The 131820-nt window shown below is 41.8% G+C and overlaps 9 protein-coding genes across 29 annotated transcripts; 5 read left to right on the forward strand and 4 right to left on the reverse strand.

The window, feature by feature from the left end:
• The first annotated feature begins 5716 nt into the window (after positions 1 to 5716).
• On the forward strand, positions 5717 to 23901 carry SLC13A5 (solute carrier family 13 member 5). Of its 3 annotated transcripts, none has more exons than XM_039720957.1 (13): positions 5717 to 5844; positions 6114 to 6221; positions 8535 to 8663; positions 9437 to 9573; positions 9991 to 10205; positions 11498 to 11669; positions 12793 to 12915; positions 13445 to 13657; positions 14438 to 14559; positions 14833 to 14951; positions 16119 to 16280; positions 17265 to 17402; positions 18186 to 18627. In XM_039720957.1, exons 2-13 carry the CDS (start codon positions 6117 to 6119, stop codon positions 18318 to 18320), a joined length of 1770 nt encoding a protein of 589 aa, XP_039576891.1. In that variant the 5' UTR covers positions 5717 to 5844; positions 6114 to 6116; the 3' UTR covers positions 18321 to 18627. The 3 variants fall into 3 exon arrangements, with proteins under 3 accessions (XP_039576891.1, XP_039576892.1, XP_039576890.1); XM_039720958.1 differs by lacking the exon at positions 5717 to 5844 and adding an exon at positions 5866 to 5896; XM_039720956.1 differs by lacking the exon at positions 5717 to 5844 and adding an exon at positions 23584 to 23901 and having other exon boundaries at positions 18186 to 18341.
• A 2385-nt stretch (positions 23902 to 26286) lies between these two features.
• MED31 (mediator complex subunit 31) lies at positions 26287 to 28543 on the forward strand. The gene is made up of 4 exons (XM_039720988.1): positions 26287 to 26368; positions 26669 to 26746; positions 27339 to 27435; positions 28164 to 28543. Exons 1-4 carry the CDS (start codon positions 26359 to 26361, stop codon positions 28354 to 28356), a joined length of 378 nt encoding a protein of 125 aa, XP_039576922.1. The 5' UTR covers positions 26287 to 26358; the 3' UTR covers positions 28357 to 28543.
• An 898-nt stretch (positions 28544 to 29441) lies between these two features.
• On the reverse strand, positions 29442 to 31507 carry TXNDC17 (thioredoxin domain containing 17). Its single transcript, XM_039720989.1, has 4 exons — positions 31328 to 31507; positions 30653 to 30734; positions 30308 to 30383; positions 29442 to 29728 (listed from the first exon to the last, which is right to left on the reverse strand). Exons 1-4 carry the CDS (start codon positions 31467 to 31469, stop codon positions 29660 to 29662), a joined length of 369 nt encoding a protein of 122 aa, XP_039576923.1. The 5' UTR covers positions 31470 to 31507; the 3' UTR covers positions 29442 to 29659.
• A 33-nt stretch (positions 31508 to 31540) lies between these two features.
• On the forward strand, positions 31541 to 44162 carry KIAA0753 (KIAA0753 ortholog). 7 transcript variants are annotated; one of them, XM_039720993.1, is made up of 15 exons: positions 31541 to 31922; positions 32708 to 33320; positions 33827 to 33933; positions 34211 to 34273; positions 35118 to 35333; positions 36421 to 36625; positions 37722 to 37921; positions 39033 to 39202; positions 39966 to 40055; positions 40229 to 40316; positions 40517 to 40693; positions 41706 to 41787; positions 42448 to 42568; positions 42695 to 42919; positions 43014 to 44162. In XM_039720993.1, the coding sequence occupies exons 1-15, from the start codon at positions 31833 to 31835 to the stop codon at positions 43129 to 43131; spliced, it is 2565 nt and encodes an 854-aa protein (XP_039576927.1). In that variant the 5' UTR covers positions 31541 to 31832; the 3' UTR covers positions 43132 to 44162. The 7 variants fall into 7 exon arrangements, with proteins under 7 accessions (XP_039576927.1, XP_039576929.1, XP_039576928.1 ...); XM_039720995.1 differs by having other exon boundaries at positions 40523 to 40693; XM_039720994.1 differs by having other exon boundaries at positions 37725 to 37921.
• A 590-nt stretch (positions 44163 to 44752) lies between these two features.
• Positions 44753 to 81431, forward strand: PITPNM3 (PITPNM family member 3). 3 transcript variants are annotated; one of them, XM_039720991.1, is made up of 20 exons: positions 52303 to 52362; positions 53000 to 53205; positions 54025 to 54120; positions 59378 to 59485; positions 60673 to 60749; positions 62677 to 62912; positions 63845 to 64034; positions 64188 to 64307; positions 64550 to 64731; positions 66004 to 66173; positions 67692 to 67862; positions 68943 to 69137; positions 69832 to 69980; positions 71602 to 71718; positions 72359 to 72475; positions 73594 to 73742; positions 74750 to 74899; positions 75722 to 75905; positions 76287 to 76415; positions 76800 to 81431. In XM_039720991.1, the coding sequence occupies exons 4-20, from the start codon at positions 59383 to 59385 to the stop codon at positions 77106 to 77108; spliced, it is 2748 nt and encodes a 915-aa protein (XP_039576925.1). In that variant the 5' UTR covers positions 52303 to 52362; positions 53000 to 53205; positions 54025 to 54120; positions 59378 to 59382; the 3' UTR covers positions 77109 to 81431. The 3 variants fall into 3 exon arrangements, with proteins under 3 accessions (XP_039576926.1, XP_039576924.1, XP_039576925.1); XM_039720990.1 differs by lacking the exons at positions 52303 to 52362; positions 53000 to 53205 and adding an exon at positions 44755 to 45731; XM_039720992.1 differs by lacking the exons at positions 52303 to 52362; positions 53000 to 53205; positions 68943 to 69137 and adding an exon at positions 44753 to 45731.
• On the reverse strand, positions 81418 to 89392 carry PIMREG (PICALM interacting mitotic regulator). Of its 3 annotated transcripts, XM_039721002.1 has the most exons (6): positions 89295 to 89392; positions 88033 to 88358; positions 87514 to 87842; positions 86682 to 86777; positions 85822 to 85868; positions 84508 to 84624 (listed from the first exon to the last, which is right to left on the reverse strand). In XM_039721002.1, the coding sequence occupies exons 2-5, from the start codon at positions 88321 to 88323 to the stop codon at positions 85838 to 85840; spliced, it is 747 nt and encodes a 248-aa protein (XP_039576936.1). In that variant the 5' UTR covers positions 88324 to 88358; positions 89295 to 89392; the 3' UTR covers positions 84508 to 84624; positions 85822 to 85837. The 3 variants fall into 3 exon arrangements, with proteins under 3 accessions (XP_039576935.1, XP_039576937.1, XP_039576936.1); XM_039721001.1 differs by lacking the exon at positions 85822 to 85868 and having other exon boundaries at positions 81418 to 84624; XM_039721003.1 differs by lacking the exons at positions 85822 to 85868; positions 86682 to 86777 and having other exon boundaries at positions 81418 to 84624.
• A 2064-nt stretch (positions 89393 to 91456) lies between these two features.
• FBXO39 (F-box protein 39) lies at positions 91457 to 94718 on the forward strand. Its single transcript, XM_039720920.1, has 3 exons — positions 91457 to 92470; positions 93239 to 93415; positions 94466 to 94718. The coding sequence occupies exons 1-3, from the start codon at positions 91457 to 91459 to the stop codon at positions 94592 to 94594; spliced, it is 1320 nt and encodes a 439-aa protein (XP_039576854.1). The 3' UTR covers positions 94595 to 94718.
• Positions 94719 to 95313: 595 nt separating this feature from the next.
• On the reverse strand, positions 95314 to 102489 carry TEKT1 (tektin 1). Of its 7 annotated transcripts, none has more exons than XM_039721030.1 (9): positions 102114 to 102244; positions 99988 to 100191; positions 99745 to 99896; positions 99116 to 99281; positions 98778 to 98906; positions 98205 to 98348; positions 96781 to 97003; positions 95995 to 96191; positions 95314 to 95684 (listed from the first exon to the last, which is right to left on the reverse strand). In XM_039721030.1, exons 3-9 carry the CDS (start codon positions 99806 to 99808, stop codon positions 95525 to 95527), a joined length of 1083 nt encoding a protein of 360 aa, XP_039576964.1. In that variant the 5' UTR covers positions 99809 to 99896; positions 99988 to 100191; positions 102114 to 102244; the 3' UTR covers positions 95314 to 95524. The 7 variants fall into 7 exon arrangements, with proteins under 7 accessions (XP_039576964.1, XP_039576961.1, XP_039576963.1 ...); XM_039721027.1 differs by having other exon boundaries at positions 99653 to 99896; XM_039721029.1 differs by lacking the exon at positions 99988 to 100191 and having other exon boundaries at positions 102114 to 102249.
• A 1851-nt stretch (positions 102490 to 104340) lies between these two features.
• Positions 104341 to 121582, reverse strand: SMTNL2 (smoothelin like 2). 3 transcript variants are annotated; one of them, XM_039721022.1, is made up of 9 exons: positions 120139 to 120817; positions 114861 to 114951; positions 113901 to 114143; positions 113169 to 113222; positions 111565 to 111637; positions 111296 to 111466; positions 110644 to 110761; positions 109208 to 109359; positions 104341 to 107229 (listed from the first exon to the last, which is right to left on the reverse strand). In XM_039721022.1, exons 1-9 carry the CDS (start codon positions 120286 to 120288, stop codon positions 107103 to 107105), a joined length of 1179 nt encoding a protein of 392 aa, XP_039576956.1. In that variant the 5' UTR covers positions 120289 to 120817; the 3' UTR covers positions 104341 to 107102. The 3 variants fall into 3 exon arrangements, with proteins under 3 accessions (XP_039576956.1, XP_039576954.1, XP_039576955.1); XM_039721020.1 differs by lacking the exon at positions 120139 to 120817 and adding an exon at positions 120895 to 121581 and having other exon boundaries at positions 104400 to 107229; XM_039721021.1 differs by lacking the exons at positions 113169 to 113222; positions 120139 to 120817 and adding an exon at positions 120895 to 121582 and having other exon boundaries at positions 104400 to 107229.
• Between the last annotated feature and the right edge of the window lie 10238 nt (positions 121583 to 131820).

A 131820-nucleotide genomic window follows, 5' to 3' on the forward strand; every position in this document is an offset into this window, starting at 1 on the left:
GCTGAGTGACAGTTGGAAGTGAGGCTGCGATTGGCTGGAGGAGCGGCGGACAGCAGCGCTGCAGCTGAGCCAGCCAATGGGCGCCCTTGTTCTGTTGAAGTCTGTTGGCCTCGGCTGGCCTTCAGTTGTGTCCGGTGGACATTAATGGCAGATTGCCATTTCTGCAGTCACAGGGTCTTCTTCAGACACCTAGGGAGCTCCGTGCCGCCTTGTTCCCCATTGCTACAGGCTCCTGGGCATTCGGGAGATAAGCTGTGATTGTGTAAGTATGGCCCTCTGCACTTGGAAACCAAGGCCAGTGTGTCACTTCTCATGTTTCTGAAGAGTTGGAGGTGGCAGCAGAATGTTGCAATAGTCACGTGTCACTAGCATGTCAAAAAACTGAGTCTTTAAGAGCTTGATGTGGAGTCCCTGGGTTGATAGGAACGTAGTCTCTTCTGGGAGAGGGAAAGCTAATCATCTTTGTTTTGCAGAGTTTGTCCAATGGCCTTGCTACTATTCAACACACACCAGGTTCTGTGATCCTCATGTCCCCTTTCAGTCCTCTCTTCTATGAGAGATGGCCAGTTACCCTGAACAAAGAAATGAATGTTTTATCAAGTAATTGCAAACATATCAAGAAAAAGAATCATCAGTCATGGAGGGAAATTGAGGCAGCTGCTGGGTTTGGCATTGTCCATGCCCTGACTCCTCTCTCTGCCAGACACTGCAGAATGGCCCACAGTGGTATTCTGAAAAGAGAGAACATGCAGCAGGAGAGAAGGCTGTGAAAGAAACCTCTGCAAAGTAGCAAAAGAGCAGGAACTTGGGAATGTGAAATGCATACAAAATACTTTTGTTTCCTAGTCAATGGCTAACATACTCCTGCCATGTGGTTCTTCCTCTCCTGCCTCGCTTACAGGAGACCTAGATAACACTAAGGAAAATCCTAGGAACTCCTAGGAATCCCCTCTTTGTAGGAGTGAAGATCTCTTACCAATTTTTGCACAACTTGCTCTCTCATGACATTTTTCTTTTTATTCTGCTGGATATCCTTTCTTCTAAGAGCAGAGAGGGAAAAAACCCTGAAACTGAAAGGCTCTGTTGCAGTAACTCCACTCCAAACAGCTGTTGAGCCAAAAAAATTTTTAAAGGAGAAACAGCAGCATTGCCAGACAAGTATTGGGATTTGATTTTCAGTGGCAGTTCCACACACAGATTAATTTGCTAATCCTTACAGAAACTCCGGGATCTGAGTTTCCTTCTTTCCCATATAAGTTTGATTTAAATCAGCTGGCTCAGCAGGTGGCAGGGTTCCTCCACCCCACCCCTGGCTGGCAGCTGTCCCCAGCAGCCAGGCATGCTCCAGCCCAGGAGCAGAGGGAGCCCATGGCACCCTGAGGAGCGAGGCATGGCCCGGCCTCAGGGCTGGCTTGTGGTGAGCAGGAGGGCAGGAGCATGCTGCCATCCCCTTCGCCTCCTGAGGGATGGTCATGGCAGTATTTGGCCCCCCAAACGCACCTTGGCCTACCTGGGGCAGTGCTGCTTCCCTTGGACAAAAGCTGCCAGCTCATGGGAGGTGTTTTCCCTCCATCCCCAGCCTCTCGTCCCCGGGCACACATGGGCTGCTCAGCTGTGCCCAGCAGATGCCCAGGCCTCACTGGTTCCCCAGTATCCAAGTACATTCCAGGTGAAATCTCCAACCTGCATTAGCCAGCACTGCCTTTCCTCCCTGGCGATACTTTGCTGTGATTGGGATGGACCGACAGCACAAAGGCCCCAGGAAGAGTATGTCCTGTCTCCTCCTGGACCTCAGCAGTACATTTTTATACAGGGAACTTCAGAAGATATATAAATTAGAGAGAAAAATGAACAGAACTTCATGTTTTCAATGCCAAGAAGTTTCAAGACTTTCTGAAGGAAGGTCAAGCATTTATTTGTGTACCTGTTGGTACAACTGATCCCTTATAGCTCTGCAATGCAAGTGGTGTCTCTGATGTGACAGACCCTACCCACTGTGGAACAATGGGATACAGGAGATGCAGAAAATATTAACTAACCTTCTTAGTCTGTCAAGTAGGGGCACTAATATTAATTCTTTCACTTTGCAGGAGTATCAGAAAGAATAATTCATTAGTCTTTGCACAATGAATCATAATGTCATAGATAACAGCTGCCACAGATGTTTCTCAGACATTGGTATGGTTCATTTCCCATCTAAACAAGCCCTTTCTGTCCCCCATTTTTCTCTGGGAAAAATGAAAGGAGAAGAAAAAGGAAACGCAGTAAGCCATTATTTAGATCTGGGAATAATGAATGTTTATCTGGATTTTGTAACACAAATTATGTAATTAAGCAGAGAAAAGGCTTTTGAAAAAATATGTTAATGAGATGGCAGCTAAGGGAGAGGTTACAGAGTTGCCAATTCTGAATCAAATTTTTAACATGATTTTCTTTTGGATTTTTTTCTTTTGTAGTCATTAGCCCGCACAGCATTTGAATGGGCTTTAGGGCACAAACTATATGGGAAACACCAATTCTAGGTCAAGAAAGACTTATCAGCAACATATACTGACTGGGAAAACCCCACTGACTCAAAATTCATAACGAGGGCTTTTATGTAGAAAGTTGTTGGGCACAGGGATTGGGCTGAAAGGATTGTTCATTCAGAGTCTTGAGAGCTTTTCCTGGAAAAATATCAGATGCTCCACTGGGAACTTAGTTGGAAGCTATTCCTGAAGCAGGACAGTGAACTGTCAGTAACTGGGAAGGACCGACTGGAGGGAAAATGGAGAACAATGAAGGAGTGGTTTTCTCTGAATGCTGGTAATAACTCTTTCTATTTAAATTCTGTGTAAACCTTCCAGTGCATAACATTACCATACAAGACCTCTTCTAGGCATCTTTTGAAGGCAAGAATCACATAGAGGTAAGTTCTGAGCTGGTTATTTTTTAAATGTGATTTTCAAAAGCCCTAGTAGAAAACATTATTTTTCTGCTACATCCTAGAATATCTCAGGGTCAATTGTTTTAATTTTTGTTTCTCAGTGTCAAGTATGATAGGACTTACAGTCCTTGTTTAATTTTATTTTGTTAAAACTTTTGTACCTCTGGCTGTTGCATGGAGTTTGCAACATGAAAAATCTTTAAAAAGAATGTGAGGAGTTTTTGTCTCGAGAGAGAGTAGCAGTTATCTAGGTCAAATGGACTGTTTAGAACAAGCAAACTGTACTTGTGTGCTTGGGCAGCATTTGAATTAGAGGCAGAAAATATGTCTATCTGTAATTAAATGAACCAGCTTCTGCCTGTAAAGCCACCTTTTTACAGACCATTCCTATCCTGCAATAACAGGAGTAACTGGGACGATGCCTTGTAGAGAGTGAAATATATCAGAAAAGCAGCTTCTCAGGAACAAACTAAACTATAAAAAAATCTGTATTTTCCTATTTTCTACCTGCACTGACCCTGAAAATACTACTTTCTAAGTGGGCTTGTTCTTCAATCCCTTTCTCTACAAAATAATACAGGTCAACCTTTCTTTACTAGTCTTCAGCAGTGTCCCACTTCTGACTGCAACTCTTGGCCATGGTTCACATCACTGACTCTGGTATCTGAAGTATAAAAGATTGCAAGAGTCTGCATGTGGTTTGACAATGCTGTCAAGGTCATCTAGGCATTTGCTGTCTTGAAAGGTGTGGCTGTTCCTGCCACAGCTCTTCCTTGCCCAGCCATAACTAGCCCAGTCTCTTGAGCTGGCTCTAGAGCTCACTGAACACTTCATTGAACCTATTCAGCTCACAAACAGCAGAAAAATGTTCTGCTTTCTTTGTCAAGTTAAATCAAATGAACCCCAGAGCCACCAGCTGAGAAACGTTGCAAAGACCAAGGAAGGTTGGTGGCAGTGAGCCACAAGATGGGCTTGGCTTCGTTACTCAAACCCTTGATTCCTGACATGTTCAAAATACCTGGGTTTATTAGGGCAGCAGAACACCAAATGGAAGAAATGGTATCTTGTAACCAGGAAAAAGGATTTCAAGTACAAGAGACCTGATTCATTCAGCTCCTGGTTCCACCTCACATCACCACCCATGCCTTAGCCTCTTTGTAACTCAAAAATTTGAGTTCCTTTGAAAACTGATTTGAAACTTACTATCAAGAAGAACAAGAAGAGCACATTATTCAACGCTAGGGTATCTAAGGATGCTACAGTCTCCTGCTTCTAAATTATGTCTGCAACCAAAAGCTAGTTTTACCCACTGCTTCTAAAGCACTGTTTAAAGCTATTGCACTCGACTATGTTCAGAGCCATACTGACTAGAGGAGAGGATTCCTTTTTGTTAAGGGTATGCAGTTAGTGCTCATTTAGCATGAGCTGAATTTCAGGCTGTGGGAGGTTTTCATTTGAGTGCCCTTTGGATCACCTAAAACTCCTCCTGGATGTTTTGCAAGTGCTTAGGCTCTCTGCAGCTCTCTTCTACCCAGCTGTCAGACCAGTTCTGTAAAGCAAGCAGCCAAAACTTTGTCTGTTGTCTCCTTGGCACACTGAAAAGGAAGCTCGTCATCAAATGATATGAAGGCCAGTTTGCAATAATTCTGCACAATAAGGGAATATTGATTCCCTTTTCTGTATTGACAAAAAAAAAAAAACAAAAACACAAACGACTGAGGCATAAATTGGCTAATTTAATTGCCTATAGAGTCCCACGTCTCATCCCCAGGTACAGCAAGCAAGTCTCCTTTCACAAGATTAGTCCATCTAAAGATATCAACACTTTTGTCTTTTTCTTTCTTTTTTCTTCACTGCATCTTACTGAAACAAAAAGACAACAAATCATATTTGCACTGGTCTATCAGAGTTAACCTTAGAACAATTCCTTTAGAGTGAACTATTTGCATTTTCTTATTTAAGTGCTTCTAGTCTTTTTTTCTTCTTTTTGACTAGGAACCTTTTTTCATTGGAGACAGGCCACAGGAATTCAAGTTTTGGCCAATTCCCCACTTTCTGATAGACTTTGCAGTGGTGTGAAGTGTGTTTCCTCTGTGTTGGTAAGTTACCCAGAGGGACTGCTCTGAAAGGTTTGAAGATTTGGAATCTGTCCAGATCCGGTTGGCTACTTCTTTTCTTAGTGGGCATTCACTGCTTTTATAAATAAAAAGTAACATTGGAGTGTCTTGTTTTGCACTTCTGTCACTCAAGTTCCTCTGGTCAGCAGAGGACAAAAAGTGCAAGCGGTAGTCAGAGCTCCCTCATTACTTGCTGTGGAATCTGAAAGTCTTTATTTCTGTGAGTAACTGCTTGGTAAGACTGTATGAAGAGACTGCAGGATCAAATTGTTGAGATATGATTTATGCTGACTTCAGTTTCAGGTGGCTGTTGCCATCACAAAAGAAAAAAAAAACAAAACCATAAAATATCAACAATTTGTTTGTCCTCTGTCTAGTTGTCCCTTTCTGCCCACTCAGTCCATCAGTAGGGTTGTCCCTTTGGATTCCAAGGCTGCGCTGTAGACAAAGTCACTGAAGTCAACAACGTCAAAAATAACCTTTCAAGTTAACCTTCCTGGGTTATTTTTAACCCAGAACCAGAGGCACAATGCCTCTCAAAATAATAGCCCAACACAGCTATGCATGCCTGCACAGACCTTTGTTCTGGGGAGATCCCCACCGTGGTTTTAACTCCCTGTTTCCCTGAAGGAGCCCAGTCCTTCCCCACCGCGGTGTGAATGAGCGAGGGACGATCCCCGCTCGGCGTCAGCAGCACCTCCGAAAGGGGCCGCGGCAGCCCCCGCTCCCTGCCCGCCGTGGCGGTCTGTGCGCTCTGCGAGCAGGGACAGCGTTCTTACAGCACTCCCCCGACGGCGGCTGGTACACAGCCACAGAGCCGCTTTTCTTGGCACGGGTGGCCGTGAGGGAGGGGGTACGGCACCGGCGGCCGGCAGGGAGGGCGGGTCGGAGCGGGGCCGGGGCGCTCCGGGAGCTCGCTCGCCGCCGCTCCTCAGCCGCGCCGCTGCCCGGGGCGGCCCCCGGCGGGGCGGGCGCCCGGCCGGGTGCCTCCCGTCCCTCCCGCCCCGTACTTAAAGCGGCGGCGGCGGCGGGCGCTGCTCGCGCTCGCGCCTGACCGTGTCCCCCCACAGAGCATGGCCCCGACGTGCCTGCAGCCCCTGCTGAGGTACCGCTCCATCGTCATCCTCTTGCTCACGCCGCTGCTGCTGCTGCCGCTGCCGTTCGCCGTGCCCACCAAGGTAAGCGCCTGCGGGGCCCCTGCGGGAACAGAGCCCGGCTCCCGACCTGCTGCCCCCCGGGTGCCCCCACTCCGCCCGGCTCCCGGTCTGCTGCTCCCGGTGGCACCCAACCCACCGTGCCAAATGGATGCAATTCATTCTGGGCCAAGAGAAACCCATGCGTAGTTGGCCGGCATTGGGATTGTCCTGCATTATGTCACAGCGATTGGAGTGGGCTGAAGGCCAGGAGTGCGTCCCCCAGCTCTGTGCTGAGGGTCTGGTACTCCCAGCATGTTCTTGGTGACATTCTCCATCCTGGTGCAGTTAGCGTTGTGTTCTGTGAATTGGTCAGGATGTCAAATGCCATGTCCTCCAATTCATCCGTTTTACTCCAGGGATGACGACGGCACAACTCCTTTGTGTTCAGTGGAGTTACACCAGCATAAAATTGGAATAACCCAGGGAAGTTTGGGCTTTAATGCCTTGTAGCCTTCTTGACTAGGTGTGAAAGCTCAGTTTGCAGTATTTTAGCCTACTAGAGCTTTGGAGGCTATTCTAATGCCAAAACCAGCCTTTCTTCTGAGCAACTTGTATCACTCAGTCTGTTTTAAACTGCGGGAAAATTTTATCTGTGTTTGTAAACCAAATTGCCAACCCTTCTTGTTTACCTGTCTAAGTTATACCAGCCTGGCCTTTCAGTTGAATGGTGGTGCTTTATATAATGAGGAATTTCTGGCTGTTAAGCTCTACTTTGATCAAAACTAGGAAAGATAATTTCCAAAAAATTTAAGCATATCTTCAGTTTCCCATTATTCATAGGTATATTGTGTCATTAGTCTAACCCAAGAAATTACAATATTTCACAATGGGAAGGCAATATTTCTGTCAGTGACTGCTTTTTCATCTCTCAACCAGGAGGCAGGTCACTATGTTTTGTGCCAACTGCACAGAAACACCAAAGAGACATTCTGTGACTGTTTCCATAAATCACAGATATATATAGGTATAAACAAAAATATATATTTAATTCCAAATCTTTTGTTGTTTTAATTGGCCACAGTTGCTGGAGTTAAATTATAAGCATGGCTGTATTTTTGAACTTCACATAAATTATTTACTCTCTACTCTCTAAACCCAGCGTTTTGAATTTTATTTACTTAGAGTTGTTTATCTGTCTTTCATACTAGCAACAGATTAACCACAGTCAGTTCTACTGCTGCATTACTGCAGTACAGCATTTATTGTATCATGAGCTCACCTCATATTTATAAAGGGAAGAGATTTCAACAGGATCTGCCTGATATCTTCTAGTCTCTGAAGAATTTTTCTTTTCTAAGCTTGTGCTGTAATTAATCTGGAAACTTGAGGGAAAAAATTTCACATTACTTACAAAAGGTGTTTTCTCGTTCTTAAAATTCTCAACAAAATTAACGAAAACACAGCCCTACTTACTAATATCACCTGATGTCAGTTTTTAAGTGTCACTGTGACACCATTTATTTTAGCAATAAAGTCACATTTGCTGTATTAGAGTAAAATCCCATAAACACATGCCCTAAATAGGAGTAAATAGTGAACTACAGAACACCAACTTCAGCTTTCAAACAGTTCACTGTTAGCTAATGAATGCCTGCTTCTCCTCACAATTTTTAGAGTACATACCACAGAAGGCTGGGATACAGAAATGCCTGGTCAACAGCCTAAAAAGACAGGTTACACCAATTCTAAACTAGGGAATCCCCTTAGCAAGTAGGGAAAGTAGTTTAATAACTCCAATGTGCTTAGTCACCAAAAAAAAAAAAAAAAAAAAAAAAGAGTTTTACTTTAGGAGTTACTTTAAAAAGCGAAGAACTTTTAAATTATTCAGTAAAATAGTTTCTGAGCTCAGCTGTGTTACTGGACACACATCAAAGACTTGTGAATTTCAGAAAAGCTAATCATCCACACTGGGAAATTTGGCCGTCCATTAAAAAAAATTAGCTCTCTATTGCTGTTCTTGTCTCCTAGATGTAAAATCTGTTGACCTCAACCACCAAGAGATACTTGCAAACGGCAAACTGTGCACTTACCTAGTGGTGGATGATTTGTTTTTCTCACAGCATTTCTTTTGTGTGGATGTATTAAAGCAAACACTTTGGTCTTCTTGGTCAAAAAGATCTTTTATACAAGTGACCTCAGAAAATTATTTAAAAGCACAGGTTTAATTCCTCGTTCAGCATAACTTGTTAAGCTATAGACAGTGGAGTGTGTGAGCCACTTGCAAGAGCTACCAACGTGTTTCTTATCTTTAAAAACAGCTTCTAATGCTTAAATGTGTCTTCTATTATGTTGCAGGAGGCCAGATGTGGATATATCATGATGATCATGGCTGTGTACTGGTGCACTGAAGTGATCCCCCTGGCTGTCACTTCTCTCATGCCAGTGGTATTTTTCCCTCTGCTTGGAGTTCAGACCTCTAAAAAAGTAAGGAAGTTGTGCAATCCAGGTCTAATACAGAGAAATCCAGTGCTCTGATCCCTCATCAATATTTAGCCAACAAGTCTGTATTAGTGTTGAGGGTTCTTATATAGGAAGATGCTGAACTACATACACATTTGCCCAAACTGTTAACAGTGGGGAGCTTGAGGTGGTAGAGGGTATGGTCTGTTCTGGACATGGATCCTGCTGGAGAGCATCCCACTAGTGCCAGCAGTTTGTGTGTTCCCAACCGCAAAGAGAAAGAGAAAGTAGAGCTGACAGTCTTATGGGAGATCTCAAAATGCATGGGAAAAACTTGTGAGAGGAGAGCTGGCATGGTGCTGGCAGGTGCGCTGTGTCCTCCCAGATCTCTGCCTGGGCTGTTTGTGCTGGAGGCACAAGGCACAGGCTGTGTTTGGGTTCTGTAGCCCAGGTTCACTACTGCCCAACAAGCTGGTAAAGGCAGGTTGGTGATGGTACTGAGAAAGCACTTTTGGAGCTCAGTATTTCCAGCACCTCCCATACTTTGAACCCCCAGCTGCATTTTAGGAAACTGGTGTAATTTTGCACAATGATCACAAAGAGCTCCTGCACAGGCAAGTCAGCAGTTAGACAGGAGATCAAGGGTTCAGGAAACTGCAGGGAGCTCACAGGCAGCAGCTGCCTCATGTTCCAGTGTTGGCTGGGCCCTGGTCCAGTCCAAGAATCTGAGAGGGTGGTAGGCAAATTGTACTAGTGCAGCAAGTATTTTGGCCTGACTTACCTTCTCTGTCTTACAGGTGTGCTTGCAGTACCTAAATAGTACAAACATGCTCTTCTTTGGAGGGCTGATTGTCGCAATTTCTGTTGAGCAGTGGAATCTTCACAAAAGGATTGCACTGAGGGTCCTTCTGATTCTTGGGGTGAAACCTGCACTGTAAGAGTATTACATGGTTTTTTTCTTACCTCTTGTTAGTTTAGCAAAGCCTAGGGATGATATTTAACAGTCAGCAGAGAAAGAATCCTTCAAGAGCCAATTTAGCTGTACTTGCACAGAGTGTCCAGAAATGAGTCTAGCAACAGGAGCAGTTTATTTGTACTTTATCCAAAACTAGCATCTGACTAAATTTTAAAGGCTTGCCATTGGGGACAAAATTATGACAGACTTTATTATGCCCTGGGATTCCTTCAGTGGACGTGGCAGAGCTTTCCTAGAAGGGAGTTGGTCCTGCTCTGTACTAGTGTCTGCACACATCCCTGCCTGGGCTTTGCTCTCCAAATTAGAGTGACTACAAAGCCTAGCAGCATCTGTTCACTTTCTTCGTCTCTCCTGCGTGTCTTTCTGTCTTTTCAGCCTGATGCTGGGATTTATGATAGTCACTGCCTTCCTGTCAATGTGGATAAGCAACACAGCCACCACGGCCATGATGGTTCCCATTGTCCAGGCTGTCCTGGATCAACTGGACAGCACAGAGCATGATGTGACCATGGCGGAGCAAGCAACCGGGCAAACAAATGCAGTGATTGAGCTGGAGGAAAAGAACACATCAGGGTCCACTGCAGTGCCTGGTAAGGGCCTGATCACCAATAAACTGATGCTACTGAACATGCTATGCTCAGCTCCCCAGCCTAGGTGCTGTGTATCCTTTCCAAGGATAGAGGATGGTAACCTGACTGAAACCCTGTAAATATATGACATTGAGGTTTTACAAAATAGCTTTCAATTTTGATGGCTGCCATTTTGTATGCTAGTGCTAGAACCCAGACAGGATGTTATGTTCTTTCCTTCGAGCTGGAGTCATCCTCCCAGTTTCCCTAGACTTAACTGCCTGTTTAAGGAAGTGAAGAGCATATCCTGTGGGAAATAACCATCCAAACCCCCAGCATCCACTTTCTAAATCTTGTGATTATCAGTGGAGATTCAGCTTCTAGGCCATGTAGGACTATTTGAAAAAATTATGTAAACACAATATATTTTGGTTATAGGGTAATAAATATCTCTTTATTGACCAGATAGTATGTGGAGGTGGGGAGAAGAAAGAGGACTACTTTAAAAGCCACATGGAAAAGAGGAGCTGTTGTAATTTGACTCACAGTAGACAAACTGTTCTTGTGTGTGATCTTACCCAGATGCTTGATTCCTCAAGGTCCCCTGCCACTGATGTGGTTCTACAATAGGTTTCACTTCATTTTAAATATGTGCACAAACTCAGACCCTCTCATTTCAGTGCTCTGCTGTGCTGTTACACAGGGCTATATTATTAAATATGATTAAAGATCAGATTCCAAATGTAGTGACCATAATAAGAGTGTGCAAAAAATACCCTTTGATATTGTTGAGTTGGTTGCAATTGCCATAAATTCTTTGTCCTGCTTCATTAGTCCAGTCAGACTTCAAGATTAGAGTGTTAACCTCAGAGAACAATGGACACAGCAGTAAAGTTTCATGGTTATTGTAAATTGACATAATGCCAAGCAAGGATTTGGGTTTCAGTGGCTTTTTTTTTTCCTGCCTATATTCACATCTGTTAAAGCTAGTTGTGTTTTCACTGTGGAATTGGAATGGTTTCAGTGACTACAATATTTGGCTGGTGGTAAGCCTCTCTGTGAAACAAGACATTACTGAAGAGGAGTGGCACTGATGTGGGCAACAGCATCCTTGGATCGTGTAAACCCAGTCTGTCAGCCTCTTTCTTCTGCTCCTCATGAACATTAGTCTGAAGTATTTAGGGAGATATCTGTGGGTTTTTTAATTAAAATAAATGGCATATACAAACTGGAAGCACTAAGCCTACAGTCCCTATCCTGAGCTCTCTGCCTTTTCAACTTTACCTGAGGCAAATAATTTTCTTTCTTTCTAGGTGTAAGCAATGAACAAGACACTGATGTCCCTAGATCTTCTGAGGAAAAGAAAATGAGGAAGCGTATATGCAAGGGAATGACACTTTGTGTATGCTATGCTGCCAGCATTGGAGGAACTGCAACACTTACTGGAACAGGACCAAATGTGGTACTGAAAGGCCAGATGAATCAGTAAGTAATTTTTGCTGCTTCTTTTAGTTACACTGTCATACTGTTTGTGTCACTAGTCAGTCTTAGATGACAATTTCAGTTGTGAACTTCAAGCAATTAGTTGAGGAACTGACACTGAGAAATGTGTATGAAATGTTGGGCCTCAATTTTTTTGGTTCAGCATCTTTTAATAGGAAGCTAAGGATGGAATTTAGGTCTTCTGAAAAAATTGGAAATACTTGTTGGCAATCAACATGCAAGTGGTTGATTATGAGATATTGGTTCTTCTGTGTCCTTTTTTTCAACTGAAATGCAGCACATCCAGAAGAGGAACTGCAGTGAAGAGCACCAGAAGAATGTAGATTAACTCTACTCATAAGCACACTGAAGAGAGCTAGAAGGAACTTGGCCCCTCATGTAACATTGTTCCTCCATGCTGTGGCTGTGGAAACTGCAGTTGTGTTGTTTTGTCATTGCTAAACTAAGGTTGGGAACTGATCTACATGGAACCCAATCTGCAGTGGAAATTTTTCCAACATTACTTCCTGGTGTTGCAAGTACTCAGCCTTAGCTGCTACATTATCTCTTGGTTTTAACACCCAGCTGGAAGTTTGCTGTTGATAGTTTTGCTCCAATCATTATTGGCAAGCACAGAGAATAACAAAAATTGCCTTTCTTAAAACACTGTCTTCATTCTTTCAAGCCAACTAGCAACATCTGTTGAAGGCAGCAGAAGTATAGGTATTAATTTCAGGGAAGACATTTCTTGCTCTCTTACTAGAATGAGTTGGGAGGAAGAAAAAAATATCCTTTCTTGGGATAAATGAACAGGCATGTTAGAAGTGAAAGATGTCTAGAGTGAATGAGAGATCTTTCAGCTACACTTGTCTGACTGAGACCTAAAGTATCAACATAAGCTCCTATATGCATCAAATCAAAACACAGCAGAAACTGACAGTCATTTAAGTTCTGCTCTGAAATCAGGCTGCCTTCTACCATGACTTAAATTAGGCTGTGGAGGTTACCTATGATTGCTTGTAAAGGTTCTCCTAGATTTACATGCATAATTGTCACTAGCACATATTAAAGGGAGACTAGATTGCTAAATGTTTTGACATTCATACAGAAAATCATTTCTTTACAGGTTATACCCCGACAGTAATGATATTGTGGACTTTGCTTCCTGGTTTGGATTTGCATTCCCAAACATGGTCCTGATGTTGGTGCTAGCTTGGCTTTGGTTACAGTTCTCCTTCATGGGACTCAAGTGAGTATTTATCTACATGATATTGTGTAAACCCCTCAGTAAGTTAGTGCAGATCAGCTTACTGAGACATCTGGCTAAAACAAATGCAGTGACAAGTTATTAATTTTGTAGCAGAGAGCAGGTCCGTTTCACAAAAATTTTGAGGTCTGGAAACCTTTTGTGTTCATGGGAGGTATATTAAGGCAAAAGCCATATACATTCTTAATCTTCAGACAGAATTGCCTTTTTATTTTTCAATCTTTTGCCTGTGAATTTCAGCCCTAGGAAAGCTGGCATAGCTGGTTTGCAGCCATTGATTCAAACCTGACTTTTTCATCCTGGGTTACTCCAAATTGCCATCCTTTGATAGACCACATTTTTATGTGAGAACTGGTGTGTCCCCACAAAATACTTTGGCACTGTTATAGTTTCTTTATTTATGGCCTCTGTTGTGGTCTGTCCCAAGAGAGGCAGCTGCAGAGTGATAAGGATGTTAGATCCCTCTAATACATTCATACTTACGGTATTTTTTTTCTCCATTTTTTCAAAGCTTAAAAAAAAACTGGGGCTTTGGGACAGAGAAAACTGCCAAAGAAAAAGCTGCATACAGTGTGCTGAAGGCAGAAATGAAGAAGTTAGGCCCTATGTCTTATGCTGAATTGAATGTCCTCCTTTTGTTTGTATTGCTGGTGATCTTGTGGTTTTCCAGAAACCCAGGCTTTATAAAAGGCTGGGCTGCCATACTCTTCAAAGGAGGAGAAAAGTAAGTATTTAGGGTTTTTTTCTATCTTTTACCCACTCGGTTATTAATCAGATTCCCTTGCTTATTCATTCCATTTTGAATGTGGGGTCATTAATTCCAACTTTACCTGACTTCACATGTTTGCTGGGCTTGATCCAATGGCTTGTACATGACACTACCAATCATCTGTGATTTGACAGTTTGTGCTGCAGTGAAAAGGCTGGAGATTGAGACATGGAGCAAGCTGAACTTCCTAAAAGAAGAGAAAATTCTGTAATGTTTGTCTCAGTCACACTGACATACACCTTGGTATTTTGTTTGTATGAGCACTCATCAGTTGCAGTGACATTTGAATATTTGGTAATATCACCTTTAACCAATACCTTAGAACTCACTGGAAATTTGATTTTGTGCTTTGAATGGCTTCTTTGCATAGTGTTCATACATGGCATGTTAGGAATATAAAATACATATTGGGACTATCATTCAGGCCATTTCTTTAGATGTCTGTCTTTGAGATACAACTGTTGAATCTTGGCTTCAGCACAGAGAAAGAGCCCCGCTCCAAGAGGGATGAGTTGTCATCCAGAACTCTTTTTATTCATGTGTATGGTAGCTTGTTTCTTTTATTATTGTGTTTAAATTATGGCAGGTTTGAGAGACTTCAGACATGAGCTAATGACCCATTTTGCTCAAGCCCCAAATGGGATGGAAAAGATCAGTGACTAGAATGCTGGAAGGCAGCCCTTTTCTAGGAGAAAGGTGTCCATTTTCTAACCTGTATTCTCTTTTCTTCATTAGGTATATCACTGATTCTGTTCCTGCTATGTTTATTGCCCTGTTACTGTTTATCCTTCCTGCTCATAAGCCCAAATGCACAGCCTGGAATCCAAGCATGTCTGACCCTGAACAGACTGAAAAAGGTATTAAAAGGAGGGACTGTAGTACTGTGAAACATCTAACCCATTCAGCTAACAAGGCAGAAACATGCACTGGATTTGCATGTAGTTCTATAGAGCATCTCACCTACCTCCCTTGTTGGGCAGAGCTGGGGCACAGTCCATGTCCATGTGTGTTACCCTCACCCTGTGCAGATATCTCAGTACTGTGCATCTGCCCACTGGTATCTTACAGAACAGGAGACAAAGTGTCTTCGCTCTCCTAAAACATGTTCTACTTTTTATTTCTCACTTCAGATAAGAAAAAGTCATTTTTACCAACACCACTGCTAGACTGGAATGTGGTTCAAAGGAAGATGCCCTGGAGCATTGTGCTGCTGCTGGGAGGAGGTTTTGCTTTGGCTGATGCAAGCGCAGTATGTCCTGACATCTGTTTTTCTCTGACTCAAAGGCAAACTTCTCTGGTTTGTTATCTAGTCCTGTATTACTGGGCATGCACCCAAAGCCAAACCCAGTAGCAAAGTTCAGATCTGAAGGGAGATCTAAATTAGCAAAAACCAAGGAGAGGTGAATGCTTGTGAGTCTTCTTCAGGAATTTTTGTTCTCTAACGTTTCTTTAATTTATCTTACCTTTTGGAGACTCCCAAGTAGGTGGGATCTTCATTGTCTGGACAGTCCAGAAAAGCATCCTTTCTTATTTCTGTAATCATCCCAATCCCAGCCCTGGCTAGAAAGGTAGAACTATAGATAGCACTTGTCAGGTTTTCAGAACCATTTGAGGTTTGTTTGAGGGTTATATATCTTCAGACTTAAAGCAGAACCACTACTGAAGTGGTCAGAAAGAAAATCCTGGGTTGATGCTGTGTTCATAAATTCACAGAAAAGACAGCTAAATTCCCAAAACAGGAAGGAATCTTGAAGTGAACCATATTGTTTCTTTCATCACTGCTAAGATGCATCTAAATCAAAGCAAGCATTAGCTATCAGTAGTGCGATATTTTGGGGAAAGTCATGTTCACATCTAAGTTTGTGGCTAATTAGATTTAAACCATGGGCCAAGTTAAAGCTTTGGCCCTGACATTCATCTACATACAACACACATAGATTATCAAAGCTCCAGAGCATTAAAAACTATCAAGTCAGAGATTTTGTGACCTGTTTGTATCAACTACTGCCTGTGTAGCTACAATAGAGCATCCATACAGAATCATAACCTTCAAAAACCTTAGAAAAATTTGCCAAGAAGCTTCTGGGCCAGACATTAAGTATTTACAATGGCCTCAGAAAATTTGTCTTGTTCAGCAAGAAAACCATAATTTTGTAACCTGTGTGTGAGCAAGTATTTGGTTTCCAGAAGAATCAGAAAAGTGGGATTCAGTGTTCAGTGTTATGTTAGTTGGCAAGGAATTTTTTTTTTTTTTTTTTTTTTTTTAGTTTTTGTGACAGATAATCGTACTTTCCTGGATGGTGTTTGTATAATTCAGGACACCTTTAGTATTATTTGTCAGGAATGTTGCCCATAACATGGCTTCCCTATTTGTTAGGGTTCTAAACCTCACTGAAACCTATCTTCTTTCTTGCAGAGCTCTGGGCTCTCATCTTGGATGGGTCGTCAGATGACTCCACTGGGATCTATTCCACCATGGGCCATTGCATCAGTCATCTCCATTATTACAGCTGTCTTCACTGAATGCACCAGTAACGTGGCCACAGCTACCCTCTTCCTGCCTGTCTTTTCATCCTTGGTAAGATTGCTTCTGCGCTGTTACCCTGTCAGCTGGAGGATCAGAGTTAAACTGGGTGGCAAAGCAATATTATAATTATTGTCTTGGATATTGCTCCAGTGTACTTAAAAGGAAGCCAGGTTATGCCTTCTGTAAGGTGTGTGCCTTGGCCCTGGAGAGGGTGAAGTGACAGTCACTTTTTCAATACAGTTCAGCAAACATCAGTTACTTCTGGTCATTTTGAACCATCAACTTGGAACTGGAAAAACACACACACACAAAACCCAAAGCAAAACAAAATCCAGCAATTTCTGATGGTGCCTTTGAATTATTCATCTTCACATTTTGTGCTAAAATATTCAAAGTGGTAGGCCTGATTATTAGGAATGTGTAATTTCTCATAGGAACACAGAACAATTCTAAAACTGGATGGGAGGAAAACCTGATAAGTTTTGCTGCCTTTTCTGAGCAGAATCAAAACTGTGGCATAAAGAGAAAAATAGATTACTTTGTTCTTTAATTAGAAAAGGACAAACATTTTATTCTAGAATATCTCCTCAAAACAAAGTTGCCCAAATCAAGGTACTGAGCTATTAATGACTTAAATTGGCACTTAAGTATTGAGTGCCACAGAGTGTATGTAAAGTCTAAGAGTGTCACTCCACATGCCTAGTAATTATAATTCCCATTCCTGGAAAAAGGGTGGTCCAAGGTCAAAGAAAAGATTGTTGGATATATTTGACCAGAAGTCTAAATTATACCATAGAGCAAAACAAAGAACATGAAAGAATCAAGCCTTGTTTTAAGTATCATTGGACAGGAAACAACAGCAAGTTATCTTTAAGCATTTGTGGATTTCAGAATAAAATGTTTGTGAATTGTTTTGGTGATGTAATACAAGGAAACAAAATAAGTCTATGCATCTCATTGGTCTGGGGTAGATTGATCCTTTATGCTTTTCTTTTCAAACACCCACAGAGTGATGTTCTTTCTATTTCATTGCAGGCTGAGTCTATCAGGGTCCACCCTTTGTATGTTATGCTGCCTGGTACTCTCAGTGCTTCATTTGCCTTCATGCTGCCTGTTGCAACACCACCAAATGCAATAGTGTTTTCTTATGGCCACATCCATGTTTTGGACATGGTAAGATAATTGCCTTCTCTCTTATCTGAAATTCTCCATTGCTTTCTTCCTGAAATATGGTGAGAGTTTAATTTTCTTTGCAGAGTATTTCCAAAGTACCAGGAATCTCTTATGGGCTGCAACTGCAACTCCATGCCACTCTCTTCTGCAGCATTAATATTGTGATAAAGACTTGCATCTCTGAAGTAACAGTACTTCTCTCATGGGCTTTGGCAGACATACAGATTGGTCCAAGTGAAATGAAACACTGACAAGTCATAAGTCTGTGAAACCTGAAGGGTTAAAGTCCAGGCATGCCCTGCAGTGTTCTGGGGCTTTGGCGAGTGTCTAAAGCCTTGTCTCCACTGGAGCTGAAAGCAGAAGGTAGCAATCAGTAGCCCTTGGCTCTGGTCCTCTGATTTTCTGCCAGACCACACAGGGCAGATTCTGGGCAGAACACACAAACATTGCTGGTTTTCTAACTGGGTACTTGAAGAGGACATAAGCTGTTCTCTAACTAATAAGAACGACATGTTACACATGCCTTAAAGCTCCTCAACTGGTTATATACATAGCAAAGTGCTCAAAGACTTTGCACAGTGTGTTCCCTGGTATCTCCACCTAAGCAAGAGCAGAAGGCAGTGGATACAGTGGCTATTTCTGTGATTTATTTGACTGTCTTTCTTGTGTATGTACAAGCAGGTCTTGCTGTAGTTTGCTGTGCTGGTGTTTGGGTGTTGCTGGTTTGGACTTGCTGTGCTGGTATGTGGTTATTGTTCTTGGTTTGGATTTTTTTCCTCACAGGTTAAAACTGGAATAGTGATGAACATCATTGGAGTCTGCTGTGTCACACTGGCCATCAACACATGGGGAAGACCTATGTTTCAGCTGGACATATTCCCAGCCTGGGCAAACAGCACAAGCCACTTTGAGCTGTGAAGAATTTGTGTGCTGAACAAGGAAAGTACCCTCAGTACTCCCTATTGCCCAAAGTCCTGTATAAAGTCTCATCACCACTTCAGATCCAGTGTGGGGTGTTTGCTGCCTTCCAGCAGTCACACATCAGTTCAAGTTTGAACCAACCCAATCTTACTCCAGTTGTTCTGGAGCCAAAAGTGTTTGCAATTATACAACCTCTGTGTCAGGATCATAAGTATGTTTGTGTGATCCATTGTACCTCCAATCAAGGTCAAGGATTAGGATTTATCAAACTTTCAATAAAGAGAGGGGAGGCTGTTGTATCAAATGGTTTGAACTATTATATCACTGTTATGTACTTGTAAATCATTAGCAGTGAATATTGCACTCATGCAGTGGCAGAACATTCCTTACCTATTCCTTATATCTATAAGTCAGCAACTGTACACACAAATCCTTATTGTCACTTGTCTAGTGAAGAAGGGGTACGTGATGTTATGCTGTGTTATGTTTTAGTTGGGCCTCAACCATGAGGTGAGATCCTTCCAAGTCAATATCCAACACACTTTCTCTTGCCTTGTTTTTGCTTCCAAATCTCACTGCATTTAGACACCTTTATTGAGGGTTGAGATAATGTAATTCCGTGATGGTCATGATTCAACTGATATCTCAGACAACGATGCGCTAAGGCTGGCTCTATGTTTCTTGCACTGTGACAATTAGAGGGTATGGAGCCTTTCCCTCAGTCACAGGTGTCATTTCACATGCCAGCTAGTGTTTTCCGAGTGCCAGCCTGGAGATGACCAGTGGCCCTTGGGACTTCACATCTATTGCAGAAGTTTCTGAATTAGCCCCTGATGTGCCTTATTAATTAACTCTGAAATTTTTGAGTGAAGTCAAGACATGAGGAAGGCTCTAATTGATGACCTGGGAAAAATGTAGGGGCCCAGATTTTAGTGCTTGTGCACTTATCTTGGCTGACAGCAGTGGGAGTTGTCCTGTGTACTTTGGAATTCATGTATTGTAAGAAAAGTAGTTTGTAACCTAATTATGCCACTTCTGTTGCAGAAGTAGTCTACAGAATGATTGGTGTTGGGCTGGGTGTGTTTTGTCAGGGTACATGGATGCTTTTTCTTCAGCCCTGGCAATGGATGTGGGTGGGAGGTAAAAGAGTGTCTTACAGTGGAAAGATCCGTGAGTATGACCTGGGATTTGCTTCCAGACTTGCCATGTATCCCCGTGCAAGTCAGTTCATCTCTTTGTGCTTATTTCCCCTCCTAAAAAAGATGTTATGGAACCTATCTACCTCACCAAGGTGTTGTGAGGACATAAGGGTAAAATTCTACAGCCATAGTGATTTACCACCTTATGATAATGGGTGCAAGGTGTTAGGTTATTCTATAATTCTATAGAATTCTGTGTAGAAGATCTGGCATGTAGCATAGTATTGTGTTTAGGATATTCAGTAGTTTTGTTATTAATGTGAATTTTCTTTATGGAACTGGAAAAACACATTTTTATCTAGAAGTGAGGAAAATATTTATCCATAAAATGACCAGGTGCTTTTTTGAGCAGAAAACTGCTTTAATAATTTATTTCTGTGCCTTTGTTTTTTATGCTCTTTCATGGTGGTAAGCACCATAAAGGGTCCGCTGAATGTTGTTCCCCAGAGCCACCAATGGCTCCCTGTCTTCCCAGCTGGCTGCATGTGGTGCAGCCTCACACTTCTTCCAGGGAATGGTGGGGCATGTGGATAAACACACTTCCACTGGCAGAGTCTGTCTAAGGAAGAGGCCAGTTCTAGTGCCAAGAATTGGCAGATGAGATATTGCTCACAGATATTTGTCATCACCTGAAACTTATGACAGTATTTTTTTGAAGAAAGTGAAACCAGGAACAGTTGAGCATGTTCTGTCCTTTGGCAGTCACCACTTAATGCTGATTTGCATCTCTAGATATCTAAATGCATTTGAGAAAGGGACTTCCTCTGCTTTCTGATGGACTTCACAGTGTGACAACATGTTACTTTTGCCAGATACAATGGTGTTTGCTCTGCTCTGTCTGACAAGTAAGATACAGGGGAGCTTGCATGGGTAGATGATACTGAGCTTGGCTATCTCAGTTCATGCAGACCGAAACTCCTCTAAAACCAGTTCCAGCTAAAAGCTGTAGTACAGACACTTCACTGTCCTGTTTGCAGAAAAGAATGTTCTGAAAGTTTCTTGAAGGGGAGAGATTGCCCTCACCTCAGCTAGTGAAGAGCTTCACTCTGTTGCTGGACAAGAAGGAAGCAAATGCTATTTTCATCAGTAGTCACACAGGGTGATTCATGGTCAGGAGTGCTGGGCCAGGGAAGTGTGCATGTGGGGTAATAACGAGTGTTGAGTTTATTGTAACTGTGAACTATTGGATGTGTCGCCTCTCTGTACTGTTAATAGCAGTTTCTTTTTGAGACACTTTTATGGCATCCTGTGATTGATTCATATTTAATTTAAATGAGAGCCTGGCAAATGAAACTTTCTAGAACTGTCTCCCCTCCTGTGTAACATGGTGGACCACTTGTTTCTGCATTATTTTCCACTGTAGCACAGTGGTGCCCCAGTAATATCCAGGAAGGTAGATGCTGTAGTGAATAACGCAAAGCAGAGATTTGGACACCACTTTGAAGTGTATTCAGACCTGAATATGAGTGGCTTCTCTTCTTTCATCAGCTAAGTGATAATTCAAGTTTGCATCTCTGAAGATGTTTAGGTGGGACCAAATCAGGTGGCATACCCTATGAACTGTCTCATTCATTTGAGAGTAAAGGATTATAAGACTCTAAGAAACACAACCAGTTTTTAAGAATTAATGCTGTACAAACTTTCCAATATAACAGGCACAAATGGGCTTTTCTTCAGCAGAAAGCATGCGTGGTGTCCTGTTCCAGTGCCCGGAGTAAATACACATTACTTGCAGTGGACAGTGCAAGAACGATTGCTTTGTGACTAGATCTGATTTAGAGCTCCTTCAGCTGCAGGACAAGTATCAGAGAAACTCACCAGACACAGCAATTGTTTTGTTGCTCATCAAAGGAATACTGTTTTAGATGCAGAAGTTGTGATGGTCCTGAGGTAGTGGCATAAAAGAATCCATTTGCCCCCCACTTTCAAACACACACCCCCAGCACCCACAAAAAACATGGAAGGATCCTCAGTGTGGGCTTTGTCAGCCTAGCTCAGGATGAGTTATTCAGCCACTCTGAGTGAGCAAACAGTTCCCATTTTACCATAGGAGGGCAGAGCATGATTCCTTGTGGTCAGTGAGTCTGTCAGCTGGCCAGCTGGCAAGTGCCACTTCTAAGGAGCTAAATTAATGCTTTCTTATTTTCTGCCCACTTTCTATGTATCCTTGGCTTTTCCTTTCTTCTCTCAAAATACCAATTTACCAAAATACCAAGTTGCTAATGCTGTTTCTTCAAATATTGAGAGTCCCAAACCTGCAGCATTGTGATCTGGGCTGCTGTTGCACAGAGTTCCTTCTTGGTCATGTACCAGTGTGCAAACTTGTTCCCACAGTGTACTAGTGCTTGGGAATGGTCTCACAACTGTGAATGAGTTAATGAACTACCAAACTACAAGAAAACATACAAAGGGAGAACAAAGGTATTTCCTGCCCACGTGTTGAACATCTAGATCTGTGAAATAGAGAAGAAAAACCTTTCAGCATTCTCTACATGATCAGAAGTCCCCAGTCTGAACAGTGGTTCGGATTTGTTGGTGTCATCCACTGAGTTCAGAGCAGCAAGTAGTGCATTCCAGATGAGTTCTGCTCTCACTTGAACTCAGTGTTTGGCTTATTCAACCTTTGTTTTCCAGCTCAGGTGTGTTGCCACTTGAAATAGCAATAACGTGGTTGTAGACAAACCCAACATTTGCTGACAAAGTTGGAATTGGACAGTTGGTGAAAATCAGCCCAGAAAAAGAAATAAATCATTCAATCAGTCCTAGCCAAAATGCAGTAGTGGTTCTTTAACATACCACCTCTTCCTTTTTAGTAGTGACATATTGCATACATTTTTACATACTTCACATCTTTGTTTTCCCCCAAGTGTCTGTGCTAAATATGTGAAGAGGTGGGTGGCAATGAATCCTGAGCCCTTGGATCAAGTGACAGGGTTTTCACAATGTTTTCCAGTGTGGGTGAATAAATGTGTGACTTTAGATAAGTCTGATCAATCTCTTTGTGCCACTGAGAGGTTTTCAACACTTCTATGCCTTGCACCACAAGGCCACCAGTCTGCTGCAAGACTTAGGCTCAGCATTTGTCTGATTCAGGGTACTGATTCTCCTCTGCCCAGAAGAACCATCCCAGTGGCAGCTCTTCGGTGTCAGATCAGACCTTCCCCTCTGTGTATCTTTGCTTGCCATGCACTGCAGACTGGCTTTGCTTGACACAGAAACCCTGAGGGAAGCACAGCCCTCACCTTTGGGAGCACAGAGTAAAGGGAGGCGTGCCATGCTACCCTGAGGTGATTGGGGACTGCTTAATATAATGTTTGGTAGTTATTTAAAAATAGAGGTGACTATACTGAAGTTATTTTTGCCCATTTAGGTTTTTCTAGAGCACTTAAGTCAATAGTTGCCCATTTATTATGGTGTAAATGTAGATTTACATTCACTGTAGATTCTGGCCATAAGGAAGAGTCTGTTTCTTCTGCCAGAGAAGAGATGTTATCCTTCCCCAGTTTACTTCAGTGCTTTATTTACCCACACAAAATTATTTCCCAGTCTTATTTGGCACATGGCACTTCAGTGAGTTTTCATAAGATGTTTCAGGCCAGAGTGTGAGCCTCATTAAAATGTTCATAAAACTTTTTTTTTATAGACAAACCATTTTCTTGAAAGAACTGAATGTTCCAGATACTAAATCTAATTTATTGTCGTTTTCTTTGTGAGATATTCTTTGAGAACAATAACTTGGGTTGGGTCTTAGCAAATATTTTAGAAAGCCAGCTGAAGATCAAATTTCCACCAGAATCAAAGTTAACACAACCTTTCAATTAAGGAATTATTATTCTGGAGGAAATTTCTATTTTACTTCAATATTTTGCCTTGGCTATACGGTCAGAAGTCAGAAACATAGGAATGTATATTGCTCCTGGCAAATGGCTGACTTCAAATTCACCTGCTGTCCAGGTGTCCTAATAGAAGCCCTCAGATATTTTTAACCAACTTTTTAATGAAAAACATAAAATGCTTTCTGACACATGACATTTAATCTTGAATTTATCTTTGAATTCTAGTGTTTGTCTGAAGCTGGAGGAGTACCAGAGTTACAGAAGTACATGTGCCAGTACCTGCAATACACCAGTCGTTTTACACTATTTCATCCAATTTGCAGCTTGCTTGAATGGTATTGGCATCTGTGGATGAAGTGGTTCCACCATGACTGTTATTGGCTGCCTGAAATGCATATTACCTGCCAGTTTCTTGACCTCAAAAAAGAGAACTTCGTGAAGAGTTAAGCCTTTAATTAAATATGTTCTGACAATTGTTTTAGTGACTGAAAACTATGATTTTGTTTCTATTGAATTACAATTATAGCATTGGAGTAAAAAAATTGCAGACTTTGTGCTGGCTTGTTATATATATAACATAATGCATACTCTGCTCTCTGTTATTTAACCATATTGGAAGCAGGATGCTCTCCAGTCTACAGGAGCTGTCTTGCATCCTGTGGGTAAAATCCTGTCAAATGTCCATGTTAGTATCAGTTTGCATTCTGTTCCAAAGCAGTAAATGGGGGTGAACAAGAGGGGATGTCTTGGGTTTCATGCACTGGTGTGAAACATGTCCCTGTTTCATCTCACTTGATCAGTGATGAAATTGCTGGACCTTTTTTATCTCTGGGGCAAATGCACTGCACTGTGGTGTCACAGAGGAACCTTTTGCAGCATTACTTCCTCAGTGTCTACCTTCAATATTCAACAGCATGCCAGATGAGACTTTATTTCCTCTTGTGTCTCATAAAACCTTGGTGGCTTCAGGTCCCAGAAGAGAGCTGTGTCTCTATGCCAGTTCTAATGAGTTAAGATTAACTTATTGTCCTAAACCATCACATTTCTGGGCAGGCAACAGCAATGATAGCAGTCTAGTGAAATGAGAAACTGAGGCAGCAGTGTCATCCTGGTTCTGTGACAATAAGAGAAATTTCTGGCTCATATTTATATTAACACATGTCCTGCAAGTTTGGCTTACAAGGCATTTAAAAACGAAACAACACAAAAATCAAACTTTTCTTAGACAATGTTCTCATATATAAAATCCTTTATACTATAAAATCTCATATACTAAAATCCTGATTTTCAATTTTGTTCCTAATTTTGGTGGACAAGAATTGAGATGTTTGACTTAACTTGGGCAAACCTACATAATAATTTATTTTTCTGACCAATCCTTTTTTAGGATTCTCTCCTCTGAAGTCACTCTTGGGAGAGAAATCCTGTTCTAGAATAGCAATGCAGACACGTGGGATCTATTTGATCTCTTCTTTTAGCTGTGTGTTTACTGGGGAGTGACCTGTTATGTTTTGATATAGTAATAGTAGTATTCCACAACCACTAAAATGTTGCCTAAGAAAGCAACCTTTTTTTAAATTAAGAAAAAACTATGCACAGATCCTTTTTATATGGTTTTTGTAATTCAATTCCCAGGGAAAAATTCATACTGCATAGGAAAATATAGTATTATAGAAAATTGCTACGTTGGATGCCAAAAATACTTGGCATTCCAAACAAATGGAAATTAAAAATAATTAAACAACAAAAAAGGGAAGAAATTAGAAGGGTTTCGGGTAAGTCTGTAGAGGTTGCTTCCACTGCTGCTGGTCACTCATTGAACACTTACTTAATAATGGTTTTACTCTAAGACAACTGTGTTTTAATTAATGAAGAATTAAATGCAGAGGCTGACAGAAATCTCCTTGGCTGACTGAAAAGTCACTATGAAAAACAAACAAACAAAAACCCCGCAAAGCTTCGAGCTTTGTCCAATATCCAATATTTACCATTAAACTTCAAATACAGTTTAGTACTTCAGGGTTGATTCTCTCCACTTCCTTTTGCTCTGGGAGTGACGAACAGTGGCTTTGTCTAGTACAAAGCTAAAATCAACGTTCTGCAGTTACAAACAGAGGTTCATCCTCTTGTTTTCCTCCCGAGCTCGAGGGTTATGTGCCTGGAACACTGAGCCCCGAGGCGGACGGCAGTGGCTGTGGGGTGACTGTGGCAGGAGCGGTGCCCGTGTTCGGGAGCCGGTGGCGCAGGAATGCCCGGGAGCCTGGCACAGAGTGACCGGGCTGCCCTCCCCGCCGATGGGGAAACCTGCCGGACATTGCTGTAAAACGGAACGCTGCTCGTTTGAAACTGCACGGGTTTGTACTTCAGTGATTCCCGAGCCCTTCGGGCTTTGCCGCGAGCGGCGGCAGAGCACCGCGAGAAGGAAGGGATTTGCACAGAGCCATACTCAGCGTGGGGTTTATTCGGATTTTGGGATCTCTGGATTCTCTTTCCCAGAGCAGCTACTCGATGCCCGGCGGCTGTAGCCCCGCGGGAGCGGCTCCCTCACCCGGGCAGGGCGGGAATGCTTCACTCTGCTGAGCTCCCGGCACCGGGTTCGCAGGGCAGGCACGAGGGACAGGATCCGAGCGCCGCCGGCCCTGGCGAGACCCGGGGGCTCGGGAACCAGCCCTGAACAGACCCGCACGCGTTCGAGGGGCGCCGCGTCAGTGTCCAGGGCCGAGGGCGAGGGACTGGGTGCGGGAACGGGGACGGGGACAACGGCGCAGCCAACAGCAGGAGCGATGCTGGGCCCGAGCGAGCACTGCGGGCCCGGGCCCAGACTGCCGGCTCCGCCCCCGGCTCCGCCCCCGGCTCCGCCTCCGCTCCGCCCCCCGCTCCGCCCCCGCGCCGCCGCCGTTGCATGGCAACAGCCGCTGCGTTCCCAGAGTGCTTTGCGTTGCGTTTCGCCGCGCGGTCGGCAGGGGGCGCTGCGCGCTGTCGGGTGTGCGCGCCCCGGACATGGACGCAGGTGCGGGAGCGTGCGGGAGCCGGTGGGAGCCGGTGGGGCGGTGCGGGAGCCCGCGGGACGGTGCGGGAGCCGGTGGGAGCCCGCGGGGCGGTGCGGGAGCCCGTGGGGCGGTGTGGGAGCCCGTGGGACGGTGTGGGAGCCCGTGGGGCGGTGTGGGGCCGGTGCGGGGCCGGTCGCTGTGCCGCTCGCTGCCGCGGCCTCGCCCAGCCCGGCCCGCTTTGGTCCCGGTGGCACGGCCACTGGGATTACTTTCCATCTCTTGCGTGCGTCCAGTTCTTACTGGTTTTTTCCTTGAATCAGATGATGCAGGAAATCGACTTCGATTCCAGTTGGAGCTGGAGTTTGTTCAATGTCTGGCAAATCCAAATTACCTCAACTGTGAGTACTTTAATATAAACACCAGGACCCGGACGAGTTAATGTAGCGTAATGATGTTTACTGTTACTGGTAATTGGAGAGAGAGCTAAACAAAGAAAAGGGTTTTTCACAGCATAAAAGTAGTCTTAAATAATAATAATTTGTTTAACAGGTAGATTTTTTTTAAAATGCAAATTCTTTTCTTGATTGGAATCCAAAAAAAAAAAAAAGGCATTTAAGTTCCAGTCTGTTATTAAGAAATAATATCAAATTAACAGTATTCCTTTATCTGAAAACGGAATTTTACTAATGTGAATAGTTTTAGGTACTATATATAACTCATTGCTAATTTTGATGCTACAGTCAACATTTTGTTGATTCAAAAAGCTTTTCCATTCTATGAAAGACACAAACTGTAAGGGCGATGAGACCCATCTATTATTTTGTTGACATAAGAATCTTATTTTGCCCTGTGTTTTTTTAATTTGCCAAATACAAATTATTGAAATGTGATTGTACTGAAAATGTTTTGACTTTGTGGTTTTTTTTCAAGTGTGATAATATTTTACACCCATCTGTAACTGTCAATTCCTTATTTGTCATTTTATTTCAGTTCTTGCACAAAGAGGCTACTTCAAAGATAAAGCTTTTGTAAATTATCTTAAATATTTACTTTATTGGAAAGAACCTGAATATGCAAAATACCTGAAGTAAGTGCTAAATTCCCTTAAGTTTCTGAATTTTAATGGTTTGGCATTGACTTAATTTCACACACTGTACAGCAGCATGTTAGGATTTCATTTCTGCCTGTAATGTTACTTTTGTCCCCCCCACAACATAGATTATGCAAGGTTATGGTTCTATGCAATGTAGATTTTCCTGTTTCCCATAGTCCACGTGTAGCAGCAATGGGCAAAAATATAAAAACTTCATGAGTTTTGCATAGAATCTTCCTTTAAAGCCTTAATTTGCACTTTCAATGGGTTTAAAATCAAACTATTGAACATTAGGGTAAAAAAGCAGTTAGGTGCATTATAAGATCAGTTTTGCATTATTGATGCTTACATGAGGCAAAGGGTGATTTTGTGTTTTTGCAAGTGTGCAAATTCCTTCGGTTTTGGGGAAAATGCTTTTGGTCGTCTTTAGTTGGGCTCTGCAAGCAAGCCTTGTAAAGCTGTTGGATGGATGGATGGGTTTGGTCTATCAAACCAAGCCATTGGGGAAGGTACTCTTAAGTAAGGGCATTTATTACTGGGATTGGATTCCTTGTTTCCTGGCCTGATGCTGCAGTTACCAAGTCACAGCATGCATGCTGAAGTGGTTTCACACTTGGGTAAAGACACACGAGTCAAAGCTAGCAACCCACAGGAGTACTGGAGACTCCACATTTAGTGTCCCTTGTAAAAACCTGTATTAAAGCGTGTTTGTTTCAACCCAGGTATCCTCAGTGTTTGCATATGCTAGAGCTGCTGCAGTATGAACATTTCCGCAAAGAACTGGTCAATGCTCAGTGTGCCAAATTTATTGATGAGCAACAGATCCTCCACTGGCAGCACTATTCCCGGAAAAGGATGCGCCTCCAGCAGGCACTGGCTGAGCAGCAGCAGCAAAACAACACCTCTGTAAAATGAAAAGCACACGGAGGAGTGATGATAAGGTGTACTTTGTGTTACTGAAGTATTTACAGATGAATGAACCCGTGTTCAAGTTTGGCTCTGGGTGTGTGTCCCTTTTATTTATATTTATCAAGTGACTGGGGTTTGTTTCATCAACTCTTTTAAAAGACTAATAAACACCTGCAATTTATTTTATAGCATGGACAGTTTTGTAAGAGCTTTACTACAATAGTTATTGATTCCTCTTGATTTTGAAAACAAAATCTAGATTTGTTACTATCCACAAAGAAGTGTAGCTCTAAAGGCTGTTCCTAGGAAGCCTTTTCCCTGGAGAACAATGATGTGTCTTAAAGTGTCACAGAGAACTCCCTGCTACTTACAGCTCTGGGACAAACACAGGTGAAGTGATGATAGACAAAGTAAAAACTGTGCAGTTTTTCCTTGAAACCAAGCTGAGCTATTACTTGTCACTTCTGTTTCCCAGTCATTTTTGATGGAAGTTAGTTTTCCTTACAGCACGTTGTACAGATAGAAATCAGGAGTGTACAGGGTAAGGTCTGGGGAGCAGAGCAGAGCTAGGTGCTGATAAACTCTGCAGCATAGAGAAGGAAACAAGCTGTAGCTGTCTCTGTCCTGTTAAACTCAGCTTCCTTGAATCTTGGCCTCTGCCCGTGCAGCAGCAGCTTCTCTGGAGTCTGTGTGTGGGGAACGGGCATTGCTTGGAGTATTGGAGAAGCACTTTATTCCTGTATAGTTTTTTATTCTAAGAACATAGCTCTTGGCAGCTGCCAGGGTTTTAATTTTTAGACTGTATTTCTGGTGCATTCGTGTTGTATTTCCTGTCCTTGTAGGAGCAGGTACTCCCAACTGTTACCATGTCATCAGTGACACTACAGCTGTCAGCCACCACATTATCACACTTGGAATGAACAGATAAGCCATTAAACATTTTTGGCATTGAGAATTTATCAGTAATTATGTGGTCAGGCTTAGGAAGGAGGTCTTTCTGTTTCTCCCCTTACTCACTGTAACTTTGCAGCTACACTTCAGTAAGTGCAGGCTAATCCGAGTTTCAAACACGAGCTCAGCTTTAAAAAGAGGTTGTTCACAAACTCAAGTTTATTTGGACATGAAAGAAAAGATACAGTTTTTCTTGTAAGATTTTAGTGTAAGGTTTGGACCCAGAATTTCAGGACATTTATCTTGACTAGTCCAAAGTAATTAATTATTAAAGTTTTAACAAAGTTCAGTGATTCCTTGAAAGGACAGTCCAGTAATTGAGACTGCCATCTTCATCAATGATTGACTGGCGAGGGCTTTAGTCTTCAGTAAACAACATCCGCACAAGCTCTGATTTAAAACATTCTTCTTCAACCAGCTTCTGAGGCTGAAAGAAAAAAAGTTCATAATTAAAAAACCTGTCCTAGCTGAGAGCCATTTGTACATACTAACATTAGCCACATCCAGCAACTTTGTCCTGGTGAGTGACGTAGTGGGGGTGGAACAGAAAGGTAACTACAACTGAAACATTCCTGAGGGTTTTCTGGCCTTGGAAGAGGCATTTTTAAGAAAGTAACATGTACAAGTTACAACTTGAGCTGCAGTCTGAGTGCTCGGAACTTGTTTCACTCCCGTAGTTCAGTGCTCAGATTTTTCAAAAGTTGAGGAGCTGCAAATCAGGAACAGTAACAGTTTGTAGCTAAGAAGTTTCTCAGCCCCTCAAGCACAATGAGCCAAATGCACATGTTCCCTTTACTGCATGTTTATTATAGACATTACACAATAAAGCAGAATGGTTGTCTGTTGAACTGGGAGCAGAAGAATGTTGAGAGCTGTTTAGAATGCTCTGGTCTCCTTGAACAAGAGAGGGTTCTCAGAGAATACAAGTGACTAATTAATTTACAGCCCTAAATTCCTGCCAGGTCCCCATCTCAATGTCTGCAGATCCAGAATATAAATCACTTACTGTTCCATATTTAAGTAGTGTAGGCACTCCTGTTAGTTTCAGATTCCTCCTGAATTCATTGTTGGGATCCTTCCAGCTGTTCAGAAAGAAAGTGTTAGGCACAGCTTGTAGAGGGGCATTTTGGAGTTAAAATAGTTTCAAAATTATTCAAAGGCCTTTGCCTCACACCTTCTCAATGCCCTTCTCAAAACAAGCATCAGATAGGTTATGTCAGAGATGGTGAAGACCTCAAAAATTATAGACTTTACAGAAAAGGGCAGCTCAGTCAGTTTTTTTCAACATGTTAACCACCAGTCCACAAACAGAACAAAGTCATCCCATTTGTCAGCATTCAAAGGTACTTACTAGGCTCTATCTCCTACTAGACAGTAGATGAAAACTGAGTCATCAGGCAGGTTATGAAGTTCCTTCCTCACAATTGGCTCAGCTAGAAAATAATTTTTAAATTCTGTTAGTACTTAATACTTGTGCTACAAGATCACATGCATTTACTTGAACCGGCAAGGCAGCTAATTAACATTAGCTCTGCTTTAGTTAGAGATCTGTATTTCATTGCACCTGGCTGCCCGCAAGTTTTTCAGAGCTTATTACATGCTCGAACGCTGACTGGACTTGTGTTGGAGTAAAGGTCAATTTCTTCTCTAACACGAAGAGAAACACTCGTTCTGTCCTGTCCTGGGTGTGGTAGCTCAGCACAGCGCCCTTCTGCAGGGAGACGGTTCCGCAAGCAAGGCACCTTCCTACCTGCTCAGACACGCAAAGCCCAGGCAGTGCGGTGCGGCGACTGCTCAGCAGGAAATGCTGCCGCTGGGCACGGTCGGGGAGGGCACCGCTGCCCGTGACACCGGCCGCAGGGCTCGGCTCTGCTCGCTCGCTGGGCCGTGTGCGCTGCGCAGCCCGCTCGGTTCACCCGGGGAGCTGCGCTGGAGCCCGGCACCGCGCGCGGCTGCTGCGCCCGCCCGGCATTCTCCGGAAAGGCACCGGCACCGACCCGGGCTGCGCTCCCCGCACCGGCCTCACCCGTCACGCAGTCGGGACACCAGCTCCTGCCCTCGGCGTCCTTATCGCCGCAGAAGAGCGCGAAGATGGGCCGGCCGTGGTAGCTCTGCGCCGTCCGCACGAACTCGGGGTACCCGCGGACCTGCCTCTCCTCCCAGCCCATGGCGGCGGCGGCGGCGGAGGCTCCGCCCGGCGCGGCCCGCGCGGCCGCCGTAGCGCGCCCGCCTGTCCCTCCGCCTGTCCCTCCGTCTATCCGCCTGTCCCTCCGTCCGTCCGCCCGCCGCTCCCCTGCGGCAGCGCCCGGGGCCCGCCGCGCCGTGAGGGCCAGCAGCAGCCGCGGGCCCTGTGCGGCTGCGGAGAGGCCGCCCCGGTCTGTCCGCGGCTCCGCGGGCCGGGTCTCCCTTTGTCACTCACATCAGACCCGGGATGGCTTTTGCCAGCCTGAAGTAGCGGCTCACTGTTCTGGCATTCACAGCTGCGGTCACAGGCAAGGGATAATAGCGGGGTTTGCTCCCGAGCCGGTGCGATGGTACCGAGCAAGACAGCGGTGTCTGATGGTGCGTTTGCATTCACCACCCAGCGGTACGGGAATGAAGCTAAAGCTTTACAAACGCAGGTACCATTTGCCGTCTGTAGCGATGCTGAATTGGTTTTCTTTGTGATTGTAACAAAAAGGTGATTCTGACCCACTTCATGAGGCAGCCCGGCAGGGAGTGTCATACTCGCTTTCCTCGTGCTGTCACATTAACTTGACACTGTCCTTTAGTAAGGCTAGGTATCACAAACTGTATGTGTAATTATTCTTCATTGTCTGTTGTGGTTTAATCCCACTAGGCAGCTGAGCATGCAGCCACTTGCTCACCCTCTCCTAGCTGGGATGGGGAAGAGAACTGGAAGGCAAAAAGTATGAAAAGCTATGGGTTGTGATAAAGGCAGGTTAACAGGGAAGGCAAATGCTTTCCTGTTTATGTGCACAAACAAAGCAAAATAAGGAATTAATTCTCTCCATCCCATCAGCAGGCAGGAATTGAGCCATTTTCATTACTTCAGCACATATAACAGTGACTTAGGAAGGCAAATGCTGTCACCAGTCTCCCCTTTCTCCTTCTTCCCTGCAGCTTTTGCTGCTAGGCATAGTCCCCCATGGTGTGGAATATGCCTTTTGTCAGATGGGGTCAGCCATTTGGTTGTTTCCTGTCTATCTTCTTGCCCACCCCCAGGCTACTCAGTGAGGAGCAGAAGGGGCCTTGATCTCTGTGAGCACCTCTTAGCAAGAATGAAAACACTGGTGTGCTGTTAGCACTGTTTTCATCATAAATCCAAAACAGTTGCATCATGACAGTTGCATCACCTGTGTATAGCATGCTGTATAACATCAGGGTTTTTTTACACTTTGAACAGCTCCAGTTTAATAGAAATGTTCCTGCAGTTCCAGAGAACTTGGCTCTTAGATTCTCTCACCCCCGTCCAATTATAATAGAAAAACTGAAGGTGTCCAGTGATCAGAGAAATCTCGTTGGAAGTGAGGACCTCAGCCTGAGAAGCTCTGGGATGTTCTCAGTGGTATCTGAAGAGAGACTTAAATTGGCTGTTCAGCTGGCAAAAAGGGACATCAAACAAAGACGTCTCGAAGAACAAGTGAAGCAGCAGGTATTTGGAGATGTCTTCAGTACACCGTTGTGGGCCCAGAAATCACCACCACAGAAGACTGAAGTATTTGCAAGTCGAGAAAATAAAAATACCCTGAAGTCTCAGACTCACTTGAGATGTCAGCAGAGGTTTGCCCAGCCTTCCCGAGGGGGGTCTGCCAGCTCTGACACGAATGCTCATCTCTGTGCAGTTAAGGAAGGAAAGCCAATACCAGCTGCTTTGGACTCTCCTCCCACTCGCGACACAGGACCAGACCCCAGGCAAAATTTAAATAAAAAAACCCATCAAAATATGCTGGAAGTCCAGCGTCTGCAAAAAGAATTGAGGAGCTATGTCCAGAAAATTGAAGATATTATTAAAAAAGGTGTAAGACTGAACAGTAATTATGTTATATGCATGTACACTAGTTTGTTGATTCCTCCCCCCTCCCCCCCCCTTTTTTTGGGTTGGATTATAATTTGTATTTATGTCTGGACTTTTGAGAACCATCTATTTTTTTGAAAAGTAAATAAAAGAATAGCTAGCCAGCTTAAGCAGTTGGTGCTTTTGTAATAACTAGCAGGGGGTTTAACCGTTCCTAATTTTGAGTGCTTTATCTGCAACTTTGTCATAAAACTAATCATAAACATGATTTTTTAAAGAACTTATGAGCTATATTCTATTAGACTGTTTAGTCAAATTCTAAATAGAAACAGGGTGTAGAGTTTACAACAACTAACTTGCGTTACTGTTAAAGGAACCCCCACAAATATGTGGTTTGGTTTTGCATGGAAAAAGCTTATTACTAAATTATGTGTGTGTTGTCATTACTTAATTGGCATTTTCACAGGTTAAATTAAGATATAAAACTTTATATTCCGTGCTTTTTAGGGAGAGATAGAGAACTTCTAGATCCTGAAAACGAGCAGCGGCTTTGCAGTAGGAGACAGCAACAGGCTGCACGGTCAGCTCGGATGCTGTATGTGCTCCAGCAACAGGTGGGAGCCATGGTTTTAAACTGGGATGCATAGGAGCTTATTTTGTTGTGATGAATTTGTCAGAAACTAACTGAAACAAGAGAAGTTATCTCTGAACTTGTATGGCATTCTAGTTTAGATCTGAATGGTGTGACTGATTTCCCTCATGGCTGGACAGAGAGGTGAGCATCACTGTTGGAAAATCTCAGATGCTACAGTGAAGATCTATTGTTCATTTGTAGCCACGGAACTAATTCTGACTGACTTGCTCCTTTCTGTCTCCTTTCTTGATAAACAGGTAAAAGAAATTCAGGATGATTTAGAGAAACTGAGTCCTCATACAATCAAACATACTAAAAAGGTAAGAGGTAATTATTCTTCAGGCTGTAAGTGACTTATTGACAGAGTTTTCTGGATAATTGAGTTTGATTGTCTAGGTTGCAGCTAAGCCCTTTCCAGAAAGGAGATTTCCTTTGTCTCTTACATATTTCATCTCGTTCCACGAGAAGTATGGTTCACTTGGCCTGATACTGCTTTGCTGCTTCTCCTCACGTCTCATCTGCAGTAAATGAGAGGAAGGTGATTTGTCTTTTGCATTTATGTGGCTTCTAATTCCTTCTTCATTCCAATCATTCTAATTTCTTTTTGCAAGGAATTAACAATGTGTTTTACTCTTGACTGCTTTTTTTAGACTTCTGGTTGATGACACTCAGTCTTACCAGCCTTCTTTCTGATTTTCTTCTCTGTCCAGTGCCTTTCAGGGGGATGGCTGAGATCATGCCCACAGTCTAGCCAATGTTGCCCTGACGTTCTCTTGTCCTTTTTCAACCTGCATTTTCTTCTGTAACAAAACAAGGAGGATTGAGAATTTCCTTGTTTGTGCAATTGTTGCACATTAGACTCCAGCCAACTGTAAATGGCTAGCATTCTGTGTTGGCACAGGTAGTAGGAACATCATGACATGTTATACCCAGGCTGTTTTACCTGAGGCCAGCATGACATTGATAGGAGTACTCTTGTGAGGAATCTTGAGAAAATTACTTCAATGCCTGTTTTGTTTTGTCTCACAGATGGATTAATATCAATTAAAATTATTCCAAGCCTGAGTGTTTCTGCATGACATTTTGGCAACAATTCTTCCCGTGCTGTAAGCATCCATAGAAACTATAGTTATTAAAGCATTTATTTATTTTTCATTTTTCCAGTCTCGAGCAGTGTCCAGGTTGGCAGCAGCACACAGAGGAGCTGTACGAACCTTGCAGGCATTTGCCAATCAGTTTACAGATCAAACAGATGAGCAGATTCCTGCCCATTACAAGGAACTGGGCAGTCTCATTCGTCAACTGTCTCTCTGCTCCGCCAAACTAGAAGGGAATTCTTCCATTTCTGAAGCTATCATAGACATTTTGCTGCAAGTTGAGGTAGGAAAAAACCATTTGTTTTTGCAGAGACAGGAAAGAGGTAGTGAAATATGAGATTGTGTTAATTAAATGGCAGAATATATTGCTGGATTTGTTTTTATTTTTTAAAGGCCATATTTTCTAATGTAAAAATGTACTTCTAATGTTCCTAAGTAATGGTGGTCTAAAAGAGACGTGCATACTAAACACAGAATATATCTACTGCTGGCCTTGTTGATGCTGTTCCTAGCTTTCTCAGCTGTCCTGGTAGAATGAGGACTAGTAGTGATAGTCGTAACAAAGCATCAGTTTTTAATTCATTAGTTATTTTCAGGACAGAGAGAATTCACTTTATACATAGGTATGCATTAATGTTTTACTACTCTGGATGTATGCTTTATTCATCACTATCAGTAGTGAGCACCTGAGCATCTCATACAGTGTTGTGTACAGAGTTGTCCAGGCAGAAGATAAAGTTGTGGGTACAAGAGTTACTTGGCTCTGTGCCCTTCAATATCTTTTTTACTGATATCTGATGACTTACACATGTCATTGGTATCATAGAAAAGTTCTGATTCATGATGCCTGCTGCATAAATTTAAAAAAGCAATACCAGAGCCATAAGATACTTCCCTTAAAATACTGTTAAAACTGTAAGAACTATGTTTTTAATTTTAGTGTTAGGACCTGCTTATGAGAACAGTAAGAGTGCTAACTGCCTGGGAATGGAAAATGAGGTAGTTGTTTAAGTTTGGACATAGCATTGGAAGGAGTGTCTGTGTTACCATAGCCATGTGACTGTGAAATTTTTGTTGGTCTGTAGCCCTTGTGTTCAATTCTTTTTGAGCATTCTTTAAGCCAATGGTTTGCTGGAGTCAGTTGTAAATACAAAAATGTAAGCCTTTTCAGCAAGATTGAAGTTAATAATGTGAAAAAATTTCTACATGAACAAGCTATCAGTCTGAAAAAACCTGAAAGTTATCATCTGAAAAAAAAACTCAACAAAACCAGACCACAAAAGCTCCAGCTGCTTAAAATGTCTCGAATTTGCTTTTCATTACATCAGATTTACTGAGAGAGTAATTAAAACTCTAAATATCTGATGCAGGATCTAAATTCACTGCTGGAAAGCAAGCAAACACCAAAAGCAGTGAAGAAATGCATTTCTCAGGCCAAATCTCCAAGGAACACCGAGCCGTTTCCAGACAGAAAGCACTTGCTGTCTCCAAAAGGAGAAAAGAAACCTCTCGCCTTAAAGGGACAGCATGGACAAGAGTCTAAAAAACCTCCATGTGCCAGGAGTCTTTTGACTGGTTTGTATTTTGAATAACTAAATACATTTTTATCACTTAACTTGCCTTCTGCAGTTCAGTTTTTTAGTATGGTATTGTTGGTCAGAAGTCGGTTAGATGTTAGCAAATTAGTCTAACAAAAAACAGGCTGTGGTTGTTTAACTGTTCATACTGAAATGTTATTCTGTGTCTTTGGCTCAGAATTCCCTTGGTTGGTACAATTTCTTTACTCCTGGAAGCACTGGCTGTTTTATCCTGGCCAGTTAATTTCTGTTAATTGCTTTTGCACAACAGTCACACTTTTGTACCTAGAGGCACATGAGCTGATGGTTAAGCTGAAGCCTTGGGGGTGGGGGGGTTTTCACCACTGTCTTGCAGTGCAACTGTTTGGAATTGGCTTTCTATATCATTCTTTTGCTTTGGATATGAAAAGAAAGGAGCTTTATTCTTTCTCAAGGTGTTGTGAGATAAATATACCTGAAGTGTTTTGGCACTTCATGAAAGCCACTGTAAGTTCTTACATTATTATAATATAAACTGTAATAACTGTTTTTCTTCTTTGTGGTGACTTTCTCATATCTCAGGCTGGTTTGTATTACAATAGTAAGTATTCCCTACTGTCCACAGGTAGCAAGAATTCCATATGCTGAATTCTGGCAGTCCAGAGAGACAGTATATAAACATGTCATGGTTTCCATGTGTCCTGCTGCCTAAAAGAGGATGCTTTGTTATCACCACCTAGACCTCATATAGCAATTGCTCCCAAAAGACTTTCCCATGATTTGCATATATATGTGTATACATTTTTTTTTTTTCAAATATATCTGTACTTATAAATATGTACATGCACACAAGCCCCAAGCCTTCCTGTTCATCAAAACAATGTAAGAAATACAATTTATTTAATACTTGTCAGGAAATACAAGGCTAGAATTTTTCATTTTGTCTTTGATTTTTATAAAATTGTGGTAGAGCTTAAAAGTTCATGATAAGGTATACCTAGACAGAGGTATCAAATACAGAAAAAAAGACAATTCTTGCCCCTTTCAACTTACAGTTAACAGTTCATATGTTATTTTTAGTATAAATAAACACTGACATGTTGCAAATATTTCAGCAGTTCAACAGACAAACAGTTGTGCTCATATATTACACAACAAATGCCAAGAAGAAAGTGGTCCACCTACTTCAGAGAGAAATGCCACTTTGCAAGGAAGCACAGATGTACTGGTGAGAGCTAGAGATGTAAAAAAGGATTCTGTCCTTGAAAGTGGTGCTTTGAAGAAGAAAGTTGTGTTATTGCCTGCAAAACCACAGGTATGGAAGTGATAAATCATTCATGTTGTCTTCTACTTGTTTTCTGGGATTTGTTGTATAATATAAGACACTGTCAAAGCTTCGCATTTCCTCACAATGTTGCTATTCTGAACTAGGAGACCTAGGGGGATAAACTGTGTCATCTGCCTGTTATTTCTAGTGGTTATGACTATTTTACCAAATGTTTTTTGAAAATAGTGTTTACTGTTCCTTGGAAATACGCTCTACAACTAGAAACAACAGAATTGGTAAGGAAAATGCTCACTGAAACTAGTTTCATGTTTGAAATTAAGGGGTTTTTTTAATCTGAAATTAAATCTGAAGTATCTTCCTCCTATGGTCATCTATCACAAAAAATGCACTCAGCAGTAATGTGCTAATGTTAGTAGGAGAATATAAGTTACTCAAGCTTACTTATTTTGATAACAGAAATGATAAAATTTTATTATACAGGTTCTGGTTTCTGCTAAGTCCTTGCAACCAGAAAGAAGCTCCCTAGTGGAAAGAAAACAATTCTTAAAAGACTAGGGCTATATTTTGCTAAGAACTGTATTTTTCTTTTATTCTTTCCTCAGAGTATCACTTTTAACTAGGAAAATAAAATCTGACACAGTAACATAGATACATGGCTATGTAACTTTTACTGCTTCCTATCCCCGTGGATCCATGAGGATCATGGGCAGGGAGGTTAAGCATTTCAATAATTCGTATAGAGGGGGTGAGCCTAAGTGACCTTGTAACAGATGTAAAGGTGGGAATATTATAGTTTTGTGTCTGAATACAATGTTACCTTGGAAACCTTCTATTTGGATTTATAAATGGTTAACATAGAGTCTAATTCTGAAAAATCAAAAGTAAGTTTTTTCCCCATGAAACAAAACACTGGAAAAGTTGGAACTGTTTGCAAAAATAATAGTTGCAGGATTAAGCATGTGTTCTGTTCAGGCACAGCTGTACTTCCCTTTAAAGCACTTGTAAATCCTTCACATACATCAACTGCAGCAAAGCCAGCAGGCATGATTTCAAGATAAAATCTGAAGCAGAATGCCAAATACTTTAAAAATTCAACTGCCGGAAGAGGTGTTTTTAATGTGATCATGTTAATTTTAAGGGAATGCTGAAATCCTTAAAATCAAGACGGGCACACCCTCCAGGAAAGCATGCCCGATTTCAAGAGCCAACTATAGCTTTCCAACTAAAAGAGAACAAACGACCTGTTAAGGAGAGCAAAATGTCTTGCGTGCCTTCAAAGCCTCCACCTCGGTGTGCTTCACCCAAGCGGTATGTTTGCAGTCCCCTGGCACCCACCTTTGCCCTGCTTCCCAGGGGAAACACTTCTGGATCTGTGCTAGTGCCTAGAATAGAGTTGGCCACGCTTCAGTCCAGTGGCACAGCACAGCTTGCTGTCACACAGCTCCTCTCTTTGGCCACTTGGCCCAGAGCAGCCCCATTCCGCAAAGCCTGGGAAGAGCCAGGGCTTTAGTCATGTGTTGGAGTTGCTGCCTGGGAGTCAAGGGCAAGCTGTGCAAGGCAGGGCAGTGTCAAAACACAGGAGGAGGAGTGGGTATTCCCAGCACTGCATTAAGAAGGTAAATATTATCTCCCTGTTTCAGAAGGACAAGATACATACATTTGTCCCAGACAATAATAAAGTGCAGATTTGTTTACTCTAAACTCTATTCAACATACTGTTAGACAGGGGTCTCCAAATTTAAGTTGGTTTGGGACTGGTGTTTGTGGCATTTGAAGCAGGAGATCCAGGTGCTGGATCCGTACTAGGCAGTATGCATGGTAAGATGAGGAGTTCATTTCTCTGGACGGTATTTGTAGATAAGCATGTAGTTCCTGTTACAGCAGAAACATGATTCAAGATCCCTCATTCTCAACAGAATTTTTTGGATTACATGGTTTTAAAGTCTATTAACTTTCTCTCCGAAGTTTCTTGTAACTCTTCCAAACTAATACTGGAAATCACACTATTTCATTCTTCGGTTGTTAGAATGTACATTTTGTAACTCTCTATGCTACTGTGCTATTTTTGAAGACTAGCAAAGCTTGAAGCAAAAAATTCAAGAGGAGTGAAAATTCTAACTGACCTTTGCAGAGGAGAAATGGAAAAAATACAGAAGTTAAGGTAATGACTTTCTTTGAAAAATCTCATAAGAGGTGTCAGATCTGATATGAGCTTCTCCCCACTCCCAACAGTGAGAGTAAATGGAAAAATACATTTATGTAGTTTGGTGTTTTAAATTATTGTTGGCATACCAGGTTTCAGAATGGCATTGTCATTTTTTCTTCTTTGTGCAGGTCACAAACTCTTTCTCCACCCCAGTGTGCAGACAGAGCTGGGAAGGAGATACAGGAGTGGTCAGAGCCTCCATTAGACAAGACACAGGTAGTACAGACAAGCTCATGCCACTGCGTGAATGATGCCTTGAGAGCTGTCAAACATTTGTAAAGGGGCAACAAACAGTTCATTTTCAACTTAATGCAAGTCACTTTTGTTTTGGTTTGGGTTTTTTCTTTTCTTTCTTGTATTGGGTTTCTGTCTTTTTGTTTTCTGTAGCATTTCTTTTTGGGATTTGTGTTTTTAAGGAGCAGGTTACAACAAATGCTGATATTTTGAGTGAAAAGCTATTGGATGATCTTTTGGAAGATACTGCTCAGGAACTGTGGAGCATGGATCAGCATGAGAGACTCCAGGCCGAGGCCCTATCTGTGGCTGACACACATAGCCTGGAGTCAATGTTGCAAAGAATGGAAGAAATTGAAGTAAGATTTTCTCTCTTAGTTTCATTTGTGTCAATTTTTATTGCTCCCCATAAATGATAATATCTTTAAGTATCTACATTCTTAAATAAAGCAAGGTCTGACTGGATCAGTGTCTGAGATCAAAGACCTGGATGGAGGAGTTGGTGCTTCCAGAAGACACAGTCTAAGAACAGAAGCAGAGTGTTTGATTAATCTGTTGCTGTAAAGTTGGCAGACCTGAGTTTGCAACCCATGTCAAGACTTTGTGGCTTAAATCTTAGTGTGTGAGTGGGAGAATCAGTATAGTGATTATGTTGATTGTCTAACAGAATGGAAAGTATTTTAATATTAATTTGAATTTTTCCCTTTTGTGTGCTACAGAGTCTCAGTATTCTAGTAGCATAGGAAATATGCTCTGGCAATCCAAAATATTTCACAGGGTAACATGGAGAAGTCAGACAAATACATGGTTATCTGTGCCTTTTATTCATCTTTCATATAAATATTCTTACAGTTATGGTTTACTTGACTTGAGCTTTGTCATATATTGCTTTTTAAAAAAGTTTTCTTCAGTCTGTTTTTTCATAGTTTCTGGTTGGAGTTCCATTTTGACCTTCCTGTTCTCTGAAATTTATTGTGACTTAGAACTACTCAGCTTAGTGCCATTTACTCCTAGAGATCTGTTCATCAGTTGGAAGTGTGAAGTTGCAGTGTCCTTGTCCCTGAGGCACTGGAGCACACACTTGGATTCACTGTTGGTAGGCAGGAGCAGCTCAAGGGCCCTTCAGTTGTTGGGCTAAGGGCTGTTCATCTGAAATGGGAGGAGTTCCTATGGGACCGGCAATTAGTTTTGTATTTGAGAATGACATTTTGAACCAGAGAAGTGTCTGTGTTTTCAATCCCCCACCCCTTTTCTGTGTTGTGTTACTGGCCAAAGTAGGCCTGCTTAGCCCAAGGAGGATCATGACGTGCTTGCTGTTAGTGACAATCAGTACAGCTGTGCTGACTGGCTCCTGTGTGTGTTCTGCCACAGAGGTACCAGGAGGCTGTCCGCAGGAGAGTCACCCAGATTGTCTACAGTGACTCCCAGTTCTGGGCCCAGGAAGACAAAATGGGTAATTTTGTAATTGTCTTTTTTAGTGCAACTTGGTTTCCCTGTCATCTGTAGGTTTAAATTCAGGTGTTTTGAAATCAAGGTAATTGGATTATGTGTGATCAAGTAGCACCACTCTGGCACATTTTTTCCATAGGTGCTTCTTTCAGAGGGCAGTTTCTAAGATGTAGTTCTAAAATCAGTACTTTATCAGCACTCCTTTTCTTTATCCTGTGGTTTGATTGAGTAGCATAGTGAAGCGACATTGATTTTCCATTAGATCACATACAACTTTACTGAAACTGTATTGTTAAACACAAGTTGGAAAATCTCCCAGTAAGACTGATGAAGATTTACCCCAAATCTTTATAGATTCTTTTTCCATGTCTTGGATTTACCACTGAATTTGAGAGACTGTGCTATTTTTACAGTGATATTTTCTATCTCTCTGCTAGAAGTATCCACTGCCAGCACAAATGATTTACACTAAAGGTAGTATTTCTAAAATGCTCAACTTTAAGACACTGAGCTGTATTTATGTTTTTTCTAATTTTGAATACTTTACTTACCTGGAGGACTTCCCCTTAAAAGAAACAAAAGTCTTTGTGAGGACTTAACCTGCAGTGGATGTAGTTTTTATCTTTCAGAAAACCAATTTAAAATAGTATTTTCTTCCTTCCAGAACTACAAATGGCATCAACAGCTGAAAAACTTACATCTCCTCATCCTGTTCAGATAACCAAATTAATCAGACACAGAGAACTTGAAACAGACATTATATTTGAGGAACCTTTTGACACCACGTAAGTGAAATACTTGGCCCTACACTCAACTGTGGTGCATAAGATCCATGTGACTTCATTACACTGACTCTTCAAAAAGAGACTTAAAAATTTAGTTTTGTCTTGATGATTATTTTATATTTCCAGTGATATTGATGAAAATAAAGAAGCAGACGAGAAATTGCAGACTGGAAATGACATTGTGCAGCCCTCGCCTCTGAATTCTCTACAGAAAGCATATTCTGTGTCTCTCTCTGTGCCAAGCAATGTGCTCCAGAGCATCTTGGATTATAACAGCAGATACAAGCATCATTTAAAGCTTATTTCCCATGAGGTGGTGGGCAGTTTCAATCCATGGCAGATTGCTGAGAGGTATATGAACTGTCTTTTGGTTTTGGAAGTGAAAGACTGGAATTTGAAAGCTGACTTTTTGAACCTTCTCCTTTTTTTGCCCTCTCTCTCTTAGTCTTGCAGAGCAACTGACAGAAGAAGCCCTGTGTGACGTGGCAGCAGAGCTGCAGGATGTTTGTGAGGACTATGCAGAAGCTGTATTCACGTCAGAGTTTTTGCAGCCGGTGCAGTGAATTCTTTCCCACCTGTCCCATCAACGTCAGCCTCAGCCTGACAGTCTGTGAGATTTTCTGCTCTGGATCTCCATCAAAGATTCATCTTAGGTTTTTTATAAAGCCATTATTATAATGTTTTCCTTTTCAGAAAGAACTTCCTTACTTTTCCTTTTATTGGCTAATCACCTTAGCACATGCCACCCTGGAGTGAGTTCTTTTGGAGATGTAGCAATCCAGGGAAGGATTCTCATGGCACAGCACAAATATGCAAACACTTGTCACTGGCTGTACTTGCAGGCTTGCTTGGGCCCTTGCCATCAGCTTCAGAATGGAGTTCCTGAGTATCTCTAGTACAGAATGCACAGGCAAAAGGAGACCTTCCAGTAGAAGCACGTGACAGAGATATTACTTTTTCTTAAACTAGTCTAATATGTTACATTTTTATCAGCATTTAGTGAGTGATTTAACCCCACACTCCTTTCTCTTAAGAATCCCATTGAAATCAAGAACAACAAAATAAATGAGCAATTGGCATTTCTGCAACATTAAATTAACTTGTTTCAAGTAATCAAGGTAGTAGTTTGGATTATGTCTGGAGTCAGAGCAGCAACTAATAATTACTTACATAGTATTATAGGGAAATGCAAATTCAGCCTTGAGGTAACCCAAAGAACATACGACAGTCTGTTTCCTTTGTCAGTTTTTTTCTCCAATGTTGTTCAATCTATAACGCATTCATTTATAATCTTCTAAGATTATTTTTATTTCTTCCAATTAGAAAATATATTTTAAAAGTAATTTAGTTTCTATTGAAGCCTGGTTTACTATTTCAATCATTCTCAAATTTGATAAATTATAATGATGTAGATGTTACTGCTGAAGTGGAACTTTGCTGATACGTGATTTCTGTAATTTAAACCAGCTGATTTATAAAACTATAAGTCAAAAATTTTGAAGCAATTGTGTCTTTATGTGTATATATGTGTGTGAAAGTATTTTGAAGATGTTTTGTTTTTTAATAAACAACACTTGTTTATTATCACTGAACACAGTTTAATTTAAGATAACTTCCCTCTGAATCCATTTGGAATAGCACAGCATATTCTATGATTCTATATATCCATGGTCTTTCTCTAGGATTGCTTTCTTTGATGGCATAGTGACACTGTAGCACCTTTGGGAGAGCAATCCTTGTCAAATCTTTTAAACAGGACATGTGTCCAGCAGCAGAGGCAGCGTAGCTCGAGGGCAAACTACAGCACATACTAGCACTGTCACCCCTAGCTGGGGGAAGATGAACCATAGTTTACTTGCAGTTAGCTCTGGAGGTGGGAACTGCTGGGTGTTCTGGCTATTCCACTTAAGGCTCAAGCAAAACCACTTAGCTTGCCGTGTTCTCAGGGGAATTAGCTGTGGCTCTTGAATGAAGTGTTAAACAATACCCCTAGCAAATCATGCAATTATACCTACCAAGTTGGTGTAGGCACAGAGCCTGTAAGTTGCTTTAGGACTCATTCTTTAATTTTTGTTTGCTTGGTTTTGTTTGCTTGGTTCTTTAATTGTAGGATTTTTTGGGGCAAAACTTTTGTTCACTGCCCTTTATTTAGTGGTGTTCTGACACACTGTAGTAACGTACAATCCCTCCTAAGCTCTCTGCCAGCCTCCTCCCATCGTTTCTACAGGAAGGGCTGTGACTTAAGTCATTCCGTAAGATTAATTTCTCCCAGTTATTGGGGGTTCTGTAGAAGTTCACTTCTCTACTTTTAGAGACGTGCTGCTAGTGAGGCTCTTGAAGAGGGACGAACCCTGTAAATTCCCTAATTCCGCTTTCAGCAGACTCTAAGCCACTTGCCTATGGCTGACTTAAAAGGCAGCTTTGCAGTTGTTCAGCCACTGCATTGACATGGGGCTTGGCAACACCCGGAGGAACGTTGCTGTCGAAACCCAGAGCAGCCGCTGGCAGGGGCGGCTTGGCGGGGGCAGTGCCGCAGCAGCAGCCGAGCCGCGCAGCCCCAGCACCGCGGCCCGGCGGCGGGACAGCGCCTCTCGGGCCCGGACAGCCGAGGGGGGAGCCGGGCACCGCGCGGGTCTCAGCTCCGCCTGCTCTGGGTGCCCGCAGCTCCGAGGGGCGCCAGGACAGCGAGAGAGCCGCGACCCCTCCCCGGGAGGCGTGTCGTGAGGGCTGCGGGCGAGGCGAGCTCCAGGCGGAGGGTCCTCGCCGGCAGCGGCGGGGCGAGAGCCGCCGCCGAGCCCCTGCCGGGGGCGGGGGGCTGCTCGTACCCCGCGGCCGCTCTCTCCAGGCCGTATATGCGCAGCCACGTTCCCGTGCTGGCCCGGCCCGGCCCGGCCCTCGCTCTCGGCGGAGCCGCTCACTGCGCCTTGAGTGACGGCGGCTGCGCCTTTGGCGGCGGGCGGGCGGCACCGGGCGGCGGCGGCGGCGTCTCCCGGCCGCGTCTCTCAGCGCCGCAGGCAAGGGGGCGGCGCGGGGCCTCTGCTGAAAGCCGATGGGGCGCCGGAGAGCAGGGTGCCGGAGCGCCCAGCAGGCGAGCACCTGACGCGGCTGAGGACGGCTTGGCTGCGAGCGGGCAGCCCTGAAATGGCGAAAGCTCCCCTGCCAGGCAAGTGCCGAGCCTGCGCGGCGCAGTGGGGCAGTCCCGAGGGGAGAGCGAGGCCCCTGGGGCGGGATGGGGCGGCCCCGAGGGGAGCGCGGGGCCCCGGGGGCGCGGCGGGGACGAGGCTCCGGCGCGTTCCCCGCCCACCCGCGGCTCCGCGGCAGCGCCGGCCCCGCGTCCTTCGCCGTCGGCCCCGCGGAGCGGTGAACGCGAGCTCGTGTGAACGAGGCGCGGGTGCGTTTGACCTCGCCGTCGTTACCGAGCACGGCCCGCTCTGCCTTCGGCGCCCGCGTCTGCCGGGGCCGTGCGGGTCTGCGGGGGCGTCGCGGGCGCCCAGCGCCGCTGCCCGGCCTCCTGGTGCTGCTCCGGCAAGGGTCTCTCCCAGCTCCCGGGGAATTCCTGGCTGCCGCCCGCTCGGGAGAGGCAGCAGCCGTGGTCAGAGAACAGTACAGGTGTGCGGTTTGGTGGAATCTGACGAAAGCCTGCGCTGCGCCTTGCCCATTCCCGTAACTCGTGCTTCCTCGGGAGCCTGAGCGGTGTGGAGGTTGGAGGTCGGTTGGCTGGGGCTGAGAGCAGGGCTTGAGGGTGCTCAGCAGCAGCACCCTGATGTCCCGTGCCCGGTGGCAGCGCAGCCTGAGCGAGGCAGCGTGTCTTGTGTGTGCACGAAGCCAGAGCGGATGAGAGTGCAGTTGCTGATGCAGAAGTGGTTTCCTGCTAGGTTGCACACAGAACCCATTGCTGGTGCTGGTGAAGGCCTAGCTGCTATGACTGAAGGGTCAGTATGTGACACTTCTGGTGTTTGGTGCCAGGTTTGGACACAGCTTTACAGCAGCATGGCAGTATTAAAGCTAAACCCAAAAGGATGGTTTTTTCCAGCACATTTATTTCTTTACTCCCCCAAAATAAACATGGGTTGGTGGTAGCCCAGAGATGAACACTCAGGAACATGAGAGCATTAATATTTTCAGAGGATGCAAATAAGTATTGAACTAAATGTTTCTTTTCCGTCTTTGGAAGATGAAGAATTAATCGAATGGGCGAAAAGTCTCATGACTTTTTTTTTTTTTTTGGCATTAGCTTGCAGTTCTTGTAAGTTTGATAGGAAAATAAGAGGGCATTGCTTTTGCTTTCTGTGATACATAAATAATGCAGCCTGCATACATACTTGTCATGTTCAAGTACAGTTTTGCACAGGAATTTTAAAGCATAGTACTTGTCTTGGATGTGATTTCACTGAAAGAGTACATATTTTGAAAGAAGCTTTGTAATGTCAATACTCACTGCAAAGAAAAGTAAGAGACCGTTCACAAAGAAGGTCTGGAAGAAACTGTCTGGTCTAGGCATAGGGAAAATGTGATGCTTTTATAAGTTGAGCGTACCGAGTTTATCAATGTGAGCTGCAATATGCACAAATATTTAAAAGTTGTTTTGCTTGTATGTATCCTACCTTGCCGCCCCTGCCAGTGCTGTAGCCTTACCTCAAATAGAAAGGAAGACCAAAATTGTAGTGAAAATATGCTGTTTGCTCACTGTTGAATGACAGGTGTGCTTGTAAAGGGCTTTTGGACATGGTCCACACTTGATTCATTTGAGTAGCCAGATCTCACCTGGTGAACTCCAGACCCCAAGCTCTTGGAAGTAGTCCCTATGCAGAAATGCTTGGGCATTTGTGAGTCTTGATTGTAAAACCACATAAAGACAATTGCAGATCACCACCTGGCATGTCCCTGTGGGAGTGGTAGAGTATCTGCTTTTCAGCTCTGACTTAATTTTTAACAGAGCACAGTGACTCAAAAAATGCCAGAACCTCCTCAGAAAGCCAGAATCTCTGCACTATGAAAGTAGAGACTTTCAGATATGTTGCAGGCAGTCCACCTACAGTCATTGCAGGAAAAAATTGGAAAATATTCATATATTCTCTGGTTTTGGGGAGTCAGTTTGGAGGAGGTGATGACACTGCTGAGAGGGAGGGTGAAGTTAATTTTGGCTGTGGGGAAGCTGGCATCTGAAGCATCAAGAAACAGCTCTGGGAGATGTACAGTGTTTACAGGAAAGTTTGATCTAGGATTTGAAGTCTGAACGGTCATGTTAAACCTCTTTTCTCTCTTCCTCCACCTCACTAGTAATCCTGTAAAGTGCAAGACTGCAAATGTCGCTGGTACCTTAAAATAGAGGCTTTAAGGTCTACATGGCTTAGTTTCATGATTTATTTTCTGTATTCAATATTCAAATATATGCCCATCCTTACCATCTGCTGCAGAACTGCCAGTGGAGGGATATACAGAGTAGACAACCAGGGATTTCTCACTGTGAAATTGCTGTGACATGAAAGATATTGAATGGGGAATGGGGGAGAGGAGCTGGTTGTGTTGGCCACTCCTGACCACAGTGGCCATCAGTTAGGTCTTTCATGTCTTGATAAGAGAACCTGCAATTTGTGGACTTCTTCTGTCTCTAACTATGTCTGGCTTTGTCACCTGTGTATTTTGACAAGGAAGCTTGACATCTTGACTTGATCTTCCACTTTTTTCTTCCCCATCCCCTTTGGCATTTTATGTTCTCTCTACCCTCCCTCTCACCTCCCACTATTATTTTTCTTCCTCTGCTCCTTTAGCCTCACAGTTTTGTAGGCCTCCTACTCCATGCCCCTCCTCAGCCCCTTCTGCTGAGTGTGTTCCATTTCAGCTTCAACTGATTTCATTTCTGTTCCAGTCTCTGGTGCAGATTCATTCTGATTTTGGATGAGACCTGCTATGTGGTGGCACAGCAGGCCTCATCCAGATGAGGAGGCTTGCTATCAGTGATGGCATATGTGGTCCATCTGTTTTGCTGGTCAGTGTGCAGGCAAGGACTTCCTCTGATAAGCATCTCCCTCTATCTTGTATGAGCTCCTCAGTCTTAGGAGTGCCTCCAGTAGTTAAATTCACTTACTTGTAACATACATCTTCAGTTTTGCGATTTCCAGATAAGAAATAAAACATAACTAGGAAATAATAGTGGGTGAACTTGGCCTCCAGTAAGTCTTAACTTCATAGTCACTAGGTAACACTGTGTGGGTAGCTCACTTAAATCACTTAATGGGTAGGCAAGAAGCATCTGAAACCTGCAAAACAAAAGGAACTATTATTATGCAACAACAGTCAGTAGCAATAGCAAAGGTCATTCCTCCTACCCAGCATCTCTATCCAAATGAAAAAATGACTTGTACTTTTAAATTTTATTAGGACAACTGCCCCTGAATTCAAAATGGTGTGCTTCTAAAACAAGTTTTGACAGGTGGAAATTTTCTAATCTGTGTAATAGAGTCTATTTTTTATTATTTTTTAATTGAGATTCATTCAGTCCTCAATATTTGACTGTGTAAGAGACTGAGTTTCCAGTAGCTATGAGAACACTGTGTGCTGTTTCATCTCTACCTAGGCGTGGTGATAGTATTCAGGAGTGCTTTCTTTATGAGTGCCTGTCTTCTGGCTTGTGCTTATGTCTGGGCTTGACTGGAAATTGGAAAATTTTGCCAAGCAAAAGATGTAGAAAAAGGCTCAGCCTGCTGCAAAGCTTGAAATCTGTGATAATATGACAGTGAAGTAAATAATATTGAATTCATTTTACAGTAAAACCCAATGCTGTAATTGCATCCAATGAAAACTGGAGCTCTTACCCCAAGCTGCTGGAATGCATTTTCCTGGCAAGTCTGATGTGAGCACACCTGAGCTACGATGGCCTCTGGAACCAGCCTGTGATGCTGCCAGTACACAAGGGGCTGGTATGGCTGGCATTTGGGTCATCCTGCATACTTTCTGTCTGTCCTGCTTGCCTGAAGAGGTAGCCAGTGATACCTACATTGGTAAGGAGAAGAGGGAGATGCTGGAGTGACTCTTAAAGTGATGCTTCTAGACTGAGCCTACTGTGCTGCTACTCTGCCCTCACAAGTGTGTTTCAGGAATGAAGTCATCATGCTCTTTCATTCCCAAAGAGTATGTGCTGTGATGACTCCAGTAAAGGGGGTTTTTTCAGTTGCAGTAAGTGTTTTTAAAAACTATTTCAAAATTAGGAGAAGGCAGAATCAGTGAAGAAAGGTAACATGGCTGTGGTTTCACAGCAGGGCTAGGCTTACTTCCTGCTGCATTTGAAGATTAATTTTCTGCTCGTTAGACCCAGTAGCAGATTCAATCCCTGTGTCTTGGTAAGGTGTACTTAGAGGTCATAATTTCCACAGGGAAATGTTCCTTCCTTTTTCCAGAAGATATTCTTGTGCTCTCACATGTTTCACCTCTAGGTGTATGCTGCCTAAGGACCTGGGGCCTGTAGTGTATTGTGCTGTCAGAATTGATGCCAGTTACTGGAATGGAAATGGAAAGTAGATGCCTTTTTTTTCTCCTGACTGGGTGTGCATTTTGAATACTATCTTTGCTTAACAGGTAATACTGAAGCAGCATTTTGGTACTGGTGCATGTGCATACTGTTTAGTGACAATGGTGAACTGTTCTGTCTTAGGATGCTTGGGACTTCTATGATGAGTGTGTTTTGGACACCAGGCCTTCCAAAGGATATTGAAAAGTGATTAAAGTTGGGAATCAACAGCATTAGCTATTCAGTTTTCAGAGGAAAACCTTTGCTTCTTAAACTTTTTCAGAGCCTCTTCAGCCTCACTTCACTTCTTACCTGTTTTTCTGATTTTATTTCCTTAGTCCTGAAAATGTTGGCTGAAGACCAGTAGGGTCACTTTAATTCCTCTTGTGTTTTTTCTTTTTTTTTATCTCTCTTTTAGAATCACCCTCATATCACATGTAATGAAGCGTGCTCATGCACTGCTTTATTGTCATATCATTGCCAGCTTGTAAAAAAAAGACACCTTTGGAAACAATTTGGGTTTATGCCTCCTGAGCAGAGAAAGCTAGAGCTGATTCTTCTCTTATATATGCTTTTCAACTGCTGTTGATTTCTTATGGAACTATGTTAGAATGAGCCCTGCTGGTGTTTGTGGGTGAAAGTAGAATTGGCATTTTCCATGACTGTTCCGCTCCTTAGGTCTATTTGTGGAACATATCAGAGATTGCATCATTTTAGTGGGTTGTTCCTTCTCTGGATGGACAGCATTAGAAGCTGCTGGTATGTGAGTGGGAACTGTTTCTTCTGCTGTTTGCTGGAATTATGTACACTCACTAAACACCAAGGATTAAATTTGCCTTGCATCTGAATTAGGATGACGTGTACAGAAGTGCAGTCTGACTTGCCTTCGACCGAAGTGCGAGTGTTGCATAATAGAACATGGAACTATTTCTGTAGCAATTTTTAGTCAAACAAGATCCTGCCTGTTTCGCTGCTTATCACGAGAGATTGCAGCTGATTGTGATCTGTGGCTCTTCCTCTTATGGAAGCTGTTATGCAGGATATGGATTTCAGTTTAGATCCTTACTTATACATAGTAGGGGTAAGGAAATGAATGTCTGACATGCATCACAGCACCTCCATCAGTCACCAGATCACCGATGCAGCAAAGTACCAGTGAAATTCCAGCTGTTCTTTGTTGAAGAAAAAAAAAAGACTTTTTTTTCCTGAGGAAAACCCCTAATTGTAATCTTAATTGCAATTACTTACAGTTAATGGCAGCCTTACTGGAGCACTGAGCTTCTGTTCATAGTGCTGCAACAATGGCTCTGCTCTTGGCTTCTCCCTTGCTTTTACTGTGGCTGTGTGCTCAGGGCAGGCCCCTGCCAGCTCCCTCTGTGACAGGTCACTGTCCCAACTTGCAGCTCTGTGCAGAGAGAGCAGGTTAGATAGGAAACTTATGCTTCTTCTAGAAGAAAAGCAGGTGTGCATTTCTGTGGGGTCTCCTTCCACCTGTGGGAAATGTTACTCTTATATCCTACTATAGTTCTATCATGCTGCCCCAACAGCTTGTGGGGAACTACTGTATGTACTTCCAGTTCAACTATTGTGACTCACAAATTGGTCGCGCAGTGTTCAAGGCATTTCTACATGTTTTCCCCTTCTTTGATCAGAAATTGTGATATTGAACAGCTGAAATGCAATTAAAGTTCCTACCCAGCTGCAAAAATTTTTGAAATCTGGCTGCTAAGAGTCAGCTGACTGGTCTGATAAAGGGTAGGTTCACTGCCATAGAAGCATAAAGTGTCATTACCAAGGAGCTCACCTGTGCACTGAAGTAGGCCTGGTCTTTTCATTCTCTGAAACAAAATTATAAAATAAGATATGCAGCAGTTGACAGTGTAAATCCAATCAGTGAGTCCAGGCAATGCCAGTGCCTAATAAAATCAAGAAATGTTAATAGAGTCCTCTGAAGGTGCCTGATGCTAATCTGCTGGCACAGAAGGAAGCAGACTCAATAGGACTGATGTATTAGGGCAATGCAATGCAGTCCAGCCAGCAAATCAGTCTAGATGTGGAGAGCTGTTGCAGTGAGCTTCACGCATATTTGTGCTGCTGACTGTGGTTGTGTTTAAGCTGCTTCTAAATCTAGAAGCATTCCCAGTGCAATATAATAAAACTTATGCTCCCAAGATCTTTTCTCATAGCCAGAATTTATGCCTGGATATTTGTGACACTTTTCCCTGCCCTCCCTTCACATTCTACATCAAACTCCAAGGTCCCTGGAACCATGGGCTTTTTTTGTGGGGTGAGTACTATTATTGATTTTCAGCCAGGCTAGTGGCAGTTCTTCTCCAGGGAATTGCTGTTTGCTTTGGAGTACCTATGAACTTTCTAAATTTTTTTTATTTTTATAGCCTCCTCCTTCCTTTCGTTCTTCCTTCCTCTCTCTCCCCCTCCTTCCCTTGCTCCCTCCCTCCTTCTATCCAACCCTCCCTTCACCACTCTGGTTTTTTTTTGTGGTGCCTCCCAGCTTGTGCTTTTGGAATATTGGAATGCCTGCTCTTCCAAGCATTGACCCAATGCAGACTTTTTTTCATTTAAGTTCAGAATAGTGTTCTTTCTACCACTATTTTGATGACTGTAATGATGCATTTTAGGATAGATATGTATCTGAATGGAGGGGCTCCAGTAGCTACCAGATACCACTGGACACATTCCCAATACATGCTGTACTCTTGTAATGAATACTGACTCCTTCATAACTATTAAAAAAAAACCATATTAAAATGCTATTAATTGACTATTATTTTTACTTACTTCTTAATAACCAATTTTTAACCCTATTAAAATGCTATTAATTGATTATTGTTTTTACTCACGTCTTGGCCAGCTAAAATCTGCTGCTTCTTACCACCCTTCACTTATATTTCTGATTAATTCAGCTATAGGTGGAGTAAATGAAGAACAAAAGGCTGTGACCTAGTGGCATGTTTTCTCCAGAATAATACAGAAGGATGCATCCTCTATTTGAGTTGCTCTTTTACTACTGAGAGAAGAAGAATGCTTTTGTGGCCAGGGGCTCAGGATATTAGAATCAGGTCTGATGTCATCATTTGCGGAAATGAATAAAACGAAGGACACTATTCTGGTGGGTAATGAGTGTCCTTTCTACAATAGTGTTGCTAGGGGTATGGTGGATTTGATCCCTGGTTCTCTGCTGATTGTAGGGAGATTGTGTTGTTAATATAAGGAATACATTTCACTATTTCTTTCTAGTGTTGGGTTGCTCAGATGTGAGGAGAAGTCAGATATTTAGACAAGTCTGGTTTACTAACTACAAATTAGTTTGAATATGATAATCCATTAGGACCATCTAATGACTATATTTGGACCATCTATGACTATATCTGTTACTGTACCTATTCTGATGTGGTTTTCCCTTCCTGTCTTCAAATGGCAAGCTTCAACTGAAAGCCCCAGGCCCCAGCACAGCAGAGCTCTCTGATGAAGCCAGTTCAGTGCGTGAGAATTAAGTAGCTTGTCTGCAAATCTGTGAGCCAAATAAGATGGCACTTATTTTAGGAGTTAAATTGAATTTAAGTGGGAGCTGCTGTTGTGTCCTGGGGAAATGCTGCTTTGTGTCTTAGAAACAATGTGCAATTTGAGTGTTGGAATGGAACAGTCAGATGAATTAAACAGGAAAGAGTTTATCTTTTGAGATCACTGCATTAGTTGAATGCAGGCTTATCTTTAACACCAACTTGTTTTAATCACTTTGGTTAGGTGGAAGTATTTTTTTGCCATCCTGAGAGCGCTGTCTGGCTGACAGTTGAGGTTAAAGTGTGCATGATGACCATCCTCCTGAGGCACCTACACAAACTGAGTCATTAATGTGTTGTGTCAGGGTCTTTTCTGGAGCAGAGGTGAGCATTCCCTTGCGTTAATGTGAGTCTCCTTGTGTTTCCAGCTGGCCCACGCCGATTTGGTGGCACTCAGCGGCACGTGCAGAGTGTTCTCAGAGACTCTGTAGAGAGCTCCGATGATGAATTCTTTGATGCGCGAGGTGAGTACACATTTTTGTCCTCCCCTCCCCACTTTTTCCCCCCAATTTTGCAACAACTAACTAAACTCCTTCGTGGATGAACTGACAACATTGTCCTCATCAGACAAAACCTCCATCAGTTCTTCTCTGCAGGATTTGTGAATGGACCTAAATTTACAGGAGTTTGGTGATGTGCTGGGGTGGATGAGTGAGCTGCCCTGAGCTGAGTCTGGCGTCAGAAGCAGCAAGACCCCACCAGTGCCAGTGCAGACCTCATGGGGTCTGACCCTGGTGCTTCCCAGCTCAGATGGTGTATGAGGTTACAGTGGGAGTGTTCTTGTGCACAGTTCCTGATGAAGGCCATGAGTGTCCATGTTACTGATGGCCAGCTTTAAAGACCAACATCTTAGGTTTTCCACTCTATCAAAACTTTCTCTGGAGGGACTGGATCTCTGCTTGTTCAAGGAGCAGTATTTGAATGCTTGCGGATTTCATCACAGGGTATTCTGACTTGGAAGGGACCCACAAGGATGCTTGAGTCCAGCTCCTAAGTGAATAGCCTATATGGGGATCAAACCTGTGACTATGGCACTGTGCTCTAACCAGCTGAGGTAACCGCAGCACTCCCTACGTCATCTGTGAGGCCCTGAATCTTGACATGGTTGGTAGCATGCCAAGTTTTATTCTGAAGTGGGAGAAGAATCTGTAGGTTGTGTGCATACACAGTCTCCCACCTCCAGTGGGAGGCTGGGGCTCTGGTTTTGGTTCTGTTTCCAGGAAGCAAAATTTACACTTTTCTGACACATTTCACTTGCTTTTTCTGAAAGGGCTTTCCTTAAATACTTAAGTTTTAATGTCAAAGGTAGTCTCTGTAGTCTGAAATGCTTGTAATGACAGTTGCTATCATTTTTATAATGGTTACTTGAAATAAAAAGTCGCTGCTATGTAAAGATAATTAACAACATCTGTTACTGTGTTGTTAATCCCTAATAACAGACTTTTAGTGAGAATAATATGTGATAAATTGCTTCTGTGGATCAAAATTAAATGTGCATGGGAGACATCTAAGCATGAAGAGAATGAGAGATCGTGATATTTTCCCACTGGGTATTCAATGAGAATAGGATACTCAAATTGTTTAAGCTGCATTTAAATCTTAAGCTTTAGTGAATGGAAGAGTTGGAAATAGAAAATAAATATACCCTATGCTGATCTTTCTCCACACTGCCTTTGTGCTTTGTAATGTTCTACCATGTGCTTAAAATAGCTGTCTTGATGATTTCAGCAATGTTTCCAAATTCTCTGTAAAGCTGCAGTTGTAACTTTGAGCACCAAATCATACTTCAGTTTTTTTCTCCATAAAGAGAACTAAAATGATGATGTTTCATACATTCTAGATGGCATAGTTTTCTTTGATGTGAATAGATCAAAAGTGACCAGATTCTGTCTTTGTGGGAGTATGATCACTTACTGTGCTTGATGGAATATTCTTTTGAATGATCAGGATCCATTGTTCAGTAATGCTTTGAAGGTCAGTTTGATGCCTGTATTTTTTGAGCTGGTGAGGCATGCATTGTAGACTGAGAACAAGAAATGCACTTTGAATTGGCTGGACATAGTCCGTAATGAGTTGACACAAGTATTTCAAAGTTTAGATTACTTGATAGCTTGCAAAAATGCTTTTCAAATCAAGTTTTGTTTAGATAGATTTTCATTTCTTTGTATCCTGTAACTGGTCAGCAGAGAGGTATCAGCAACTCCCTATCCATGGCCCACCTTGAGGAGGTTGCAGACTGTGATGAGGTCTCCCCTCAGTCTTCTATTCTCCAAATGGAACAAACTGAGGGACCTCAATCGTTCCTCATAAATCTTGGTCTTGAGGCCATCCAGCATCTTGGTTGTCCTCCTCTGGATGCTCTCTAATAGCTTTAGGTCTTTCTTGTAATATGGCACCCAAAAGTGGAGACAGGACTCACTGTGAGGTTGAGCCAGAGCCAACTAGGGTTGGCTCTAGCACCCCAGGATGCTGTTGGCTCTTCTGGTTGCCAGGATGCATCGTTGACTCATATTCAATTTGCCATCAGCCTAAACCCTCAGATCTCTTTCCCCATGGCTTCTCTTCAGCCCCTTCTCCCACAGGTTGTAGGTGTAACCAGAATTACCCCATCCCAAGTAATCCAGCACTTGCACGTGTTAAATTTCACATGGTTGGTGATTGCCCAGCTCTGTGGTCCATTCATAGCTCTCTGCAAGGCCTCACTACCCTTGAGGCAGTCCATAGGTCCTCCTAATTTAGTATCATCTCTGCTTTCTCCCAACCAGTCTTTCAGAAATAAAGTGTTTAAATGTTAGGAAAATAAATGTACACAGAAACATAAATACTAGCAAAAGTGGCAGAAGGCATTTCTATACTCAGAAGCTCTCTTGGTGATAAGGGAGCTTCTGTCTGTGGTAGAGAAAAACATATGTGTGGGCTGAAGTAATTGGCATTATCAGTAGATTAAATTTAGTACCAGAGAAACAAGAGGTGTTTGTTCATGCTGGAGTGAGGGAGACCTGTCCAGGACAGAGAATGTGGCTTTCACTCCCTAAAAATGAGGTAGCTTGATACCCTTTTTCTGTCTCCATAAAATTTTCTGCAGTGTTTCTTACCTATATTCCTCCCCCATTCTCAGTTACTTATACAGAGTGCTTCATCAATGTTTGATATTCTTGCAGCTGCACAGTGCAGCTGGAGTTCAGTACTATGGGGTTTCTTCATGGGAGGATTTGGAAGCTATCCCACATCTACCCATGTGTAATTTGTACTTCATAGACAGGCTGAAGTAGGAAACAGTGGGCACAGCAGTCGGCACCATTAAAACATAACATTAGTGAGCTGCTTTTGTATTCTGTAAAACAGCTGGGGTCAAATCTCAGTTTCTCAAACAGAGAAGTTTCTGGCTGGCAGCCTTGTAAACAGAGAATCAAGCACCTGTGTTTGAGATGAAGCAGCTGTACATGTTTTGACTGTTGATTCATCTGTCATGGCTAACTACTTAATTCAGTGACATCCATATGGAAAGGGAGAAGTAATGTTTTACTGTTTTATATTGCGTGGCTTTCCTTTGTTTCTTGCTTTTCATGTGACATGCCATAAGTTAGTCAGGAATTTTACAGCGTCAACATGTAAAATAATATTTGATGCAGGAAACTACATTATTATTTAACTGCAACATACCACTGATCACAGAAGATGAAAATTACATTTGAATACATCATCACAAAATTGTCAGAATGTGAAATTCTGTGGTTGACTAACATTTTTTGTCAGATTTGAAAAGCTGCTCACAGAAGCCTGCACACTCCCGTTTGGCTGTTTTATCAGACTTCCAACAACAGACAGGCAAACACCCCCATACCAATCTCCCCACACACCTGCCCCACAGCCTTTAAGCTGAAAAAAATCTTCCATAACACAGCCCTGGAGGCACTTGTCTCCCATTTGTTTTCAGTTCTTTTCACTGGTCCTCGTGCCTGATGCGTGCAGCTGCCAGTGTTAAGGGCCATCAGCTGTGCTGCTGCTGCTTGTCTTCCAATGCCAACACTGGACTTTGCTCAAGAAGAACAAAGCAGGAAAACAAAATCTACAGTAGAGAACCATTATCTCTCAATTTTATCTCTGGATTAAATGTTACGCTTGTCAGCCAGACACTCACTGCTAGACCCTAAGGAGGTGTGGAGAGCTGTTTGCTCTGTGCTGCTGCTAATTTGAATACTTTTCCATCTGTATTTGTGCAGTTGTGCTGAGGGGCTGGTGTGAGGCTCAGTGGGGCAAGACACTTCTTGTTACTTCAGGAAGTTGGCAGGAGGAACAGCAGCAGTAAGGACTAAACACAAAATATCACTGAAAATACCCATCGTACTCAGATGGGTTTTTAAACCACTTGTTGTGGAGGGGATGGGAAGAGACCAAAACCACCATGGCTCCTTCCCTTCCTTATAGAACTTCAAGTAAATCAGCCTCTGAGAGAAAATGACAAAAACCTGAGCAAAATGCTGTCCTAAGTGGTTGATTCTCTCTGCCTCAGGGAGCAGCTGAGATTGCATCAAGTCTCAGGGGACTTTGCTGGATCCAGTTCATCTGATAAATCTGATAAATGGCCTTTATCATTGTTTAAAAAAAGGTTTGACTTAGGGAGAGATAGGATATGGTGGTGACTGGAAGTGATTTATACAGTCCTTTATACTTACCCATCTTTCTCCTTCTCCAGTACCAAGATCTCTCTAAATGAGACAGGTACATACATATAAGAGAACATGAAAGAAAATACATTTTTTAAATCACTGAGAGGCCTCCTGCAAGGTAGGTATTTGAAAATTATTATTTTAGCCAGAAATGTCCTGGCTAAATTATTCTGGTTTTACTCCCATATTAGAGCCATTCTCTCTACAAAAGGCAGTACGAGAGGACAGAATTTGACCCCTTCTCTGAATCTGCCTTAACAAATAAAGAACCGTTATAACTTATTTTACTTACCTTTTTTCTGTGTGCTTGTCCTAGGTACAGAGACCATTCTGGGTTGTGTCCAGCCAGGCTGAAGTGCTTTGAGTAAATTTATTCAGAAAGGATTAATGCACCCTTCTTGCCAAATAGCTGTTAAATTGAGGGAAAATATTTTCCTACAGCTTCTAGGCCTGTTTGGTTTTGGGTTTGTTTTTTACAAAAGTGTCAATATCTATCTACAGGTTGTGTTTTGTGCTTTCAGTTTTTCCTACCCCACTTCCTGGATGAGATCTCAATAAAAGAGATAGTTCTCTGTGCTGTGGGCTTGGTTCCATTCCATTGTGTCCCTAGATGAAAATGTAAAGCTTTACGTAGCACAGGTGGCTTTGATAAAAGGGCCAGTCTTGAACTGGTCTGTGTGTCCACACTTCCCTCTACTCTGCCCTTTGAATGTTCTTCAAATAAAAAAATTTTTAAAAAACCAACCCAAACCAACCAACCATTCTAACACTCAAAATTATTATTATAGACTTTTGTTTTGCAGTGGCTGTTCAAGAGAGACAGTCCTCTCTTTTCCATGTTTTTCCTTCACATAATCTATGAAGTGTATAGGATTGCAGTAAAGCATATGAGTAGGCAAGAAGCTTTCCTGGATAGTCCTGCATAACCTGTTAAATGTTCCCATTAGGGGCTCTAATGTGTGTTTATTTCTCTCTTGATTACTAATTTTCACCCTGTCTTTTTTCTCTTCTTCATCACAGCAATTTATTCTATTTTTTTTTCCTCTTACAGAAGAGATGGTGGAAGGAAAAAGTGCTATTCTCATAGGCATGAGCCAGTGGAACTCAAATGACCTTGTTGAGCAGATAGAAACAATTGGGAAGCTTGAAGAAAATCAAGGTAATGTTTAGCTTGTATTACATAATGCTTAAGAGTTAACAAGAACATCTGACTACTGAAGCAGTTCACAGCGAAATGTCAGTTCTTTATTCCTGCAGCTGTGCTCTTAAGCACATTGTCACTAGGTGCCAACCCCTTCCCTTTTGGAAATCATACTTTTCCCATCTAGTCTGGTTCTTTAACTGGAATTGTGGAGCATTTTGAGTTGAGATCTGCAGCTGAATCCTGTGTGTTTCGTCTTCTCCTGTGCTCTGTAGTAGTCATTTATGAGATCTTGTGGCATGTGTATGTGTAAGACTCATTCAATGAAGAAACTATGGAACTTAACACAGGAACTATCTCATGCTGTGATTTTCAGAGCAGGATTGGGCTCAGTGATGCATGCCATTATTTTCCTATAAACAGAGCAGTCTGCAAAACTGCATCTGCAGTATATTTACAGTATTCTTTCTCATTTGTTAATAGAAAGCATATGTCATACCCTTCATATGAACATATTTCTTATGACAGATTTGTCATTATGAAGGGCTAGCAATAGTGAAGCAGATGGCAAGAAACAGCATCATTTCTCACGAGAGCGTGATAATGGAAATAGCAGTTTTCTTTTGGGACTATCACCCTTTTGTGCTTTGTAGGCAACACAAGTTCTCTTTTTTTCTTTCCCCTCTAAATCTCTCCCTAATTAGCATGACAAAATACTAGGGATATTTGAAATTGTCTGTGTAATAATAAAAAAAGAGGACATGTCTTGATTCTTAGTATGGGTTCAAACTTTACCTCATGATCTCAGAAGTTTAGGAATGGTCATATGAATTGTCTTCTAGATTCGGAGTACAAACTTATTTTTTTGGTCATGTATCAAACCCATGCCTTTCATGCCTGCTTTAGGGTGTTGAATTACTCAGTGTTTTTCCTTTCACCTGGCTTTTTTCTTGTGGTGATCTTGAGACCTGATGTACTCCACATGAAGAGACAGGACAACAAGTTACTTCAGGCAAAGCTAGAGGTGCTGAGCTTGCTTAGTGTCTCTGAATCACTGGTGAACATGTATTGTTCTGTTTGTCTGCAGGATTTCCTGTGAACAGAACTTTCTGTCTTGAAATCAGAAATGTGCCTTACCTCCAGATGTCTGTAAAAGATGTAACAGACAAATATTTATATGACTAATATGTCTCTTTTCCTTTCAGGTGAATTATATAGAACCTCTTTAAGAAAACAAAGGTTCCCTGCACAAGGCAGTATTGAAATACATGAGGACAATGAGGTGAGATTGTTTCCTAGAACAAGCTGTGCGGATTTTCAAGGAATAGACATGTGGAAATACTCTCATCTTATGTTATGTAACTGTAAATTCATCTGATGTCTTAGTATGTTTTTCCCTTGTTTAGTAGGTGCATGTGCAATCACTGAAAATCATCACAAGATTTTTAGACATTGCATACTTAGGTGGAAATAGGACCCAGTTTTCTGAAGAGAAATTGTTATGTCTGCTTAGTGCTTGACTGGAAATGCAGGTTTTGTGAAGCAGATTCAGGAGCAGTCATGAATTTGACAATAAAAGAATTGTGGTTTTTTTGAAGCAGGAAAGAATCTCAACATGTGGTCCTTCCAGAAAACCGATTAAAGTTCTCTGTCCACACATAGGACAGGTAATGAAAATGTCTACCATTTTTGAAGAACTCAGGCCTACAGCCCCCTTAAAACGATGACAGTCATTGATTGGCTCCAGTTAATTAGTCCTTGAGCACCTTGTCTAAGTCATGACTGAGCCACTGCTGAGAGACAAATTAATTTTATTTCCTTTGAGTCTTCCTGTGAAAGATACCAGTTAAAATCAGCTGAGAGACTTCTCATACCAGTGACTTCAGCAATACTGACCCACTTGATTTTTTTCTTGAACAGTTCCACCAACTCCTCAGCAGTGGTGCTTATTTACAAGCGGACATTGTCCATGGAAGGAACTACATTTAGCTTTTAAAGGGAATTAAATTTCTCTTCTGAGATGTGGAATGAAACCTTATGGAGAAGGAAATTGTAAATCAGTGCATGGAAAAGTGGAACCTGAAAAATGCTTGCATGATTCTCCTGTATTTAAGCAGATACAAGTCAGGTCAGCAAAATGCCTTCAGAATGAATACTTTTGCTGGAAACTAAAATTCATGGGCTGAACAGAGATAGTGGAATAACCTACAATTCTCTCATTTTCAGCCATTTCTCTGTCACCATAATACAAGTGCTAAAGTTACCCATTTCCTTTCATTCCAGAACTTAAGAATAAACTGTCCAGAACATTGCCTGATTCTGAGTAAATCACCCAGTCTAGCATTTAATGATCCTTAAACAAAAAACCATTACTTTTGTTTTTGCACTGTGTTCATATTTGGTCAGGAACTAGAAATCTTCAGGAATCCTGTCATCCAAAGTGAAGAAAAAAGTAGGAGTCAAGATTTAACAACAAAAAATGTAATCTTTTAATATATTACTGAGTTCTTGGAGTGCACATGAGTATCAAAGGGTAAAGAGGAAAAAAAAGTGAAATTGTGAGACATTCAAAATGCTATTCTGGTTTCAAGTAGGAAACATGCTGATTATTGTCTGTATATGCACCTATTCACATATTCATTAATTTGTTTGTGAGTTTTATGGATATCAGCAATCATGCATTTTTTTACTTTTTCAGTGTCTTTCATTTTATAAGAAGGTACCAGTCTAAAAATTCTGAGATAACTGCATCATCTGCTTTTGCTGAATGTTTTCAGTGGCAGAGGAATTTGTCTTTTTTGGACTTGTGATGATTTGAATGAGAACCTTGCCAGTAAATTAAGCAATCACTAGGATATCTAGACAGATAATTGCTTATGCTGCCTGTGGAGTTTGGAATTTTTCTCCAGTCTCAGAGTATTTAAAGTAACTTCTGCTGTAAACAAAACTGTCTTAATCTTTGTTGATCTGAAACCTACACCTGTAGTAGCATAGTGAGCTCTACATGATTCAGACATGCTTGAATTAAATGGAACACAGGACATGCACACATACACACACACCCCCACCTACTCTAGTGAAAGCAAATATCAAAAAATTATCATGGTGGGGGTGTCAGAAAAAAAAATCACTGCTAATGTTGACACCAAGTAAACTAACAAAGTCTGTAAAAATGTCTCCCCCTTTCCTATTTCATGTTTTTCTCACAGGAAGGAGTTCAACACCAGAACTGCAAAACTCATGTGTTAATTTTGATCCTACATGGGGGGAACATATTAGACACTGGAAGTGGAGACCACAGCAGCAAGCTGGCAGACATCAACACCTTCAGTTCCGTGTTTGAGAAAGTGACTCGAGCCCATTTCCCCGCTTCTTTGGGCCACATCTTAATGAGACTTGTTCCCTGCCCAGCAATTTGTTCAGCAGCTTTCTCTCTTGTTTCCAGGTAAGTTGATTTGCATTCCCAGGTGTTTGGTTATGCTTTGTGGTTTTGAATGGTTTTCTGTGACCTAAGTATTTCATAATGAAATACTGTGATTCTTTCTTAATCTTCTGCTAACTAGAAGACTTGCAATGATCTTTCACCCTTTTCTAAGTGGATGAATTTGTTTTAAAATAATTTTTTATTGGATGTATCCACTTCAGAAGTGGCTCTTCCTCAGCTGCTTTTCTTTAATCTGTAAAGGACAGTTAACTTACTGTAAGAGAATCTGGCACACACTGATGTGCCTTCCATCTTTAGCTGTCTGTGAGTTGTTTTCCCACACAGTAAAAATCAGTCAAGAAACAATCGACAGACTTACTGAGAAACTTGTGGGGTACACATCCACTAAAGTAAAGCTGACATTCTATCAAATTTCGGTTTGCATTTTCAATTAAGTCATCTCCTTTTTGCCAGATGTTACTAGGCAAACATTTATGGTGATTGCAGAATGTGTGCAGCTTTGTTTCATCTTTTTGAAAAGATTGGACACTGGGAAAAATGTCTTAATATGCTTTTAAGCAGTACACCTGTCACACTTGTGTTCTAGGAAGCTATTCCATTGTGATGGTTGGATTCTGCTCTCTGTCATAGTGAGTTATTATATGGGGGGAAACAAAAGCTGAAATGTCATTTAAAATTATGTCTAGTTGTATGTAGAACAATTGCACCAAGTGTGTTTAACTACAGATATGCCTTCTATTGTGATCCCATTCACCTAAAGCAGTAATGCTTTGGTTTTTTTAAGGAGTTGAATTCTCTGAGAAAATGATCCTTCCTGTGTTTGCTCATTGCAAACTTCAGTAGCCCAACCCATTTCTGCTAGCAATTGCTCATTCTCTGATGCTGTGTGCTGCCTCTTGTAGTTTTCCTGATGATAACATGTCCTTTTCTAGCCTAAACCCGTACAGCTATGATGAGAGCTGTCTCAGCAGCAGTGAAGACCACATCCCACTGGCTGCCTTGCCTTTGCTGGCTGTTTCATCTCCTCAGTACCAGGATGCCGTTGCCATGGTGATCAGTAGAGCCAATCAAGTTTATAATGAGTTTCTCAAATCTACTGATGGGGCGGGTTTTAATGGACAGGTAGGACTATTTTCTCTTACATCAAAGTCCCACTTTGTGTAAAAAACAGTAACAAGGGGATGAAGTAAGACAGAAACTCCTCTGCAGTACTGTGATGCTTTTTGTCTCTTTTGAAAACATTTACTGCATCTCCAAAAAAAATCTTTTTTTCAGGTGTGTCTTATAGGCGACTGCATTGGAGGAATTTTGGGGTTTGATGCCATCTGCTATAATTCTAATACAGCTTATGAGAGTCGGAACAGCAGCAGGAGAGGAAGCATCAGCAGCATCCAGGTGAAGAGAAAAAAATACACACAGCTGAAATAAATGCATTCCATGGAAGAAATCAGCTTCATATAAACCAGAAAAATTTAGCCTTCATCTCTGTCCTTCTACTGCAAAGAGAAATTTTTAATCCCTTCCATCCTTTGTTGGATTAAGTGAGGTCATATGTATAAATGCAGGCATTTCATATAAGCTCTTTTGTATTTTATTATCTGTCTAAATCTTCCCGTTGCTCTGTTCTTTTTCTGAAGGATAATCCACTCTTAGCAGAGGACTCGGGTCTGGGTGACAGCAAACACCTGAGCAAAAGCAATATTGACATCTCGGGAATCATGGAGGACGAGAAGCAAAGGCCACCGCCGCCTCGGAAGCAGAGTGACTCATCCACTTATGAGTGTGATACCATAACCCAGCATCATGCATTCCTGTCCAGGTAACCAGTGGGCTTGCCATTGAAAGGAACCTGTTAGCACCAAAACACAGAGGCATTGTTATTGTTTGTGGTATGTTTCTGGAGGTTTGCTTAAAGTTCTTGTTTCTCCCTCAAAGAAAACTGGATTTAGTGGGTCTAGTATGAACATACTCACATCTGGAAAGTTTTTTATTTAATACTTTATTCAGTTGTGAGGGTTTTGAACATGCAAAAATGAATGCACAAAGTTTTATTTCTTCAGTATACCCCACTCAAAACAAGATGGATTAATACTTTATAATTATAAATTTCTTTTACCTATTTCTTTCTAACGATCCCTCTGACTTCACTTTCAGGACTTTTATTATTCTCTAGTGAGATAATTGCTTTAGCTGCTCCCATTGGTCTATAAGCTATTCAGATCAGCCTTAAAGCAATAACAAAAAAAAGCGCTGCATAAATATTTGGCTTAAATGAGGAGGGGACTATGGGGAGAAGTTAACTTAGTTTTCCTTTATCCTGAAAAGCATTTGAAATACATGGGTTGGGAATATAAGCCTTCCCTTTATCTCATTGTTCCTGCTGGTTCTAAGCTATTTTTTTAACTTACCTGAACTATTCAGGTTTTTGTTTCCTCTGTCTATCTTCCTATTACCTTTATTTCATTGTGAGTGATGCAGAGGAGGAAGACTTACTGTGTGTTGAAGTTGCACTTCTGCTGAAGTTGAGTGTAGTGTAGACTTACTACTGTGCTTTACTTCAAGTCTGGCATTTCTCTTAGTAGCAGATTAAGGTAATTCTATAGTCTTGCTTTGACTGAATGTCCTTTGCTTTGTTTTTGTTGACTATTCTGCATTTATTTTGAAACCATTGCATTTTCTGGATATCAGTGTGTTGTAGAATGTTTTTCCTCTGAGACAGAATGGTTGTTTTTCTCTTGTCTGCGACTGAAAACATAAAGATTTGTTTGGTCAGTCACTTTTAGGTTCTTTTATAGGAGAAATACTGTGTTATATTTAAAACAGTAAACTTGAATATTCATGATCCTGGCAAAACTTTACCAAGTATTGTGTAGAATAATTGCAGGAAACTCTTGCATGTTGAAGGCAGTAAATTTACTGAATAGCCGCCCTGAAAATCATGGCTGCTATTCTGCAATATTATTTTACAATTTTAAGGTGTATTGTTGGATCTAGTTGCTAGAACTTTCTAAGCATCCTGTTTTGGGAATGTTTTGGTTTTTTTTCTGAATGCCCTCTTTATTATTTTTTATTCAATACTTTCTTTGTTCAGCATCCACTCAAGTGTGTTGAAAGATGGTGCAGACCTTCCTCCTGTGGATTCCAGTCTCTCAGAAGTAAATCTGGGCCGATTTGAATTTGAGGTGTCTGATTTCTTCCTTTTTGGATCACCACTTGGGTTGGTGCTGGCCATGAGGAGCACTGTTCTGCCTGGTCTGGATGGTAAGTTCTTCTTGGGGTTAAAATACAGGATGCATAAAGACCTTTGTAAACAAAGGGGCTCACACAAAAATGAGGTAAATAAAGGGGCCTAGTTAAAGTCAGGGAGTGAGGTAAGTTTCTTCCTTTAAGAGATGGGAATGTTAATGTATGTAGGTACAGAGGTGATGAGGATTGCTCCGGGGATGTCACTGCTCACTTACAAAAGTGTGTTGTAAGTTCTGCTGTTAGTTATAGACTCCATGTCATACATCATGAAGCTCACACTTCAGCAAGGATCAGTCCTTGAAATCAATACCAAAAATAACATCTCTGCTTGGTTCAGCATTACCTCTTGTTCATGTCTGGCATTGTGGGTGGGTTTGGTGGGTGTGTTGCTTGTGAGCCATTCTTCCCCTCTAGTAACAGAGCCTAGTGACCAGACACACAGAGGCTTTTTTAAATTTTATTTTTAAGGCATCTGGATTTTTTAAGTTCTTCAGTTAAAAGATTACTTTTCATTATTTGGCACATGCTTTGTATCTTTGCATGGTATGAGCTTTGGATAACACAGCATCTTTATAGGAAATGCTGAATTCATTTATCAGGTGAGGAAGAAGATCTGTTGCAATTATGAGAAGAGACAACAATTCAGGACTCCCAAGGGTTTGGGTTTTTTTTTTTTTCCTAGTCATTTCTTTCCCCAGTCTCTGCTCTGCTACCCTCCAGGCACTTTGAAAGGAAAATTTCATGTTAGTTACTAGTATTTTAAATTATTTTCTTCAAATTAGCTCTCACTTCCATCCTTCCTCGGGTATCCTGCAAAGGAGTATGCTTTGAAAGCAGCTCAACTGATGGGCATTTCAAACACATTCTGAGGTGAGCAGTGTCTACGTGAAGCATAATTAGTCTTTAGAGGTGCATATGATGAAAGAATCCCATTTTAAAGTGATAATTGTGACACAGTTGAGAGGAAAACAGACAAATGTAAATCTGTCATGCAGACAGTTGGAAATTAGTTGAGAAGAGTCAGGTACCCTCTTTACTGAAATGAAAGGTAGAAAGCTACCTGAAAATGTGACAAGTAAAATTCAGAGGTATTTATTTATTTGTTTTGTTAGAATTAGTTTTTATAATATAAGGGAAGGTTCTGCTGTCCCCTAGGTTTAAGTCCTCGGGATGACACAAGCCCATCAGACTGTTTTGCTGGTATATATTTGAAGTGCTGAGCATCACAGCTATAATGCTCAATAATGTATTTACAAGATACCTAAATTCTTTTTCATTTCTTGCTTTATTCTGTTTCTCTTCTGCTGCTCTTCACATTTCCTGTGTGCCTGCATTTCAGATTGTGATGTCTCTGTAAACTCCGGTGCAGTGAAGTGTTCTTTACATATGAAATAGGTTTTCATATGTAAAGAATTTGGCCAGCTGTGTGCTAATCTGGAGTTTGCAGAAGACCATATTAACTATGTTTCTGTACAGACTCCATGAAAATTGTAAAGCAGCAATACTGACCTCTCTGTCTCATTCTCATCCAAGTATGCCAGGTCCGACCAGCCTGCAGCCAAGTTTACAGCTTCTTTCACTCTGCTGACCCCTCTGCCTGCAGACTTGAGCCACTGTTGGAGAAAAGATTCCATCTTCTTCCTCCATTCAGTGTCCCACGGTACCAGAGATACCCATTAGGGGATGGAAGATCTCACCAGTTAGGTATAGTGCCTGTTTTCATAGCTCTCATTCCCTGTTGATCTCTTAAGTGTTCTCTCCTTATGCAGCTCAAGAGAATTTGAAATAGCAATGTGCCAGCATGCTAAAAACAAGTCATCTGGGACTGAATAGCACAGACATACTTAGCAAATGTGGAACCAAAGAAGATTACTAAGAAAAAAAATATTCTTATGCATGAGGTTTGTGATACTAGTTGTGTTAAAGGGGAGTTTGAAGGCGATACCACTGTTGTAGTTCAAATGTCACTTGGAAAATTCCATATCTTTGACTATCATTTAAAACAATTTATTTTTACAATTAGTTGATCTTTGCCTAGATCTTCACGTGTTGTTTCTTTCGGTCACTTGTGGTTGGTTTGTTGTAGATATCTACTAGGACAAATCAGACCACTGAGCAGTCTTGATTGCACTTCTCCTAGGTGGGTTACTAAGCAATATTGCATTGGTAGTGAAGATTTGAAGGCAGGGAAAAAAAAAACAAAAACAAAACAAAAATAGATTGATTTCTGGGGAAGAAAGAGGAAGGGGTGGATGAGCAAGGTGCTAGTAGAAGGAATTGTGCTTTTTTGACTTGATAGAAAATAAGGTAAAATCATATAGGCATTAAGTATCTTTGACTTGTCATGGTATGCAAAAAAGGACACTTAATTATGTCAGAAAGAGGACCAGAGAAGTATCACAGACTCACAGGGCTATGAGTTCCTCTCAGAAAATTACTTTAAAATTAGTAGGGTTGAGTGTGAAGTAAAATAGCATCCCAGCATCACTACCCAGTTTGGAAGATCCTGGCCAAAAACACCCAGCTGCCATTGCACGTTCATGGCAGTAGGGTGTGTGCTTTCTCCATACAGTCACGCTATGTCATGCTATTCTCACTGTGAAGGAGAAAGTTTCATCCATGGGCATTAAATCTGATACCATTCATGAAAATGCTCATTAGCTCTGCATTTAAAAATAAATTAATAAATAAAGAAATAAGATACACCCACAAACATTGGTTTCAAAACCATGGTGTGTATCTTTTTTTTTTTTTAATTGTTATTTTAATTTTTGAAACATGCAGGTGATGCTCTCCACAATCACAGTGGTCTGTTCCTTGAGAGTAGCTCTTTGAACATACCGTTCTCTCAGGAGAGTCCTGGATCTCCAAATGCATCTGATCAGTCGCAAGGGAAAGCAAGAAAGTTGAGCTTGGCCAGCACAAACAGTGAAAACTCGGGGTCAACTGAAAGCTTGCCATCAGCATGCCTCACCAACAGTGAGTGAAGCTTGGTGCCATATGCTATTGGATATGGCAACAGCCTTTCCCTTCACATTGTTTCTGTGAAAAAGTTGATTATGAAAAGATAACTGCTTGGAATTTGGGGAGAATGAGAACAGCCCAATTTTCTGCAATTTTATATAACATAAGTTATCGTTCTTTTCTGTTATCTATCTTATCTGTAATTAGATAGATAAAGTAATAGTAAAAGAAGTCACAGTTTTGTATTATGGTGTTACTCATAATTAGCCACAGGAGTTTCATAGTAACAGGGGTTTATGGTCATGTTCCAGGCATGAAGCAGTATAGGTAGATAAGGGTTGTATCTCTCTCTCTCTTAATATTTACTTCACTGTTTGGTAGGCATTTGCAATTCTTACCTATGACATGATCATAAAAGTAATAGTCTTTCACTGTACATTTTCCATGGACCAGAAAGCAATGGGGATCATGCTGAAGTGATTTCTGCTTCCCAAAACTTGGACTCAGAAGAACTCTTTAGATGTCAGGCTGTTAAGTGATGATGCAGTCAGTAAAAACTGTACTTTTTTGAATTATAGATACCTTTAACAGACTTAAAATATCAAGAATATGAAAGCAGAAGACCTAATTCCATTATCTAGCTTGAAATGAAGACAGCAAGAAATTATTGATATAGAAATGTTATGCTATTTTGTTTCATTTTTTGTAGTTACTGCAAAGTGGTGGGGAACAAAACGAATAGATTATGCTTTGTACTGTCCAGATGTGCTGACAGCCTTTCCAACAGTGGCCCTGCCACATCTCTTTCATGCCAGCTACTGGGAATCAACAGATGTTGTGGCCTTCATCTTAAGACAGGTAACTGATTTTTTTTTTCTCTGCAACAGATAACCTTGTGATTGTCAATTGCATTTTCCAAGGGTCAGTCTTTAAATCTTTAAGTCAGTTGATGGCTAAGTGTGGATGCATCACATACAAGTGCATTTAGAAGTGACAAATACGGATTTATTGGAGAGGTGAAGGAGACAGTGAGCCCACCATTAGCACTGCTGACTTTGTGACCAGTAATATTGTGCCTTTATGCATATCTCACCCCTCCCGTGCCCCAAATCAGTCTAACCCTGTATTATATCTTAATTTTGTCCTGTTTTTGAAGGAATAGGCTATCTCCAGCCTTACATCATTATATATCTCCCTATTAAGTATCAAATTACCAGCATACATCTGATAGTAAAGCAGTTTGAAAGTACTGCTTCCATAAGAAAGTTGAGTCTCTCCTTTACAGGACACTTTCCTAGCCTTGTAAGCACATTACAGCTTTTAGAATTTAATCAGCCTTTCAAGCATTTAGAACATATCTCTAAAGCAGTGTGTGAGCTTACAGCTCTACATAAAGGACTAGTTAGTTCCAGTACAGTCTGGACCTTCTGCCCTTGTTGGGGGTTAAGAAGGAGGCTAATGGCTCCTGAATGCCCTGTGCCCTGCATATATTGCCTCTAGTGAATAGAATTTATGCCAATTTGTTAAAAACCATGCCTACTTCTCAACATTACTGTAATTTGTTGCAAGCCAGCTGCTTTGCTGACCCTGATTCCAGCATGATTTTACTCAAGGGACTTAATATAAAACATGTTCTAAAATGGTTCTAGACCACTCTTCCAGCAAGGGCACTGAGATTGTAAAACTTCAGCACAGAAAACCAGCTGTTCAACTTGAAAAATTTGCTAATTTGTTTCTCATTCAAAATAACTATTTGTGATTGCAGGTACAACCCACAGATTTCAGTGAGATAGGGCTTCTGGTTTCAGTTGAAATGTGGCATAACCCACACCCAGATTCTGAATTCTGTGGGTTGTGTCCCGAAATCTGAGTTGGATATGAAATTTTCTGGGTAAAGGTATGATATTTAGGATTTAAGAATGTGTATGACATAAGAAGGTTCTGCATGTTCACAAGTTCGACTTCAGTGGGTCCTTGTGGGTCCCTTCCTATCACCTATTGAAGTAGTAATACCCAAAAGGGATAAGAAATATTCTCTCTGAGTAGATGTGTAGAAAATCAATACAGATGAAGTCAGGAGTCTGATGTGTGCCCCATAAAGGACATGAAAAATGCTTCTGTGGTTTTATGCTGCTTTACTGACCTTGCAGACCATAATCAAGACAATGTGACTTGTCACTTGATACCATCCTAATGTTTTCACTGTTTCCTGTGGAGGAATGTGCAGGCTCTGCTGTGAGTGAAAAAGCTGTTCAATAACTATTTGAAATTAAGTATTGGCCAACAGAGTGAAAGGACTCCATAAAGGACTTTGTCTGTGCATTTTTTGTGAACATACAGCTTTACCTCTCTACTTCCCTTGTGCTTGTGGCTCTGCAGTGTCACTCAGCTGGGGCAGCAGTGTAATTTCTCCTTCTTTGCCAAGTACCAGGACTCACCAGGGCACAAGCTATTTATTAAAATATTAATATAATTTCAGGTGATGAGGTATGAAAATGTAAATTTCAAAGAAAATGACAACCTGGATCCAGAAACACTAAGTCCATCCAATCCACGAGAAAAATGGCTACGCAAGAGGACACATGTCAAATTGAGGGTAAGTTTAACTCTGAATATATATGGCAGCTATGGAACATGGGTTTGGCAGAAATTTAAGTGGAGTTTGATCTCCCTGAGTAAGAGTTTACATAACTGAATTATCACTAAGAGCTGAAAACTGATAACATAATCCAGAGGCAGGCAGATTAATGGTTAGGGAATATGAGCAATTTCCTCTTGCTGGATCACTTCATATTGGGAGAAGGTATATTTCTTTCTTTAAATAACAGACAGGCCCTCAGTTTCCATTATACAAAGAGGTTTCTTTTATGCTAGACAAATCCATATATTTCCTACTTTCTTCAGGTCCTAAGTCAATTAGTAACATCAGTTAAAATGCATGTGCCCTGCACATAATAATGTGGCTCTGTGGCACCACTTGAAGTGAAAAAGAATTGGCTTTCCCTTAAATGTTCTGTCTTATTTGGTCATCTTGAGTACTCTCTCTAGAAAGTCTATTCAGGAACCCACCATTAGTAGAAATTGGACTTCAGCTGAAATGGGAATGCAGTGCACTTCAGGTACCTCAGACATACTGTCCAGGACTGTGTTTCTGTGATACCGTTCATACAAAATAGAGACAGTAGCCTTGTGACAAAAACCAACAGTACCCTCCCCATCTTCTGCTCTTATTTTAGAATGTGACTGCCAATCACCGAGCTAATGATGTCATTGCAGCAGAAGATGGTCCTCAGGTACTCGTTGGGCGCTTTATGTATGGACCTCTGGACATGGTGGCTTTAACAGGTGAAAAGGTGAAGTCTGAGTAATCCATTTTCTTCGTTTTACTTGAAACAGTTGTTGAATGTAGCACACATGTACATCAGAGATATGCTATAAAGTGGGCTGTCCTGATATCTGACCTTTTTCTGAGCTCTCATCTCTCTTACCTGATTATGGCTATCTCCTTTGGTTGGTGGTGAGTGTGCTGTACAGTGGCTTCTGAACCTGCCATCCAGCTGTTCCACCTCCTGGAGACAACTTTCCGAGGAAGAAGGAAAAAGAATTTTATAGTAGTTGACAATGCAGTAAAAGAAAACTATGTATCATCCTATCCAAGTAAAACAACTAGATAAAAGAATAGGAGTTCTAGAAGCTAGGTGGCTGCTATATCTTACACATGGGCAAGTAACGATTAGTTTTAGAAATTAGTAGTAATGTGACACAATTGAAACAGTCATTCCTAAAGCTGCCTGTGGAAACCAGGCGTACAGCTAATAAAGCCAAGCATCAAGTGAACACATTTTTTCATATTCACTGAGACTGTAGGAGTTTCTGTGCAAATTAAGAGAGCAATGCTGCTGAGCCGAGGGCAAAACTGAAGCGTGTAGGCTTCACTTGGCCTGTTTCAGGTCTAGCAAATTATGTAATATCCTTTATGTTAATTTTGATTAAATATTCCAGTTGAAATTGATGAAATCTTTTGATAATTTGAACTGTTTTGGTTGTAGGTGAGGTTATGATTTGAGAAAGATTTCGTCTCAATAACCAGATGCAGGGTTTTTTTTGTATATTTAGTGTGCAAAAAGGTAATATAGCCATGCAAGATAAAATTGTCTTTTTCCTAGTTTAGGCCTCCTCCCAGATTTCTGACCTCTATGTTTGACACATGCAGTGCTTAGATCAGGGGTTTAAATTATGAAGACAATAAATTATAAAGGAAATAAACTTTTGTATGTTAGAAAGCATTTGCTTATTGACAGGATTCTCTTTGAAGTTCTTACTGAGTAATGAAGTTCCTTCAAACTTCCTTGTAAGCTTTTACTACCAACCATGGCTGGAGATACTAATATTATCTAGGCTTGGCAGGCCTTGCACATAGGTGGTGTTTTGTTGACTGTCACAATAGATTAGCGTTTCATTGGTTTTGCAGGTGGATATCTTCATAATGACTGAGCCATCTTCGGGTAGGTGGGTGTATTTTGACACAGAGATATCCAACAGCAGTGGACGAATATCCTACAATATACCTGAACAGAAGAGACTGAGAGTTGGTGTGTATCCCATCAAAATGGTGGTCAGGTAATAACTCCAAACTGGAACTAAAGCTTTGATGGGTTGTGGTGATCAGGAAGGAACTTCAAAACTGAGTAAAAACTTCATTTGAATCCCTCCTTAGGAGATTAAATCAATGAGGAGAATTTAGCTGAAATAGAATGTGTTGTTATCTACCAGTTAACAAAGTCCAAAGTCAGCTTACAATCCTATTTAGTGCAACTTGAGAAGGAGAAAATGTTTTATCTCAGCTTAATAAAAAAGGCAATCAATTCAAGAAAATAAACGCAAATAAAATTATATTTAAAAATGAAGATTTAGAGTGCAGGAAGTTTCAAAAAGGAACAAAATAAATTGTCCTGTCTTTGTTCATTAGGCTGTGAGCACATATTGTAGGAGTCTTCATCACCAGACATGAATGTGGTCTTTCGATTACAGGTTTTAGGGAGCATGAGGTGGTGGGATGGGAAGAGCTTTGGATTTCCTTGTCATTTATCCATTTTTTAACATTCAGTTCTCTTGGGGAAAATACATTATAAGGAAGTGGTTTTCACATGTTCTTCCGTGACAAGAGTGACGTATGACTACCTTGTTTTTTGGTTGTTTGTTTGTTTGCTGCTTTTGTTTTTTGTTTTTTACTTTTCTCAACTGGCATTCCCATTGCAAGGGGGGATATTTGCAAGAATAGTGGGTGGCTAATGTCCATGTTACCAACTTAAAGCTTATGGAGAAAGTTTGAGTAGTAATTAGAGTACTTCAAGGTGGCTTGTGGGGTTTTTTTCTAATCCTTTTGGTTATTTGTACGCATGTGATTTCTTATTAAGATCAGCTTCCAAATTTCTCTTTGAAAAACTATTTCCTAAAAGTGTAAGTTTTGATTGTCCCATGTAAGACTGAAATCAGAAGCCATATTCGACAGTGATTTTTAAAGCTGTAGGTCTAGAAAGATCTAATTTCAAATCTTAACTAGAACATGCAGAAAATACTTTCTGACATTCTGCTTTTTAAATTAATTTATTGTTTTGACTCTGCAGAGGGGACCAGAGCAGTGCAGCAAGTTACCTGACTGTACTGCCGCGAGGGATGGAATGTGTTGTGTTCAGCATTGATGGTTCCTTTGCAGCAAGTGTTTCAATTATGGGAAGTGACCCCAAAGTCCGAGCGGGGGCCGTTGATGTTGTCAGGTAAATGACGTTTGAACACTTCAAATCTCTGACTTCCTGCTTTGAACACTGTAGGAAGGAGAAAGGTTGTAATACTAAACAGATAGCAATTTTCTGAGGGCCGAGATTCTCTGCAGATACATTTCTATATTTTCTTGCACAGCACATCTGCCTGAATTTCAGAGCAATATTAGAATGCTGTGAATTACATTGAAATTTGTAGTTTAAATTGCCTAAAGATAAAAAGTTGCTTCTTGGGAATATGATTGTGAAGTGTGTGCAGTGAGTTAATAATGATTCCATGTGTATTTTGTGTTTCACTAATTTCAAATAAGGACATATTTGTACTTAAAAAATACAGTTGCCAGAATACAAGAATGTTTTTTGGAGGAAAAATTAAAAGGCCTTTTAATTCATTATTGCAGGTCTGTTAATGTTGCACTGGATGGGAAAAGACAATTTTGGGACTTGCATGAGAATGTAGATATGTCAGTTTTCAAGGGTTTCCGTTCCTTATAGCTGAAATGGCAGGAAATCTCATTAAAGATTTCAAAAGTAGCAGTACCTGATGTGTTACAAGGTTTATTCTAAGTATATTTTTGAATGGCTCTCATATTTTAGATAATATTTTGTACAAGTGTGTCTCTTGCTTTCCTTCACCTCCCCCAAGGTGTAGACATTATTACTTAGTTTCTTGATTGGAGCAGAGACTTAGGCATGCTCCTTTTCACTTGTTGAAGGGTATCGTATGACTTCTAACTGGTCTGGGAAAAGATGCTGACCTGACCTGTGAGTATTGTTTCTCTTTCTGCACTTAAATAATTTAACTGCTTCTTCCTACAGGCATTGGCAGGACCTGGGATATCTGATTATCTATATCACCGGCCGTCCAGATATGCAGAAACAGCGTGTAGTTTCGTGGTTGTCCCAACACAATTTCCCACAAGGGATGATCTTCTTCTCAGATGGACTTGTTCACGACCCACTGCGACAGAAAACCATTTTTCTCCGGAATCTCATGCAAGAGGTACTAGAAACCTATTTATGGCCTTAAAACCTCTTTTCAGGGAATGCAGTTCAGTAGAGATCTCCCTTCTTTCTGAATATCACAAAGTCTTTTTGCCATTCCTCACTTCTTTTCTCACTTTTTAAAGAGCAAGGAAAGTTGATAAAACATCCAAAGGGACCTCCAGTCATGACAAATCAGTAAATGAACTGCTTGTTCTTTCCTGTGCACTTAGCTGTAGTTCTTGCTCACATGCAGTTAGGTCAGTGTAGCTTTCTGTGGTTTACAAATTGAAAGTGTTAACAGGGAACTCATATGCTGCTTTACTGTAAATCAGGCACCAGCCTTGTAGTTGCATAATGTTCAATAGCGCATTCACTTTGGAAGTAATGTTTGTTTCAGTGCCACATCAAAATCTGTGCCGCATACGGTTCCATGAAGGATATTTCTGTGTACAGTGTCTTGGCTCTGTCACCATCCCAGATCTACATAGTTGGACGATCCACAAAGAAATACCAGGCACAGTGCCAAGTAAGTAACTTTTGCTATTCAGTCAGGAAGTCCTAGGGAAGACAAGGCAATGCATGCAAATAAATGCATGTGCAAACTCACAAATACACAAAGCAGCAACAGTATTTCAAAGAAAGGCAGCTGGGGTTACAAATGAGGCATTTTCTGGAAGGGTGAATAGTAAAGAGAATCAAGTGGTTGCAGGTTGTATCTAGAAGTGCATGCATTGCATATTTCTGAATGATAAAATGAAATGGGTCATTTGAAAAAAAATTGAGGGTAGAGGGATATTAGTATTTTGTAGGTGTCTAACTGGGATGCCAGTGATCAAAACTTAATACCTCATAGCCCTCATAGGTCAAGGCAGCAGTAATTTGTCACTCCCTTCTTTTCTTCCTATTTCAGTTCCTCAGTGAAGGTTATGCAGCCCACTTGGCCTCACTGGAGTTCAGTCTCCATTCACGACCCAAAAAGAACAACTCTCGGATGATCTTGAGAAAAGGCAGCTTTGGCCTCCACTCACAACCTGAGTTTTTGCGCAAGAGAAACCACCTCCGCAGGACTATGTCTGTACAGCAACCTGACCCGCCTTCCTTAAACCCCAAGCCAGAGCGTGCTCAGAGCCAGCCTGAATCTGACAAAGATCATGACAGGCATTTGCCTTCCATTGCTTGGGTTCGAGGTGGAGTTCACAAATTTGAATCTATTCCCTAGAAGGACTGGGACTGTAGATCTTGGATGCACCCCATAAAACTTTTAGGCATGCCTGAAAGGTAGTATTTAGGCAGCTCTAAATTAAGAGAAGTGGACAGGAATTTGTACCTTGGAGTCTTCCCTGTTCTGAAATCTGCCTTCTTACACCAACTGGGGCACTTCCAGTCTCTTCCTCTTACCATGTTTATTGGGGAAGTTTAAAACAATCTAAAACTATCACAAGTTTATCATCATAGCAACAGGTTATTTTTGGGAACAGATACAATATGTGCAATAAGAGGAAAAGGTACTGATTTTACTCAGAAGGATTGTGGTATCAGCTAATTAGCTGCACCCAACACAGCATCAAGGGTAGGTCCTGTGGGTTACAGAGGAGGTTTATACTTTAAGCATTAAGTAGTCTGTTTCCACTTCACCTTTCAATGAAAGTGATCAAGGGAGGCAGCAGCGGGAGCTACAATAACAGGTGGTTAGGACTTCTACAACAAGATGCTTCCTGGGTGCCTTAAACCCAAGGTTTCCTTTCAGCCTACAGTGTTGGTCAGCAGACTCCAACATGGGCACTCGTGTTTGTGTGAGGCGCTGGACAAATAAATGCAAGAACTTCACTTGTGAACCAAACATAAAAACTTCGTGTTAAAATAAATGTGTCAGCCAGTTTGAACACAGTTAGTGTTGTTGTAACCAAAGTAGTGTGCAGCTGTACAAAGATCACATTGTTTGTGGAACTTGATGACTGTGCAAAAATGTGTGGACTACTCCAAAGAAGATGGCTCTGATGATCTCAGTCAGAGAGTCAGATCCTAAGAGGGCAAGCTGAAAGGAACTGTTTTACTAAGGGATCTGCAACCTTCAGAGCAATTGCTTTTTAAATTATTCGAACTAGAATATTTACACTGGAGGGAAAAAAGAAGTAATTAAATAAATTGATAAATTGTTTACCTTCTCATGCTTCACAGCGCAACTGCTGCATTAAGACAATCTGTAGCATTCAGAATTATAGCATTTGAGCTTCAAAGAGTGGACATGCAAAAATACAGGTGCCACAGACATTTCTCTACTGATTTAAATTTCTCTCTGATCTCTCAATGGACTTACTAGAAGTAAAATGTGTGATGTTTTCCCTAAGTAGTAATATTTCTAGAACATTATAGTTACTTTAACATAGTAGCAGTTTGCAGATTCTTCATGCAGATACTTCCATGGAAATTCATCAAGAGAATTTTAATGACTGAACTGATGCATGTTTTAAAACCTGCAATGAAGTTACAAGTGCACATAAAACCCCTTTTTGTTTAGAGTTAAACACACACTATTGACACTGAGAAAGCTTGAAATCAAAAGAACATTCCTTTTTCAGGTTTGTTTGTTTTTTTTTATTTCAGGGAATTGGGGTGAAGAGGGTGTTATACCTCTCCATCCCCCTTTCAGGTTTTGCTAGACCAGACAGTCTCTCACCAAGTTGGTTAATGATTTTGAAAGTTAACATGTAAAACAGCAAATGCAATGGAAAACTTTTAAGACAGTGCAGAAGTAAAGTAAGTCTGTACTTTCTGTTAACCATGAAGTTTCAGTGGGCTTTCGGAAGGACGTAGAAGTGTAGCTTTTGCCTTAAAAGGCAGCAAAATAGGTTATAAGTGGAGATGTTTGATTTATATTTTCAGACATTACTTGGCAAGATAGTCAGCTACCTATTTCAAACTTCCTGAAGTATCTCTGCCACATCAGTAGTAGGTTATTCTGGTTTTTGGTTTGTTTTTTTTTTTCCTAATGCTTTCTTTAAGGGAAGGGGTAATCTCTGCTGAAGATTAAGGAAAGATGTAAAACGTCTGGTAGCAAACACTCTTTGGGAGCAGGTAAATATGTTCCAAGGGGCTAGGGTTTTGTGCTCTGTTGCTACAAAAGCTAAATGAAAGATAGCTTTCAAACTACATTGAAACACTCTTAACATTTAGAAATGCTTTCCCAGTAGTGTCATAGTTCTTGAATCCATGAAGTTCGAGGTATTCCATGTTCTGTCTCAGCCCACTGCATGGATTAATTCTAGTCACATGGTCCATTTCTTCTGTGCTTTGCACCATGATGAGTTTGCACAGGTACACCAGCCTCCATCTCCTTCTAGTGAATTTACTGTTAACACACTCCTGCTTGTTAATTTTAATAGGCATGGGAATCCTTGTGAGAGAGTAACTTACTAGGAAAATTTTAAGTTTGATGAGGGGTCTAAAATATTGACAGATCAAAAAGTTTTTTAGTCATTGGATGTTGTTTAGCATGTCTCCTGACTGTAATCACTATTCCTGTTCAAAGCTACTGTTGTTTTAGCCATCTACCTCTATCACCCAAGAGATTTGAAAACCGATTTTTTGTTTTCATTTGCTGTGGTAGAAAGGTCTACTTCCTATCAAAAGAGGGATGTGTGTGTAATTCTGTGACTGTACTGAAGGAAATAGTGTCTGAGTACAAGATTAGAAAAATCTCCTAGGTTATAAAGGGCTGTCTTTTACTCTTGGGAGACATAAAGTCATTTTACAGGGTTTCATGTCATGAAGACTCCGATTTTGTGGATCTCTGTTAATAGCTGGGTCACCTTTACAGTAGTCACTGTGCTGGCTTCCCTTAAGAATATTAGGAGCTAATAGCAGTAAAACAAGTGTGTGTGTGTGTGTGTGTGTGTATGATTTAGTGTGGTAAAAATTTCAAAATTTCTACACATGGTATTAAAATCAAGCTGAAAATATTCTTCCTAATTTTGTTTGCATACAATGTATGAGAGCTTATATGGCATTTACATAATTCCAGCACTGCTCATTGCTCATGGCTAGAATGGTTTATCTTGTGTCCCACACTGCAGCTGTGCACTTTGGCAAAATAGTGACACAGGCTTTTTAATTACACACTTTGTCCACATGAAACTGCATCCAGTCATTCACAGGCATTCGGCTTGCAACTGGATTTCAGTTCTGTTTGTGTTTTCATGAAAGATCAGTCCCCTAGGAAGCCATTCGCTGAGGGTAAGTTTGATCCTGCAGTCATCTTATTCTTGTTTGCAAGTCCTCATTGCTGCAGTTTCGTGCAGTCAGCACTTAAACTGTATGGACTATGAAAGTGTTTTAGCATACACAGAAGGGAAAGGGACAGAGAAGTCAGGTGGGTATGCCCACAGAACATACATTAGACTCAGGTGTTTCAGCACCATCAGTTGTTTAGTGCCTCCAGTGTGTAACAGAAAAGCACATTCTTTTAACATGCTGAATGGAGGAAGCATAAATGAAATTGTAAAATGCAAAACTGTTAGTCCAGTGGGTGCTAAGGGTACAGGACAAGTATGCCACCGTTGGAAGCATTTACTTCTTTGTCCTGTTGATATGGATCCATTTTAAATTACTGTAAAAAATGGCTGTGATTAATAGCAGTGGTAGAGTTATTTGAGATATTGTGAAAACACACCTTCACAACTGTGGTGTTTTGGTTTTGTCTGTGTGTATGTGTGTATAGCTACTGGAAGACACTTAAGTTTTGGTTCTGCTTTCACAGCAGATTTGTAACCAATACACATTAAAAAAAAAAAAAAAAAAAGAACAAAACCAACTCAAACACAGCAACAGTGGCTGTCTGTTCAATTTTGTTGTCTAGCTAGGTAGGTTTGGAACAAGATATCATTGTGTAGATTGCAGAACTGAATAGTGATGTTAATCCAAATCTGCTTATTTTGAATAACATTTTTATTTGAATACACTAGTGCTCTTGGTATAGATTTTTGCTTGACCAAAGTATTCCTGTTTAGTTTTGTGGCATGGTTCGTATCTATTCAGCATAAAATTCTGTTAGGTGTAAAAATGACAAAGTACTGGTAATTCTTATTCATTGGGGTTCATGAGAGCTGTCATTTTTATTTGTTTACATTAAACTAGTCTTAATTTATTCTGATTATTTCACTTTTTCCTCTAGTACCTAAGGAACTCACTTCCAAACAGCTAAAACTGGTTATGTAGAAGTGGAACTATCAGTAAACTAGAGGAAAAAAAATTACACACCCTGGTCTGTGCAGGACAATGACATTTTTTTCAGAATCCTCAGTATTCTGCAAAATAGTCTTTGTTTTCCCTTACTAGTGAACACGTTGTCCTGTTTATACATTGCAGACTTTCTTTAGCCAGGACACTACTAATGCGTGTATTTAACAAATCCTCAATACTTGGATCTATAGTGTCATCATGTCCTTCATGGAATAAATTTAGAAAGGGAATTTTTTTTTCCCTTCTTTCTATACCATTTCTGTCTTAAATTTGCTAAAAGCTTTTTTTTAATAAGCATTTAAAACAAAACCTGAAACCAGTAGGTATTTTAAATTTTAAAATTTGTAGGCCCAACAGTTGTTACAAATAGGATTTTCCCCAGTTTGTTTTTTCCCTCTTGCCATCTAGGCTGCAAAAAGGTGAGTACATTGTCATATAACTAGATGATTGGAGCATGGATATCTTTTTAGTAAACTCATTAGCCTGATAATGGAGAGATGAGGATTATACACCACAATTTCATGATTTTTCTGATTAGAGATTGATGTGTGGCATCTGAACTCAAGATCTCTGCAGTGAATTGTTCATGTCAGGCATGCAGTGGGAGAGAGTGGGATTTTCATCCTCATCTGGAGCTGGTACAGGATAGAATTCCTACACACACAAAACCTTCCAGCCTATCTTCTCAGCTTCTCTAGGAGCACTGATTCCTCCTGGTCTGTGTTCAAAGCTTAAGCAGAAATTGTAGGTTTGTCAAGGTAATTAAGACGTCCATTATGTTCAGTCACTCCAGGTAACTCTACATTCCTATAGATGAGCCTGAATTCAGACACCCCCCCCCCCCCCCCCAATAAAAAATGGAAATAGTAACACATTTTTCTGCACTAAAATATCTGTTTTTCAGAAATAAGGCCTGGAACAGCTAGAATCCTGTGCATGGACACTGGAATTGAAGTCCTATGTTGGCTCTTTCACTCATTTTAGGTCAAACCCAGACAGCAATTATTACAGTTTACCCACTACTTGTATTAATCTCAATAAGCTATCCTTGAAACTGAATGGAATTTTGGGGGGTTGGGGAAGATAAATTTCACAGTTCATTTGTCATTTGTATGGATGTATAGAACATAGGCGGGGGAAAAGAGAGAGGCAGGTTTACTGTGACATGCTGGGAGATGGTATACTAGAGATTGCAACACTGAAACATGATTTACAGATAGCAAGTTTGAAAGGTGGTGTTATTCCTGGACGACTGGTATACAGCCCAGAATGGCAGTCTTCTCACAGAACCCCAAGTCTTATGCATAACTTGTTTTTCTATTTGTGGGGGTGAAACGGGGCAGTCCCCTTACAACTGAATACACGCAAAGAAACTTGAAAATGTAGGTGTTCTTTCAGTCTATAGTTTTAATAAGTGCATACTTTTAAATATTGTCAGTGAGAAGGTTCTATCTGGTGACAAATGTTTATATTTCTTATGGCTGCCTTGTAAAGATTCAAAAATGTACAATAATGAATTTCTTAATATGAAATAAGGAGTAAGATTTCTACAACTGCTATAAATTTTGATGTGAGCTGGTTTTTAAAATCTTAAAACAGATTAGCCACTTAAATAAAATTTTCTTTGCCTTTAAACAAACAGTGTCACTGATTTTTCTTACCAGTAATTTGATAAATATTGAATCATGATTGTACATTCCAAGTAGCTGGTGGAAACATTATAAATAGAGGCTGTTTGACCTGTCTGAAATAATACTTAGATTGGCGGTCAACTTCTCAAAAACCTCCAACCCTCCTTCCTTGTCAAAAGTCATAGAAGAAGACATTTCACTGATGAGACAACATCTTTGTGAAAGCTTTATAGAAGTAGTTTCAGGACATACAAAGAACAACTTGGAGATACTATACTATATCCTTATAGTATATATACTATACTTATACTTCCATATAGAAAAGTTGTTTAAAAACCCACATAACACACAGAAACACTACATGAAGAAGTAACACAAGCTAAAATTCTCAGTCATCTGAAAGTCCAGAAGTCTTCAGGCTGGAAGGGTTGCTTTCATTTTTCCAGGCCTCATTAACTGTTTCGATGTTTTAAAATGGGTTCATTTGACAAGAAAAAAAAAATTGTGAGCAAGTTTAAAAATCAATACATATACATAAATTATAAGTGAATGCTTTTCATATTTATACCTAATACCATTAAAATTTTAGTAACACTGGAACTACTAGGTCACATGCACATTTAAAAAATTATCAAGTAGAGCAAAGTTTCCCAAATCAGTCTTTTGTTTAAAAGTTCATTTTAGAGTGAACATATTGGAGAAGCCTGCACAAAGCTTACCGTGGAAAACAGCCTGTTGAATTCTAAAAACTTGACAGATCCTTACTTTCATGTGAAAGATTAAACTTCATTATACTGAATGACCTACCAAAAAAGGCTTGTCAAATGAATGTTAATTTTTTAAAATAATTAGAAGCAAAATACAGGTATCAAATGCTAAGTATACATAATCAAAATACTTCCACTGTGATATTAGCTAATAACAGTAGTTGCAAGAGGTTACATTAATTGTAGTAACAACTTTCCCTGTATAACTAAAAGACAGATGCACCACAAAAGCAATGTTTAACTCAACTGCCAAGATGCTGTCTAAAGCATCGGTAAGAAATTACAAAGTTGCTCTGATTTGTCTGGAGCCAAACTACCTAAGATAGGATTAGATGGTTAATCCTTAAGGCCATGAAGTAAGAGTCCTAAAATGGCTCTGTTCTTGTGGCATGAGTGACTCCACAGAATCCTGTTGCTTTGGAATGGCAGTTTTGCTTAGAATGCAAAGAAGCCACTACTGTTTTATTAACTTCCAGCTAACATGATGAATAACTTTAGTTTGCTAGTAACAAAAAACACCCCAACAAGTTAGGCTTTCAAAATAATAGACCAATCTTTTTCACATGGAAAGTATTTGTGCTAAATCTTGTGGCTGCTGGATACCAATTTAAGCACTACTCTTACCTGGGATTACCCTTCATAAGTCTGTCATAAACCCTTGCTTTGGCCATTCTTACTGGCCTGTTCAGCATAATTTTCTAAGTACTTACTACCTCATGAAAGTCACTTTCAAGACAGTTCCCTCATCTCAGCGGAGATAATACACTGTGGTTGGTACTATTTTGATTCTCTCTTTACTTGAAAAGAGAAAGCAAAGGAAGTCCCGAGCTGTTTCATACCAAGAAAAAAAAGTGTAATGGCTCATTCATCAAGTGTATAGAGTGCAGCCTTTCAGGTGCTATTCAGACCTCTCTCTTATATGTGCTCATAAACTTGGAAAAATGAAAAAAAAAAAGTTACAGCCATCTCTGTCTAGGTACCAAGTGCTTGATGGAGTTTCTTTGCTTGCCTTCTGATAGCTTGAGATGGTTTCAGGGATCGATGTACAGACTTTGAGTTTTGTGCCATTAGATAGTAGTAGTTTGATATTGCTTGTTGCCTGCAGAAAAACAACAGGACTACCATTAGCAACATGAAGTCAGTAGAGTTAATCAACTGGTTGTCACACAAATTGCTGGAAAACAGATTGGAGAAAGGAAGAGGTCTGGTACACTTTCACTGTGTAACTGTTCTAAACACTAGCAAGAAAATATTTTGTTACCTTCAGTGAATGTAAATGGCAAGTACACAAATTAAGTACTGCAATAGTTTAACTAGCAACAGGAGCATTTCTTGTGATATAATCTAATTCATTAAAATGCAAAACATTAGAACAATACTTTGAGTTGGAAACAATCATTTGAGATCAAGGTTTGCTTTATCATAAAAAAAATTTAAAGGAAGAACTAACATTAAAACTCATCACAATTGGATACCAGAACAGAAAGTCTCATGCAAGACCAAAGGCACCTCCAAAAAAGTTCATTTCACAATTATTCCAGTAGGCAACTAGGCAATAACAGAGCACATTTTATGTGCAGGAGTACTGGACCAAATTGTGGAAGCAGTACAAATCACTGCTGAAACCATCAGTCCAGCATTTGAAACTGCTGTCAATTTCTTGGCAATTACAAATTATAACAAAGTATCTTGCACCTATCTTCATTGCTAAAGTAGGACACAGTATTCAGGATGTACCTTTCCCTCTAACAAAAAGAGCACTTCAAACATAATGGGTGAAGATATTTATGTCATATCCACTTGGGCACAATTGTTGTGTTTACAAATGCCACCAACACAGTTATGAGCTGCTGTTAATTGTGATAGCATAGACTCAACTGCTATGAAAATTTGAGGGATGGGAAAAAAAGGCTGTAAAATCAGACAGTTCAGGATAAGGGTTGGTTCTGTCATGCTTTGTGATCATTAGTAACCAGTGAGAACTGAACCTGAGTGACAAAATATTAGTCCCAGTCATTTTTTGGTCTGGAGTGAGAAAAGCTGATGTTTGCATAGGAGATTCACTGTGAACCTTTAAGGACTCACTAATCCACAATTTAGAGATGAAGTTTTACAACTGCACAATGATCTGCTGCAGCAGAGATGGCCACAGTGAATATGAAGGAAGAACCCTGTGGTTCTATGTAATATTGCCTTAAAGCAGCATGAGATAATAAGCTTTTCTCTCTAGAAACAGCAGGTTTTCTCCCCACAGATGCATGCAGGCATAGCCAAGGTAAGTGAACAACTACTTTACCTGGTTGCTACTATCTTCAGTTACGAATGAGAGAAACTGTCATATCACTAGCAGATGGGAGAATATTAGGGGTGAGATTTAGTGAACTTTCAGTGGATATGATAAAATTAACTTGATACAAGTTTTAACCTATACTTATCTAGACATGGTCCCATTGGTACAAATTTTTGCTATTATCTGGGATACTAAGCCCTTACCTCTTTGTAGGTAAAGTACTTGATGCTAAACTCTCTCTAGAGAATTTGACATTTATTTACATGCTCTAAGAGACAAAAATTAGGGAATCACTCTGTGACAAGATTTCTGACCTTTAATTTTTACTTTCTTAATATGTCTAATTCAGAATGTTATAACCTTCACAAATACAGCACCTTACCACCTTGTGATTAACCAAGGTGTTTTATAAGAGGCTTCTTCACCTGGCTATCATGGACTGTTTGTTAACATAATGCTACCTAATAAAAGTTGGGGTTTTTTTAATAGATGTGCAGACATCAGTGACTGTGCCAGTACACTGGAATTTTCCCACCTTCTCCCCAGCCTGGATTGGCATCTCTTTTAGACAAGAGTCTGGGAGGTACTGTTCTCACGCAAGGTCAAAGGTAGGCGCCTTCTGATAAAAACCTGACTTCCACAACAAGGAAACTGAAGACAAGTAGAGCATTTGGCAGGTTTTAGAAGCTGCAAATCCAACTGCAGATTTAATCTTCCCAGGTATCTTTACGAAAAAACGGATATTCCACATTACACTTGAAAAAATTCTACAACTATTCCTAATCCTGAGTTACAGAGACTACTTGGCCAGCAATTGGCTATGTTCAGGTGGCAGGTAAAGTTGAGGGACACTTAGCAGTATTTACCTCTCCTCTTTCACAATGGCATCATGGAATGCTTGAGAGATACGCTTCAATTGGCAAATCCCTGAGGAGACCAGTTCCAACTCACAGTCAAACCCTCTGCAAACAGAATGGTCATTGCTACAGATCAAACAGGACAGGCTGACTAGGTGACACTACTCAAGCCTCCATCCCTGCAGTACCACTCTTGTACCTCTAGACTGTACCCAGAGAAGTTTAGGGCAGTGGCAATTATGCTCTTAATTCCATTGGCCAACTGCTTCATGTCTCCATTCATCCCCCAAACAGCTATCTTCCAACTCAAATACAGGATTCAGATTCACAAAGCTTGGATTCAACTTCTAGCTTTAACTTTTTTTGTGACTTCGACCAAAAGAAAAACCTGTGTGCACAATATTAAGTATTTCCCTAGCTCACAACCCTTAATCGGATTTGTGTTTGTTCTTTGAGGTAGGAATCTCTCCACATTCTATAAAGAACTCAGCATAAGTAGAGTTTTCCTGGTATCTTTGGAATACAAATAGCAGCTTTGGAAAAGTTACAATTAAATCAGAGTGAGATACAGAGCAATTTCCTTTATGCAAAAGGCACCAGCAAAGAACTCGGGTATGTCTCTAAGAAAAAATTACTTTTTAAGTTTTAGCTTTATGCATAGCTCAGTCCCTGTCTATATAGGGAGCTGGCACTACTTTCCTAACTTTCAAGCAGCATACACCTTCAGGGAAATAGGACAGAAAACTTTAGACCTTGCCTTTCACTTTACCAGATACTCTCATCGGGGTAATAAATTAAAAATCTTTAAAAAAAAAAAAGTTTACAAAAGAATGTGACTTACGTCCTTCTGCTGGAAGGAGCAGATGAATAAGGGCTCTTCAGTGCTGCTGCTCTTCTAGATCTCCGAAGAGAGACAGCGTTTTTACCAAGCCAGGGTGAGAAATCCCTCCATTCTCTATGTTCTGACACCCTTGTTGGCCCAAGCAAGGCCTTTTTGCTGGACCTTGGAGTTCCTTTGGAACTGGCTGTTGGGGTAGTGTTCTTATAGCAAGGTGTTCGAGGTGTAGCAGTTCTTTTTTTGGTAGAACTGGTCGCACAGCTTCTGCTGGTGGATTCATCTGGAAAGGTCACTATTGAGCATACTGGGCTTTGGCAAGACTTCTGTATTTTCTGAAAGAAGCAATAGACATGTTAGGCTAAATGAACTCGGTTTTTTAGTAACTATGAGACAAGTACTAAGGTGTGCAAGTGTGCGGGAATAGACTCTCTGGAATACAGCACTCAGTACAGAATTCAGAAATCTTAGTAGTGGAGTTGAAGCAAAAACTAAACTCTGTGTTGTACTGCAAAGACAAAATACCTGGGACACTGTTCCAAAAGCATGTTTTGCTCTTCTTTTAATAGTCTGAAGAGTTTGGCACCTCTGTCTTGGTTCCAGACTTTCCCTTGTTGGGGTTTTATGAAAATTCAGATCAACTTGCATTAATGGTACCCGTTTCCTTAAAGACATGCGAATGGTATTGAGAGAACTCAGAGAGGCTCTGCTCTTGAATTTGTCAGGCACTGGGCTCTCATTCTCATTGAGGTCAGCTAGGAGCCGGTGTTTCCTCCATGCCACTGTTGCTTTGACATTTTGGAGCACAGATGACATCTTGTTCCAGTTCTTGGTCAAGAACTTCTTTATTTCTAAAACAATGAAAATGAGAGCAAAGCTTAGGCAGAACAAGGTACAAAGCAGTGTAAAAAAAGAGAAATGGAAATTGTTACAGAATATATTTTGTTACACTTGCCTGAAACAAGAAAAGGAGAGCTGAGAAGGCTTTTAGTTGGAGTTTTGAAGGAGAACAGGGTTGATTTTTACAGCTACTTAGGTTTGCACAAGTCCACAAAGAAGGCTTGTATTGCAATTCCACTGCAACACTCTAATTTGAGAGGTAGAATGCTCTACGAGTGCATTTTTTTTTGTTGGCATCTCAGATCAAGATCTGATATCCCAAATTTTAACATTCTTTAATCAAAACAACCTTCCACTGCGAGACAAGTTTACACAGCTGCTATTGTCTCCTGCCAGTTATGATTGCGGACACTTAAGTCCTGAAACAGACAGGATTACTACTACTGGCAGAAGACTTCGGTGGGAAGGGCTAAAATGCTAGTTATCTACATGACATGACAATTTAAAAACACATATACTTTCCATTCTTGATTTTCGCTTGCTAACAAATACTTTTGGAATGACCCGAGAGAGCCGCTGCTGTCCTACGGTTACAATGCTCCGTTTATCAAACGGGTGTTGCACAGGCCAGCGCGGTGCCCTCTTCCTTCTGGAGGCCGCGGCGGCCTGGGGCAGCCCCCGGCCGGGCCCCTGGACACACGCAGGCCCTCACACAGCCCAGGAGCCCCGCTCTGTTGGCACTGCCCGCGCTTCCCGCCAGATCCGCCGTGCCGCCGCATCGGGCTAACGGGACAGCGGGTGCTGGGCGGGCCCAGCCGGTGCCGTTATTGCGCCCACCGGGACAGTAGCAACAAGCGCGGAAAGTGCCGCCAAGGGCGGAGGAGACGGGCTCGGGCAAAGGGAGCCGCGGCCGGGCCGCTCTGGCAGCTGCTCGGGGCAGTACTCACTCAGTGTGCCGGACGGAAGCGGGACGCGAATCGGGACCGAGCTGCCCCCTCCCTGCACAGCTCCTCGCGTTTGAACGCCGCGCCGCCCGCTCCGAGCCCCCGGATTGGCGCCGCTGCCGCCGCCGCCCGCCGCGATTGGCCGGCCCCGCGCGAGCGGCTGCCGTTACTCGGCCCGCGCGGAGCGGCCGGCGGTGAGGGGCGGCCCGCGCCGCGCTGAGGGCAATGCCCCGGGCCGGCCGCACAACCGCAGGGGCTGCGCTGCGCCCCGCCCGCGGCTCTGGCGCCTCTGCGGGCCTCGGCCCAGAGATCCGCCTCAGCGGGACTAGTAAAAGGACTCAGGCTGGGTTGCCCACTTGGGTATCCAAGCCACAGCTCCTGTTACTTCTGGTAATTATCGGTCAAAGTCTTAGAAGGTTTTTTTGTTTCTTTGCTTTTACTCCACGGGCTTCTGCAGCTCTTGCTGGAGGAGACAGCTAGTGTAACTGTCCGTACGGCACCGCAAACCATCCGGGACGCCCTCTGAAGCACATCGGGCAGCAAATTGGGCCAAGGGCAAAGGATGTATGTGTTCAGCGCTGGGGGATTTTGTTTTGATTTGGTTTTTTTTCCTTACCCGAGTGGCAAACAAGACATGCAAAGCATTCATTTATCTTTAAATAACTTCTGCCTGAAAATTTGGTCTAGAAAGAACTGTAGCAGCATCTGTTTTTTCCCAAAGATTTGATTTCCCCCCACCAAGTTAAACTCGGAGCTGACAGCTAAAACACCTCCTTAGCTAAGACTTGGCTTATAGTGGTGGGGAAGGCAAGCCAACACTGCAGGATACCTCTTGAATCTCACCACTGGCTTATAAACAAACATACTTTTTACAAGTTCATAAGAACTCTGGTTTTAAAAAAGTTCCACATGATGGTGTTTGTGCCGCTTTGTATTCACACACTAATATTGATTAGTGCAGCAGTGTAATAAACATCCTTTATTAACAGGTGTGTTTCTATGTATTACAGCCCTATATTCTGTTCTGCTTTCCTTGTCTGTTGACTGCAGGGCTTCCAGGTAGCTGAAGTGTCAGACCTCTTCCCCTGTGTTCTCCCCAACTCTCTATAGCAAAAGTTTCAGGTTCTTCTCACTGGCAAACTGGAGCTTCAGCCACCATATTTTAAGACTTGATTTGGATTTTTGGACATTGATCTAGAGACCTCCTAAATGACTAATAGTTCTGCAAAACAAAGAGTTCTTCTTGGCAGTACTAAATACAAGAGAGAGAGAGAGAGTGAGGTATCAGACCATATGCTCAGTTTCTAAGGGTTATCTGGATAGCTGGGGATGTAGGTTGGTACTTTGAATGGCAAGAGTGGGCAGAGGACTCCCTAAGAATATAAATGGTGCTAATTGAAAAGAGTATGTGTACAGGAAGAGAAATTCTGTGCAACATAAGAACTGTAGGCAAAAAGACAAACAGCAGACCGAGCTTAATTGTGCTATCAACCTGTCCTTTCATGCTTGTTTATAAAATTAAAATAGAAATATCTGAGCCTTTGTAGTTGTAAACAGACTCTCAGGGATCTGCATGTTTTCTTCTTCTTCTTCTGGATCCACTTCTTGTTTCCATCCATTTCAACATTTTTTATCCAGCCTTAATCTAAGGCAGGGTACTAATTGTCATGGAATGGCCAGAAGACTATGAAAAGTCATTAGTGCTAATTTTGCACTGATGGTCCTGTTCAAATGTATGCAGCCCAAATAACTGAGTACTTTTAAACGCTAGGCATCAGACCACAGACCATGATCAATTAATTGCAGCTGATGCTAACCAAAGGTTTTGCAGACAGTGTGGCTACTGTAGCAGCAGTTGATGCCATTTCACTGTTTAGCTAGACTGAAGGTGAAGGCCAAAATGTTAAAAGATGTGTCCTGTGCTTGTACTGCGATTGTTCTTCACTCTTTGTTTTTTTTCTTTTGATTTAGGTAAGACTATAGTTTAGACTCAAGGGCTTGTTTGACAGCTGGAGTACAGAGGCAAAGGGTTGTTGGTTTTGATTGTGAAGAAACAAATTATCATCCATTTGTTTAGAAGCCTATTATGTTGGGATTGGCAAGAAATCTACCCACAGCTTTCTGCATGTTGGTTTGATTTAAGACCCAGAAGAGAAGTCCTCTCAATGGAAGATGACAGTGAACCTGAGCAAAGCTCCTGGGCCTACCTACCTGATGTCTGTCTGAGGCTTGTCTTCCATTGGTTAGATGACAGGGACAGATCTCGGGCTGCCTTGGTCTGTAAAAAATGGAGTTGCGCCATGCACTCTGGATCTCTCTGGAGATGCAGAACCATCACCTTCTATGGCCAACCATCAAGGGCACGCACATTGGAGTTTCAAAGTGCACTGTGGTATACCAAGAAATTTGGCAAGTATTTGAAGCACCTTGAGATCAAGTTATCGAATCCTTACAATACTCCCTTTATCAAAAAATTCCAAGTGATTATGAGAGGTCTTCTTTCACACCTGGGTAAGTGTAATAGTCACCTAGTATCCCTAAGCATCAAGTACCTAGAATTAGACTGCTTGATCTGGAAAAATGTGGTTAGGGCTCAGTTTATCAAGAATTTAGCTGCCTTCCTGAAAAAAATGAGCAATCAACTTGATTATCTTAACTTGAAAGGAGCAAGAATAACTTTGGAAGAAGGCTGTGAGCTTCTGAATTCTCTAAGCAGTTTGACAAATAGAAGCTTCATATCTGAAATCAATATTGAGGATTTCTTCAGTCTCCACCTTTCTGTCTACAGCAGTGCCTTGTTCCACCAAACTATGTCTAAGTTCCACAGGCTGACCATCCTGACTTTCAATTATAACTGCATCTCTGATGAACTGCTGGACATCCTGCGGGAGCGCAGCTCTCATTCCCTGTGCACCTTGAATATCAAGTGTCATATCCATGACCCTCACGGGCAAGTGGTCTCAGGAATGTCATGGGCAAACTTAGCCAAGAGAGCCCCAAAACTGAATGTGAACTTCTTCTTTGAAAGAGTCATGAAGCATGATCACCTAGCTAGGATTCTGCTAGAGGAGATCCCAGTTAGGAGCATCAGCCTACGGAGCTGTTATTTTAGTGACCCAGACTGGACAATGAGACCTACCCTCACCAACCTTCTCCCAGCTTACTGGCATGGTCTGCAGGTAAGGGAAACAACAGAGACACCCTACTGCAGTATCACAAAGCTATACAAAGTAATCATGTAGGCCTTCTGCATAACAGCAGTCAGCAACAGAAGTTCCTGACTGCTTTAGTTTTACATTCAGAAGGCAGGTTTCATAAGTGAGTCATTTCAGTGTTTCACCCATAATATCGTTAATGAAATTATCCGTGTCCAGTAATAACCCTTCATAATGCTATCAGGCTGCTCTATTTTGACAATGCACAAATGTCCTACAGCACATCTAAATTAACTAGTGCCTGTGTCAAAGCACTTCGGTGTCATAAGGGATGCGCCATCAAAGGTTTGCAACAGCTACCCGCGTAAGTGAGAATCAGGTCTTTGCATGCCAGAGGGAAACACGTGGCCTTACACCTGATGGTTGCTGACAGCTTTTGTGAGTCCTGTTCCATTGCAGAGTTGCCAATAAACACCATAGATATATAAAGCATTCTAGAAACCATCATTAGCTCTAGTCTTGTCTCTGGGATAATTTTCATTATGTTCAGATAAGATCATGGTATGACTGTAGGTGCAGAATTTTCTAATAAATGCACAGAAGGTCACCACAGGAGAGCAATTTACTGTAGCACATACACTGTTGTCATAATGCAAAACAGATCCTCAGCTAATATCAAGGTACAAAATTGATCTGCTTTTTTTGTTGTTAACTTGGAACACTATTTGTGAATTCTAGTTACTGCATGCAACATCTGTTTAGTAGTATTAACAGTGTTTATTTTTTTTCAAGAAATTAACACTTGAATTAAACAATGACCATGAGTTGCTGGACAATGAGCTGCTACAGCTTATCTTATCATGCAAGAGGTTGTTATTTCTGAAAGTCTGGGCATTTCTAAGTGTCAGCTTTATGGAGAGACTTCTACAAAACCGTGCAGAAAGGAAATGCATTTTGACTACCATAAAGGTAAGACTTTGTGCTTCAAAACTCCCATTCCCAGTCTTGCTCCTATACCCAAAGGTCCCCATGCCCAGGCAAAGATCACTTACAGAAATGTTAATGTAACTATCTTCCCTATGTTATGCCTTAGTACTAAAGAGCTTGGGAGCCACTCAAGGTTGAGGAAGTTTTCCAACTCTACTTAGCCACATACAGATACTACAGAAGTTTATTATGAAGTCCTGAAAATTCCAGAAGCTCTTCTTAGACTGGCAGTCCCTCTTTCACCTCTAGTTCAAGCCATCTCCCACTTCCAGGATTTCTCAGTTACCTCTCAGGCTCAGTGCTTATGTCTATGCTTAAACCAAGGAAGGTGGACTGAATCCCACTAAATTGCAAAAAGATATAAACACATCACACCCTTCAGGGGTCCTATGCTGAACTGGGGCCAGGCCACCACTGTAGCTAGTGTAAACCATACTGACATGCTACTTTCTGTGCTACAATCTGAATTCAGTAGGTCCTCACAGATCTGTGCAGATCCCAGGCAGGGACACATCACTTCTGGGGGCAAAAAGAACCTTGTTCTTCCTGTCTGAGTCAGCACAGGCAGACAGCTGGGACAACCACAAAACCACAGTAAAAGACAAAGAGTAAATTTACTTCCCTTCTTTCACTCATCGAGGCATCCCCAAAGCAACCCCCAGGCAGACACACACAAGTGGAGAAAGAGGCACAGTTAAACTCGTTCCGGGCCAGAGGATCACTGGCTGGCCTTCATACTGGGTTATCAAGAGCTATTCCCATCTGCAAGGTCACCCGAGTGATTTACAATCCTTCTTGCCAGTCTTCCACTATTTAATCCATTTCTCCCAACACTTCCCAAAAATTCTTTGGCAGGAGATAGTTTCAGTCAGCTGGGAGTGGGAAGAGAGTAAAGCCTCAAGATTCTATTCCAATTCAAGGAATTTTGCTTCTGTAGATTCCTTATTAGTCACAGATGCGTCTTGTTGCCATGAGCTGTAATGGGTTGAGGTCCCTATATCTGAGAGACATGACTGCTGTTTGTGCATACAGGTCAGGATTTACACAGCCCAAGACGACAGCACTGAGGAGGAGCGGCTGCTGGCTGATATTTACAGGAAATTCAAGTACCTGATTGACTCAGAACTTAATTATTTTGTCATCACCTATCCAATGGTGTAAACTACAGGAAGAGAAGAACACCCAGTAACATCTGCATTAAGGGGTCCTTTGGAGCGCTTCACTAAGGGATTTGAATTTTGACAGCAGTGCCTCCAAAAGGGAGTTACCATTCCAGCAAGAGAGAGCCAAGGGACAATTTTAAACTCCATGTATTAAAATGTTGGACTTGGGAACTGGACTCCTTTGTCTCCAGCATTATTTATTCTTGTCCTTGCTTTGGTTTTCCTTGCCAGAACCAAAGGGAAGCAGTGATCCCTTTTCCACCCTTACAGGCATCTCTGATAAAAATAAGACCCTCTTTTTTCAGCACTTCTCATTGTAGAGCTTCAAACACTTTAGCACTGAAACCCACCTCATTGTTTCCATTTTACAAATAGGGAAACTGAGACATGGGGTGAACAAGTGATTTTTCCAAAGTCAGCCTTGACTTGATCTCAATTCAGAGGCAGACAGATGCACTATCTAGGGTATCAATTAGATAAGTTAGGTCCTGTTAAGTTGGCCACACTGTCTAGTTCTTAGCAGCAGATGCTAAGATAAAAACAAAACATTGCATAACCAGTCCTGAGACACATCCCTCCCACTTGCCCAGCTTTCCAATAAGTGATTTATGAGGACACTCCTGCTTCGGCTTCCACACAGCTGCCTTTTGACACCTTTCAATGGTAAAAGACATCATTGGTTACACATGAGACAAACATGGAAGAAAGGGCATTTCTCATTATTCTGGTGTTTATTGCCAAGAGGAAGATTTCATCAAACATTTTAGAGCATAGATAGTCCTGAAACAAACAGCTGTAAGTACTAGGTCTGTTTTAACTACCTTGTGCAACTAGACAGCATTGAGCCAAGCCAATAAATTTAGAAGTTTGCAAATAAAATTTCAGTAGGAGCTGGTTCTTTGGAGCACAGTCTCCCAGTATAATGACTTCAGTAATTGTTTATGCAAACAGACTCTCTCATTTGCATGCACAGCACTTCATCAATGTACAGTGTGTTCTCCTTGACCTTGATCTCTTCCTCCAAGGAAAGCTGCCGGCGGCTCAGGCCTTTCAGCTCTGTCTGAGCCTGTGCCAATGCATCCTTTAATCTAACAGGGAAAATAGAGACAGGCATTAGTTGAAAACACATGGATAGTTGTTTTTTTTGGTTTTCTTTTCTCATAAGGGTAAGGAATTCTGAGCAAGAAAAAGAAAGATGGAAAGGGATTCGCAGAGACAATATCCACTGTCTTCCTATAAAGTTTATCCATTAACTTCCCTTAAAGTGTCCTGCCTTTAAGAGAAAAGCAATTCCAAACTTTTCAGAGAGAACAGCAGGGACCCATATTATGAGTTGTTATGCTGACACATTAAATTAACCAATACCACAGATTTTCCTCGTCCATCATTACCACTTGCCTTTGAAGATTTTTGGTAATCTCTTGGACTTCACTCATCAGGCTGCTGTGCACTGTGTCATAGCACAGTTCCACATTGGGGCGATGGTTCCTCGCTTCCAAGCGGGTTTGAGCCACTTTTACAGGTGCTTCCGTATCAGCAATTGCTTTCTTTAAGGCTGCAATGTTCTTCTCCTGTGAGGCAGTCTCATCCATCACCTTAACAAATCCAACAATGGAATTCTGCACACTGCCTCTTACAATGTGTGAAACCATCATCATCATCATCTTTAATAGTTGCAACAATCACAGTAACACTCACTATATTGTTACTTAATCAAAAAATATTTTGCAAAGTTTAGCCAGGAGAATGATTCCTTCACTGGAAAGTAGATGACACTGCTCTGGGTGAACTCAAAAATTTATGCTCAGCAATTAATTTTTAATATTAATACTCAGTTTTCATGTGTCGAATTTTGAGCACATTGACCCTGCTATTATCAATTACCAGGCTCTTATATCACAATCCTGAAAAAGCTATAGGAGCCTCATGCAACTAAAAATCACAAGAAAAATCCTGACTTTACTGATGGCTACAGCAACATTTAGCTTGAAGGAGTGACTCCAGAAATTAGTCTCTTTGGTGGTGCACACAGAGCTAAGAAAAAAAAATCTAAAATTACTTTTACGGAGAAGGGAACAAAAAGGAAAATGCGGCAGATAAGTGCAACCCACTGGATTGGGAAAACTGGTAGATAACCCAAGACCAGTGTTTCCACTTTTTCACTGACTGTTCCCTATGACTTACCATTGCAAGAAGTGTCTCTAGCTTGTCCTTGGCATCCTTGACTTCCTTCACCCTATTTCTAAAAGCAGTATTCACCATCTCACATTGCCTGCGCATGTCATTTGCTATCTGTGAAAGGATGCCATTGATAAGTGCCTTCAGTGACAAAGAATTGTTTCGCTGCTTGTCAGCCTTTTCAACATTTATGTTTGAGAAATCTATCCAGTCCTCAGGGCTCACAAAACTGAAAGAGAATCAGAATAAGAGGTCACCAACAGACAGCAGCAGAACCTCTGTAACTTCATAAATCTGTAATTGTACCACAAAATCAAGAACGAAGCAGCACTTTTAACTGCATGTCCCAGTAAGTGTCATATGTCCAGGGAGTGCTACAGATACAAAAGAAATACTCTGTCACAAGAATTTTGGAATGAAGTAGATGAGAGTCAGATGAAAATAAATTTGCTGGAATCATAGAGCAGCCTTGCTGTTACTTGCCCCTGCTGAAGGGGAAGTTAAGAGTTATCATGGTGGGAAACACACATAATAACCAATATTTCTTAGAGCATCTTTCATTAATAAAGCTGTGACTATTAATAGCAGGTAGCTATTTACACAACACAGTCACTTACTCTCTCACAGAGTTCACAGTACCTGTCTGGGACAATAGCCGAGAAGCCCAGTCCCAAGAGTATCCCCAGAATTAGAGGGTTATGCTTGTGGAGCTTTGGCTTGCAGGTGGGTGTTTGAAAAGTTCCCCAGATGGTTCGTTCCTTGTTTCATTGGGTGAATACATAAAGTTGTAATTGTCATTTGCACATAGCAGGTAACACCATTCTGGGTGTGGTCTTAGTTACGTAACCTGTTGTAGGGGCTGGCAGCAAGAGCTGTCAGCCTCTTGGTGTTGCAAGTTTGCCAGCTGTTATATAGCAACAACAGTGACTTTCTGAAGCTCTTGTACACATTGCTTTCTCAGTACAGTTCCTCTTTTCAGCCCATTTTTGTGTGGTAGCTATTTTTCCGTTTAAACCTTTCACACTAACTAACCCATGCAGAATGGGCACACTTGACAGCTCAATGTCTGAGTCAGAAACTGACTCGAGACCTCATGGGTCTCAGTCCAGCATTCTCCCCACTGGGTCACCCTGGGAGAGGAAAGAAGTTAAGACCAGTAAATGTACTCTGTGTTTAAGCAATATGTGAAATTCTTCCTTAGCTAACTGTGAGCTTCAAAAACTTTAGAAAAACTGCAGTTCACTGGGAGCATAATTATTGTGGCTTATTTCATAGACATATTAGACAGATACAAAAGTGATGGACAGAAGTATAAGAAAGATGGCAAAAGGATAAAGCCTCTTTTACACAAAACTAATCTTGCTGTTACTGGGACAGCCCATATTATCTGTATAATTATCCTATGTTTGTTGAACTAAAGAACCACTTACTTTCCTTCTAGTTCCATTGCATTATCAGCATATATAATATGAGGACTGTCATTTGTCAAGCTGGCACAGTAATCATCAATTGTCAAAGCTATGAATTTGTCCTTCAGATCCATTTCCAGGTCATATTTTGCTGAACGGTTTCGTCTAGGAAAAAAAACAACCAAACTAAGACCAAGTGTAGGCATTCACAGGTGTCCTTAATATGCGTCCATGCATGCATTAGGTAATTCAAATGCTGTTACAGAAATCTTTGTGTAAAAACTCTTAGTTGTCAAGTCACAAAAACTACAGTATGAAGCTGCCTTTCTATAAATTGATGGCAGAATTCTCATTGAAATGAAAGTCACAGGACTGGATCATGAGAAGACCAAGGATCAAATGCAAGTACTTTGTATTCTACATGCAGAACCTCTCACCACTACTGATTGAGTGGCATGAATTAGGACTAGCCTCCTGCTACTGTTTAGCACTGAAGATAACTTAGGACCTGTGCTCAGCCTGACAACTTCTCAGTATTACGGCTGTCTAAATTTTCATCTAATTAATGTTCTGTTATGCTCTCTGCCTCTGCACCTGATTTGCTCATTTGTTTGTTCCAATGTACGTCCAAGTAAAGCAATAATCCCCTGGAGGACTTCAGCTTCCTTCAGCAGTTCCTGTTCTACTTCATCATGCACCAAGTCAACCCCAACTCGCTTCTGCCTACATGAAAAAAGGAAAAAACCATCAGCCACATTGTTCAAATGTCTGCATCGAACAGAAGATGATAAAGTTCCACTTTCCCAGTGCTGTAACACCTAAATCAAACTGTGACTTCACTGTAAAGAGAGGTGGGCCTTTAGTTTGCAATCTTTTTTCTTATTTGTTAAAGGTTCATTACCTAGACTTTTTTTGTCTCCTCGAATGCTCACCTGTACAGGAGACACTTTTGGGCAATGACAAGGGGCTCTTTGCAGCCCTCCAAAGCTCTCTCCAGCCTATTCTTGAAAGTCAACAAAATCTCTGTCTCATGAACAATTTGTTCTAGCTTGTTATCTAATTCTTGCTTCCAGAATTTTATCTCTTCCCGTCTCTGTTCTGTAGAATCAAAATAACAAACATGTATTAATATGGGCTCATGTTATGAGCAAGGGGACAGCAGCTCAGATCTTAGGTATGGCTAGAAATAGACTTATTCTATGGTGGAGTGCCTGTAGTGTTGTGGGCTGTGTGGAAACAGTTTAGCAACCCTGTGTCAGGAGGTTTGCTTAAGAGAGCTTTTTGTGTGCTTTGTTATAAAAATAAAGAGTCTGCCTCAAAATATTTTATAAAATATTTTTGATTTTTTCATGACATCAACAAACGGCATTGACATATACTCCTATTCACCATCAACTAATTTTCTAAGTCCTTCTTGAACATATAGCTCAAATAACACATCTTGATCCTTGCTGAAGACATGGGATTACCTAATTTCTTGTTGACATCACTTTGAGTTTTTTGAGTTGTCTTTTCTATTTCATCCACCAGCCTGCTACTCTCAGCTGTCATGCATTCTGACCTGGATTTCTGGGACTCTGTACTGGCACGCTGCAACCTGTTTGCAGTGTACCATTCTGAGGCATGAAGTTTAGATGGATCTTGCAACAGTCTGGCCATTGCTATTTGGAAAGTTTCTGGATATAATGCAGGTCAGTTCTTGGAATATTGAACCTGAAAACAGAAACAGCATTGTATTTGGCTGCCAAAGCAAGAAGGGGAGAAGACAGGTCTATAAGGATGAGAAATATTTGGTTCTTTTTACCTGAAAAATGACACTGACATGAAAAAAAGATTTTTTGCTCAAAGTTCCCCAAGTCTTTGCTGATGTGTAGGGAAGAATGTGCTGATGTGTTTGGAGTGGAAGAATGAAGAACCAGAGGAATTTGTGAGTGAAATTTAGGAGGCGAGAAGTGGATCTGACAGGAAAAGATGGACTATGCAATAGGAAGGAGAAGGGAAAGGAGACCTGTGGAGAAAGCTGGAATTACTAAACAAGCAATCACAGAAAACAAAACAAAAAGTGAACAAATATAAAAGATAAATAGCCTCACAGAGGTTGGAGAAGCAAACACCTTTCAAGAATATGGCTGGAGAAATGGATAAAATCTAGACTGTAAAAAGAAATGTAACCACAGAATTATCAATGTCGGAAAAGACCTCTAAGATCATTGAGTCCAACTGTCAATGCAGCACAGCTGTGTTCACCACTAAACCATATCCTCAAGTTCTAAATTCACATGCCTTTTGAACACATCCAGGAATGAGAATTCCACCACTTGCCAGTGCAGTCTGTTCCAGCGCTCGATTGCTTAAGTGATTTTTTTTCCTAATGATGATTAGGAAAAAAAACCCAAACAAACAAACAAAGAAACAAAAAACAAACAAAAAAAACCACCCAAAAAACAAAACCCAAAAAAAACAAAACATCCCCCCCCCCAAAAAAAAAAAACCCAAACCAAAACAAAAAACCCCACAAAGAAAACCCAACCCAAACAAAAAAACCCATAACCACACAACACAACAAAACACCAGACCCAAAATCAAAACCGGACCTGAAAAGCTGAAGGAAAAAACTCAGCAGGCAAATGAGGAAATGGGAAAGTCCAGAAAGGATTAAAGAAGAAGAACAAAGCATACCGAGGACACTTGTTTAGTGGAGGGTGAAACCAATGCCCCGAATTTGCACAAAGTAGTTTGATTATAGATTTTCCTATTGCAGTATGGTCATCCAGTGTTCCTAAGACAGCTCCTGAGCCCAAATGCACTCAACTGCACAGCAACACACAGCTCTGCTCACACTCCATTCAGCATAGCTGCCCTTAACTTCCTTCGCCCTCACACACCTCCGGACTGAGCTTGCTCCTCGACTGAACTGCTCTGAAGTTCAAAGCCTGGCCAAGTGCCCCGTCCTCAGTTCCCTTTCCCTTGGAAGGGTCTTTCAGCCTCAGAGACGACTCAAGGGTCTCTCAGCCTCCTCAGCAGCAGCAGCACAGTTTCTTTTTAAATGTGCGACTAAATACTGCAGGAGGTGGCTCGAACTGCTCGGAAGGCAAACAAACTGGCTGCTGTGGAAACTACAGCAGCTCCCCCTGCTAGCAGCTTGGTGCTGGGCCACTGGGTGGAGGAAGCACAGCTCACACAAGCCGGTGGTGCTTCATTTCACCCACTTCCTGTTAAGATTTATCGGGAAAAAAACCCACGTGTTCGCTGTACATTATTTTTTTGATAGTTCCAAGAGCTGTGGACAATAATTATGAATTGATTTGTTGTAGAAATGCATAAAGATTGTGAAACAAATGGGAAGAGTGTTAAGTATCCAGCTAAAATGTCAGTCATAAAATATCCTTAGTAGTATTCTCTATGTCAACAATATTCTTTCCTGGGAGAAAAGATTCTGGGAGCCAGACAGAAGAGATGAAGGAGACAAAGAGCTTGACATCAGAGGGTACAACTGTGTCCCCTCCGTATAGGTCTGCTATAGTTTAGATCAGAGCAGAGTTTCTCAGAGTGAAACCTGACAATGTTCCAAGAGATCACAAAATGATAAAGAAGTAACGTTACTCAAAAAGAAGCAGAGCAGAGAGAATGTCATATTTCTGAAAACGTGCTCAGTCACCCTGAAAGCTGAGGAAACTCCCCAGTGGTGGTTCTCCACGACGTTACTGTGGGACCAGTGGGACTTCATGCCGTTTTGTTCTGAAAACCCAGTATCTCATGCTGTCCTACCCCAGACTGTAGCGACACTGCCACAAATTAAAGCTACAAACCACAAATCCATTCATCAATGTCAGCTACCGCAAAAGACAATTTCCTTTCAAACTGTCAGTATGAAATTTACAACCGATGCCGCAATGTGAACTTTACGACAAAAGAAAGCTGTAGTTTTACCTCCGATGGTTTTCTCTACCGACTCACAGGGGTAGAAAACGGCTCCAGGGCCGCCGGTGCGAGCGCGCCTGCCACGCGCCGGCCCCGCTCCCGCCGAGCCCCGCGCCAGCGAACAGCCGCGGGCTGAGGGGAGAGAGCGGCCGGACACCGCCGGCTGCGCCCCGCCCGCCGAGCTCCGCGCCAGCGAACAGCCGCGGGCTGAGGGGAGAGAGCGGCCGGACACCGCCGGCTGCGCCCCGCCCGCCGAGCTCCGCGCCAGCGAACAGCCGCGGGCTGAGGGGAGAGAGCGGCCGGACACCGCCGGCTGGGCCGACATCCGCAGCGCCTTTCCACGCCACGCGTAAGCGTCCAGTTACGGCCGGATGAAAATGTGAGTCCTCCTCTGCACAGCAGTAGGGGTAAGCTAACACCGGCTTGCTTACCACGTTCCACTGTAATGTCTTTAAAAAGGATTTGACAAACGAATGGTTCCTCACATTGTGAATTTTGTCTAGATGTAGAAAATAGAGTCACTATTTGTGAAATGGCCAATTCCTCAGTCTGGAAACGTTTCACGTTTTCTGTGGAGGAGTCTAACCAGCCAGCATTAATGAGACTAGATCTAAATGAAGTATGTTGCCATATTCCTTATTGGGTGCATGAAAAAGACCATAAATAGCCTTATTCATCAGAGAATCAGTCAGCAGAACTGCTGCCACTGTGTTGAAGTAGGAGAGTTCTCTTGACTGAGCTCACACTGCAGCATTATTAACTGCTTTCTTTCAATGTTGCTGAAATCACAAAGCAGACTAACATAATAGCTCTGAACAGTGGTATTCCACTAGAATCCAAGATACTCCATGTAGAAAGGCTGAGAGGGCTGGGGCTGTTCAGCCTCCAGAAGGCTCATCAGAGAGCTTCTGGCAGCCTTTCAGTACTTAAAAGGAGGCTTCTAAGAAAAATAGGGACAAACTTTTCAGTACGGCCTGTAGCGAAAGGTCAAGGCTTAACAGTTTTTAAACTAAAAAGGTTGATTTAGACTGGATATAAAGTGAAGTAACTGCTGGAACCCGGCGCTAGCTCTTAGAACTCTGGCGCCATGCCAGGAGTGGGGAACTGCCTCGGCAGGAGGATATATGGATTTTCCAGAGGCAGAACCTTTAGAGCCACTTGCTTCAGGTGCCAGACACGAACCACAACAGGGACCAGGCAGAGGAGAAAGGAGGAGGCTCTCTGTCTTGAGGTTCCATAAGGGAGAGCTTACTCCAGATGAAGGCAGCAGGACAAAAAGCCCCAGCCCTCTTGTGGAAGGGTGTTTTGTACAGATACAAGTCAGGGGGTGGATACAAACAGCTAATTAATAGGGAATCCTCAGGGGACCTGTGAGGGGATTCCATGGGTCCAACTGGGGTAGGAGGGCGGAGAGGATGGGCCACATGGGCCAATGAAGCTTCCAGGAGTAGGGGAGTTCCAAAGGGGTGTTGTAGACAGGGATTGGCCTGAGGTTTAAGTGGCAGAGAAGGTTCGGGAATCAAGGGGTGGATTACCTTGACAGGCAGGGAAAGAGCTGGAACAATAGACGGGGAATGGCATGAATGACAGCTTTTAGGGAGGGTAAAACTCAGAGGTAAACCAACTACATGAAGGACAACATGGGGGTACAGCAGAACAAACCACTTAACAAGGAATCAATAAAATCAAAGTGCAATAATACGGAAGAAATTTTTTACAGTGAGGATGGCAAAATACTAGCACAGATGGCTTGGAGAGGTCCCCATCCTGGAAAAATTCCAGGTCAGTTTTGGGCTTGGCCTTGAGCAATCTGATAAAGCTGAAATCATAGAATTATTGAATGGTTTGGGTTGGACATCCTTGGTTATTGCAGGGGGGTATTGGACTAGATCACTGCCACAGTAATCAATCCCTTCCAGCCCTAACTATTAGCTCAGTATGTTCAAGCATGGTGCTATAACGGCACCAAGGTTGTGAATTTGATCCCTATATGGGCCATTACTTAAGAGTTGGATGTGACGATCCTTGTGGGTCCCTTCCAGCTCAGAATATTCTGTGGTTCTACGGTAACTCCTCTGAGGCTTTATGTAGACATAGATGCATTTTAGCATAACCAAAAATGGCTTTTAAATGCATCTTACATGAAGCAATCTTGTCTTTTATTTTGGATACTTTAGAACTACCTCAGTAAGCCAGGCCGTGTTTAAATTAATGATACAAGGTTGAACCTTTGGGATAGTTTTATGCAATTACATATATTTAAAATACATGTAAAAGTTTGCATAGGTTCGCACATAGCTTTAGATTAAACATTTTATTGGAAATATCACACAAAGGGAGAAGTGATGAAAGACATTCATCCAGTTATTACACTTGAAAAGAGAAAAACTGCTGCTATGGGAAGCATAGTCTTAAAAAGTAGATGATGTCTCTGCTGACATTATCTTGAAAATACTGCACAGAACAAACTGATTTAGCTTTTAAAAGTAGGCTCAAGTTGTCAATAAACAACTGTAGATATACTTTTAGATATAATACAGAAACATTAGAAAAGTTAAGAAACAGTCCATTTGTGTAAAATATATACTACGCCAAAATAATAGATTGTTCTTTTATCATTCATGCTAAACACACTGTCATATATACACACATTCTCTGCATTTAAAAAAATAAAAATACTGAAAAATCAATTGGGGGCATACATTATATACTTTAATTTTAATTTAATCATACAATCAAATAGTTGAGGTTATTCATATAGAGCAGACCTCATAATGCACAAAGCTGTAAGTTTTCTAAAAGTATGTCATAGCACTATCTCCCTAATCCTCACACACAAACCATCAGCAGATCAACTCAGCTTACAGTCTTCAACTTTCCTGCAAACAGGTGTCTGGTAAGTCCCAGAGATCTTTACGATCACCTCTCTGAAGTGGGAAGACTTTAGAAAACCTGTACAAATACCTTGCGGATAGCTGCAAAAACAAGGCAAATTACAGAACATATGTAGATTCACCCTGTTGAATTAGCAATAATTTTACAGTCTAAAAGTTCCTTTATATAATTATATGCTATTAGGCCTAAATTGGCCAAGCACTTAGCTGCATCTTCAGCACTCACATCACACAGTAAAATCATCTACGACCTCGGACTGTGAAGGAATGCGATGTATTAAGCCAGTATTGCCCCTCTTGTGGTAGTTATGATAGACCTTGGCTCTGCTACTCAATAAAAAGTATTCTACTGTAAGAATGTAAATAGGTGTATTGTGTGTGCCAGTTTTGGCCAGATTTCTCCTCATGCTTAACCAAAACTCCAAAACAAGAGTGCAACGTGTTTATCCTTACAGTGCATTTGGTAGAGCTATAGGCACACACTTACTCCTCAGAATTATAATCATTCAAGACAAAGTAAAAAACTGAAGGCAGTGGCATTTATATGCTAACAAAGCGGTTGCTTCATTCATGGTTTTTAAGTAAACTAGACTAGAAAGGGAGGCTGAAATAAAATCATATTTGAAATGCAGTTGAACTTACGTACTTTTTAAACTGAAATTCAGAGCACACAGAATCATGACTGGAACAAAAATCTTTTAAGTAAAAGCTCTGTGTTGCTTTCACTGATTTTACTTGGCTGTCTGTCACATCATTCTAAAAAGATGCAATAAATCTGAAGAATGCTTGACATATTTTATTATAAATGGTCATCAATACAGAACCAAATTAATCTTTCTAAATATCTACAGATCAATATAGAACCAAAGTAATATTTGTAAATATCTACAAAAAGCGTAAGGGCAGGTTAAAAAACATTCTCTAGCATGAGCAGACAATTTGTGGCTTTCAGTTTGTTTCTTTCTATGAGCCTGTTCTTAGGGAAGAAATAATTTTAGAAGACTTTTTTTAGTCCAGTAAATCTGGAATAATCTAACTCTACTGTGGTTTTAATACTTATTTAACTGAAAAAAACTGAAACTAGTGCAAGGATTTTGAAACTATTTCAAAACTCCCACATCTTTGATATATATATTTTTTGTGTATTGTTTGTTTGCCTCAGAATCAGCATCTGTACTGAAAGAGTTGTAAAGAGCTTATCCACACTGAAGAGCTGCTCTCCCACTGAGTCCAGGTAAAAGGACATTACAGGCTTGTTTCTATTACAACTGTTCAAAGGATATTGTACCTTGCTAGCTCCTACCATTCCTGCAATCCTAAACCATGCAAGCACACAATCTCAGAACAGTCCCAGCTGTTGCTAGTCTTACCAAGAAATTAATCCAGGACTGCCAGTTAGAGGCATTAGCAACCCTTTCAGCAAAAAGTACTAGATGTAACCATTACAGACAAATGCCATTATGTAACGTAGTAATTTGTCACCACACTCATCAGACAATAGGTTATGCTCTGTTTATGCTTTAAGAGAACAAAACAATGCCTGTTTGATCTCTGTGTGTGTAAGCTAGAGGTAGGATTGGAGGAGAGGTGTTATTGCCCTAGTGGTTGAGTACTCTCGGTCATTATTTGCTAAACAGAATTTTCCTTGTCCATCTGTTATTTCTTTTATACTATGTTCAACAGACAACTAAAACTGAAGGTGCTATCTTCTGGAGTTTTACCTGCATTTTAAGATGGAACACCTTCATAGCAGAGTCACTGCATAAAATTGTCCCTAGCCTTACAGACAGGAGAAGTACATTTGCTTCCTGTGATCTTTAAACATAAAAATCCTAAAAATCCAATCTACTACTAGCACCAAAATGACAATATTTGCTTTTGCCAATGTCTTTTTGTCTTTTTCAAACCTATTTCCGTATTACTGACACGGTGATGTGATCAACACTTCAGGGCACTGCTCAGCAATACTTCAGTCAGCCAGCTACACAGCTGAATGTAAGCAAAGGGACAGTACAAAGCAAGAAATAATACTGTGTTCAATTTTCAAAATGTCAGTCTTCCCATTAGCATGCTGACCCTTCTGGCTGGAGAGGTGTCGATGGTTTTATTCAAAACATCGTAGATGACTGTACAGAGACTGGACATAGGTGAAGACGCACATGGGATCTGGCTTGTGACCCATCACCATCATGTCTTCCACTTCTATCAGACGGTCACAGTGAGCCATTTTTCTGTATTAACAATAAAACAGATACAGCAAATCAAGAGTTACATAACTGCTTCCAGGGTTCATTTGATAATCTGATTTGAGCACCATTGAAACACTTAAGAAATCCTGAGGTTTATTGGCAGCATTTAATTTCACAATGAATTGAGCAGGGTCAGGCTGGACATTGTTATTGTTATGACCATGGAATATTCCTGTTCTTTCTGTCTCTTGATACTGGGATCTGGATCTAAAGCCCTGGAGGGGTGGTGCTTTTTTCACTATCATTCACATTCCTTATATCTGTAGCATGTAGCCCAATCTCTCATGCCTCTGCCCATGTCTCAGTTCTTGGTTAATATATAGGGAGTTCCAAAAGAATGAAAAAACTCAGGAGGAGATGAGATGTGCTGATGAATGCCCATGTGGCTGTGAATTGTTTGTTCTCCACCGCCCCCATAGCTTCAAGATGTGAGTGATCTGGACCAGCAGAAAGGAACAGATCTGCAGAGGCTTAAGATGAAAAATCAAAAAGGCAGGGATCAATTTTATCAGCATAGCTAGTACTGGGGTGAACAGCAATAGCTGAGAAAATAGCCTTTACCGACTCCTCGAATTTATTTTACTCATATAAATCAGTTTAAAGGCAATCATAGCTATGAATAGTAATTTCTGTAATTTTCTCTCATCTAATGCTTCTTAGTGTTGTGTTTATTGTGTCCTTTGTCCTCCCCTAAACTTACTGTTTATATAAACTGAGGTAGAAGAACACTGCAGCTTTCCTTTGAGAGTTGTAGATAGTTTTTTGGAGATCAATCACCTAAAAGTATCACAGAATCTCCTTCAACTCACTGACAAGCAACAAATCTTTTTTATATATACATATATGTGTACTTATAAAAATACTTGTATTTTCCAAATTAATTCCTTTGCTAGAGGCTGTAATAAGGAGAAACAACATTATGTCAAGAAATGCGAAAGGTTTTTTCTGAATGGCCAATCTTTAAGTTACCTCATTAGCCATGTCTTCCTCCTGCTTGTTATCATTTGGAAAAAGTGTACCAAACCCAGCTGCGTACCACATGGAAACGTCTTACCCTAAGAATCATGTTGATATCAGCTTAAAAATGTTACTATCTCTGACTGGCAGGTTCACATTCATAATGACTTTAACAAATAAGTTAGCATTTAATTACCTGCTATACAGCATAAAAAATAATCTGGATAATGTGACTGAGGGGATTAGCTCTGCCTGCTAATCTGAAAAACTGCATTTTCAGAAATGCAGTTACCTGGTTGAGATACTGAGAAGCTCTCAGCCTTGATCTGTACTTACACTGAATTCAACCTTTTTTGTTTTTCAAGCAAAACAAGGTGCAGTCAGAGATGAAGTCTCCCACATCTTCTATGTGTTCTCTCTGCAGAGCTTTATTATCTTTTTTGGTATGATACATACAAGCTAGTAATGCTGGTGCCTCAAATTTTAGCTTTCATATTATCCACATTCTGTACTGCATTAGTACATTAATCTAAACTTCATATAAAGTGTTAGCAAGTTCTCCTCACAGTTTAGTCAGACAAAACAATTCTTTCCCAGCCTGAGAACCAAGGACACCGTTGCAGCTTCAGGCCCAAAAAGGAAAAACAGCAGCGAATTGAGGAGAGCAATCTAGGAGGATGGGGCTTCATAATCTGAAGCTGTAATTGGACAATTAACCCCAATATGTAAATGGACCAAAACTTACAAAAGTGTGAAAACATGTCATCCATCATCCATCTTGGGTGTGGCCTCGGCCAGGCTCTTGTACTGCCCAAAGTGTATCCTTTGAAGGCCTTTTTACTAAATACCTCCTTTATTCCTTTAACACTGTCTAGCCTCTGTTCTAGGTAGCCTCCCAAGGCATTAATAGAAAGTAAAAAAGAATAATAATGAAATTCTTCACTGCTGCTCAGGTCCATTAGACTTGAACTGGAAACACTTCACAGAGTGCTAATGTACTCACTCAGCCATTGTGAAGGCCAGCTCAAAGTTCTGCTTGCGGTTAGCTGGGTCAAGCTTATTGTAATCAAAAGCTTCAGGAAAGAAAGAATGCACAAGAGCGCAGAATGCCATCCCATCATTCCAGCTTGAGGAGAAGTTCTGGAGATCAATGTGCTGTCATGATGAAAAAAGTACACGTTAATGCAGCACAGGGAAACAAATAAGAGCAGCTGCTTTTGTTCAATGCAGTATTCTGTCATTCTTTCCCACCAGCAAGAGCACAGGCTTTATTTTTTTTTCTCCCATCTTTGTACGTCCATTTCATTGTTGACATTCTGGGAAAAAAAATGGCACACTCAGCAATAAAAGCTCTTTGCCTGAAATACCCTGATGCAAAGCAGACACATAGTCAAGGTCCCTGATCCAAAGCCCACTGAAAATACTGTGAAGAATCTCATCAACATCAGTGAGCACTGGAGCAGGCCCAATGCACCAGCTCAGTATCTGTGGAAACGAAGGACACTGCTTACATATAACCATAATCACCCTATGGAGGATTTAAAATTGAAGAACAGTTCATTTTGTGAATAACACAAGATAAAGACTATGCTTGCTTGCTTTGCCCAATTCAATATCTGTTTACACACCTGACTCTCAAAACAAATTCTTATTGTTACTTTCAAATGCATGCCACAGTGAAAAGAAACATACTTGTGCTCTTGTCTCATGCTGCCTTCCCAGCATATAAAATTCAAGTCCCAGCTTTTCTGGTAAGCAATTAACCATAATTTTAATTAGTTCTGCTTATTTATACTGTAATGTACAGTTTATCAATAATTATGCACATTTAGTAATGTTGAAAAACATACTAAACGCATGCAAAAATTCCCTAGGGAAAAAAACATTCTATATTTATTTGACAGTTGCAGTTTAAGGCTAGGTAAAACGAGTAGAATCTCAACTGCTGTATTCTTATAGTGACACTGATGCTACCTCATAAAAGTTTACTCACAGTATGATTGAAACTCAGCCACTTATTACAAATTCGTTTGTGAAATACTAACAGAGTACTTGGGTCTGCATGTATAAAAATGGCCATAGTCTCTATGTGTTCAGAACTTGTCATGTATAATGTGAGTAAAAAAATTACAGCTTGCAACTAAGAAAAAATAATCTGCATGTATACTGAAATTTTTATCCATAAGCACAAAAAGGTTGGCTTTCAGAAAAACACTAATGCATTGCTTTAATAGACAAACAGAATCTCATTCATGCAGTCACTGAGTCTTGAATTGCTGCCTATGCAAACCATATTCACGTTACCCACACAAAAATTTACGACCTTGAGGAAGTTAACTCATTCTCTAGCATATTTTACATTCAACCTTTTGAGCACGGAATTTGGCATATTCTCTTGAAACAAAAAAGAGAGAAATTAAAATACTAGCCTATTTTTACCTTGTATCCTATGGTTTTTGAGCGACACCAGTCTAACAGAATTTGTTTAATGCTGCTAGCACTGGCAACCCCAAAACTCAGCGATCTCTTCAGCTTAGCTCTGGATTCTCCTTTTCCTCTGGAAAATTAACAGAGACCAGATTAAATTACATTCTAGAAAAACTTAAACCTATTTGTTAGGAACATCTATACAACTTTGCCCAGGTCAGCCCCTGTCCAGGTGATATTTGAGAAACATGTTGCTGAAACCTTGACTTGTTGGTCCTGCAAGAAAAACCTTGTTTTTATTAAACGAAAGCCAGAATTCCAATTCCAAGCCCTCTTTTCTTTAAATCATACTCCCATCAAGAAGTGTCCATATTTTGATCCTTAATGAATGGCAACAGAAAGTCACTAGCTTTCACACAAAGCTTCCCTGATTAAAAGGGCACCTGCTGCTTCAGCTGAACAACTCCGAAGTCAGAGGATTCTATGGCTGTGAATTTCCAAGGCTTGGTCTGTAAGTCAGTGAAACTTTAGGGGCCTCATATTGTCCCTTAGCTCCAGATCCTTCACAGAGAGAGTTCTCCCACCCAGCTGTACTCTGCTGGCAGTAACTGACAAAGTAGTTTCCCATTAACAAACTGTTCTGGACACAAGGACTGAGACGTACTTTCCACCATCATGTTCAAGTTTCTCAAAAAGCGCTTTCCTGGCCTGCGTTGCTGTAGTCCGCGGGAGCGTCTGAGACCGCACCAATTCTCGCCTCCTTTCAACTTGGCGATGCGCAGTAGGAGGAGGTGAGTGAGGGCTGGGGGTCACCTCACAGTAACTGTCAATGGCACTGAAGAAACATAACATGAAAAGTACGTGGTAAACAAGAGTAACTCTCTGCAGTGACAAGAGCCAGCATATAGGTTCAATGTCATGAAAAATGCATACCTTTCACCAGTTTTGGCTCCACGCAGCCCGTAGTTCACAGTTGAGACAGGCTTGGTGACAGAAGTAGCATTCTCTATATAAAAACAGAAAAGATGCTTTAGTGCAGAAACTTTCTTCATGTGCTTTCAAACAGAAACTTTCCTCACGTGCCTTCCTGATGGATAGACACGCATTCATTTTTACTCACCACACTGTAAAGCTGCAGGCCTCTGACTTCCATATGAGCTAACAAGCTGGGGAAGGATTTTCCCCAGCAGTTCAATTCCTCTGTAAAATTGTTGCACTGCAGCGAGGACAGTGTAAGCCTACCAGAAAGGACTCTGAGAGGATGTCTTTGATAAAACTGCAGTTGGAAAGTCAGATCACTTCAGGCCCTCAGAGGAGGGCACACTGCCACTGACATTTCAGTTAAAGGAAAAAGTTGTGCTTGCGAAAGTCGTTCTAGCAGACAAGCCCTGGGGAGTTTAATGTAATTGAGTGCATAATTTAAATGATCTAATTTCTACCAGGAAGACATTTTAGTTTGTGAAGTAGAACAGACTTGAAGTTGTAAATGTGGCTTAAAATCAACTTGGCATCTTCCTCCCTCCACCTCTGAGGTTCTACCTTATGTGCTTTGCCTCTTAGGGCTCAGCTCTGGACTCCAGCTACACTCTAAAATTGCAAAACAGTGGAGTGTCTTGCCCAGTTTTAACGTACCAAAGCCAAAACTTGTTGCATAAACCAGCAGCTAATTTCTTGAAAGCTCCTTGTGTACACGAAGGACTGCCATCTTAGAAGCAATCCAACCTGATCACTGTCTTACTCTCTGAAAATGCAGAATTCTCCCCTCTTTTTATAGATGTGATCCAGATCAGCTACACTTCTCATGTAAAACACACTGGTAGATGCCAGCATACAGGTGTGACAAATTTGTGACCATTAAAAATTGCCAGATATTTATGCCAATCTCAGATGTTTTCATATGAGGAGGAATGTAATCCTTATTCCTTAAGGGCTACATATTTTACTAAATAAACCGACACTTGAGACCATTGTGAAATGCCAGTACATTGTGCAGACAGTAACAACTTGGTGACAGCAATCAGAGGTACTTTTGGAGAGAGCTCAACTCTTCTATTTCAACTGAAATCAGAAATTCTTAAAGCATTTTGTCCTTTGCCACATTATATTACAAAGGAGACTCCTTACTTGTATCTTGCTCAAAGTAATTTGCTTCAGGATACATGGGTGGGCACACCACTTTCCAACTGCCTTGTGTGCAGTCACAGTTTTCACTTGATCAGCTGAAATCTTCACTGCCCAAGCGGTCTGCCTGCCTCACTTTTCTAGCACCTATGGTTTCCACTGCAGAGATTGCCTAACGCTACACACGTACATCACTGTGCAAATAACGGTAAGTACCCTGATTTGAACTGATTAAGAATCTGATGGAGTAGAACCAGTGTTTGTGATTCTATGCGTCTGCATACAGACCTGTTAGCAATATTAGTATTACCATGTACCTACAAGTTAAAACTACATGCTCAGACATGAATCCCCCAAAGAGCCCAGAATCACTCTCAATTTTTGTTGCATATGGGCATGCAGATAGAAACACTCACCTCCACTGGCAGATGAATCCATTGTTCTCATTGTAATTGAATTCCAGTCCTTCACTGTATCAGCACAAACAAAGGAAGTGTTTGCTACATTTTTAGTTTTAGTAAGATAAAAATTGAAAGAATAACCTGAAAATAATCCCTATCTCTTGCTAGCAATCCCATCCCAGTCTCCTTCTGTAATTTCTGACCCATATATATAGTCCAGTTTGTAAGTGTCATAGCCAAGGATGAATGGCTTCCATGTGAAGTTTTTTTTTTTTTTAACTCAGTTTCAATATAACTAAGATTCTGCAATCACTGACATGTGTGTATGTGTCAGACTGCTGTCAGTCATTCCTTCTTCCAAATGACTATTGGAACCTCCTGGTCAAATATCTGCCTAACTTCTCAGAGGGCCTTCAGTCCCAAAGCACTAAAAAAGTCCACAAATTTCATGAAAAGACCTGGGCATGTTTAAGAGATTAAGTGACTTACTGAATTCACTAACTGTGCTGTAAGATACACTTCACTAAAAACTCAGCTACATTAGGCACAAAACTTCTCTGCAGGTCTAATATTACAGCCAAAAGCTCCAGGTAGGACCCACAGCATTCCAAAATTGAGTGTTCCACAATGGGCTATATAGCCATAGAAGCAAGGTTTCATAATCACTAGGTCACAGGACAATACTCATAGTACCAGTTGAAGAAAGGAAATGGGATGCAGCTTCAGAAAGTTAGTTTTCTCTTTTACCTGGCTGGTTGGAAGATTTTACTCCCGTTGTATTTGCGCTCTTGCCCTGTCCCAGCAGGCAAGAAGATGTATTAGTTGTTCCTGCTGGATAGATGTTCTCTCCTGAAAACTTCTCAGATGTCCTGGTTACTGCAGTAACAGGAAGGTGGGGCATCTGTAGGGTGACTGCAGGGGCATGGGCTTCGGGGGACGAAGATTCTGACATCTCAAAACAGGTCAGTTCATGGGTGACTTTTGCCTGACCTGAATGAAAAATGGGAGAGAGGAAGTAAATTTGTTTGCAGTTTGTAACAAAGCTACAAACCAACGCTCATGCAACAACTTTATTTTACAGGTCAATGGACTTACTCCTCTGTGAAACGTTGTACCACTTACATAGCAGAAACAACCCTAGCCCAAGTGACCCTTGCAGCAATCACACTTACTCTACGTGAGTCTCAGCAGAAGCAATGTCTTCAGATCATTAATATATTAGCATTTGCATTTGGTAAGCTTCTCTTCCTCTGCGCAGCCCTGACTCGCAATCTCCTGCCCCGGGTTAAGGAAGCAGCATTTTTGTTCACGGTTTTATGAAATACTGTATGACTTTCTCTAAAGTGGAGACGGTAAGTCATTCCTCCACTGAAGGATGACAGAAGCAGACGGGTGACTTGCAAGATGTTTTGGGATGCAAGACTACAATGGCACCCACCATAGAAGGTCTTATTGCTTGTGTCTCAAGTTAATGCAGGAGTAATAGACTCCAATTTATGAAACACTGTAGTACGTGCTTAATAGTAAAGCCAAAGTTTAAAAGTTAAACTCCTAGTTACGAAATAAATTACTAGTGCCACCGGACAATATCTATCCTGAAACTATAGTAAATTCTAACCCTTCCAAAATGGGAGTCCTGCTCTATGACTCAGGCCAAGATCAGGTATTCTACAAGCAGTGCTGCTTCATTTCATGCCCTGTTCTTACCTGATGATGAAGATCGATGCCCATTTTCAATGATGGAAGAACTAAAAACTCTTCTAAACTCAGGCTTCCGGTGGTCATCCAGGTCTACACTCTGTCAGAATAGACAACAGACATGACAGCTAAATTTCAAATAGCAGCAAAAGTAAGAAAAATGTCCTGAAACACCTGCCAAGAACAGGTCTTCCTCGTGCAAGTGACCACAAAATAAGAAAGGAACAATTACCTAACCCCAGGAGCTGAGCCTGCAAATGAAGCATTGGCAATGCATAACTTAAATCAATCTTCACACATGTGTCCTTAACGGACCCCAAGCACCTAGGAGGTCTTATCTTTTGTTAGACAAAGGTATCACCATCCACTGCAATGGTGATAAACAGAAGACTTGATGTAACAGTGGAGAAATTGATTGAAATTGCATGGAATAATGCTGAGCATTTTTTTCTATTTGCTGCAGAAAGAAAATACAGTATAAAAACATATTGTGCAGGCATTACAAAGTAAATTAAATCCTAGGACACTGCAGCTATTTTATAATCTGTAACTTCTGTAAGGATAGCTTTTTTTTCCTGGCAAAAGCATAAACTGTCCTCATAATGGCTGTCAATATAATTACAGAAAAATCAGCCAAGATTTTTTTGTTGGTTTAGTAGGAGGTTGTGGAGGGTTTTGGGGGGTTTTGTTTGTTTCTTTGACTGGTTTTTTTGGCTGGTTGGGCTGGGGTTTTTTGGGGGTGAAGGGGCATGTTAAACCATGAGGAACTATGTGATTTTTGGCTGCATAACTAAAGGAAGAAGAAACTGCTTTACAGATACATGATTACTGCAGTTAAGTTTCCAAGAAGAAGCAGCAGCTACAAGCAGTAGAGAGAAATTCCCCAACACACAGTCCACAAAAACATTCATTGCATAGTTATATTTGCCTAGTTATATCCAGATGTTTTAATATCTGGGAAAAACCCCCTGTTTTGAAACTTTTGAAAAAGGTACTGTGCATGAATAAACTCGGTTATCACTAGCTGCCAGGATTAAGAAAATTACAAATTAAACAAATACCCATTACAGAAACCACGCAGAATCAGGGGTTTGGAACTTTCATTGTAGCATTTATTGCAATTGAGATCCCAGTCAACAATTACTGCCCAAATCCAGAACTGAAATGTAAAGCACAGCTAATGCAGCTCCCTAGAATGTACCCATGATACACAGTTATAACTGTTTAGCCATTCATGTCAGCCATTATGACCTGAATGTGAAGAACGCCTGTGTAGGCTGTAAACATGAATTTGCTTTTATAAGCTGGGGAGGTGTGGGCGAGTAAAATTGTCAAATGACATGATTGTTGCAAAGGTCACGTAGCATTCTACGCTCTGAACTGGCTTTATAATACAATGTCAAGTGCTGTATTACCTTATTTCATGCAAACCTGACTGCTGCAGTTTGGCTAACAGTGCCAAAGAAGAAACTGATACCAGGCTGGAGGATGGGGAAGAGGGCCCATGTGCTGACAGAACAGTGGGAGGATCTGAGATCAGATTCTGATGTGCATTAAGTAGTGTCAGGCTGAAGTACTTTCAAAATCCACTTTGGAGATGCCAAGCTTCTGACAAACCCATGTGTTTAGCAATACTACTTCTGTCAGTGCTGGTTACATAGATTATAAATAGCAGAGGGGTAACTACATATATCTGTTCTTAATAATAAGAAGTACACATTTGTACAACTTACGTGACAACAACACGATGAAGAACTGATGAAGTTGAAGAAAAGAAAGTTAACACTAGTTTTTTTGATGCCTTATCCAAGCTGGCTTGTAGAACTAATCTCTGTGTAGCTCAGAGGTCTCCATGTAATGGAGGGTGATAATACTTTCCATAGCTATAGGGCTGCTGGAATTCCTCCTCTGCTGCAAAGAAGTTACACTTTGGAGATCCTTAACTGGAAGCTGCAGTTATCACAAGCCAGTAGTAAAAATGCAATGCATTCAGAAAAAATAAGCACCAGTTCACAAGATTAGAAAAAAACCCCAACAATTGTTATTTTCTTGCTGAACCTCTAAGGTGCATGTCTGTTATGTCTTCAAGATTTTGTCTGCAACAAGGTCAAATTCAGAAAGAACGAGAGATACAAATTATATTACTGTCACTCAAATGACGGATTTCAGTCATTCAATGTCATTCATAAATGACATTGACTACCACAAGGGTCACAATACAAATCACTGGTTCTAGAAATGCTGTTTATCTAGGAGAAGTACATCCCCTTCTTAAATATGATAGGTCAAATTGCTGCTTCACTTTGATGAACAGTAATATTGCCACTGACTGCCACAAAGGCAAAGTTCCACACTCTGTTCCTTGCATATACAGAGATCACTGATAGATAGTTGGAACAATGAAATTTTGAGGAAATGCAAACAAGCCAGCTAGACACCAGCAAGAAGTGTACCACATTTACCCCTTAATTCTACTACTAGAAATTGTCCACCAGACAATACAAATATTCTTTATCTGTAACTGACCCTGCTGCCTGAAGAAAAAGCTTTGAACACCACGAACATATTAGAAAAGCTATTGCACTGAAGAAAAACAAGAGGAGTACTTTGCATAGAACCTTTTTTGAACTAAGCCTGGATATAATCGGATAGGAAAGAACAATTCTCTCTTAGCAGCTTCAGCAGGTGCCTGTGGCTATGCCACAGTGAATTAAAACAAAACAAACAACAACAAAAAAATAATCTAGATAAGGATCAAGGCAATCTTGAAATGTCACCATTCCAAAAGGACACTTGCAGGAAGTATAAGAGAATAGTAAAGAAGTTAAACCAACAGACCTCCTTTATCAAAGATAGGAGTTAAGATAGTTTGGAAATAGAGTATGTAATGTTCTATTAATCATGTAATCTCCCTGTCATTATAGAACCATATAACGGTTTGAGTCAGAAGGGATCATAAAGATCATCTTGTTTCAACACCTTGACATGTGCAGGGATTCCATGCATTAGATCAGGTTGCTCAGGAGCCCATCCAACCTGGCCTCAAAGACTGATAGGGACAGGGCATCCACAACTTCCCTGGGCAACCTGTGCCACCACCCTCTTTGAGTGAATGGTTTCTTCCTAACATCTAATCTAAACCCGCCCTCTTTCAATGGTTTAAAACTATTGCCCCTTGTCCTGTAGCTATCTGCCTATACAAAACCAAGTCCCTCACCCTCCTTTTAGCAATCCTCCTAAAGTATTTGAAGGCCGCAATGAGGTTTCCCTGAAGTCTTCTCCAGGCTGAATAACCCCAAGTCTCTCAGCCCATCTTTGCTGGAAATACGTAGGTCATTATATACACCCAAGTCATGTCATATGCAGTTACTCACAGACTGACTAACTGTTGGGTGTCATCAGGGAGAGATCCCAATGGGTAGTAATACTTGCTTAGACCTTCGTAGGTGGTCATAGGCAGCTATCTATCTCTGTGGCTTTGACCACTGCAGGCAGAGTCTCTGCAGCTGTCTGTCCACGCTGTACAGAAACTCTCTACAGTTTTAAAACAGGACACCCTTAAAGTACTTTTAGTCCTCCCTCTCAACAAAGGCATCATGCTGAATCACCAAATCTATGGAAATACCCTAAGTTATGAAGCTCTTGCCAAAATGTAAAATCAGACCAACAAAAGAAAGATCAAAACTCTTCCTTTGTAAATGCTCAGTAGTGTAGGTATGGCTCCAGAATCCAGATCTTTGAAACTACCTCTTCAAATATCCCCTATTTTCCACCTTTGTGAAAGCAACTCTCAAGACTCTGGCATGGTTAAGAGAGCTAAGTTGAAGTCTGGTATCAAAATAACAGAAAGACTCAACTCCAAATGAGAGGCTAACAGCCATTTAAAATTCCACCTAAACTGGCATTTAGATTGCTCTATATCAGCTTTCAAGGACATCATAGCAGAAATTGCCCATATTAGAATTAAAAGGAGATTTGTGTTTTTGCTTCTGAACTCTGCTTGGAATTCCCTGGATTCATTTTTTTCCCTAATGAAATTACCATGAAAAATAATCTAGGAATATTAGAAAATAATGGATCAGATACCAAAGATGCTCAGAATGTCTGGTATCCAATTAATGCTGCATCAACTGCACAGTACAAAGGAACTCAACCAATAAATCTTTTCAGGATCAAAAGAGCACATCTTGATTTGCTACTATTTCCAGGTCAGTATTATTTGCTTCTTGTGTCTCGCATTATAGAAGTATTTACTAGGACTAGAAGCATCACCAGTTTTATTATAGGTGCTCATGTATCTGAAAACATACACAGTGCCATTTATGGTATTCTGTTTCAAATGCTTTGGTCATATAACCAGAAATTGGAATCAACTGAAGGAACAGTGTTCATTACAGAGAATCTGAGCAACCCAAGGCTTGGTCTTTCGCCATTTGCATGCAGCCACATCAGAACCTGACCCACAAACTCATGTTTTCACTGAACCAGTTTGGCGTGTACAGCTGTAGCTGTACCTCCCATACTTCTCAGTACTGAAATTCCCTTTCGGTCAGCTCTGCTAACTTGGGAACATCTCCAACCTAAATTGTTGGGAGGGCACTGAAGAACGATCAGCACATAAGTGATCTTCCTTAAACCCCCAAAAGCAAAGCAGGAAGGTTCCCATCCAAATAAAAGCTTATACTGTGCTCTAATGCAGACCGATACCTAATGCTGGATATTGGCCATAACGTTGATGCAAGACTTTCACAGACTGTGAAGTGCACACCACAGCGTAGACAGTGGTGACAGAGCAAGTGAAATGGAGTGAGAGTCTACAGTCCCTTGTCCCTTCTATATTGCTCATCTTACTTCAATTCCTTGCAATATAAGCAAGTTGGATAGCTCCACAGAACAAAAAGGAAGCAGTCTGGAAGTTGTATGGCTGCTGCTTACCTTTGTCACATGGGGGAAAGGCAGCAGTTGCTAGAATCTATCAAACAGCAGTTTTACCTTTCCATTTGCCCAGAGGTAGAAAGCCAAATGATCCCATTCACAGGTCAGCAGGAATGAAGAGGGCTGGAATACAGACTCTGCTCATTTCTACCAATTCTAGTAAATTTAACTTCCAAGCTTTTCCTCTTTAACCCCAAGCCTAGACAGACCACAGACCAGTTTTTTAAAGCTCCAACAGCCTTAAAACCCCCTTGAGACATGGTTAACTAAGAGCACGTGAAACAGGCTGTCATCTGTGAAAGCCAAGTCTGTAGTACCTCAGTTTTATGTGACCGAATCACAGTGTACTGACCGGTTGCGTTCTCCTGGCGTCAAGGGTGGCACAGGAGCTCTCAATTCTTATTGCAGAGACAGATGCAGAAAAAAAATTACACAAAACTTCTCGGTACCAGATGAGCTTTCCACTATTGGGATTTCTGTGCACCAAGTTACAGTGCTCCATTACACTGCAGAAAGTTTTATCACTGGGAGGGAAGACTATCTTTGTGCAAGTTTAGGTCACAGAGACCACGAAAGCTTGTGTCAGCCTCTCAGGGACAAGCTGCAGCAGTGAGGGACAGTGGCTGGCAGCAAAACTGACTCACTGTGGGATGTTATCTTATGGAAACCACTGCCTGCTATATGCTAAGCTAGTCCCCTTTGCAAGCTTGCCAACTGGCAAACAGCATTGCTGGCACACAGATCCCCCAGAATCGAGTCCAAAAAGGATACAAAAATATTCATGTACACATGTACATTGATAGCCTAGACTGCACCATGTCCTCTTATTTCTAACCACAGGGAACTCACAGGTTGCTACCACTCTAACCAAGATCCCAGTCTGACCAAAGAGGGCCATTATCTGGTAGATATCCAGTTGGTATCACAGCCAAGACCATTTCTCAGAGCACCTCCCAAAATACCCACTGACCCTGCGCTGCAAAAGAGGAACCCCGTGTACCTAAACATTATCCCGTATCAACGCAGTTTGGCAACACCCGTGAAGCATCCCTTCCTGCATGCATGCCCTTGGCCCTCCCTCCCTCCTGTCGTCTCCCTGGCCGCTTACTTGGCTCCGGCCAGCGACCCTTAGCTTGGCATGACCGGAGAATGCGCCGTCGGCCGAACCTTGCACCGGCGAGCCAGGCCCCGCGACCTGAGGGCTCTCCGCCGCCTCGTTTACCCACTCCTGCGGCAGCCCCGCCGATCTGCCCAGGGCCTCCACCTGCCGAGACAGGCGCTCCAGCTGTACCCGCAGGCGCCGGTTCTCCTGCTGCAGCTCGGAGACAGCGTGCGCCAGGGGGCTGGCGAGGCGCAGCACCTCCTCCACCTGCCGGCCTATTCCCTGCTTGAACAGCTGGATGTCCACATGGATGTCCCGGACGGCGCCTCGCAGCGTGTCCTCGTAGCGTTCCAGGCCGTCGCAGACAGTCTGCGCCTCCCGACTGTTCAGATCCTCGATCTCGCCGGCCATGGTGTCCACGCACCGCAGGCTGCGCGGGCAGGGACGCAGGAGGGTCGGGAGCCGCTATCGGCAGACGCCGGACCGTCTCTCCCCCTCCTCTCGCCGCCGCCTCTCCTCCTCTTCGAGACTTTCCCGTGCCTCCCGCCGGCGCCTAGCCCGTCCCCTAAGCCCGTCCCCGGCGCCGCCGGGCACGGCCCGTTCTGCTGGGACGCAGGGGCTCGGCGGGGCGTACGCCGTGCCCGGGGCAGCCGCCGCACAGAAAGCGGCGCGGGTGGTGCGGCTGCCCGGACCGCCCCGCTCCGCGTACACTCCTTCCAAGAGGGAGATGGAATTTCGGGAGGCAATGGTGGAACAAGCAGGGGGAAGGGGCGGGGCCAGCGGCTCGCTCGGAGCTGCCCGGGGACGCCAGGGCCCGAGAGGGCCGGGCGCGGTGGGTGCGCGCGGGGCCGCGGGAGCGGGACGGCCCGAACCGGGCGGCCTGCCGGTGTGGGGGAAGGGAGGAGTGGGAGATGTGGGTCGGGAAGGAATCGGAGAGAGACAGATCGAGGGGAGGAGGGGTTAGTACCAGATTTTTCCTGGGTTGCTTGGACGATGACGATGTGGAAGTATGCAGAGATTGTCTCTTTAGCGGGGAACACGGAGGCAAAGGGAGGAGAGTACGGTCTTTGAGGGTATAGAGACGGAAATGCACGCACATGCACACTTGGACAAACTGCCACATTTTTGCGCTTTCATGAGCAGAAACTTGTAACCGGCATGTTCACACTTACACGTTTGCCACAGTAGGCTGCAATTTAATGGGCATTAGTATCGAGCTGCCAAGGTGTCGTCCAGCAGATCCAATCTGTGTGCATGGTGGATGCGACACATTTATGTCAAGCTAGCCAGAGACACGATGCAGAACCCTTTCAGGCGTATCCTTTGCTGCAGCACCAGACAAAAAAGCCTCACAGAAAAAGGGAATCTGAGAAATATTTTAAGCACATTCGCATCATCAAATAGCCTATACATGTCAGCACTTTATGTCGGGTAGCTACAACTTCTTTGGTACCATTTAACAGTTGTCAATAGCAGCTTACTTGCAGCAGCAAGTAGCTAAGCCTGTAAATCTGGAACATGCAGGGAAAGTTGTCCTGCCCCAGTCAGTATGCGTAAAACTCTAAATAATAACAGAATTCAATTACCATTAGCTCACAGGAAATTTCTTAACATATGCAACCTTACCTAAAAACAATATGTGCCTGTGTGTGTGTGGTTATTACTGTTGACAGCTCATAGCTATTAGCTAATGGTACTAATAGTGTAATTCTTTGGAAAATACTTTTCTCTGGTAAATATTTCAATTTTCACCTTTTCTTTTTTAATTGCTAAAGAAAACTTCTAATTTTTCACAGAACAATTATCTAATAGACATTTTAGTTTTCTGACAAAAGGTGTTTTGAAATATAATTCCCAACCTATTCTCACCTAGGTCTAGCAGAGCCAAGCAAATCAAATTGTTTGGCTGTTTACAGACTCAGCAGGTATAGAGTAATTGCAAACTGCCAGTGTCCCTAAAACTGCCTGTCATTCATGCATTTAGAGGAATTTACAGTACAGGCGAGGATACCAATGGTTAAGGTACATCCTAATCTCACAAAAAAAGTTAAGTACAACTTTCCATCTGTCTCTGTTCTGTTGCAAACAAGGAATTAGCTTTATACTTCAACAGTCTGAAATCACACCCACCTTTCTGTTCCCTTTGAAATCTTCTCCTTTGGAGCTCCTGCAGGTGGACAGAGCATGGGAATTTGTCACTCTCCAAAAGCCTCTCAAAGCAGTTATTGGATGTAAACAGCACAGGTGAAGCCCAAACCAGTGATTCAAAGATGGAAAGATAATGCTCAGATTCTCAGAGCTTAAACTGAGAGATTTAGAATATTTTGATGCCCAAATCACACTAGGTTCTCTGTCTCAACATCTGATAGTTTTTCTTCTTCAGTAAAACTCTATTGGGAAATAAGATTTCTTTTGAGTACAGGCAGTTAAGGACCTCTTTTCAGGTCTGAGCCACAACCCAAAGACCAAGATCAATGGGTGCATTTCTGTTTATGGTGTTTCAATAGTTCCCTAAGCACTTTTTAGAATCAATCTGGAGTGCTAGAAAAAAAAGGAAAATTCTCCTAGAACAGCAGCAATGTGTAATTTCATTAAAACAAACTCTGTTTGCTTTCCTACGTGTCTCCATAGAAAGACACATGCTTGTATACCATAGGTGGATGTACCTGTGGGAATTCAGAAGTCGAACCATGAGCTGGGAAGTCCTCACCTGATAATAAGTTCTTTCTAGACCTGTGTTAAAAGCATACTCATTTCAGACCTTGAGAAAACACAACCTACTGAAACATACTAATCTAAAAGCTAAGCAATCCACTGGAAGTTATGCAACAAGGATTTAAAGAGGTATCTTAGATGTGGAAAGATTTTTGATAGTTTAAATATCAAAAGCCCATTCTGAAATCGGATCAGTTGAGTGCATGGGTACAATCACTGCTCAGATGAATTTTCACAGCCTGGCTGCTTGTGAAACTACAGTTTTTTAGCAATTTAGGAAAGATAAGCCTTCAAAATATAAAACATGAGTTGTGCTCTTAGTGACTTATCTCAGTCATTAGTTCTAATTTGCAAAGCTTATTGAAAACAGCTGAAGATAACAATCACTCCAAGCAGGCTAACAGCCAAGAAGCCTCAGTTGTTTCTTGTAACTGACAGGCAGCTTTTCGGTGTCCTTCTGGCTTGTACCAGGAGTTATTGTAACATTGAAATCACGGTGGCAGACGGTGACAGAGCATACACACGAGGCACGTGTCCGCAGACGCATGTGCAATTGCACACACCCAAAGGTAGCAATAGGAACAGCCATTTCCTCACTTGTGCAAGGTATGCAGCTCCTTTGGCCATGTTCACTCACCACAAGAAGGACTAAGAGTCTCCGTTACACCTAAGGATGCCAAGCCCTGTAAAGGGTAACATTTAGGAGACAACAGTTGCTGCCATGGCTGCAAACTTTGTTTTCTCAATACTGATCTCGGGTATCTGAGACCTGGTCATCCTCTCCTTAGCAATCACTATGCGATCGTGTGTCTGACAGCGTTCCACGGGCAGTTCCAATTCTTTCCAGATCACAGTTCTAGCTTTTCACGGCATAAAGCAACCTGATACGCTGGGCTAGCTCCAGCTTACACAAGACTGCCAGCCAAGGGGAAGGCCTCAGCAATAGGACATTTTTTTGTCAGCACCTGTCTCAAAGCGCTCTATTACAGAAGAAGTGGAAAAATTCTAGTCACTTCACACAAACCAGTTCCTTAGTCATATCTCCTTAGCACCTGCTTCAACAAGCGCAGCATCTTACAACGTGGCTTATTTTTTATTTTCCACAGCACTCAGCTCCGTCCATCTGATAAGAGGTGACACCACTTGAAATTCTGAGACCAGGGCAGAGGTGGGTAAAAAGGAGAAGCAACCACGAGACTTACAGGTATCTGGTGCACTGGTGGGAGCGATTCGGGCTGAGCGTCTCACAAGCAAATCTTTTATCCGGGGGATGAAAACCTGCTATTATATTAATTCACCTTTGGGTTTTGCATTTGAAAGGAGTAGGATTGCCCAACACTATGGGAAGGCAACAGCACCCTAGCATTGTCTGGCTGGGGTGCTGCTGCACGCTTTCATGGCTGGGGTGCTTCCCCTGCGGAGTTGCCAAAAGACATACAAAACTCCAGCTAAAATGTCCCCGAATCGGCTAATTACAGTCTTCATTCTAAGAAACACCTTTACCGAGCATCTGGAGATTTTCAGGAGTATAAAAAAATCAGTAGCAGGCTGGTTTTGCTCATTCCTCCTGTGTAATCTTCTGTGAGGTACCCCACTATCTCACTTTGCATTATGTTATAGAATTCATCAGCAATATTTGACCATTTATCAGGCCAGGGGTTGGTAATGGCTTTCCTCTCTGATAATGCTGGTTGATGAGCTCCTCAATCACCCTTCCTAAATCCTCCAACACATTCCTGTGTACCATGTAAAATTCCCACAGTTTGGATAGAGGCCTGACTGGTACGTCTGTTTGTCTCTTTTCCTGACTGGGATTCACTTTTTTCCTGAATGCTCCGGTTTTCCAACTTGTTATTCTTCTCGGCTTGCTACAATCTGTCCCTCTCTTTCTAGTTCTACAGCAAACTGGTTCCATTATGCCTCCTTTTAGGAGGGAGATCCCAAGTACTAAATCATGCTTACAGTCTGTCACAAATCTGTACAAAATTGATACTGCGCCAGAGAGTAGTCAGCTTCCTTCCTTCAAAAGGAGAGCTTTAGCCCTTGGCTGCTGCTGTGGCATTTTGGCCTGTATGACACAGGTAACACAGTTAATGTTTATCAGTATCACTGACTGTACTTAGCAATTGAAAATAGAGTCAGACGTTTGCCAAGGACAGCCATGTAATGATCGCAGTATGGTTTCTAAAGGGCTGAGAAAGACTTGTACTGCAGATAGAACCCAGACCTTGAATTAAGCTCAATGGAAGGAATGATCTCAAGCTCCTAATTGAGGTACATATGCACATGCTGTGCTGGTAATTTAAAAGTTAACAGGGCAACTTTCAGTCTCAGCTATATTATCACTAATGTGGAATTATTCTTTGAATTCCTGCAGTTACCTGATATTTACTGTTATCTCTCTAAAATCAGAACACAGGCTTTGGTCTTGATTTTGAGGGTTGCCCATATCAAGTACTGGATTTTTTCCTCCCTTACATGCCAAAAAATGAGCAACAAAGGAAGGCGATCTGTATCTAGGCTTACAAGAGCATTCACAAAAAGAAGCAGAGGAAAACATTTGTGTTTTACTTCATCAAAAAGATTTTATCCCAACTATTATTCATTATCAGAGCAATGAACATGGAGATGTGGAGAGCGGCAGTAGCGTGTTCAACAGTGACCTTGCTTCAACTCTTTTAATGTAGAGCCAAACTCATAACTGATTTCTTGGATGCATATGCTTCTTATTGCAAGCAGAAGACATCATCAAGTTCCTTAAAAAAGCTAAGACTTTTTTCCTCTCTTTATAGGCAGGACAAAAACAGAGCATTTTCTGAGGTGGTCTGTCTACAGCACCAGTGGTTAAACCACTGAATGACAACTCAGCTTTGTACAGTTCCCAACTGGCTTTCTAGCACCAGGCCTAAGCTTTGCCTCTCTGCTGCTTCAGCAAGTGTCCCAACAGCTGTGCAAGGAGGATGCAGGGCAGTGCACCTAGCCAAGTGCATCTCTCAGTGCCCTAAGCTATGTCCATTAGCAAAGGAATATTTAGGACTTCCCCAATAGAAGTAAACCTATACAACTTCCTCATATTTCACCCTAAAATCAGAGAAAATATGGGGACCTTTCATAAGCTTCTGGTTTAAAACTTTCCCACGAACATCAGCACCAAATCCTTACAGAATCCCCCTGCCCCCATTCCTCACCACAAGTTTAGAAAGGTGCTGTTTTCTTCCATAATTTACACAATTGTGGCAGTTCTTTTACCAGTGTCCTGTGCTGCTTGGTACATGTTGGAAATTTTGTTGCAAAATAACTTTTCAAGGAATACCCAGAAGTGTTGAGATGCACAGCAGAAGAGCAGGCATTTGACAAGCATTATCCTGAAACCTGTGGAATATACAACACCTAGGTTCCCACCCTGCTACTGCATTCCTAATGAGCTTCTTTACAGCATAGAGCAGTACTAGGCTGCCCACACCAACAGTGGGCAGTCTGAGTCATGGGCAACAGCAGTATGCCTCTTTCTACATGGGAGCTTGCTTTCCTGCTGTGTGCAAACCAGAAGCTCTGTCTTTGGGATTAACCAGTAGTACTAGTACCAGTAGTCAGGACCTGAAGCTTACCTTTCTTTAAAGTACATGCAGAGTAAACCAGGCTCTCCTTTGAGAGATCTTTGAAGATTTGCGAAGATTCAGAAAGCTCACAGGTAGTTAAAGAGCCTGGCTCACACAACTAAGGAACACACAACTTTTCTCTGAAGGTTTTTAGCGGTCAACAGAAATAACGCTTGGTAAAGGTCAGCAACTCGTCTTTCTAGACCTAATAACAATAACAGGGCCAGCAAAGTTGTTCCGTGATGACACCCACAGTGATTTATGACCTACAAGGGACTGCCTTACACCAGGAGCACATAAAATGCAGTAATGCTAGTTGCAGCTCAGAGGGGTTAACAAAACCTGTGGCTGAGGGTAGGAAAGGCTATTCTGCCCTTGTTAGCTAGTGTGTCTCTGTGGCTTTTGAAAGGCTCCTTCTCCCATGGAGAACTGAGATCCAGTGAAGCCAAAGAGTTTGGCAAGAAAGTTGTGAAAAGACCAGGAAGATCAGCTTTTGATCATTCAGAGGGAAGAAGAGAAGATGCCAAAATTGACAACTTAAGTACCAATAACTTGGTTGTGGGAAATGCAGGGCAGAGTTGCTTGCTGGTAGGACCGCTTTCTAATTTTGTGCCACAGATAGACAGATGGGAAACTATTCCTGACAGCTGAATGCAATGTGCATTCATTACTTGCAGCTCTTCCTAGTAAGCATGACACTGTAGCACCAGGAGTGAAGACTGAGTTGAAGAATTACCTCTTATCAATCCAATTACAAAAGGGTGTGGGAGTGGAATAAGAAAGGACAAAAAATCCCCAGCTGAACTCTCCTCTTGTCTACGTCAGGTACACCCATTAATGAGACTAGAATCTATAAGAAACTGAAATAACGAGTGAGTGAATTTCTCCTCAGCACTTCATCAGCACAGCTGCATAACTGACATGCATAGAAACAGAACTAAAGGAAGAACAGCAGCATTGACAGCCTTGATGATAAAAGGATGAAGTTGCCAGCTGTCACCAGCTGTCTTCCTACAACCCAAGTAACTGTCACTGAATCCTCTCTGGAGATGGCACATGCTCCACAGATAGCCTTGTCAGTCATGCTGTGCTTCTAAGGGTAAGCTCAGACCATGTCACAATTTTTCTAAGAAAGGCAATAACTGGCTCCAAATGAAGGTTCCCTCCAGAGTGGAGACACTAACTACATGTGCAATGCAAAAAAGCCTCTGTAGGAAGGATCCTTTGCTCACACAACAAACTCGAGCAGGTGTCTCTTGTGGAAATGTGGAAGTCAAGACAGATACACTGAAGATACACTGAGAAAGCTCTTGGAAAAACTGGATTTAACAGCCCCATACCCAAACAGGCCACTGACAGCTAAAGGGACAGCAAGCAAGAGCGTGCAAACCTCTTTCACTGTCCAAGAGACAGCACAAGCTAAATACTATTGAACCTAGATTGCATGGACTCTGTCCGAAGGCAAGGCACAGCACAGAGTGAAGTTAAGAAGGGTGTGTCAGGGACCAGAATAAGCAGTACTTCCCTCTGCAGCAGCTCCTAAGGCCTCTTCCTCATTGGCATCACCCACTTTTGCTCCCAGCAAAGGTTACTGTAGCCACAGCAGCTGTGCGGAAATGACAATTATTTGGTTTTAGAAGAAAAATCTCCTCCCCAAGTATTTTTACATTTACATTTTACAACTCAATTGCTTTATATAACCCCGCAGAGCTATGGACATTAAGACCTCCCGAGGTGGGCCAGAGCCTCTTAATCCAGACCTACAACCCGTAAAATAACCGTAATCTTTATGTGCAATGCAATACAAGACAGAGAAAGCAGCTGCAGGACACAGCTAAACCCACCGTGCGACCCAGCCCCACTCACCCTGTGCAGCTACCACAGCTCAAGCACCACCCCCGGAGCCTGTCCCGTGGCCCCAGGGGATAGTGTTCCAAACAGAGAGCAGTTGGCTTTTTTCCTTCCACAGGACTGTCCCCAGTGAGGACCCTCCAAGCATTGGGGAAGCGAGCCATCTTGTCAGTGGGGAAGCCGGCCTCTTCCTTCAGGGAGTAAATCTGTGCCACATGCCTTTACATGAGAAAACACAAATGTGAGTTCAAGGACATTACTGATGCTGATGAAGAATTTTGCTCAGTGGAGCATGCCTTGTTTCTGAATTGCTTCCTAAGTAGTTACAAATGTGGCTTTCTCAGGTAAGGCGATGAATTGACGCAGAAATAGAAAAATATGGACCTGAGGAGCTCACAACACAGTACAAAACATATTGATCACTATTTCTAGAAGGCATCTATGTTATTATGTAAAGACACGGCTCAAATAAGGAGCAATACCAATGAAGCCCACAGATAAAAATCCTGAGGTCGCTGTGTTGGGTATTTTTCTTTTAAAAAACCCAGGTATTTAAGTATGGCTCTGTAATTCATATGAGTTCAGGGTTAGGGTCAGGGTTTAAGGTTAGAGATTTTAAGGGCTTGAATTGAGGGGGAAAATCGTACTTTTTCCATCATATGAATAAATTTAAAGTGAGGAAAACCCCTCTTTTTCCAATATTTTAGGGAATTAAATTAAAGGACAGCAGGACAACACCCAAATAAGACAGGCGGGGATAACATCATTGGGCTGCAGCATGTCACAAGGGGCTGAGGGGAGGGGGCTGGAGGGTGGCACAGAGCATGGGGGCAGCTGAGAGGCAGAAGGGGCCTTTAGGAGCAAAGAGGGGGCTCCAGGGTGGCACAGAGACCCTGAAAGGCTGCAGTGGGGAACTCGGGGGTGACACAAAGAGGTTGAGGGGCAGGGGGTGCCTTGAGGGGCAAAGTGGGGGGTGCCTGAGGGTGACAGGTGAACCAGCCCTCACACCAGCCCTAACCTCATCCTAAAAACCACCCCTACCCGGGTGGAGAGTGCACAGTGGAGGTTAGGGGGCCAAGGGACAATGTCAGGGGCTTGGGGTGACACACAGACATTGTGGGCTGAGGGGCAAAGAGGGGAGGGCTTGACAGGGGGAGAGCTGACACTAAGGGTTTGGGGTACAAGGGACACAGGTTACCAGGTAGGGCTAGGGTACAGGTGCAGCCCTCACCCCAGCCCTAAGCTCACCCTAAACAGCACCCCTAGCACACCAGTTTTCCCCAACAGCAGCACAAGGCAGCAGCCCTAGAGCTGGGACAGTCCCAGAGCTCTCCCAGCAGCTGCAGGCAGCGACCCGTATAAAAACATAGCAATGATGTTTGTGGGCTAGAGAGTGACAGGTAGGAGTTGGGGGCAGAGCAGTTTTTTACAGTTGTTTTACGGTTTATTCTCAGGGCTTTAAAAGAATATTTCAGGATTTTTTTGTGGGAATTTTTTAGGAATTTTCAGGGAATGTTTAGGATACTTTTAGGGCTGCTTCAGGGCATATAAAAGATTTTGTTAGGGTATATTTAAGGCTTTCTTAGTACTTCTAAGAATTTTCTTCTGGGGGGTTCAGGTGTTCTTGGGGCTTTTTTAAGACTATTGAAGGTACGTGGAGCACTGTTTTAGGACTTGAGTACTTTTAGGGCATTTGAGGGAATTTTAGGGTTTCTTAGGGCATTATCAGGGCATTTTAAGGATTGTTGAGGTATTTTAGAGCTCTTTTAGGACTATTTAGGGTATATTTAGATATTGTTAAAAGTTTTTTGGGGAATTTTAGCATTTTTTTAAGAGAAGGGTATTGTTAATCTGGGAGGCATCCTGCGAAGTTCAGAATTTCAGCTGGCAGCAAGCCATTTTGGTCCCCTGGCAAATGGACACAAAGTCCGGCCCTTTTCCCTGGGACAAAAAAAAAAACTCACCAGGCCAGGTTCCTGATGTCAGTTTGCAGGAGGCACTTGGCACTGTCAAACCAGCCACAGTTGCCTCTGGTGGCACCTTGCTTCTGGGAGGCATCCCGAGATGTGCGGAATTTCAGCAGGCAACCGGGCCACTCTGGGCCACAGGACCCTATACACGAATGGTGGCCTTTCCCCGGGGAAACAAAAGTTTCATTTCTCTGAAGAGTTTTCTTCTACAGTAAGCACTTTATCCCCCTTAAATTCAAGTGAGTGGAGCCAAACAGCTGTAGCTGCTCTTGATCCCAGTGCTGAGGTGCGCAGGGCAGTGCAGTCCTGGTGTGTGTTGCGTCACTTGTCTGATGTGCCTTGTGTTGTTTATATGTCTCACGTCACACATCTTTTACGTTAGCCCTTTGAGTGGCCTGACAGAAACCCTGGCATGACTCTTAGAATCTCTGATCCCTGCATTCCTTGGCCTGGCACCAATGCCATAGGACTTTTGGCTCAGGAGCTCAGACAGGCATTGGAATTGCATTTCTCTTTAGGAGCATCCAGTCAAATGTCTTGTAAGGTCTTGTTCTGAGCTGTATGTACTGCGGTGCAGCACAAGGATCCATTATGGCAGGTTAGCAATAGTAAGAATGTGAGGATAGGTAGAGGATTCTGACAGTAGTGATATCGGATATCCATCCTTGTAGTTCTTCGAATAAACCATTGTCTTAGCAGATTCTTCCTCCAGGGCTCTCTGAGCCTCTACAGCTCGCCATCGGTCTCTCCCCGGTCATTTAATTTGCATTCTCTCTGTCCTTGCAGTAATTCTTCTT

This window comes from Passer montanus, unplaced genomic scaffold (genome assembly GCF_014805655.1).
Source record: "Passer montanus isolate IOZ18808 unplaced genomic scaffold, ASM1480565v1 scaffold44, whole genome shotgun sequence".
NCBI lineage: Eukaryota > Metazoa > Chordata > Aves > Passeriformes > Passeridae > Passer > Passer montanus.

Coding starts and splice junctions, on each gene's coding strand:
- SLC13A5 (XM_039720957.1), top strand. CDS start 6,117: ATGGCCCCGACGTGCCTGCAGCCCCTGCTGAGGTACCGCTCCATCGTC. Junction 16,281..17,264: donor TGCCTGTCTTTTCATCCTTG/GTAAGATTGCTT, acceptor ATTTCATTGCAG/GCTGAGTCTATCAGGGTCCA. Junction 17,403..18,185: donor ACATCCATGTTTTGGACATG/GTAAGATAATTG, acceptor TTTTCCTCACAG/GTTAAAACTGGAATAGTGAT.
- MED31 (XM_039720988.1), top strand. Junction 26,747..27,338: donor AAATCCAAATTACCTCAACT/GTGAGTACTTTA, acceptor ATTTTATTTCAG/TTCTTGCACAAAGAGGCTAC. Junction 27,436..28,163: donor GAATATGCAAAATACCTGAA/GTAAGTGCTAAA, acceptor GTTTCAACCCAG/GTATCCTCAGTGTTTGCATA.
- TXNDC17 (XM_039720989.1), bottom strand. CDS start 31,469: ATGGGCTGGGAGGAGAGGCAGGTCCGCGGGTACCCCGAGTTCGTGCGG. Junction 30,384..30,652: donor CTAGTAGGAGATAGAGCCTA/GTAAGTACCTTT, acceptor CTTTCTGAACAG/CTGGAAGGATCCCAACAATG. Junction 29,729..30,307: donor CACTACTTAAATATGGAACA/GTAAGTGATTTA, acceptor TTTTTCTTTCAG/CCTCAGAAGCTGGTTGAAGA.
- KIAA0753 (XM_039720993.1), top strand. CDS start 31,833: ATGGTACCGAGCAAGACAGCGGTGTCTGATGGTGCGTTTGCATTCACC. Junction 33,934..34,210: donor TGTATGTGCTCCAGCAACAG/GTGGGAGCCATG, acceptor CTTGATAAACAG/GTAAAAGAAATTCAGGATGA. Junction 37,922..39,032: donor TATTGCCTGCAAAACCACAG/GTATGGAAGTGA, acceptor GTTAATTTTAAG/GGAATGCTGAAATCCTTAAA.
- PITPNM3 (XM_039720990.1), top strand. CDS start 45,710: ATGGCGAAAGCTCCCCTGCCAG. Junction 67,863..68,942: donor TGGAAGATCTCACCAGTTAG/GTATAGTGCCTG, acceptor TGAAACATGCAG/GTGATGCTCTCCACAATCAC. Junction 71,719..72,358: donor GGACACATGTCAAATTGAGG/GTAAGTTTAACT, acceptor CTCTTATTTTAG/AATGTGACTGCCAATCACCG.
- PIMREG (XM_039721001.1), bottom strand. CDS start 88,323: ATGTCATCTGTGCTCCAAAATGTCAAAGCAACAGTGGCATGGAGGAAA. Junction 87,843..88,032: donor CTTTTGGAACAGTGTCCCAG/GTATTTTGTCTT, acceptor TGCTTCTTTCAG/AAAATACAGAAGTCTTGCCA. Junction 86,778..87,513: donor GCTCCTTCCAGCAGAAGGAC/GTAAGTCACATT, acceptor TTCTGTTTGCAG/AGGGTTTGACTGTGAGTTGG.
- FBXO39 (XM_039720920.1), top strand. CDS start 91,457: ATGGAAGATGACAGTGAACCTGAGCAAAGCTCCTGGGCCTACCTACCT. Junction 92,471..93,238: donor CTTACTGGCATGGTCTGCAG/GTAAGGGAAACA, acceptor TTTTTTTTCAAG/AAATTAACACTTGAATTAAA. Junction 93,416..94,465: donor GCATTTTGACTACCATAAAG/GTAAGACTTTGT, acceptor TTGTGCATACAG/GTCAGGATTTACACAGCCCA.
- TEKT1 (XM_039721023.1), bottom strand. CDS start 102,429: ATGTCGGCCCAGCCGGCGGTGTCCGGCCGCTCTCTCCCCTCAGCCCGC. Junction 97,004..98,204: donor GCAATGGAACTAGAAGGAAA/GTAAGTGGTTCT, acceptor ATTCTCTTTCAG/TTTTGTGAGCCCTGAGGACT. Junction 95,685..95,994: donor ATTACCAAAAATCTTCAAAG/GCAAGTGGTAAT, acceptor TTTCCCTGTTAG/ATTAAAGGATGCATTGGCAC.
- SMTNL2 (XM_039721020.1), bottom strand. CDS start 121,299: ATGGCCGGCGAGATCGAGGATCTGAACAGTCGGGAGGCGCAGACTGTC. Junction 111,638..113,168: donor GGATTCATCTGCCAGTGGAG/GTGAGTGTTTCT, acceptor GTTTTTATATAG/AGAATGCTACTTCTGTCACC. Junction 111,467..111,564: donor GGAGCCAAAACTGGTGAAAG/GTATGCATTTTT, acceptor ATGTTTCTTCAG/TGCCATTGACAGTTACTGTG.